The 144,179-nt window shown below is 33.9% G+C and overlaps 10 protein-coding genes across 18 annotated transcripts; 1 reads left to right on the top strand and 9 right to left on the bottom strand.

Moving 5' to 3' along the window:
- Positions 1-10,824: 10,824 nt before the first annotated feature.
- LOC114409912 (retinoblastoma-related protein 1-like) lies at positions 10,825-19,504 on the bottom strand. 2 transcript variants are annotated; one of them, XM_028373575.1, is made up of 19 exons: positions 19,224-19,495; positions 18,367-18,633; positions 17,224-17,328; positions 16,996-17,138; positions 16,811-16,907; positions 16,535-16,581; positions 15,565-15,754; positions 15,232-15,298; positions 14,471-14,650; positions 14,193-14,386; positions 13,229-14,108; positions 12,857-13,001; positions 12,670-12,742; positions 12,091-12,267; positions 11,893-12,012; positions 11,671-11,812; positions 11,449-11,570; positions 11,069-11,184; positions 10,825-10,975 (listed from the first exon to the last, which is right to left on the bottom strand). In XM_028373575.1, exons 2-19 carry the CDS (start codon positions 18,460-18,462, stop codon positions 10,825-10,827), a joined length of 3,045 nt encoding a protein of 1,014 aa, XP_028229376.1. In that variant the 5' UTR covers positions 18,463-18,633; positions 19,224-19,495. The 2 variants fall into 2 exon arrangements, 1 of the variants encoding a protein (XP_028229376.1); XR_003666242.1 differs by lacking the exons at positions 10,825-10,975; positions 11,069-11,184 and having other exon boundaries at positions 11,506-11,570; positions 11,883-12,012; positions 19,224-19,504.
- Positions 19,505-27,401: 7,897 nt separating this feature from the next.
- On the bottom strand, positions 27,402-33,125 carry LOC114409911 (zinc finger CCCH domain-containing protein 67-like). The gene is made up of 6 exons (XM_028373574.1): positions 32,099-33,125; positions 31,450-31,515; positions 29,950-30,069; positions 29,549-29,824; positions 28,779-29,048; positions 27,402-27,855 (listed from the first exon to the last, which is right to left on the bottom strand). Exons 1-6 carry the CDS (start codon positions 32,891-32,893, stop codon positions 27,670-27,672), a joined length of 1,713 nt encoding a protein of 570 aa, XP_028229375.1. The 5' UTR covers positions 32,894-33,125; the 3' UTR covers positions 27,402-27,669.
- Positions 33,126-44,022: 10,897 nt separating this feature from the next.
- Positions 44,023-53,892, top strand: LOC114409910 (lysine-specific demethylase JMJ705-like). Its single transcript, XM_028373573.1, has 7 exons — positions 44,023-45,146; positions 46,676-46,754; positions 48,042-48,109; positions 48,281-48,431; positions 48,776-49,449; positions 50,120-50,683; positions 51,234-53,892. The coding sequence occupies exons 1-7, from the start codon at positions 44,321-44,323 to the stop codon at positions 53,588-53,590; spliced, it is 4,719 nt and encodes a 1,572-aa protein (XP_028229374.1). The 5' UTR covers positions 44,023-44,320; the 3' UTR covers positions 53,591-53,892.
- Positions 53,893-58,660: 4,768 nt separating this feature from the next.
- On the bottom strand, positions 58,661-68,869 carry LOC114409909 (lysine-specific demethylase REF6-like). The gene is made up of 7 exons (XM_028373572.1): positions 67,896-68,869; positions 66,288-66,366; positions 65,181-65,248; positions 64,886-65,036; positions 63,914-64,587; positions 62,157-62,783; positions 58,661-61,333 (listed from the first exon to the last, which is right to left on the bottom strand). Exons 1-7 carry the CDS (start codon positions 68,719-68,721, stop codon positions 58,983-58,985), a joined length of 4,776 nt encoding a protein of 1,591 aa, XP_028229373.1. The 5' UTR covers positions 68,722-68,869; the 3' UTR covers positions 58,661-58,982.
- A 3,399-nt stretch (positions 68,870-72,268) lies between these two features.
- On the bottom strand, positions 72,269-79,475 carry LOC114409908 (DNA-(apurinic or apyrimidinic site) lyase-like). Its single transcript, XM_028373571.1, has 9 exons — positions 79,138-79,475; positions 78,835-78,927; positions 75,891-76,035; positions 75,212-75,413; positions 74,616-74,694; positions 74,203-74,264; positions 73,355-73,441; positions 72,952-73,055; positions 72,269-72,752 (listed from the first exon to the last, which is right to left on the bottom strand). Exons 1-9 carry the CDS (start codon positions 79,351-79,353, stop codon positions 72,673-72,675), a joined length of 1,068 nt encoding a protein of 355 aa, XP_028229372.1. The 5' UTR covers positions 79,354-79,475; the 3' UTR covers positions 72,269-72,672.
- A 1,384-nt stretch (positions 79,476-80,859) lies between these two features.
- LOC114409907 (CBBY-like protein) lies at positions 80,860-86,008 on the bottom strand. Its single transcript, XM_028373570.1, has 8 exons — positions 85,636-86,008; positions 84,977-85,047; positions 84,479-84,637; positions 83,889-83,955; positions 83,481-83,576; positions 83,090-83,136; positions 82,811-82,891; positions 80,860-81,352 (listed from the first exon to the last, which is right to left on the bottom strand). The coding sequence occupies exons 1-8, from the start codon at positions 85,975-85,977 to the stop codon at positions 81,229-81,231; spliced, it is 987 nt and encodes a 328-aa protein (XP_028229371.1). The 5' UTR covers positions 85,978-86,008; the 3' UTR covers positions 80,860-81,228.
- Positions 86,009-87,311: 1,303 nt separating this feature from the next.
- Positions 87,312-93,221, bottom strand: LOC114409906 (tetratricopeptide repeat protein 37-like). Of its 4 annotated transcripts, none has more exons than XM_028373565.1 (12): positions 92,952-93,221; positions 92,554-92,844; positions 91,330-91,540; positions 90,537-90,629; positions 90,350-90,451; positions 90,108-90,275; positions 89,893-89,981; positions 89,293-89,438; positions 88,971-89,152; positions 88,394-88,678; positions 88,021-88,168; positions 87,312-87,849 (listed from the first exon to the last, which is right to left on the bottom strand). In XM_028373565.1, the coding sequence occupies exons 2-12, from the start codon at positions 92,712-92,714 to the stop codon at positions 87,476-87,478; spliced, it is 1,959 nt and encodes a 652-aa protein (XP_028229366.1). In that variant the 5' UTR covers positions 92,715-92,844; positions 92,952-93,221; the 3' UTR covers positions 87,312-87,475. The 4 variants fall into 4 exon arrangements, with proteins under 4 accessions (XP_028229366.1, XP_028229367.1, XP_028229369.1 ...); XM_028373566.1 differs by having other exon boundaries at positions 92,554-92,752; XM_028373568.1 differs by having other exon boundaries at positions 89,293-89,414; positions 92,554-93,221.
- Positions 93,222-94,970: 1,749 nt separating this feature from the next.
- Positions 94,971-98,923, bottom strand: LOC114409904. The gene is made up of 4 exons (XM_028373564.1): positions 98,687-98,923; positions 97,969-98,209; positions 97,346-97,440; positions 94,971-97,076 (listed from the first exon to the last, which is right to left on the bottom strand). The coding sequence occupies exons 2-4, from the start codon at positions 98,195-98,197 to the stop codon at positions 95,283-95,285; spliced, it is 2,118 nt and encodes a 705-aa protein (XP_028229365.1). The 5' UTR covers positions 98,198-98,209; positions 98,687-98,923; the 3' UTR covers positions 94,971-95,282.
- A 2,761-nt stretch (positions 98,924-101,684) lies between these two features.
- Positions 101,685-120,238, bottom strand: LOC114409903 (probable Ufm1-specific protease). 3 transcript variants are annotated; one of them, XR_003666241.1, is made up of 13 exons: positions 119,517-120,238; positions 118,206-118,474; positions 117,940-118,027; positions 117,670-117,845; positions 116,819-116,909; positions 116,483-116,605; positions 116,283-116,330; positions 116,124-116,200; positions 103,969-104,057; positions 103,702-103,813; positions 103,327-103,429; positions 102,637-102,889; positions 102,173-102,303 (listed from the first exon to the last, which is right to left on the bottom strand). XR_003666241.1 is itself a non-coding variant. In XM_028373563.1 (12 exons), exons 1-12 carry the CDS (start codon positions 120,049-120,051, stop codon positions 102,074-102,076), a joined length of 1,941 nt encoding a protein of 646 aa, XP_028229364.1. In that variant the 5' UTR covers positions 120,052-120,236; the 3' UTR covers positions 101,685-102,073. The 3 variants fall into 3 exon arrangements, 1 of the variants encoding a protein (XP_028229364.1); XR_003666240.1 differs by having other exon boundaries at positions 102,637-102,878; XM_028373563.1 differs by lacking the exon at positions 102,637-102,889 and having other exon boundaries at positions 101,685-102,303; positions 119,517-120,236.
- Positions 120,239-132,156: 11,918 nt separating this feature from the next.
- Positions 132,157-137,687, bottom strand: LOC114409902 (protein STICHEL-like 2). Of its 3 annotated transcripts, none has more exons than XM_028373560.1 (6): positions 137,493-137,687; positions 134,904-136,555; positions 134,592-134,811; positions 134,247-134,432; positions 133,931-134,125; positions 132,157-133,041 (listed from the first exon to the last, which is right to left on the bottom strand). In XM_028373560.1, the coding sequence occupies exons 2-6, from the start codon at positions 136,500-136,502 to the stop codon at positions 132,407-132,409; spliced, it is 2,835 nt and encodes a 944-aa protein (XP_028229361.1). In that variant the 5' UTR covers positions 136,503-136,555; positions 137,493-137,687; the 3' UTR covers positions 132,157-132,406. The 3 variants fall into 3 exon arrangements, with proteins under 3 accessions (XP_028229361.1, XP_028229362.1, XP_028229363.1); XM_028373561.1 differs by lacking the exon at positions 137,493-137,687 and adding an exon at positions 137,190-137,473; XM_028373562.1 differs by lacking the exon at positions 137,493-137,687 and adding an exon at positions 136,823-136,946.
- Positions 137,688-144,179: the final 6,492 nt, after the last annotated feature.

Here is a 144,179-nt window from a genome sequence, read left to right as displayed (position 1 = left end):
CATATGGATCAAGTTGATCCGTATAAACCATACAGATCAAGTAGATCCGTAAGGTTTATGCGGGGATGACATTCTCTGTTGGTTTTGCATATATGGAAGGTGAATGTGTTAATAATGCGGTATGGGCTTTAGAACGGTTTCGAGGTTTATTTCTAAGACGTGATGCCCTTCCTGGAGTTATTGTGACTGACAGAGACCTAGCATTGATGAATGCCGTGAAAACTGTATTCCCTAAGTGTACAAACTTATTGTGCAAGTTTCACATCAACAAGAATGTCAACGTAAAATGTAAATCCCTAATTGGTAAAAAAAATGTTTAGGAGTATGTGATGGATGCCTGAGGAAGTTTGGTTGATTGTCCTTCGGAACATCATTTCGATGATTGCCTTAAGAAGTTTGAAATTTCTTGTTCACCTTGGCTAATGTTTTTGACTATGTTAATGAAACATGGATATTCCCCCACAAGGAAAAATTTGTTACAGCCTGGATGAATAAGGTGATGCACTTAGGAAATACAACAATAAACAGGTATGAAAATGTTCAAGTTTTTCTATTAGGATTGATGAATTGATGGATTTTATTATTGTATTTGTTTATTGTTTTTTTGTGTATTTCAAATGTAGGGTTGAATCTGCTCATTGAGCTTTAAAAAGAGTATTACATAATAGCCTTGGAGACTTATGTAGTGTTTGGGATGCCACGAACAACATGATCACACTGTAACACACTGAAATTAAAGTGGTTGGACATGTTTTTATACAAGAGGCTTCTTGGCGTGGTTTCAAGGTATACTTTAAATCAGATTGCTGTTGAGTTTGAGTGTGTATATTAAGCTGGCAAGAATCCTTCTTGTTGTGATTGTGTCATGAGAACTACGCACGGTTATCTGGAGGAGACTAAGTTTTTCAGACCAAGGGTTATCTGAGCCTCAAGTGACCATAAAGGAAGAGATGGAAATCATATCTAAGCGATTTGAGGAACTTGATGTTTATGGTAAAGTAACTCTAAAGAGTAAACTTCGGAAAATTGCACTCCTTGATCCAAATTCTATGTGTCCTCCTCCAGAAAAGGTCAACACTAAAGGTGCATAGAAGAAACTGATGAACAAAAATCAAAGATCAACAAAACGTGGTCCGTCTTATTGGGAGTATGTTGATGTTTTACATTCTATGTAAAATAGTAATTCTTTAGTGAAGCGTAGTGCATCATCTTCTAACCAGTCGATTCCAAGAAGGACCATGCCGATGTTGGATCAATTTCAGCCGTTTATACACGATTTCATTGACAACATTGTGGATGTCAAAGTTGACGGTAACTGTGGATATTGTGCAATTGCCGCTTTATTAGGTATGGGTGAAGATTCTTGGTCCTTGGTGTGCAACCATTTGCTTAAAGAACTCGGAAAATGGTCAAATGACTATATCAAGCTTTTTAGTGGCACAGACAGATTCAAGGAATTAAGGAGGTTCCTACTTGTTAATGGGTTATCCATGGAATGTGATTTATGTTTTGCTTTTTAAGAATTAACTTTAAATAAATGTGATGTGTATATTTGTTTGATTCAGGTTACTATGGATAAGTGGATGGATATAACCAAGATGGGATATGTCATTGCATCAAGGTATAATGTAATCCTTGTATCGTTGTCGCTACAACAAAACATGACATTCTTTCCTCTTAGAAGTCAACCACCAACAGATTCTCTTCTGTGCATCGCATAATATGTATCGGTCACGTCTATGACAATCATTTTGTTCAGGTAGATTCAAGATAGTCTTATTTTTAAATTTATGCAATCATTTGTGTTCTTTTGACGTAAAATTGTTTGTGCATGTACAACATGTATTTAAAAGACCGTTGTCCTTTACCGCCTCTAGCATTCTTATGGTCCAAAAATTGTCATCCTTAGGAAAAGCAGTGGCTAACTCCATATATTAGTAGAATATATCAGTACAAAAACTTGATGATGTTGAAAAGAGACTATGTTGACATAACTGAAGACTGAACATGTTGCTTCTAATGACTTTGTAATGTCCTACATTAATATATAATTGTTAGGCTGCAAATTCACATTATTGTTAGTGGCTTTGTTACGTTAAATTTAATTGGCAAAGTGTAGAACTTATGGATATACTATTATGTCATTACTAGGGTTACGTGGTACATTTAACGGTTACGTAATTTAAAATAATTTGTTAATGTTAACCCTAATATTTAGAGGCATAAACATAGACTAAAAATTATAAACCAAAATAATTTAACATTTACAAAATGTTTGGGAAAACCAAAATGTTGTCAAATACAAGAAAATTATAAACATAGTCGAAATATTAAAATATTAAATGGATGACGTCTATGGCTGATCTGTGCGCTGCCTTCGTCGCGAACTAACATAAACATTATCATCTGGTGTGACATCCCTAGTGATCCTTAGGCATTCTTCCATGACCTCATGTATTTTTGTGCTTGCAGTGACTATCCTTAGGTTGAACAAACGCTCCAACCTTTCTGCGATTGCTTGACAAGCCTCCTATGACATTGAAAACAACCCATAAAGTGTTACAATAACTGAACTAAATGACATTTGATAAAACATTAAAGCAACATTATTTATCATTGCATGTTTAGGCTGCTCCACATTAGAAGGGGCATGTGCCGGTGCTGCTGCTGGTGCCACTAGGACCTCAAGGATATGTGACTCCACAAATGTGTCATCCTGCGTCATAGGTGGATATTTGGCCGGATCAGCAGATTGTGCCGGTGTCATGAACAGATGAGAAATCATAAAGAACCACTGCATGTAATCTGATGCACACTGTCATGGCACAACACAAATCTGCCCCGCTGCTACAAGATAGTCAGAGTAATGCATCCACCTATCATCTATATCTTCAAAAGATAACATGGAACCCGTAGTCTCTGGAGGAATGGTCTGAACATATCCAAATTGTCACACCACCCTCTCTGGTCGGTGTCTGATGACAACGGGACTCCATCTTAGATGGCCTGAAAAGCATGAAATCAAATCAAATTCCTGCACTCCATGGTGCTCACCGTAAGGCATCCAACAAACATCATGAATCGTCAGTCCATCTAGACGTTTTCGGTACGTCAATGTTGGTAATGACTTCGAAGAAGCCTTCATAGCAATTCACCAACAGGCACGTGGTAAGATCTCATCATAGTCTGGATTAGTCAAAAACTCAACAATAGAGGAAAAATGCTCATATATCCAACACTACAAAGATTAGATCAAAATAAAACAAATGTCAAATTAACATATTCAAAACATATTAATTACCTATAATAGGATGATGTAACCAGCAAGTTGTCGACCGCCGCTCTTACAAGCATCATTCAAATGATCATACATATGAGCTAGGGCGGCAGCTCCCCATGCATAGCTTCCACTCTGACTCAAGTCTCGGATTGCATCTAAAAAAATAACATGAACATGTGTTGCACTCTTGTTAACAAAAAGAGTGTAACCTAACAAATGCAACATATAGGCACGAACTGCAATAGTCCAATGTCCAGCCTCACATTTACTTTGATAAATATCTCGTAGCCACGATAGGTGTACGTATGCCATATGACATTGTGTTATCTCAGCTCTAGCTTACTCTCTGGAGACTTCAAGTAACTCCACCAACATTAAGACCGCTTCATCGACATGCAGAGGCTCGAAGTTGTGGAATGCGCCCATAATTGGAAGATGAAGCAGAGACGCCACATAATCCAGGGTGATGGTCTGCTCTCCAAAAAGAAGATGGAAACTGCTAGTTTCCTTATGTCACCTCTCCAAGAAAGCAGATATAAGTCCTCGATCACCAGTGTCTACTGAACATGCGATCAAAGGACTTAATCTTGTGGCAGCGACTAGCCCTTCAATTTTTGGAGTAGGCCTCCCAAATTTTTGAACCTTCCTTTCATGGGAGGATAACTTCAATTCAGGACGTTTCAACAAAATAAATTAATGATTCGACAACTTATAAAAATAATAATTAAAATTATGACAAATTTAAATAATAACAAATACTTAACAAATAAGTTTAATTAAAAATTTTACATACCTCTCCATTCCATACGATGACTGCAACATGGTCACCATAGTCAGCCAGCACTGATGGGTCACACGGCCCACCTGAAAATCCCTCAGCATCATCAACAGCTTCTTCAGCATGTGCATGTACGTCTTCTGTCACCACAGGATCATCCTCAGCAATAGGGGCAGCTTGTCTTTGCCTACGTGCGGATATTGTAGGCCTTCGTCGCTGGGAAACATCATCTGCATCATGATGATCCTCTCTCCCCAGGGCTCTACCTATAACTCTATCTAAGGTACAACCTAACCCTCTAGTTCTAATCATAATCTGCAAATTTTGACACACATGCATTTTTTGGTCAAATTCAATATTTACTATTAAAATAAACATAAACAACTGCAAAATTTATAACTACAAATAATATATGACTATTTTTCATTGAAATAAAATAACACTATTTATAACTATTTCATAATAGCATATATGACTACATAATTGAAACACAAAATTCACAAATAAAATAACAACTACATAATTAAATAATATATGACTATTTTTCATTGAAATAAAATAAACATAAAAAACTACAAAATTCATATATTTACTATTACAATTTAAAACTATTTCATAACACCATGCAATCATACATATTATTTTTTAAAACACAAACAATACCTATTTTTAAAACAAAACTAACAAATAAAATACCTATTTAAAAACATTTTTCAAAACATAAATACCTATTTTTTATTTTATTTTTAATTGAAAATGGTTATACGGATCAAGTTGATCCGTATGCGTTATACGAATCATGCAACACTTACGGATCATGTTGATCCGTATGAACGCACCAAATGAAATACGAAAATGCAGCTATTAACGGAGACGCGAAGCTTACCTCGATGGTGGAAGAGCAAAACGGAGCTGCAGGTCCTCAATGCTGACAACAAACCACCCAATGCACGGCAAATGAACCTCCAAGGAAAGCAAACGGCTCCAGGAGGAGAAGAAGCTAGAACATCGTCGCAAAAACAAGCAAACGGCACAAGGAAGAGGAATGTACGGGATGCGTGAACAGTGGAGTGTTGAGTGTACAGGTTTTATATTTTAAGTAAATAACATTTTCACCCATTCTCTTAAAATGTTGGGTGCACCAGCAATAATGTTTGGTGCACCTAGCAACAACCCCTAAAGCCTCTTCAACCCGGAAGAAATCCTATATAGCCAAGCCTTTTCTTTATGCACCTTGTAGATTTCTTCTACACCCAACATCTTTTTTGACATTTTCAAAATTATTCCAAATAATAAACATACTAAGTTGTAATCCTTATCCGACTTAAGAGTTCATAATCCATAAGTTTACGGATTTGAAATCCGTATGAATCATATGGATTACAAATCCGTATCAACTAAATTTAAAAAAAAATTAAAAAATTATATTTTGAATATATTTTTTTATAAATTTAATTATAGTTTTTTATAATTATTACATTAAGTAGATTTCTATTTTTGGTCTTATTACAATTAATTTTGATCTAATAATATATTATTTTACATATATAAATTTTAAATAAAAATCATAGGTTTATAAAAATTTATATATGTAAAAAAATTAATTATTAGATCAAAATTTATTATTTAAACTTACATGTGCATTAAATATATATTAAAAAATTTAGTGTTATGACATTAATTATTTTATAATATAATTGGTATATTAACTCAACTGATCAGTTAGAGCGTCATGCTAATAGCACGAAAGTCACAAATTTAATTCATGCATGAGTTATTAATTTGTAAAATATATTTTTAAAAAAATCTATAATCGATATAAACATACAAATTGATTGTCAATCCGTATACAAATTAAGTAAGTATAAAAATTTATATGTTTATTAGTATGAGTAATTACACTGCAAGAAGAAAATGCCTTATAACTAAACAATATTTTTTATTGGAAATTAAATATGCTATCACCCTTTAAGAATGCTTAAAAATGACAAAACAAAAATAGATTCTCTCTCTAGTCAAGTCCACTTAAATGATTTGGACAAATTTTCCTGAACATTAAAAATTACTGAAATTGAACATAACGTCTATTATTTTTAATTTAATATTAATGTTACCTTATGTGTTAATGGTAAAGGAGTTACCCAAAAGTCAAACCAAGCATAGATGTGTAAATTGAATATAACTTCTATTTTTTTCCTCTAAAAAAAGCATATATTTTTCCTTATGCGGACTAGAATATGATTTAAGACGAAGGCTAGCACAGGTCCATCAGTTCATGCACTGTACCCAAGTTTTTTTGAGCCATTAGATGTAACAATGAAATTCAATGGCTGCCATTGTTTTTAGTATTTTTTTTATACAAAATCTGGCATAAGTTTTTAGTTTTTTAAAACATATTACACGTGCAAAAGAAAAGGAAGGTTGGACCCAGTACGTGATCCACCCCTTTTTTTATCTGGTTTCCATTTCGTCGGTGGTTGGGGGTCTAAAAAAACTGTTTGAAGACTAAATTGGATTACAACCGAAGTAAATCCAATTGATTTTTATCCAAATTAATTCAGAAAAAAAAAAATGTGATATTTTATAAAATCAAAACCAAACTTTATAGAAAGTTGTTCACTTTCATATTTTTTTATTTTATTTTTCAGTGTCATTTTTGCCCGATAAATTATTAAAATAATGACATTTTATAAAGCCCAAAAAGTAAAGTAAAAATTTTATAATGACCATCACTTACAATTTTAGAATTCACTTACAAGACTTTTCTCAAAAACAACAAATTGTGGTAGTGTGCCAAAATAAATTGTGGCATGCATCTTCTAAAAGAAAATCACTTACGGTGAAAGAAACTAAAAAAAGCAATAAAAAACCTAAAATACGATTTTTCTCAAAAATGAATTATGGCAATGAAGTGATCCATCCAAAGCATCTTCTATTGACGGGCAACCTTTCATTTAATGACAAAATCTATTTTGTCACCATCTCAAGAAGAAAAATTACATAAAACTTATATCTTTTTTCTTCAATTTTCACAAGTTGTTCATCAATTTCGCATTAAAGTATTCGAACTAACTCAAATATACTCCAATTGGTTCACCTATTAGAGTCAATTCAATTCAACCGATCCAATTAGACCTTTCTATTTTGATAACTAAGCATTTGTTTGTTTTCCAGATTAAAAGTGTATTCATAGGATTGTAATATCTCTATGTTATAAGTTTTTTAAAAATATTTTTGGATAATATTGATATATGTGAATGTCAGAATTACCTTATTTAACATGTTTTCCTCCATTTCTATTTCCACGGGGAGATGAATGGGTAAGTAATATTCCCATGAGAATATGAGAAACTTATTGTCCAATATATTTGTAACTTTTTTTATTTAAAAGATTTTAAATTTTAAATAATATTCTAAAAAATATTAAAATACAATCAAACATTTTTTTAAAATATCCAAGAAGAATATTATCATGTTATATTGTTGAGAATAACATTTCAGAAAATGAAAAAAAAAACGTGAAACAAGCACTCCTTTTTTTTAGTTCAACATTATTATAGAGTTATGGTGACAAAATGACTAGAATAGAGTCGTTTAATTCAAAATAACTAAGAAGAAAATCACATGAGGCTACAACAAAAGACCCCCATTGTGATAACTATTTGGGGGGACATGATGAGGCTTTGACCATAAAGCTTGCCTTATTCACAGTTTAAAGGTAATGTTAACAAGCGAAAGTTATTTTTTTATCCAGTAAAAATTATCACATACATATTGATTATTGATGTTCTATTTATAATATTATTGACTTAGGAGGCAAGTCATTCACAATGGAAAGGAAAAGTGTCTTGATGTTAGAATCACTAAAGACAGATTGAAAAGAGATGGATTGAAATATGGGTGGAGTCTTAGAAGTAGTGAGAGAATCAACAAAAGTTAGGCTATTTAAACATATTACAAAAAGAAAACAAAGAAATGTGTGGATTATAGAAGGCATTTTGATAATGTATTTTCATAAATTTGTAGTATTAATTTGGGTTCTGTCACATAGCATTCTATTATTTATGAGAAAAAGAATTATACAACGATAGTGTAAATTTTTTTATATTGACATCCAATTACAATTTATCATATATGATAATTTTGCTAATTTATGTGATAACTACTTAAAAAATCATATTAATGATGAATTATGATTGAACAATATGTAAAAGTATTTAACACTATCCATGCATAACCATTAAAGGCTATTTATATACTCTCTAATTAGAAGATCTTTTCAATTATTTCATGCCCATTAAGAGAAGTAGTTGGTCTAATTAATCATATTAAATTTGTCAATTATTTGTATTATCATTTTAAGATTATCCTTTTTTATCTCTCTATTAACTCAATTGTTTTTCATTAATTTTTTGAGTAAAAATAATTAAGTAAGGGCATGTAAGAAAATAATAATTAATGCATTTAAAAATTGAAAAATAGTCTTATAAAAAAGGACAAACAAATTTATAAAATATCCCATAAAAGAGACTTAAAATGTTCATTATTGTTGATTAAAACTTTAAATGCACATTTATTATTAAGCATTAATGGGTTTTAATAATATCATTAATGCACATTTATTATTAGGTGTTAGGAGAAGAATAATGAATTTTAATATTGTCATTGATGAGTATTTAAATTTGTGCATTCATTCATTAGTTATTATATGTTCGTTTATTATACTTAAGAATTTTAATTTTTGAAAATAATAATACCAAATTAGAAAATATTTCATATAAAAGTAAGGAAGGTTTTGTGCATTTTTTCTCACAAAATATGAACACTTTAGGAAATTCTTTTTTGGACAACTTGCGAATAATTCTATTCTATAGGTATTGTATATGTTGTTGTCCAATTAGAATTAAAGTTTTATTTTAATAATATCCATAATTCATTAATGCAAATCTTTTTTATATTATCAAGGTAAAACTTTAATTCTAATTGAAGAGCATTTTGTCTTTTTTATTACTTCTTATTTATTAATGAGTCGTATTAATTAGTAAGACATTTAATAAAAAATAAGTTTTAAATACACATTTATTATTAGGCTTTGGGAGAAGGATAAAGAGATTTAATGATCTCGTAGGAGTATTTGAATTTGTGCATTTATTCATTAGTTATTATACATTTATATTCCTCCAACTTGTTATAATTGTCGTATAAGAAAAAAAAATCACAATTGTCATTTTAGTTTTTCAATGCAATATTTATTATCCATTTCAATTTATACCCTTAATGTTGCATCATTTCTAACAAGAAAATATTAATACTAATAAAATTAATTTTGTAAAATCAATATTCTCATATTTATTTATTTATTAGTTTTGTTTGATTTATGTAAAAAAAATCAACAACGATAATTATAATTGGTCAGAGGGATTAATATTTATGAATTTTAAGATAATAAAAATATCTTAAAAATTAATATCTTATAACAAAATAAATTATTGAACAATTTTTTTTCTAATTTGGTCAAAAAAAATTCCTTCATTTTAGGTTCAATTTAGTCCCTTTAATAGACAAAAATAAATTATTGTTCTATACAGTTACATGCAGTGTTACAAAATATATAAATTTTTTGAACATTCAAATCCCATTAACCCAACTCAACCCGATTATTATTTGGTTGATTTGGACGGTATAAAAAAAATACACAAGCCTGACCAACCCAACTCTTAAACTTTTGATTTTATAAGATCTATTTTTTTTAATCCATAGAAATTGAATACATTACTAAAAAAATTAAAAACACTCACATCTATCGTGAAAATATCTATTTACCATGTGGCATGTAATCTCTTAGTGATGGCAAAAATTCAAAAGTTTTAATAAATTAAAAATTCAAAACATCAATTTTTTTTTTACCAAAGACCCTAAATAAAAATCAATCATACTATATGAGCTATATATACCACATGGACATGATACTTCAACTTTTTTTTATAAGTAGAATATGACTAATTTTAAAGAGTGCAAGACATGGCTAGATTATACTATATGAGCTATATACCACATGGACATGATTATTATTTTTATTTTTTATTCATAAAAATCAAACACGTACAATAATTTATAATAACTCTCCTTACTCAATATCGTTAGACATGGATATGAGAACATGGCAGTTGTGCATGTGTGGATTTTATTTTTTTTAAGTAGAATATGGCAAATTTTAAACATTACAAGAAATGACACAATTATGATATCCTTTTTGTTACAAACGAGACAAACGATTGTGTCACTTGTGTGTTTTTAGGGTTTTTAAAACATTGTGCTTGAACTTTCCCCATGGCTGCCCCATTTGCCAATTTTTTTCCATACTGCTTATAACTTGACTTGTTTTTTTTTAAGGTTTAACCTAACCTTTTTAAAAGTATGACCTAAATAATGTGTTAGCTTAATGAAAGGCCTAACTAAATAAAGATTTCAGATATGGATGGCCTATCCCTAAATAGATTAATCGGCTATCGTGGAAACATAAAATTACAAACTATGATGAAAACAAGTTGAACTAGGACATGAAACTATTAATTATTACCTAATGAGACCTACATTCTGCATTTAATAATACCTAACAACATACACAAAAGCACAAGGGGCAGTGGCGGCATTCTACAATCTCACCGCTCATAACAATACCGCCCTCCCCCTCTCATAAAGCACCTAATACAATATATATGGATTCAAGAGAGGAGTAAAGAAAGAATATACACAACATTGGATCCTAGGAGTCAGGTTGCTCTGATTTGAATGGTGCACCTGATGATGAAGCACAGCTTCCATTCTGCAGATAGAGGCTGTTTGCAACCATAGAGTCACTCACCAACCCGAAATCAACATCATCAAAGTTGAGGGGACCTCTCACCTTCCGGTTGCTAAAACATGGAATCAAACACGAATAAACAAGGTTGTCACCTTTCAATAATATAAATGAGATTCAAATGTTTAAGGCATGGAGAAAAGCATACCCATTCAAACGGTTATTGATGGCGGTCAGGTCTTTTGACGGGCTCTGATATGCATGAGTGCTCTCCCCAACACATGCATAATAGCTTTTTGAGCTGTGTGATATTAGAGCCTCCATCTGTACACACATAACTAATGACTACACTTGTGTTCCATAAAACAAAATAGAAGATTTTGTTCTCTTATCTACTAGAGATTGTATCAGTATGCAAATTACAAAATACAGCCATCTATGAAAAAGAACAAATCGAACACTACAGTCCTCACAAGCATGCTTCTTCCTTTTCCAAAATAAGGTCACATGATTGTTATGCACTAACTAGTTATGGAAACTGGGAAATCATCCAGTTCGAAGAAGAAATCTAAATGAATAAATTAGTACCTTGGACGATCGTAATGGAGAGACATATACGTTATGTGTGGCTGACACTTTTTTTGGAGACATATCAGGAAGGGTTGGGAAAGGTGATATTTTAGGAGACCCTGGACATTGAGCTAAATGGCCTGAAAAGAGAAAGACCACACAAGTCAATGGATCACAAGATTGGCATAACAATGGAAGTCGGGTAAGCAATTGAAAGTAACTTTACTAATAAGCAAGTACCATCATTTTTATTAACTTCAGGTATTCGGTCGCTTTTTGTAGTTGGTCCAGCAGGGCCAAGTTCAACAAGCAGTGGCTTTACAGAAGGAATGAATATTTCATTGTAAAAGGTAATTATGTCAATATGCTCCTGTCCTGTTCTCTGTTTTCATTAAGATCAGTTATGAGGTCACAATTGTTGGATAAGATTTACAAAAGCATCGAATTTTGACCTTCAGTTACCCCATTTCGGCGAGCCAATGACCAATCAACAAATACACTACGAAAAACTTGTGGTTTGCAATGTGGTTGCTTTCTGTAGTTGTATACGATCTCCTTAAAAGTTAGATTGAGTTGTGAAATCTGCACACAGAATAGAATGAGAAAAAGGTAATAATAGAAAAACAATTACACTCAAAAGTTTCTAAGCAAAAGTGAAACCTTTGCAACTCCATAGAAACAACACAAGATGATTTGGTCAATATGACGGTTGAAAAAGAGAGATGTCCACTGATTAAGGATCCGCTGGAAAAGAGAGTATACATTCTCCCTTATTTGCTGAGATAATTGTAGCCTTTCAACCATGCCACTTATTCTGACTGCTCCCAACTTGATGATCTAGTAAACACAGAAAGTATACACAAGCTGAAATGCTTAAAAATGATATAGTGAAGAAACAAAATCATTAAATCTTAAACAGATGAACCAGAAAAGCTGCCCCATCAGCATGAAATAGCTCAAATGGAAGTGGTGTAACAGTTAATTTCCAAAAGGCAAAGTAAAATTTCAATATCGAAGGTCAACATTTAGATCCAGTTGTTCCTGAAAACACACAACGGTCACAAACTTGGAGCTTTAAAATAGCAAGTAGAAGTTTTGCTGAATTGAATAAATAGAGAACAGCACATATACACAGTTGCACACAAAAAGTGGTTTCCTTTGAATCCACAAAAATAAAAGGTAAAGATAGTTATCAAATTAACCATAGTTTTAATATGGCATAACAGTGTTATGCAATACCTTGCCAAAAAAAATGTTGATCCCAGTTTCTGCACATGTTTCCCCTCCACCTCCTGGATTGGGCTTTGTTGGGCTGGCATTGGACAAACATTCAAAACAAAGCACCAAAACAAAACAGTAAAGTGGCTAAAAATTGAAATAATGAAAATTTACATATATAGATACTTCCAGACCATCCTTGTTATACCTGGCAAATGCTGACTGCAAAGGAGGTGGGGGTAGTTTTGACTTAAGGATGATACAGGGAAGAAGGCAATCTTTCACTGGTGAAGTGAAAGAATTTCTTTCCATTAAAACATTTCGCTTGGGTGATCTGATATCCCCATTCTGATCTGAAATTGATTAGTTAAAAGATGTTACTCAAGCTGAAAAGTATGCATTTTCATCTTGGGATCTTTGAGGGAGAGGTATGTTGGAAGGGCAGAGGAGAAACAATTTTATGTATCATATAGATAACCATGACAATAACTCTATGGAAAGAAGCACAAAGAAATATATGAAAACTTAGAAAACATGACTTTAGGTCTTCAAGTTCGAACTAAAAGGAGAGAACCATTACTTGAAGGGCTTTCAAGCTTGGGCAAGGTAGGCACTGGCGGCAGTCCTCCACAAGAGAAGTTAATATGCATTGCAATTTCATCCAATGATGGCATTGGTTCAGCTAACAGTCCAAGACTATTTATCTCTGCAGAGAGGGAAGGTCTGGCAACTGCCAAAGAGTTATGCATTGAAGAACCCTTTTCCCATACCATGCTCTCCAAAAGACGTTCTTCCAATGAATTCAGATGTCTTCTCAATTCTCTTGGGAGAGATTCTTCATGTCTAATGAAACTTTCAATCACCTTGCTAAGATCAAAGGCTGTAATTCCAGTCCTCTCTAGTACTGCAGGGAACAACATTGTTACAGTCTTGTGAGTTGCCAGGACTAACTCTGCAGAACATGCAAGCATACACCGATGGAACCTCTCATTGGTAAGTAGAGAGGTTAAATTAGTTGCATGAAGTACTTGGGCTTCTGCTCTGCACATTGCTTCCAATACCCTGTAGTATAACTTCAGTGCTTCCAGTCTTCGTTGTTCAGCCCATATATTGTCCACAACGTTTGCACTTTGCAGGCTTCCAGTTACACATCGTTCTCCGAGAGGACTACTAGGAAATATAGCCTGCAATATAATCTGTGCTCTGCGAACCACATCACTCGTAGCATCCCTATCACATGATGTCAAAAACCGTTCCAGCTCTGGCGAGGGCTTTGATGGAAGTGGAGAAATGACAGTTCGAAGCCACTTCGCTGTAGTCATTGCTGTGCTTACAGGGGTGGCCGCCATCTTTGAGTTTGCACTACCTGGGATGCCATTAGCATGTGATGCGGGGGAGCGGTGTGGTGAGAGAGGACTTGTAATGGTCTTAGCAGGTGATGCCATTGAATCAAATTTCCTCTAGCGTACAATAACAGACAATTTTAGGTGTTATCTTACACAAGATAGAACAAAATTTTTGAACAAATTTCCAATTGAACATACCTTTACACCACCAGCTGAAACAGAACCTCCAGATAAGCTTACTGAAGCTAATAGGCTGTCATCCTCATTAATGAATAACCTTTCATCCAATTCACTCTTGTTGTGAATCATGTAATCATAATCTTTTTCTAACATACTTAAACTAGAAGGTAGAGACGATTCTTCCATCAGGTCTTTAAAATAGGTCAAACCATCTACAAACAAAGGGATAATAAACATCAGTTAGAGAGATCAAGCATTCCTGATGCATAAATAATAATAACACAATGAAAATGAACCTTTATCAATATTCTCTAGGTTTCCGGTTTCACATTCAGATGCCAAGCAAGGCTGCTTCTTCAATATATCTGCTATTACATTATTGGCTTTCTCCATGGTTTTCCTCAACTCATCTTCAGAAGTGTTGTATATGTTGCAAAGTGATGCAAGGAGGTCCACACCTTTGTTACTTTTCTTAACTGAATGAAAATTTGATGATATTAGTGATATTGTCCTTTAAGCTGTTGCATTTATTATTTATTTAGACGTTAGAATTGTATAGAGGCAAATCAGTCTTTTAAGTTTTCATTACTACTTAATTAGGCATTACAATTCCCTCATTACTATTTAATTAAACATTACAATTTCTTGTAGAACTGCTGTAAATATCTGTAACATTTAAGATTTCTCTATTTCAAAGATCCTAATGGCTATTTACAAGAATGACCCCCCAGAGGGAAGATCAGTTTTTTCCAAACAGTATTCCTAATGGTTTCTTATATGATTCTTGTGATTTACTGACATGATATCAGAGCCTCATCAGAAAATCATAATCCGACATGGTAAGTTCAATTCATATAGCCTCATATTTTTCTAACAATTAGAAAAGGTTCACTTTTAAGACAATCACCAAAATAGCCTACAAGTTAACAGATGTTTGAGCACAAGAAAGAGCACAGTGCAGTATTGCAGAATGCATGTCAAAGTGCAGCCCCACATGAAAGAGAACAAGAACAATTTAAACAAAATGCAGGAAAGAGGGGATAACAAAGAAGATTACCAAAGCGTGAGGAGTCATGAATGTTGAAATTCCAAAATCGAGTAGGAACATGAATAATTAAGATGGCCTGTAACAGATACAACCAGAAATTAAGAATCTATTTCCTTCATTCCCTCCATAAAAACAAAAACTAAAATATTACAACTTAAAAGAAATGGAACAACTGAATTTGTGTATAACAAGCATATCCTGAAAATAGTCAAACAAATATTTAATTAAAAATTCAAGTTTTAAAGTTTCAATAATTCTCTTCTCTATGTTCAAAAAGAGAAAAATAACAAAACTCTCTACAGGAACGTTAACAAAATAGAGAGCTATGAGAATGTAACTGACCAAGATTGAAATTAAACCATTAGTGCAAGTCACTAAGTCTTTGAAACGGCTGAAAGCATGTACACGAAGTGCCAGGAAAAGCAACCATCCAAATCGATGATATTCAGATGCATGAACAGTAATAGGTGAGTTTATTTCAGCATTTGTGTCAGTTGCCACAAAGAACTCTCCAAATACACGTTTATAGTACCTAGCACCATCAAACATACAAGATGTCATGTCATCTCATGTAGGCATGTTGCACAGCACACGATAATCAAAGCAAACAACTGTATACAGCTAAAATAGGAATGCTAAGCATATAGCATTGCAAAGTCTGAGAGATGACTAAATGATACCAACATGCATCTAATTTCTTGACAGTTAAAAATAACAGTAGTATGAAACATTGACCATAGCATATGTGTAGTTCCAGACAAGGCATTTGATCTATGATGGGTTAACTACAAAATTTTAGCTGTTCATATTCCGTTAACTACTATTACCACTTCATAATGCATGTACCACCTTCAGTAGACTAGCTCTATTATAAACACATGTTCATTAAGTTCTTTTTTTGGTGACAAAATACATTTCATTAATGATATGTTATCATATTAATAAAATACAATAACAGCAAATAACACAACACATAAGGCAATTTGAACTTCACTACCAACAAACCACAACAGCTATCTTAAGAAAGGAATATGACATTTAAGCTATGACTACCTCTAATCTCTAGTTTCAAGAACTTAAATGAGTAAATAACTATCCATGGAAAACTATGCTTCCTAGAATTAGCACATGTCAGGTTTGCTTAATTTATTATACAAAAGGAAATAATACATAGTGAAAGAGAAATTTCAGAGTCAATGAATAATAATGAGAACCTTCAGACATAGAGAAGAGAATCTTAATGAATAATAATGAATACCATAAATTAATGAATAATAATAATAAATTATGTATGCAAAAGGTGGGTACTCACTTGCTAAGAATCTTCAAGTGAATAGCATTGGCATGCATCTCCTTCGCCTGGTATAGACATAGCAACATAAAGAATAGCTTAATAGAAAACTATTCCAATTTCCAAGCTATTTGACATCATAATTTCATACATACATATCATTTTTAATTTTCTCGAGCCATACGAGGATAAAACTTCTTATACGTTTCTTGGGATTAATCAAATAAATAAACAAAACCACCTAACAAAAAATATAAACTTTGCAAATGCAATCGTGGTTCTCTGCTCAGTCAATACCTCAAGCCTGTTTTCCCAATCTGTGCCATATAGATTACTTAAAGTTGGACCAGCCTTAACAACAAACTGTGGAAGTTCTTTGAAAAAATCTGCAATGCTGTTGAATATAAGATAAGCATAAAGTAAGTAATAGAACAACCTACAAAGCACAAAAGAATATGCTAGCCAAAAAGTCAGTAAAATACTTAAGCTTTGCTGCTCTCAATATACGACACAAGCTAAGCCCAATGTTCTCAGTGTTTTCCTTCTCACCCTCGTCATTTTTCTGGATCAATTTTTTGACAGAGTACAAAATAAAAGCAAACCAATACCTCTCTGCTTCTTCAGACTGAAAAAGAATAATATAAACTCATTTATTAAAATAAATTTTTCAGAAGTCATACGTTATACCAAAGAATAATGTTCATCTGTACCGTTCCGTTTCCCATTGACGAAAAATTTGACAGTAGAATATGCTTGGTTTCTCCAAACAGATTCGCTGCTTCTTTACAGCTTTTCTCTTCCAATGCTAGCCCATTCTGTAAGAAATCAATGAAGAATTTAATGGGTAACGGATCTCACAATTTAAACCCTACTCAATCTACCTAAATGCATACAAAAAAATATATATGGACATTTCTTCTATTCCGAGTCTCACTTATTAACACAATCTCAACCTGATATGGATTCATGTGTCGTAATGACCCACGCACACATGTTGGTATAAACTATCCCAGTTTATGGAGCATATCAGCCAACTCCAAAAATAAAAAGGCAACAGGTAGAAAAGAAGATAGAAAGACAAAACAAAAGCAGGTTGTGTGTGGACTGGTATTACAAGATAACACAAGTGAACAACAAATTTTAAAAAAATAGAAACAATAGAAGATGGTTGATGTACAAGAGTTGCACAATAAATATCTTCCCAGGTCAAATTGCCCTAATCCCACTCAACTTTGTCAAATACAGCAAAAAGACCGTTAAACACACTCCATCACATCACAACAATCATAACAAAACATATCATAACAATCATTACAAATCAAACAGCTCATTTACTGAGAAAATTCTATTAATTATTTCTCTTTCATTCCTTTAAAGCAACAAACTCAGCTGGGTTGGTGCAACTCATTTTCCATATCAATGTCACTTAACTCCAAAAAAGCTCTCCCCGCCTTGCCCCACTCATAAAAAATAAAAAATTAAGCATTGTATCCTTCATCACTCAGACGCTCACTCATCAGGATGAGTAACATGCCATAGTTAACATATAATTTTTTTTATTGATCAATTAAATATTTTCAGATGCATCGTCCTATCCTTAACTCAAAAAATGGAAACTTAACTTAGAAAAAGCACTAAAAAAAATTAACACACCAAACTTTCATACCTACTATTACTAACCTAATAAAAACTTAAAATATCTTAACTTTCTGCATGCCGACAACTCCCACTGAAACCCCACACGCAATTACAAAACAAAACACAAAAAAAAAAAAAACAAATTAATTTCACCAAACCCAAAAAAAAAATTTGACCCACCAAAAAAAACACGAAAGATAGGGAAAATCAAGAACCTTGCAGAACTCGAAGAAGCGAGACTCGACTTGGTCGCCGCCATTCTCGGACTTGCCGTCTTCCATGGCGTTGGATTCAGCTGGAGGAGGACTCATGCGGAAACCCTAATTTGGCTTCAGATCACGCGCGGAGGAGGAAGATGCTGGGTTCCGAACACGAGGGTGAAGGAATTGCGAAAGGAACGCGAGAGGAATCGGAATCGAGAAACCCTAGAAAGAACAATGGGAAGAAGAAGAAGCTGAAGTATCCCCAACCCCGTCCCGAACCTGATTAATACATAAAAAAAAAAAAAAGAACAATAGACAAAAATCACAAATATCCAGTGTGTCTTAGCTGCTGCTATGTCTATAAGAAAGCGAGGAACTCATAATCATAAAGCAAGAAACAAAATTATAATCAGAAAATAAAACTACCTTTTGACAATTTAAAGAAAAAGAGTTTATAAACATTAAACACAGTCTCAGGTGGTCGATTGAATGCAAGGAGACGGAGAATTTAAAGTTTTTTCGCTACTAAGCTAAAAATAAATTAAAAAAAAAAAAAAAGAGGGGAAAGTTTTCCTTTTGCAAAAAGGAAAAGACAGTAGCAGGTATCCAATTGAGACGGAGCTTCAAATCGAAGGTGCTGCGAGTAAGAAACTTAGGAATTAAAGCGATGCAAATTCAAAGAGGAAATTTAAACAATATTATCAGTTACAGAAGTTGGAAGTAGACTCGTACAAGAGAAAGCAGAATAAGACACGATCAGGAACAATAATAATAAATTGAATTGAGGAACAACGACAATTGAAGGAGAATCGCGCGCGAGAGAGAGAAATAGAGAAGAGAGGAATTGGAGCAGCGAGGAGAATGAATACCTGAAGAGAGTTCAATGGCAGTGTGGAAGAAGAAAAAGGAGTTGGATTTGTTGAGGAAGTGAGAAATGAAAAAAGAGCCAAAAGTTGTTGCAGCACGGTGGTTTGTTGGTGCCGTGGTGGCTTGTGTTGTGCCTGTGTGGAGGAAGAAACGGGTGAGGAACTGAGGAAGGGGCACGCAAACACGGGTCGGGGCGCATGTTACTAATCCATACCCGTACCCGTTTCTGTTTTTGATTATCGAAAAAAACTTGAATCATTTGGATATAATCCGTTAAAGTCGGATAGATTCAGTTGTATGCTTCTTCTTTTTTTTTTTTTCCTTTTTGTTAAGGAAAATAAATGGATTACTGGGATTTTTTATATTAAAAAAATGGTCACCGTGAGGAAAATGGATAGTTCGGTAATTGCGTCTACTATAGGATTAAGTGTGGGTTTTGGTTTTCACTTTCTCTCTCGGTTTTTTGAGATCTTTCATGTCTAACGTAAAATATTTCGTCCGATTTTAGAGATCTAACAAACGGTCAAAATTCAGAATTAAAAAAAAAAAGTCTGAATAAAAAAAAATGATCAACATTGATTTTATATTTACTAGGGAAATAAAACAGACATTTTGTGCAAAATATGTCCGGACATTCTTTTGCGTCCTTCTACTAAAGAATTGTCGTATTATTAGCAATTTTTTCACTAATTATTTCACGCTTGAAGAATTAGCTATTGTTTCAAATGAACAAATTGAAACAATAAAAGTAAATGAATTTTTTTAATTATTAAATGAATTTTTAATAATAAAAGTAAATATTAATTATTAAATAATTTTTTTAATGCATAATATATATATATTATCTAGTTGTTTTATATAAGAAAGAAAAAAAAGAGAGAATTTTAAAATTTGAAAATATAACTTTTATATATATATATGAGTTTCATTCTTTGGGTTATATCACTTACAATCCCAAAATCATTCCTTTCAATATTATTCATTATATTGGAAAAATATTATATTTTAATAATCAATATGTAATAACTCATTTCATACACATTTTACACTTTACAAATTCTTACATTATTATAATTTTTAATTTTTGAAATATCTTTTTACTTCAATATATTGATATGTATATGTTTAAAAAATTAAAATAAAGAATAAATTCAATTAAAATAAATAAATTTGAAACATATTGTTGTACTAAAATAAATACTTTTAAAACATATATTTATACTTAAAAAAATAATTTTAATTTCTTTAATGCAAATCTTTTTTATATTATCAAGAGCAAACTTTAATTCTAATTGAAGAATATTTTATCCTTTTGTGTTACTTCTTATTTATTTAATGAGTTATATTAATTAGTAAGACATTTAATAAAAAAAACGAGTTTGGGAGAAAGATAAAGAGATTTAATGACGTCATTAATAAGTATTTGAATTTGTGCATTCATTCATTTGTTATTATATATTTATACTCTCCAACCTTATTATAATTGTCATAGAAGAAAAATAAATCACAATATTACTTCATTTTAGTTTTTCAATGCAATGTTTATTATCCATTTCAATTTATACCCTTAATGTTGCATCATTTTTAACAAGAAAAGATTAATAATAATAAAGTTAATTTTGTAAAATCAATATTCTCATATTTATTTATTAGTTTTGTTTGATCTGTGTAAAAAAATTAATAACGATAATTATAATTGGTCAAAGGATTAATACTTATGAATATTAAGATAATAAAATATCTTAAAAAATTAACATTTTACAAGAAAGTAAAATATCATTGAACACAATGATGAATTCATAAATTTTTCTTAGTAGGAAAAAAATATTTTAATTTAATTTTCTTTTATTTTAGGTTCAATTTAATCCCTTTATTAGACAAAAATAAATTATTGTTCTATACAATTATAGTGTTACAATATATATATAACATTCAAATCCCATTAACCCAACTCAACCTGATTATTATTTGGTTGATTGATTTGGATGGATATACAAAAAAATGCACAATTTCGATCAACCCAACTCTTAAACTTTTAATCGAGTGTCTGTAAAATGTCTATTTACAAGGTGACATGTAATTTCTTAGGTGATAGCAAGAATTCAAAACAAAAATTTTAATATATTAAAAATTCAAAACATAATTTTTTTTTACCAAAGACCCTTCATAAAAATCAATCATTTAATTGAGACCTCAGACATATTTCAACTTTTTTTTTTATAAATAAAATATGACTAATTTTAAAGACTACAAAACATGGTTAGATTATACTATATGGGCTATATACCACATGCACATGATTATTATTTTTATTTTTTATTCATAAAAATCAAACAAAGTACAATAATTTATAATATCTCGCCTTACTCAATATCGTTAGACGTGGATATGAGAACATGGTGTTTGTGCATGTGTGGATTTTTTTTAGAGTAGAATATGGCAAATTTTAAACATTACGAGAAATAACACAATTATAAACGAAGCAAACAATTGTGTCACTTCTGTGTTATTAGGGTTTTTAAACATTGTGCTTGAACTTTTCCCCATGGCTGCTCCATTTGCCAATTTTTTCCAATACTACTTGTAACTTGACTTTTTTTTAAGGTTTAACCTAACCTTTTTAAAAGTATGACCTAAATAACATGTGTTAGCTTAATGAAAGGCCTAACTCAATAAAGATTTCAGATATGGATGGCCTATCCCTAAATAGATTAATCGGCTATTGTGGAAACAAACAAAATTACAAACTATGGTGAAAACGAGTTGAACTAGGACATGAAACTATTGATTATTACCTAATGAGACCTACATTCTGCATTTAATAATAACTAACAACATACACAAAAGCACAAGGGGCAGTGGCGGCATTCTACAATCTCACGGCTCATAACAATAACCCCTCTTCTCATAAAGCACCCAATACAATATACATGGATTCAACAAAGGAGTAAAGAAAGAATATACATAACATTGGATCCTAGGAGTCAAGTTGCTCTGATTTTAATGGTGCACCTAATGACGAAGCACAACTTCCATTCTATAGATAGAGGTTGTTTGCAACCATAGAGTCACTCACCAACCTGATATCAACATCATCAAATTTGAGGGGACCTCTCACCTTCCGGTTGCTAAAACATGGAATCAAACACGAATAACCAAGGTTGTCACCTTTCAATAATATAAATGAGATTCAAATGTTTAAGGCATGGAGAAAAGCATACCCATTCAAATGGTTATTGATGGAGGTCAGGTCTTTTGACGAGCTCTGATATGCATAAGTGTTCTCCCTAACACATGCATAATAGCTTTTCGAGCTGTGTGATATGCACGAGCTGCAACAATCCAATGTTCGGCCTCGCATTTACTCTGATAAATATCTCGTAGCTACGATAGATGTACGTATGTCTCATGACATTGTGTTGTCTCAGTTCTAACTTCCTCTCCGGAGACTTCAAGTAACTCCACCAACATCAAGACTGCTTCGTCGACATACAGAGGCTCAAAGCTGTGGAATGCGCCTGTAATTGGAAGATGAAGCAGAGACGCCACATCATCCAGGGTGATGATCAGCTCTCCAACAGGAAGATGGAAACTGTTAGTTTCCTTATGCCACCTCTCCACAAAAGCGGATATAAGTCCCCGATCGCCAATGTTTACTGAACATGCGATCAAAGGACTTAATCATGTGACAGGGACTAGCCCTTCAATTTCTGGAGCAGGCCTTCCAAATTTTTGAACCTTCCTTCCATGGGAGGATAACTTCAATTCAAGACGTTCTTGCAAAAAAAAAATGATTCAACAACTTATAAACATAATAATTAAAATTATAACAAATTTAAATAATAATAAATACTTAACAAATAAGTTTAATTAAAAATTTTAAATACCTCTCAATTCCATACGATGACTGCAACATGGTCACTATAATCAGTCAGTACTGATGGGTCACGCAGCCCACCTGAAAATCCCTGAGCATCATCAATAGCTTTTTCAGCATGTGCATGTACATCTTCAATCACCACAGGATCATCCTCAGCAATAGGGGCAGCTTGCTGTTGCCTACGTGCGAATGCTGTAGGCCTTCGACATTGGGAAACATAATCTGAATCATGATGATCCTCTCTCCCCAGGGCTCTATCTATAACCCTACCTAAGGCACGACCTAACCCTCTAGTTCTAATCATAATCTGCAAATTTTGACACACATGCATTTTTGGTCAAATTCAATATTTACTATTAAAATAAACATAAATTACTACAAAATTTATAACTACAAATAATATATGACTATTTTTCATTGAAATAAAATAACATCATTTATAACTATTTCATAACAGCATATATGACTACATAATTAAAACACAAAATTCATAAATAAAATAACAACTACATAATTAAATAATATATGACTATTTTCCATTGAAATAAAATAAACATAAACAACTACAAAATTCATATATTTACTATTACAAGTTAAAACTATTTCATAACACCATGCAATCATACATATTTTTTAAAACACAAACAATACCTATTTTTAAAACAAAACTAACAAATAAAATACATATTTAAAAACATTTTTCAAAACATAAATACCTATTTTTTTTAATTAAAAGGGTCATACGGATCAAGTTGATCCGTATGAGTATTACGGATCAAGTTGATCCATATGCGTTATACGGATCATGTAATACTTATGAATCATGTTGATTTGTACGAACGCACAAAACAAAATACGAAAATGCATCCATTAACGAAGATGTGAAGCTTACCTCGATGGTGGAAGAGCAAAACAGAGCTGTAGGTCCTCAATGCCGACAACGAACCACCCAATGCGCGGCAAACGAACCTCCAAGGAAAGCAAACGACGCTAGGAGGAGAAGCTTGAACGTCATCGCAAAAACTAGCAAATAGCGCAGGGAAACGGAAAGCGTGAACAGTGGAGTGTTGGGTGTACAGGTTTTATATTTTAAGTGAAGGACATTTTCGCCCATTCACTCAAAATGCTGAGTGCACCAACAATAAAGCTGGGTGCACCTAGCAACACCCCAAAAATAAATGTATAGACCTATACAAGCCTCTCTAGTATGCTAAGTGTTAAACTGGGGGCGTCAAATATTTCAAGCTAAAAAGCCTGTGGAGAATTACATGTCATTTGAAAGGTGGGGGATATATAAAGTTGGCTTATGGCGAAGAGAGGGAGGAGAGGTTGGGGATTTAAATTTTTCTATTAATAAAAACTAATAAATAAATAATTAAAATTTAAAAAAGAACGATTAAAGGTGACAACATTTTGAATAGTCTATACATTTATAGATCATAAAAAAAATACCTCTGTAACAGTTAGCGCACGACACATTATGGTTATAGGTTCAAAGAGTGATGTGTATGTTCTCATTCACTTTTAATGCAACTCTTTACATGCTTGCCAATTATCTTTTACATTTCAATTTACAAGCTTTCTGTTTAAGCATTTTTACATTTCCTGCCATTTAGTTACTTTCCTTTAAATTCATGCATTTTACTTTCCAGCCTTTACAGTCCACGCATTTTTAAATTTCTTCGTGTTTCTTTTGACCTTTTCTTTTAAATTTGAGCATTTATTTTCTTGTGTCGCCACTTTGAAATTCAATTTACATTCTTTCAAATTTTTGTATTTGCTTTCGCGTACGTTCATTATTGTTTAGTTGTTTTCGATTTTAAATTTCAAGCTATTTCTTGCTGTACAAGTATAATTTCTGTAAAAAAAAGTGAAAAATAATTTTTCTAAATGCAATTTTGAGACCATTTCCTGCCTTTTCATCCCCCAATTTCTTTTCACTAATTTTTTCTATAAATAATGAAATCCGACTCTGTTCCATTAAAAAATAATTAAATATTATTGTCCCAAAAAGTACAAATGATTTTCAGGCCAAACATGACCACTTTAGTTTTTAGGAAAAAACTAAAGATACACTCCAATTTGAGTCGTAGGATAGAAGGAAGAGAAAGATAATAAAGAGAGAGAGGACAGATGATGTATAGTGTGTTTAGATGAATGTTTTAAAATTTATTTTGAATGAAATTTGATTAAATTGATTTTGAAGTTACTTCAACTCAAAACCATGAATTAATTCTTCAACTTACAATCAAACATGTCAAAAATTACTAAAAATCATGTTAACTGACATTTCAAGCCGATTTTGAAGAATCCAACATGAAATTGAACACTCACATGTTAGAAAATAAAGAGAAAATAAGAACATTATAGTATAAGAGAGATAAAAAAAATGTATAAATACAATAAGTTTTTTATTTACCCATGCATTCGATAATATTGCAGACAAGCTACACAAGTGTAACCTCATTTTTTGTAGAAAAATAAATTTATAAATTAAATATTTAGTTTCTTTGTAGAGTGCACTCTGACAAGTAATGAGTCACTCTAACTTGGGTGAAAAAGTAAAAGTTAGGGGTGATTCAAGGAGAGGGCAAAGTTTCAATCCCTTGTAAACTAAAAACCTAGAATACCATCAAGATATGTTTGGTTCAGGTAAAGAAATAAAAGTGAAACAAAAGAATAACAAAAAAAAAGTGAAAGTGAGATGGTTTTTTCAAAATATTTGGTTATATAAATAAATAAAAAAGTAGAGGAAAATAAAAAAGATAGATATATAAAATAAGCACAAATATCTCAAATGAAAAAATATATATAATTCATAAGCCTATTTTTGTCTTTATAGACATAAACCTCTCTCTTTGCTTTCAAAATGAAAAGAAAAAATATATAAGTAGAACTCAACAAATCTCCCAGCATGAGAAAGAAATCTAGTGCCTACGATTAAGAATGTCCTGGACATAAGTGTAGGACTATTGTATGAATAATCATACTGGATTAAATTAAAAAAAAATAAAAAAATTATTGAAAATGAGTGGTTTCCTCTTCTTGGAGGACGTCCGCCATGACTGCCTCACCTTGTTGGATGACCTCATAATCTCTATCTGCTGCAAACTTAGTTCCACCGCTACTAAACCTTCCGATTTTTTCAATATTTTAATCTCATGCGTAATTTTTCAACCTCGCTCTTACATTTTTCTTTTGCAACGCATTTTGATTCTAGTTTTTCTGAAATAGGTTCAAAAGATTAAACAGATTAGCACTTCACTTGCTTGTATTATCCAAAGCCTCGTTGAAAACATCTGCTACTAGAGCAGAAGATTGGTGCGATTTCGCTTATCGATTCCTCAAAAACTGTGCCGATGCTGGAAACGTTGAGGTTAAGAAATGAGGAAATACTGCGAAGTTTGAAGAATTTGTTATTTTTGCTTTCGCACAACAAGATTTTGCATTCTCTCTCACCCTAGACGTGTCGGTTCTTTCTTTCCTTCCTACTTCGTGTTTTCCATCTTTTCCTTTCACCATTAATTCTTTACAAACAGGGAATAATTGGATTTTTTCCATCTTTTCCTTTCACCATTAATTCTTTCCAAACAAAGGCTAAGGTGGGTGACTTGGATAAAGTAATTTTATCCGATAAATTTGCTCACTTTTAAATTAATGGGTCAGAATATTTTTTTCCTTTTCTTTTCTCTCTTTTTCCGAATTACGTTGACTGCCCTTCCAACCGTTATTCTCTCTAATCATCGTCTCTCTTGTAGTGTTTAGCAGTGGGTTTACAATGGGATTCACGGTGGGTCTCACGGTGGATTGCGGTAGTTTCACGGTGGGTTTGCGGTGACTTCCCATATCTCCTCTCAAGCATTGACGAAAGAACCTACCCTTGGAAATTTCTAGAGAAAGCTTTAGAAGATTGACTGATTGAGAGCCACCCAAATGTACTAATCTTATGTGGAGGACATGCAAAGATATTGGCAGATTGAAAAATTTGCTGTACAGGAGTTGATTATGTTGAAAGTTTGATTAAACTGTTGTCATGGCCTCATGGGTCCTTCGGTGGAAGAAGAATGAGCGATGATGGAGAACTCTCAAGAAGAGAAAGGATAAAACCAGAAAAGAGAAAAAAAAATCAAAAAGGGAAAATCATGGCCATAGATTTTTTAATAAGTTAATTTAATGGATATAATTTGCTTTCCAACCGTAGCCTTCGTCATCCTTTCTCTACTTTTCTTTCACCCATAAGTTTAGTTGAGCAGTTATTTCGACATTAATCAAGTTCATAATTCAATTGGCAACCATGATAGAAAGCAAGAAAAACAACATTCAACCCATTTTACACCAGCACAAAATCATAATAATCTAATAATGATCCAAGTGAAAGAAATCACACCAGAAGCAAAAAGATAATAATCTACATGTTACTGTAATAAAACTTCTATTAGCCGTATATATTGCTATTCTGTAAGGCTTGTGCCACATTAGCATAACTAGTGAAATTAAATAAATTTATCATGTTTTTAGATAAGATTACAAATTATGGGTGATATGCATATTCAAAGCCAGAAAATGTTTTACACAGACTGCTGATTCCCATCTTCGACACCTCCATTTTCAGCCACATCAACACCAGCTGAGTTTATATATGTGGATTGTTGATCATGTCCAGCCATAGTTGAGGGCGCTGGGTGATCGAACTTACACGCCGGTCCAAATTTGCAAATTCCATAACGTCTGTAATATGTGCAAACATTCTGGTCCTGAATTTCATAATACATTTAACACAGATCAGAAACTAGCAAGTCTTTCTTGTAGTGCCATGACCAGTCATAGTAATAATAATAAAAAAAAAGATTTAACTATCCATTTAGTCCCTATAGTTTTCAAATTTATCCCTTTTAGTTCCTATAGTTTTTAAATTTATCCCTTTTAGTTCCTATAGTTAATAAATGAATTTTTTAGTCATTGAAATTTAATAAGTGAATTTTTTAATCCGTTTACATTTTAATTCCCATAAAGTCTCTATCATTAAAAAGTCTCTATCACCAGGTACTAAAAAATCCACTTATTAATTATAGAGACTAAAAGAGATAAGTTTGAAAACTATAAGGATTAAATGGATAATTAAACCAAAAAAAAACTATGATATTGTCTTTTGCAAAATCAGAAAAGCAATAATCTCTAGATTGCATAAGTTAATTCCATTTTAAAGAACTTAGATTTGAACAACCACCTCGTATCTTAGAACTTAGAAGAACCCTGAACACATGTACATTAATATGTACATGTCAACCAAAAAGGGGGTTTTAAGATCAGTTGGGTACACTCATAAACATCAGGATGGGGGTTTTCATAGATTTTTTTTATATCAAAACACTGGATCCTAGTCTCCACCAATTTTATTAGCTTAAACAACAACTATAAGAAATTGTTGATAAACAATTCAGAATCCGAATGCTCCTGTTTCACTCAGCATATTTGATTGATGAGAATTTGGCAAAATCTTTTCTTGCTCAGAACCAACAGCTTTTTTATTTCTCATGAAATAATTTCTTTCAAATGTGTAAAAAATGGGAAAAAAAAGAAAGCTAAACAGAGACAGTTTGACAAAAGTAAGAACAAGCTTTTAATTTGTACAATCACCATGTAAGCAAAAAGCAGCAGAATAAAATAAATAATTTACCGGTCTCAAAGGTAGACCCTTGTCACTGAGGTTGCATAGAGGTAATCTTGCTATCCGATTCTTTGGATGGTGAAATTTACAATTAGATTTAAACTTGCAATCCCCAGTTTTTAAGAAATAGCTGCATTCGGGTTCACCAGGCCTTTCTGGAAACTCTTCAACCAGCATTTGTTTTTGATGGTGCATATAAACATTTGATTCCATAGCTGGGTTGTTCATGACATATGTTGAAGGTGGATGCAGACTCCTCTCAGAGAGATAGACAGGTGCCTGTACAAATCACAAATTGATCAAATTGCTGGGAAAACAATCAATTACAAGGGTTAACAGGCAGAATATTCTACTCACGGAAAGGGAGGAGGATAAAAGAACATTAGGTTTCTTGCTTTAAATCCAATAGACCAAAGCCAGCCCAATAAGAATCAAGACAGGCAGCAAAATATTGAATAGTAAGGCAGCTGAGGATTTATTAGAAAACAGTATGCTAAGAAAATGAGAGAGGAAGGGGAGAGAAAATTACAGAGAACATAGAGCATAAAGAAAGAAAACTGTAAATCTCAATCATTAAATAGCATATAACTCATGTCACTATTCACTGTACAAATAAAACACTGGGAATTATAGACAAGATGCACTATATGTTTCAGGAACAGAGGACATTAACGTTGTCTGATATAAAATTGGCAGACTAATTTTCCATCATATACTGATAATATTATAATGGAACGTCCCTAGCAAGATAGTTTTTGGCATTTAATCCATTGATTTACCTGATATCCATTCCATTCAGAACTTTGGGGAGAAACCCCTGGATTAGGTGAAAGTATCACCGGCACAAAAGGAGCAGATTCATTTAATGGTCTAGTAGAAGACCATGAGGATATAGATGATTGTGATACACCTTGTAACGAAATAGAACTTCCATTACCATAACCAGAAGGAGAATCACCTCCTCCAACAGTTGTAGGATCGGGATGATTAAACCTGCAGTTTGCTCCAAACTTACAAGAGCCAGTGCGCATGTAATAGAGGCACTCTTTCTCTCCCTGTCATGAAAAACAACCTCATCAAGTTTCAGGGACAAGTATTTCAGACAGCATAGAGAGACAGAAGATAGTGTACACAAACTAACTTTCAGCATAACTTGCTAAGTAAGAAATTAAGGTTATACCACACGAATAGGCAGGCCAAGGAAGTTAAGCTCGGCAGCGGATGCTGATGAACTCTTTCCTCTTGTGTGATTAAACTTACAAGCCTTTCCGAACTTACACCCCCCAGACCTTAAATAATACTGCCATAACATCAGGAAAAGAAAAGTTTATTATGAACATGTAATAAATAGTAGAACATGTTAAGACATGGCTCAATAAAGAGATTCAACATATACAAGCAAGTTTCATCCAAAAATTGTTATAGAGATCCAATCATTTTTTACACAGCAAGGCTGGGCCAGCAAGAGCACAAATGCCAAAAAAAAAATCACAATGACCAAACATATACTAACATAGCATCACAGAAAGAACTCAGTCAAACTATAAGCCATGATCCACCATGACAATTTTCTCTTTGCATTACTAGTCCATGGCTAATGGACACCATATAGATAGAATATACCAATGCCTAATCAGAAAATGTATAACCAAAAAAGATATCACTTGACTCTCAGCCACCTGACAACTACTGAGTTCTGCATATTGATCATGAAATTCTAATAAGGAATAATATTTCTTATATGATTATTTTACTGACCCAGTCAAACTTGAGAGAAGATGATTGTTTACATTAGCTGGTAGAATCCATTCTCCCTTAATGGCAAGGGGATTAAATGAGAAATAACAAGAAAATCCCAAAAATTCAATGCATTATATGCAAGTCACATATATGGTTAAACCTCCTCAAGTTAACCTTACACAATCTTCCACGGAAAGTCTCACGGGCAACGGAACCTACATTAATAAATACATGTGATCAACTGATACACCTTTGGCCCAAGTATATAGAGAAAGACACATGGACTGGAAAGAATGGGCATAACAGAAAGGCTAGGGTCACTTGGAAAATGGAGAAATGACCATAAGAAGGATTGAGCTAAAATAGAAATCTGTTACACAAGGACAGCTGGCAAATTCAGAGAGGAGAGAACCAGAGGGAAATGATTGAGAATCAGCAGGGAAGGGAAACTAAAAAGGATTGTGGGAAGTCTGTTAGGGGTAGGCAAGTTTTGAGAGAATATTGTGAGGTATGGTAGAGGGTGTCTCCTGCAGTCTACGACCCTTTAGGCATTTCTATTTCAGTTTTATTACCTATTTTGCTTTTCTATTTGGTTGTATTTTCAGAGTACTACCTCTTACATCTTTCAAGTTAGTGTCTCGTATGAATATATTGATATCTAAATTTCCCAGATTTTTAACATTAACATATAGGTCTATGTTAAAAATTCAGAAAATACAATCTAGCATTTGCAAACCAACAGGGGTTTGGATCTAGTGGAAGGGGCTAATCCCCTACAAAGTGACAAATATGGTTCAAATCCCCATTGGTAGAGTTAATCATAGTTAGTTTCAGACTATGCATTGGGAAAGATTGCTTCCTTTGGAGGATACCTGTGGGAAACCAAAAACACAAAAACTAGAGTTTGCAACAGAATTCAACACAATAATTTTGAAAATACCTTGCATTCCATCTGGCCTGATCTTTCTGCCTGTTCTTCTCTTTCTCCCGCATTCTCTTTTTTAGCCTTCATTTAGTGTTAATACATCAAAATCTCAGAAGAGGCTTTTAAGAAGTGAGCATGTATAAGACGTTTCCATTCATAAAATGCCCAAGAAATACAAAATTGATGCTCAATAATAATAAAGGTACAACCCTCTAAAGATAATACTTTATTCCTTCTTTTCTACCCAGGCAAAAAACCTTAAAAGAAAAACTTTTAAAGTTTAGGCAAACTACAGATGGCAAAAAGAAATCCCAAATACATTTAAAAGCATATTACCACGCAAATTGTTCGAAACATACAACTAACTATTGAGCATCAGTCATGATGAACAGCTAGTACCAGCCCTTCTAATAAAAAAAGACAAAATGTTTTTCTACCAATTCAGCCATTCCACTGATAACACAAAGGCAGTACATACACAAACACACCCTAAAAGAAACTTGGAAACATAACAATCTTTACATCAGTGAATTCCAAGCTTCGGTTTCAACATCTAATACCTAAATAACGCATAGCCATTAAACACCTATTAATGTAACCATACCCGGTAATTAATTAGAAATAGTTTGCTAGAGAGAGAGAGAGGAACAAAAGAAAGTTGTACCTGGTTTTTCCTCCTAAGCGGATGATTGAATTTGCAATTGAATCCAAATTTGCAAGTCCCAGTTTTGAGATAAAATGCACAGTCTTCAGCCTCAGGCCTCAAAGGGTATTGTTGAGCTCTACCACTGCTCCTCTCATCCTTAACTCCCTCAACATCTCCACCCACCTTATCACTCTCACTCCCATTCACATTCACATTCTCAATACAATCACACCCCTCATCACCACCACCATTCCAACCATCATCATCATCAACTACAACAACTACATCATCACGAACACCATCATCATCATCATCAACAACAACTAAATCATCACGAACAACACCACCATCATCAACAACAACAACTAAATCATCACGAACAACACCACCAACTAAATCATCACGAACAACACCACCATCATCAGCAACGGAAACTAAATCATCACCAATAACACCATCATCGTCATTAGCAACACCACCAAGATCACCATCACACCCTTCTCCCTTGCCACCTTCTGGGGCAGCACCTTCATCACTCAATTTTCCACTCTCATCTTCCAAGTTCGAACCTTTATCCTCGCTCAATTTTTCACCCCCGTCTTCCAAGTTCGAACCTTTATTATCACTTTCACCCTCATCCTTCAAATCCAACTTCCCCTGAAGCTCCTCACCAAGTGCATCATCAACCGGGGTAACGTGATTGAGATCTGAGGGTTGAGGATCATGATCGAGGGGGTGAACAGAGGAAGATGGTTCACCCAATAGCGGGTCCTTGGCGGAGGAGCTAACCGATTCGGATTCAAGGGGCTCCATTGTTGGCTCTCCACATTTCAAATGAAAAACCCTAATAGTGGGGAAATTGATTGATTGCTGAAACAGAAGAGTGTAAGAGAAGAAGAAGGGAGAGATTTATTTATGTGGGAAAATCAGAAAACGAAAATGAGCAAAGTGTGAAATCAAAGGGAGTTACTTTTTTGTTGTGGCTGAATGAATGAGAATGGTGTGTGTTTTGATGCCTAGCACTCTCTCTTGTATGGGTGCATGTACCTTGTGATGGCAGTACGTATTTCAATACGGTGTGCATACGGCCGCCGTGGTGTATATTTGAACCAAATAAGTAGTAAGCCCATACACTGTTTAAATTATTGTTGTAACATTTTATTTTCTCTTAGAAGACATATATATTTGGATAGAATTATTATGAGTGATAAAATTCTTCCTCCACCCATGTACAAGTAGATCAACATGTTTGGTGATTATTTGTTATAACTTCCTGTGGACTTATATATAAATAAAAAATAAATAAATTTAAACTAATTAAAAAAGTTAATTGATATCATTTAATTTTATTAATCTCAAGTAAAAAATAGGTTTATTTCTAAAATATTTTTCATTGGAACTTAATATCACGAATAAAAAAAGTCTTTGAAAATAAATTTAGAATTAAATGAAGTGTATTTTAAAAATAAGAACATTAAATAAGATAAAATTAGTTAGATTTATTTATATTGAAGTCCAACATATAAGACCATTTTTTTTTGCTTATATGTGAATCCATAGGGAATATTATTTATTACTTTGTATTATTATAACATTATTAAATATTTCCTCTTAATTGAAATATAAGAAAAAAAAATTGATTCATGACCATAATTAGTTAACATTATTTAATTTTGATAGTCTCAATAAAAAAAATCAATTCAATTCTTAAAGTAGCCTTTATTTTGATCAAAATGACCAATTGTTGCAAAAGAATTATAAGAGGATTCCCAACTAAGTTGACACCTCTCACGAAATTCAGTAGACAAAAAGTCACGAAATATCATTCAACCAAAGAAGAAAGCAAAACACGGGGGGCATACATAAACCAAACCCATTAGAAAACAAACTATTTGAACATGTAGTTTGTGTAGCCAAAAAATCTATTTCTATTGAAGTAAATATTTAAGAAATGAGGGAGAGAATTCCACTAATAAAACCGATCCAAAGAGTGAGCTTTAGTGGCCAGAATGCTTGCACAAGTATTTTTCTCACTGAAAATATGACCAACCACAAAATTCATGTTTTTTGTTAGATTTAATTGCTTATATTTCAATTTGGAGCATAGTTATCAAACTCGACTTGAATTGGTCGGGTTAACCTGTTGGTCCAAAAACCAGACACCTAATCAGTTTGAGTCACCATTTTGATCGGGCATGCAGTTGACCCAACATGATCCGACACAACTTGACTTGACTCGGTCTTGACTTGATGACCTGAATGACCCGATAGGTCATGTAATTTTTTGATTTTTGATTTTTAGAAATTAATAATATCACTCATATGAAAAAAATTCAATTTATACCTTACAATTGTGTTATTTATATATTTTCTTACTATTTTCACCAAGCATAATCATATATTGGGATTTGAGATGATAAAGTTATAGTCACTATCAATTTGACTTCTTTCCTTTGGCTTATATTGTTATCTATGAGTAAAACTTGTATTTACACTATCTCATTCAATAGACTTATTGGTTTAAAAAATGATTATTCTTTATAAGAACAATAATGTGATAAGTGGAAAAATTGTATTGTCTAAATAAAATAGGTTTTGTAAAAATACACACACACACACATATATATAGTCTTCCCACGGGTGATTCAACTACTTTTGTGCGCTTTATAGGTGGGCAAGTAAATAATATAATATAGATTCAATTTATTAAGGTGATTGTTGTTAAATGAATCAATGATTGTATGGTAAATATATTGTTTATAAAAATCTAAATTTATATATTTTTATGGTTAGTAAGAACATAACAATAAGATTTTCTTTTGTATGAGTAAATACGATGCTAATTTGTATATTAAAAGACATGATATCATGCTAACAATATCTAAATAGACAAGAAACTTATACTTAAGATTTTTATGAAAAAAATAGATTAAATTATACTTAAGTATTTTATCTAAATAGAGAAGATACAATCACGTAATATATATATATATATATATATATATATATATATATATATATATATATATATATATGTATGTATATATATATATATATATTATTATCTTGAGAATAAATTAATATAAAAAGAATAAAATATTTTATGGAAAATATAAATTATTTAATAAAACTTAAACAACTTTGCAATTAAATTTTCTAAATACAAACAATTATCTTAATATTAAAATATAATATGCATTAAAAAATTAAGTTGCAAAAAGTTAGGGAGTTTTGATAACGATGGTAGAATTGATTCAAAACAAATAAAACTAGAAATTCTGCAATACAAGATTAACTTAGGTCGACTCAGAGATATGATTCAATTTGATTCCTACTTTAACGAATAGTTTGTAGGCACCGGAAAAAATGTGAAAACACAAAACAAAAATGCGAATTCTAATCTAAAATGGAGTTTTAGTTGCATAACACAAACAGAATTGCACAAACATGTTGTAAAACAGATTCGAAATCATCAATCCAATTTACCAAACCAATGCAAATGAATTATCATAATGCTACAAAGAATGATCATAGTATGAAAGTTTAATCAATGTCGTTAGAGTTAATTTAATCAAATTAATCTCTAAATTCATTAAGATTGCAAATTAGGTTGGAATATTATCCAAATAATTTGTGATTAAGTTCGAAATTAGGAAAAGAATCCCTAACCTAATTCATTTTCAATCCTAAGTCTATTCATAATCATGAAAATAAAAAATAAGACTGAAGAAAAAGATAAACATTCACACAAAATTGAAATACTAAATCAAAACTCAAATTCAGCTTTGTTTGGAGTGAATCCTTGGATTGATTGAGTGTTTAGCCTTCCATGATCATCACTAGCGGAAGAGTCATGAAATTTGTACAAAAAAAAGGAAGAACAAAAGTGAAAAGAGGAAGAAGAATGAAAAACAGTTGAGAGAAAAAGAGAAAAAAAAGTTTGATCTTAAAACTTGCACAACAAATAACTAAATTTGTTTTTGTACAAAATAAAGTAACTAACTAACTAATTAATTAACTTCCACTAATTAGGCTCGTCTAATCTACCTAATTAAACTAATTACACAAAGCAAAGCCCAAATTCGCAACCCAATTATTCAAGTGCAGAGGTTCTGACTTCCAAACCCAATTTGACCCTTGAAATGACAGAATTGACCCAAGCTTATTTGTGATGAAATTGAAGATCTTTTTCTTATATTTCCATGTACTACTCACAGTCTCCATTTGGAGTTTTGTAGTGTCCTACAGACCCTGCACAAGGCAGATGTGTCAAGTAAGCATAAAAATCTGAAAATAAGCCACAGTTATCAATTAAGCTCAATCATTTTCCTAAGACCAAAATTAAGTTAAGCTGGGAAAATAGGAGTCAAAGAGAGGTCAAATAAGCTAAGAAGAATAGAATAATACTAAACTACAAATTCTCAATCATTAAGGGGTTATTGTCAAAATAGTTTTGCCCTGTAGTATCCTAAAAAAATTATTAGCTAAAATTTACAAGCCTAAAAATTAACATTTTTTTATTATATAAAAGTAATAGTTGTAAGAGAAACTTTAAGACAAGTAAATTCAAATATACTATTTTTATTGATACAAAATTTCAAAATGTGCTTATAAAAGTACCGTGGCTTGAAATTAGTAGTTGTAAGAGAAACTATAAAACAAATATATTCAAATATAGTACTTTTATGGACAAGTATCGTTATGTGAATGAGCCATACCTCTAACTTGCTAGATTGTCATTTGATATATAAGATCCAATTAACTAATTCATCAAGAAAAGTATTTTCTCTTACCAAGCCTACTATGTAGGGTGGCTTGAAATTCTAAACTCTACATTATATTTTAATTTGCATATTCACTTCAATACGAGTTGTGTTATGTTTGTCTGTATTACTCTTAGAAACTTTTGGTAGGGACGATATAAGTAGTGATATCTTTCATAATGCTTTGGTTTCTAAATGCAAGTGGTGGTGTACTTGCCTATACACTATTGGGAGGGGATTACGATGAGGCAAGTGCAGATTGTGTGTTTTTAATACTTCATCCCCACTATGCAGGTTCAGATGACCTAAAGAAAATAGTCAACGGAGGATGGTGAGGGTGGAAAAAGGTTGTTGATAGCAAGGGAAAGAATTTATTCTTACATGATAAGTTTTAGAGCAAATTATACTCGTCCCCCTTGAAGTTAACATTTATTACACTTATACCTCTTTCCTAAAATCACATTTATTTTGTCTCTCTTGAATAGTCACCATTACTAATGGTGTTAATTTTTTGCGAAATGCCCCAAAAAACCCTATCACTATCGTGCAAGTCTGCTCTCAACCCAAGTTCATGTTGAGTTTCACTTACGAAAACACCGTCAACTCGCTTCGCACCTCCCTTGTCAACTCTGTTGCCTTTGCCAACCACAACAACTTCACTATCCCTGCCTCCTTCAACGTCTTCTATGATCTCTTCAAGTGTTGCGATGACCTCACCAATGACCAGTGCTTTAGCTGCGTGTCGTGTGCAATCACCTAACTCGACAACCTCTGCTTCACCTCCTGCGACAATGCATTACAGCTCGACAATTATTTTGCCAAGTATGACAATGCCACCTTCATTGGGGTCGAGGACATGACGACGACACCACTATATCTTCACTTCTTTCTCTTTTTTTCTCATTATCTTTCTTGCTCACGATGGTGCCGTGGTGGATTGTTGTGATAGCAATGCCACTATAGGCTCCCCTTCCACCCTTGCCATCTTGTCCTCTCCCTTTCACTTTCTCGATTCATCTGCAGCTAGAAGACCGATGCGGTAGCATGACTATCCCATATCTAATTGCTCTAAGAGACGACTGAGTAAGAACGTGGTGGCCTAAATCAATTATGCACAATTAGGGTTTGCAAGGAAAAAGATAAGGGTATTTTAGGAAAAATAAATTATTTAGAGGCATGTGCAAATCACATGCCTAGTTCTTGTTAACATTGACAATATTAATGGGTCAGGGGGTCACATTGTAATGGATGGTAAAAAAATAAGGGAGTCTTGTGTATGATAAAAAAAGAATGAGGTTGAGTGTAATAAATGCTAACCTCAAGGGGTGCAAGTATAATTTGCTCTAAGTTTTATAATCTCCAGCTGCGATAGAGACCCAACATAATTTGAGCCTAGCTTTTATTGAAAGAGAGTTTCCAATTGATACCAATTTCCTTCAATGGTAGAGTAATTTTTCACTTAGTTATATGTGGTTGGGAGTGTAAAGTTCAAGTAATTTGTTGCCTCACTTTTGGGTTATAAATGTTTTGTAATTGGCATCTTGTTACAAAAAGTCTATAACTAAGATTTATCTTGTAACAATTAAATGATTGAGCATAAATGATTAATATACTGAAGTTAAGGTTTAATTGTTTGGATAATATTTAAGTTTAATCCTTAGCGAAAACAATTCTTAATCAAACTTTACTTATCTCTCAGGCAAGCTACGACTTAGTCAAGGTTCATTTTCCCTAATGAACTAGAGGATTAAGACAAAAAAGGAAATACATTTAAGATAAAATTATGACATCAATTAGATAAAAAAGGAAGTAAAAACTATCATATTCTTTGAGATACATTTTTTCCGTTAAATAAAAAGTTAAATCTAAATAGAGACACTCAACTTATTTGATGTGGTAATTATGTGAATGAGCTATACCTCTAACTTGCTAGATTGTTATTTGATTACTCCATCCGTTCCTAAAAAAAGTGATGAATTTGATTGATAGTAATAAATTTGTCTTAAATTTATAACTTTTTTTAAAAATTATTCTTGTTATTAATACTCGTCCCTCTTCTAATTGTTTGTCAATATATTCTCTTTCTTCTTTTAATCAATAAAATTTCTAGTTTAAAAATAATTAATAAAAAATATTATAATTTGAATTTTATACAAATCAACAAACATCATTTAAATTTGGATTTTATAAATACGAATGGAGGAAGTATATAATAGTACTAATAATGAAAAGGAGATAAAAAGTGACAACGAATCGATTATGTAATTATTTGTGCATTCTGTTTCCATTTTTAAATAATATTTTTATTTTTCTGTCCGAAAAAAGGTACTGTACAAATTCTTTTCAAGTGAAACGGGATCACTTTAATTTTAAGTTTTAACACATTCATTCAGTAATTATGGAGATAAGCTACATGAGTGATAAATTTATAAATTCAATATTCAGTTTCTCGTGGACTGCACTCTGACCCGTCATAAGCCACTCTGGTTTGGGTGAAGAAGCAAAGATTAGGAGTTAGGACTTTGGACTACAAGTAACATGTTAAGATTAGGAGCTTCAATCCCTTGCAAACTAAAAAACTAAAACACCATTCTAAGTGTCCAAAATATGGTCTTGTCTATCATAATCTTAACCCATCAGTTAAGTTGAGCAGTTATTCTGACATTACTCAAGTTCATAATTCAATTGGCAACCATGATGCCATCTTACACCAGCACAACCATAGTCTAATAAATGATCCAAGAGAAAGAAAACAAACCAGAAGCAAAAGATAATTTACATGTTACTTGTAGTTGTAATAACACTTCTATTAGGCATATATATTGCCATTCTGCAGAGCTTGTGGCAGAAAGTATTTACACACACTGCTGATTCCCATCACTGGTACCTCCATTTTCAGCCACATCAGCACTAGCTGCTGAGTTTGTGTTCACGAGCTTTTGATCAAGTCTTGCTATAGTTGAGGGTGGTGGAACATAAAAGCTGGTCCAAATTTGCAAATTCTGTAACGGCTGTTATACCGGCAAACGTTACGGTCCTGAATTTCGTAATACATTTAGCATAGATCAGAGAACTAGCAAGCCTAGTAGCTTGTTGTGTCATGACCAATAACCCCCCCTCCCCCCCCTTAAGAAATTGTGTTTCCCAAATCAGAAATGCAATAATCTAGTAGATTTGCACAACCACATCATATATTAGAAACATGAGCCTTGAACACATGTACATTAATGCATGCATATCAACCAAAAAGGGGTTCCTAGGATCACCAGGGTGGAGTTTTCATACGAAAATCAACACTGAATTCTTCATCCTCATTTTTAAGGATTTACCTAGATAACTGACTCAAGTCTCCACCTATCTTAAGCTTAAACAACAATTAATAGAACTTGTTATATATGATACAATCATTCAGAATCCGAATGCTCTTGTTTCACTCCTCAAAGCATATTTGAATGATGAGAAAATAGCAAAATCTTTTTCTTCAGAGACAACAGTTTTTTTGTTCTAAATTTCTTTCAAATGTGTAAAGAAGTGGAAAAACAGAAAGCTAAACAATGTAACAGAAGTAAGAACAAGCTTTTAATTTTTTACAGTCTCCAAGTAAGCAAAAAAGAGCAGAATAAAATAAATAACTTACTGGTCTCAAAGGTACACCCTTGTCATTGAGGTTGCATGGAGGTAATGTTGCAATCCAATCCTTTGGATGGTGAAATTTACAATTAGATTTGAACCTGGAATGTCCGGTTTTTAAGAAATAGCTGCATTCGGAATCACCAGGTCTTTTTGGAAACTCTTGAACCTGCAATTGCGGTTATTATAGTGCATATAAATTGTTGAAGGTGGACGCGGACTCCACTTAGATTGGAAGAGAGGTGGCAGTACAAACCACAAAATGATCAAATTGCTGAGAAAAAAATGGATTATATGGGTTAACCGGCAGAATATTCAACTTGTAAGCCTATAGATTTCTTGTTTTAAATCCAATAGATCAAAGCCAACACCATAAGAATCAAGACAAGTAGCAAAATAACGAATAGTAAGGTGGCTGAGGATTTACTAGAAAACAGTAAGCTAAGAAAATTAGAGAGCAGAGTTTAGGTTGAGAAAGCTACAACTTGGCAGCACAATTGAGTTGCAAAATACTTAGGGAGACTATTAATTAAACTAGAAAAACCAGCTTACTTAGTGGTTACATGTTTAAATATGTTTTTTTTTAATTCATCTTAATAATATAATAATATTTGCTTTCAATTATTTAAAAAAAACATTTTTGTGAAAAACAAATGCCTCACATACACATTTGATGGTCTGGATCACTACTTGGTCTATAATCTGAATAAATACGTATTACATACAAATTAGTTGAGACCATTGACAAGTAGTGCCCAAGACTACCTCATAATTTTTTTCATTTTTAAAGCTCCATTCATGAATAAGATAAGATGGATTGCAATATTTGTTTTGAGAGCATTCAATGCTTACGGTTGAATCAAAATATTTTACTGGGATTATTCTTCATACTAAAGTTACACGTGACCTCTCTTTCTCTTCCCCATGCACACGTCTTCTTGCTCCCGCTTCCAATTTTCCTGTCCTCCGAAGACTATTCACAAAAGGGAATTGAGCACCAAGCAACTCAGTGAGAAATTCTAAGACCATTGAAACAATATTGGCACTGGAACCAGTAGCTAATGAAGACATTAATTAGTCTTGAACCAATACCTCTAAATTAGCCCCAGAAACCTATTGATTGTGTATATCTAATATTTCTTGAAGCAATCTTTACATGTACCCGAAAGAAACACAATAATTACTATGGCAAAAAAAAAAAAGGAACACAAGAATTGTTACTTTTGACGCCTTTAACAAGCATTTATTTAGATATATTTTTCATATTTTTAGATTCAAAGTCCACTAATCAAATGATCTATTATATATTACTTTGGATATGCGCATGCATGTATGCTGTCCTTTTTTTTTAAAGAAAAGGAACTAAGAGGGAAACGTTGTAGTATTATTTACATTAAGTAAAAAGATAGATATTTAATCGGAAAATTAAGAAAACAATTACCCATACAGGATAATATGATCCAGGTCCAGGTCGAAGAAGGTACTGCTCTACTCTTCTTGATGAACTTGAAGTTTCATTATCCGCAGCAGCAGCATTGGGACATTGGGTTCCCAACTCCAAGGACTATGAAATGAGGTATCTTTATGAAGAAAAGATTTTAGTCTTGTATAAGATATAGTTTCCCTTTCACTCATCATATGAGCACCACCAGCAGCAGCGATGCACTTGTTACGGAATTTCATCCAAGGAAAAGAATCTTGTTCTTGCATTGCAGTTTTGGGGGTTGAGCTTCTTTTGTTTCTTAACTGAATGACAATATATATATATATATATATATATATATATATATATACTTCAATGGTTAGTTATGTGGGAGTAGCCTTCAACGGATATTCATAATTCATAAAATGATCCGTCAGATGGGTTTAGATTTGAGTGTAGATTGTGGGAATGTGGGATGAAGATTTTAAATTTCTCTCCATCTCTTGTTAGCAAGTAGAGATTAATTTAATATATTTGTTTTTAGTATTTTCTTATTGAAAAATGTTAATTGTCTGTTGGAATGTTTTTTTTATATTAGTTTGTTATTTGGGGTTCAAAAGTTGATGATTTAATTTTATGGTTTATGCTTTACAAGAGAAGATATAATTTCAAAATGATGATAATGTGTGTAAGATCATTTTCTAAAATTTGACATGCATCAGATCTAGGTCATTTGCTCCACCTTGTGGGTAGTGACGTGATTATTGTATATTTTCTTATTGAGTCAATAAGTTAGTTATCAATTTAATTATAAATTATGTTAGATTATATCAGGTCATGTCAATTTGATTGGATGATCAATTTTAATAGACGATTTGATCCGATCAGATTACCTATTCACAACTAAATCTACCGGTTCAAATTTTAAAATTACAATTTTCATTGTAATTAGTTAGTTATTTCTTATGAAAAAATAAGACAGGAAGTAGCTGAATTGAACTCATTTTCCATGTCGCATGTCCCCTGACCATAAAAAAAACAAAGTGCTTGTGCGTGCAAATTAAAAATGAAAAGTACTTAAAATGTTTAACTTGTAATGTAGCTAGCTAGAACGTTGTTATCATGAATTAGACCAAAGTTTTTTGCCTTTGATTTTTACCAGAAAGGAACATGATTAATTGAGTCTAGCAATCAAATCAATACAGCTCTATAACTATATTATGCACAATCAATAGTGTATGCTTTGGTGTAATTATATATACATCGATGATGAGGCTAATTCCCATGATTTTTTCATCAAACATCAAATTCAGAATTCAGTTATCTCAGACAAGCAGGTCCCGCAACAATAGTAACACAAACACCAATCACATTAAGACACGTGTCCCACTTTAATCAGATGTGTCATGAGTCGGTGGGGTCGTCTTTGACTACCCTAGACCCGCGAGAGACCTTGTTGTTGTGGCCACGTCACCATTAATGACGTCATAAACCGAACCCAGGAACAACAAACCCTTGTTCTCCATCTCAAAGATCATCACTCATCACCAAAATTAGAAATGCCCAATCCCTATTTCTGATGACTAAAAGAAAAATCAAGGAGAAGTCACCTTCACATAACACAGGCTATTGAATATTGATGCTAGTAAGCTCCATGATTTTGTGATTCAAACTATGAAATCTAATTTAATGATGTGACAAGACGGTAATCGTTGTCAAAGCCCTATGGCGTCCAAGGTTGAGAGCGTCGTCGTCAGCGTCAACTGAGTCATCTCCGACGACGACTTTTCCTCCACACTTTGAAACCTCCTTGGCCTCGTTTTCAACAGCATCGTCAGCGGATGGAAACTATAGCGGTGAGTTAGGGATCGTAGACGGAGTCGCCTGGTACAACCACAAGGGTAAATTTGGAAAGAACTCAATATTTGACAGATGTCGACCTTTTAGAAGATCGGAGGATTTAGCATTGCTCAAACAGCGAGCGGCAGAAAAGGGCACATCTGCAAAAGTAGCCCACCGATTTATTATTTTTATAAATTTATTTATCCAAAAACAGAAAAACGTCAAAACTGGATTAATTATTACAAACGCTGCTAGTGCTTGCACTTGTAAGAGGAAGAAAGAGAAAATGGTAGGTTAAGTAAATAATACCAAAAACCAATGGCATTTCCATTAAACCAAGCCACACAATAAAATCCCCCCAAACACACATCACTACTCGCATGCTTGATGTTTCTCCCTGCTACAGTACTTACTACTCTGCCCCTAGTGCTACTTCATTACTCTGCCCCCAATTTTTTAATATTCACTCATTGTTTCTCCTTCCTCTCGAAAAAACAGGGGAAGAAGGTGGTAGGCAGAATCTGAATAATAAAAACAACTCGGTGAAGCGTGTTCAATGAGAGGCAGAGAAAATAAAGAGTAATGGTGGGAGTTTGTGAGGGAAACGGCGAGGTTTTGGCATGGCTGAAATCGATGCCGGTGGCGCCGGAGTACAGGCCGAGCGCGGCGGAGTTCCAGGATCCAATCGGGTACATATTCAAGATCGAGAAGGAAGCTTCAAAGTACGGAATCTGCAAAATCATCCCTCCCTTCCCACCTTCTTCCAGGAAAACCGCAATCGCCAACCTCAACCGCTCACTCGCGGAAGCCGGCTCCACATTCACCACGCGCCAGCAGCAGATCGGGTTCTGCCCCCGCAGGCCCAGGCCAGTCCAGCGTCCCGTCTGGCAGAGCGGCGATCGCTACACCTTCAGCGAGTTCGAGTCCAAGGCCAAGTCCTTCGAGAAGACATACCTCAAACGCCACTCCAAGAAGGGCTCGGGCTCCGGCTCGGGCCTGGGCCCGTTGGAGACGGAAACGCTGTTCTGGAAAGCCACGCTGGACAAACCCTTCTCCGTGGAATACGCTAATGACATGCCTGGCTCGGCGTTTTCTCCGAAATGCCGGCGCACAGGGGATCCCAGCTCACTGGCGGACACTCCGTGGAACATGAGAGCGGTTTCAAGGGCCAAAGGTTCGCTCTTACAGTTCATGAAAGAGGAGATTCCGGGCGTTACTTCCCCTATGGTCTACGTTGCCATGCTCTTCAGCTGGTTCGCGTGGCACGTCGAGGACCATGACTTGCACAGCTTGAATTACCTCCACATGGGCGCCGGCAAGACCTGGTACGGCGTCCCCCGCGACGCCGCCGTCGCTTTCGAGGAAGTCGTTAGGGTTCACGGCTACGGCGGAGAGATCAACCCGCTCGGTGAGATAGCGTGCTTGTTGTGTTCCTCTGTGTTTGCCTCTTTTTTTCCCCTGCATTGTTGAACTTGCTGTTGAGTTCTGCCTTGGCATGCATTTGCTTTGTGTTTCCGACATGTTGACTTTGGGATTGGAAGGTTTAGTTGACTGCTAGTGATGATGTTGTCCTGTTGTGTTGTGCGTTTAAGTTCTTTGCTGCTTCTCCTATGTGAATTTTCTGAGGTTAGGTTCTGTTAGTTTATTTGGTGATTGATATGAACTGCTGTTGGCATTACACAGGATTACAGAGCAAATTTGTATAGCATTGTATCTTGTGTGGTTTTTGACCTCTGTTTGGATGCACTTCTGGATAGGCACTTGTAGGAGAAATGAGTAAGAAGGTAAAATGAATGAAACTTTTTCCAATTTAAAATTAGCTTTTGGAGAAGTCAAATGAGAGCGCTTCTATAAATTAACTTGTGCATATATAGGAAGAGCTTAATTCATTTTACCTTCTTATTTTCTTCTCCTATAATTGTTTATTGTGAAGTTTATCCAAACGGGCCTAAACTTGTAAAATTGTGTTATTGGCCAAAACAATGGACAAATGCAGTTTGGTCAAAAGGGAACAATGGCCAAAGCATGCACTGGGAAGTTTGTTTCAGTTTTCATCATAAAATAAACACACCTCAAAGTGTTGTTTGGAATCCATTCTTGAGGGAAAAATTTGTTTGGAAAATCATTTAGTCCTGGCTCTGGTATAGAATGTCCTGCTTCGTGATGTTGCCAGCAAGATGGAGAGATATAATATATCCATGATCATGGGAACTGTTACCATATGTTCACGTAATCTCTCACTCTTTTACTAGTAAATGGGCCATATAGTTTGTTTTGTTCATTTTCTGTATGATGTGCATTTTTACCCATAAATTGAAGAATGTGTGCTTGTATTGTGTCCTGCTCTCACAATCATGACTTTCAGATCAAGGCATGATTGTTGAAAACAAGATTCACTAATGAAACCCTAGGAGTTTATTATTTAAGTTCTAGTCCTCTGTTTTAATCTCAGCCAGTTAAAAGCGGGTGAAGTTCTGATTGTAACAGTGACAGATGACATTACATAGTTGATTTTAGGATGCCAACTCATTGCTTTAGGGGGAAATGAATGCGTCTAATGATTGAACAACATTTTAACGCAATGTTCCCATTTGGAATTTAAAAATCTACCCCAATTTGAGTAGGCACAGCTGTCTCTTTCTTTCACTTACAGTCTGTCAACACATCTCCTTGACATAGCCTTCATCTTTCTAGATTTCTTGTTTTGTGTAGGGAATGTACGTTGTTTATTATTTTATCTTCTCTATTTCTTTCACCTTTGCTATATCATGTTTTATTTTTCAATTAATGAGGAATGATAGATATTGGTTGGTCCCATCTGGGACAACTGGGAAATAACAGTGATTTACATATGTTAAGAGGATGATACTTGATTTTAGTGTTTATGTATGGATCCACATGTTACAAACTTACATGGGTCTTGTTTCCTTTCAACAGTTACTTTTGCTATTCTAGGTGAGAAAACCACAGTGATGTCGCCTGAAGTATTTATTAGTGCAGGCGTTCCATGCTGCAGGTACTAATATTTATGAACATCATACTATATTTTTGTGATGTTCTTATTTGGTATATCCTCGGTTTAATCTTAAATGTTAATTACTTACACTACCAGTTTTGCTGTGGCCTGTAGGAGATGCTATACTGCTATTTACTTTGAATTACTGCTTTATTTTGTCCTACACACCCAAAACAATTTGCACTTTAAAGCTGTTGAAGTTCAGTTGAAATCTCAAATATAATCTTGCTGGAAATGTATCCCTAGTCAAAACACTTTTTTTTTGTACTGTTATTAATTGGAATTTGTCATTGCAGCATCCATATCCATTTGGAATAATTTGTTTTTATTTTTCCACTGTTGTGTGTCTATTTCTTTTTGAAATCATTTCTGTACTAAACGAATATTGAGTGCTCTTTCACTTGGAGCTTGGAAGCAGTTATTGATGGTTAGTTTTGAAGGTTTTGGTAGAAACAAGGAAACCTCAATGGTGTGGCAGTATTTAGTTTATTTAGTAGTGTGGTGTATAGGTATTAGAATATATGTAAGAATAACTGTGAAATCCTAGGTTTGGGCTTAGCTGGTCCTTAATATGAACCTTAGGAAAGTATTAGAGTCCAGCTGTGTATACCTTCAACATATGTATTTTCAGTACCCCTGGTACTCTGCATATAATATAATTATCTATTTTTGCTGAGCAAAAAAAAAAAAAAGAAAAAACTGTGAAAACAGTTTGCAAGGGCTGTTAGCTTTTGCTAACAGCACCTCACTAGTATTAGGCTGTTAGTCTATTAACAGAATTTCCCTCCTTTTTGTTAATTCTGTTTTGTACTTAGTTCGAAGGATCAGAGGCCTATAAATACTCCTTTATAACTAACTCTGTAACTGATTTTCAGATTGAATAATATCAGTTCTCTCTCTCTAAATTTTCTCTCTCGTTTTCTCTCACTCAGTCTAAAAATATGGTTGGAGTGAAATGCGCTCATCTTTAAGGGCTTTTCTTTTTTGTCATATTTGATTGGTATAGGATTGTTTTCTTGCCCTTCTCTCCGGTGCTCTGCTATGGTTGTTTCAGGGGAGTACCCATTTCTGATAGGCAGAGACACAATTGCTCCAATGGTTCCCTCGGTTTTTGTGTTTTTTTTTTGTATATTTTTTTAATTTCTTTTTCTACTTAAAAAAATATCATATCCTATCCCTAGTTGCTGTTACCTTCCTTTATCTCAAATGTGTAATTTTCTTTTTCAGCGACCCTGTATGGTGGTTTATGTGCTTCTTGAACTTTAACTTTTAATTTCTTGGAATCAGGTTAGTACAAAATGCCGGGGAATTTGTTGTGACATTTCCAAGAGCCTATCACACAGGGTTTAGTCATGGTAAGACACCTAAAAGTCTAAGAATGTTACTCATAGGCTCAAGGATTCCCTTTTTCTTTTCTTTTCTTTTTTTCTTGGGGTGGGGGTGGGGTGGGGTGGTGGTGGTGATACTTGCTATTGTTTCAGCCAATAGTTGAATATTTCTAATGCTTTTGAATGTTCGCTGTGTAGGTTTTAATTGCGGAGAGGCAGCGAACATTGCAACACCTGAGTGGCTGAGGTTTGCTAAAGATGCTGCTATTCGGAGGGCTTCACTAAATTATCCTCCCATGGTTTCACATTTCCAGTTACTTTATGACCTTGCCTTAGCTTTGTGTTCTAGGTTTGTCTTTTTCTATTTTAGTTTCTTATAATTGGCTATAAGAGTGTGTTGCTGGTATCTTTCTGGATTTATCTTTTGTTTTCTTTTTGTTAGTAGGTTGATGTGATTATTAATGCTACCTTATTGACTTAAGGGAGTTTCAAGATTCAATTGTATTCTCCAATTTTAGAAACTGTGGATGAATCATTCTGGTTTTAGATATAAATGTTTGTTTTTTAGGTTTTCCTTATTCAGAATTTCATGTAATACAATTTGATCATGGCACCAAGACGATGATTCTGATGACCATATGATCTGTTCTTAAAATATACTGCCTGTAAATATCCTTTGTTTTCTCCATACAGAATTCCTGCGGGCATCAGTGCTGAACCTCGTAGTTCTCGTCTTAAAGATAAGAAGAAGGGTGAAGGAGAAACTGTAATTAAAGAACTATTTGTCCAGGATGTCCTACAGAACAATGATCTGCTTCATTTTCTTGGGCAAGGATCAGCTGTAGTACTTCTTCCTCGTAGCTCTGTTGACATTTCTGTTTGCTCAAAATTACGTGTTGGATCCCAGCAATCTATTAATGTAAGCAATTCTGAGGGAATGCATTCTTCAAAAGGTTTTGTTTCTGATGATCTGGCATTCAACAGGAGTCATGGAATCAAGCAAGGAAAAAGTTTCTATTCTGTGAAAGACAAGTTTAGTACGTTGTGTGAAAGGGACAGGATTTCCTCTTTTGATGTAAATGATAACATAAGCATTTCAAGTTCTAATCCACTTCAAAGAGACACTGAAAGAGAAACTTGTCAAGGAGATGGGTTGTCAGATCAGAGACTGTTTTCATGTGTCACATGTGGAATATTAAGCTTTTCCTGTGTTGCTATTGTACAGCCTAGAGAACCAGCAGCTAGATATCTTGTGTCAGCTGATTGCAGTTTCTTTAATGATTCGGTTGTTGGTTCTGGAATATCTAAAAATAAATTTACTATTGCCCGTGAAGAAGCAATTATTCCTGAGCCAAATATTTATACAGGCAGGTTTTATTATAAGTTCTATTTCTAGTGTTTCATACTTTGTTTCATATTGTATCAAAAATAGTTTCTGTTAAGTGTTTCTTTAGAAAGATATCAATAACTTTTTTGAAGAGGCAGATCTTATCAATAATGAGTCCACATCCTAGGTATCTTCCATGCCTATGTCTTATGCTCATTAGGAAACATGTCTATTTATTTGGTCAGTGTCTTTCTGTATGTATGAGCTGAGCTGCATGGACGGAATCGTGACAATTTCTTACAGTAGAGCTGAACCACAAATGTTGTGCCTGTAGGTTATGTCCTGCCTCTGCTTTGGCATGTACTAGGGCCATCTTTTTTTTTCTTTTGTGAAATATTGGTGTTATATACATTAGCTAATGGCATTCTGAGCTTTAGCATATTTATTTATATTCTGTTCCAATTTTCTTATTGAACTGTTGGGGGATAAGAGAACAGGAACATGCACTAGTATACAAAGCTTTTATGATGTGCATATGAAAGCTGAAATCATAACTTTGGTAACTAAGCAGCTAAATCCTTTGATATCTGTGCTTTATCTCTCAAATGTTTTCCCTATATAATATAATATCTAATTTCATTGTTTCAGTCTTCTTGGCTAGGATTTAGGTAAAACTTAAAAGCACTGATCCTTTTTGTTCCTTCATGCAGGATGGATGAAAAAGAATGTCCAAGATGGTATACATGATGTTCCTTTTCAATCTTCTCAGGTTGCTTTAAATATGGTAAGTGAAAATGGCAATACAGCTCTTGCATTATTGGCTTCAGCATATGGAAATTCTTCTGACTCTGAGGAAGATCAGATTGCGGTTGACAGTCATGAATCAAATGTGATAAACTCTGCTTCAGAAAGTTTACTTTCTTACACTCGAGATTCCCATGCTAGTCCCATGACTGCACTTGATAGGGGAGATTATATTCCTTCAAAGAGTTCCAGCTATGAGGATTTTATACATCGTAGATTAGAGTGTTTTGAAAACACAAGGACGGTGGCTAATTCCACCTCTAATTGTTCCCAAGATGCTCATAATGCTGAAAGGTCATTGTCTAACAATGCTATGATGGTTCCCTTTGATAATAAAAAAGCTTCGATGGTGCTACAATCTGATGAAGACTCATCCAGAATGCATGTTTTTTGTCTTGAGCATGCTGCAGAAGCAGAGCAGCAACTTCGCCCAATTGGTGGAGCCAACCTATTGCTCCTATGTCATCCAGGTTTGTGAGCTGATTGAGTATATATAATTTCTTGTGATGGAAGTTATTTCAGTTTATGTTGCGAAGAAAATTCTTTTTTTCCCTCCATAATGGAAAGGTTATACACATTCTTTAGGGGGTGTCAATGTAAATTACTCTACAAAAAAACATGAATCTGACCTTTGTTTTGTTTTACTGTTTTCTTATTTCTCAAAGTCATAGATGAGCTATGTGTTTGTCATAGATGGGTTATGTTTGTCCATCTATGATGAGTTATAACAAAATTCATTCATGAGCCAGGATATCTAAAAAGATGTTTATATCTGATTTGAAGAAGTATTTTTCATAAAGTTGTCATGGATCGATAATAGTTGGTGCACATTACCTTGTTTTTACTAATTAACTTTAACTTCATTTTCTGAATCTTGTATATGATTTTGATTTCTAATGTTTATCTTCATTTTCTGCATCTTGCATGGGATTATGATTACTGATTGAAAAATATTGTATAGTTACTGTTACTAATTTTCCTCTTTGCAAATCATTTATTTTATTTTACATATTTCTATAGACTATCCCAAGATAGAGGCTGAGGCAAAAATGGTGGCAGAAGATTTGGGTATTGATTACATGTGGAAGAATATTGAATACAGTCATGCTTCCAAGGAGGATGAGGAGAAGATCCAGTCAGCTCTGGATAGTGAGGAAGCTATTCCTGGGAATGGTGACTGGGCTGTAAAGCTAGGAATCAATCTCTTTTATAGCGCAAATCTTAGCCGTTCTCCTCTTTATAGTAAGCAGATGCCTTACAATTCTGTTATATACTCTGCATTTGGTTGTAGCTCTCCAGCAAGCTCACCTGTAGAGCCAAAGGTCTACCAAAGAAGGGTCAACAGGCAGAAAAAGATTGTTGCTGGGAAATGGTGTGGTAAAGTTTGGATGTCCAATCAGGTCCATCCCCTTTTAGCGAAAAGAGATTTTGAAGATATTGAGGATGAGAAACTCTTAATAGGGTTGATATTACCTGATGATAAAATTGAAAGATCAGAAAGTACACCCAAAAGCGAAGCTACTAGCAGAAAATCAGGTAAGAAAAGGAAAAAGACAGCAGAGAATGGACGGTTCAGGAAAGGAAGTTATGCTAACAAAAATCTACTTTCAGATAATTCCACTGAAGATAAACCCAACTTGCTTCCAAGGAGCATTCTTCGAAGTAAGAAAGTCAGGCATGTTGAGAGAGACTGTGCTGCTTTGAAAGGGGGTTATTCTCCTCCATATCATCATAGAAAACCTTCAAACAACCAAACAAACTTCACTGAAAGTTATGCAGTTTCTGATGATTCGCTTGATGATGATGATCACATGCAGCAAAGGAGGAATGTTAAAATTGAAAAGGCTAAATTTATGGACAATGATGTGGTTTCAAATGATACGATGGACAATGATTCTGATTGGCAGCAGAGGGAAGACGTTAGCAGCAAGCAAGTTGAAGATACGGAGGGAGATGCAATTTCAGAGGATTCTTTGGATGTTGGTTCTCTTCAGCTGCAAAGGAAGACTTCCAAAGGCAAGCATCCAAAATACATTGGTGAAGAAGATATAATTTCTGATGACCAAATGGAGAGTCATTTTCAAAAGAGGCAAAAGAGAATTCCTGAAAGCAGGCAGGGCAAATACCTTACTGGAAAAGATATAATATCTGATGACCAACTAGAGCTGAAAATGAAGAAGCAGCAACGGAGGAATCCTAAAAGCAGGCAAGCCAAATACCTCAATGAAGAGGATATTGCATCAGATGACCAATTGGAGGGCCATTATCGTAGATATCAAAGAAAGAATCCTAAAGGCAGACAGGCCACATGTGTAGCAGGGGAAGATCAAATGTCTGATGACCAATTGGAGAATCATTGTCAGAAGCAGCAAACAAGTTTCTATAGGAAAAGGCAAAACAAAGGCATTGAAAGAGAGGTTAAAAATGAAATGTCTGATGACCACTTGGAGGACCATTTTCTGAAGCAGCAGCAAAGATTTCCTAAGAGCAGGCGAAACAAACACACTGATAAAGAAGACACGGATGACTTAGCTGAGAATAATTCTCATCTGCTGCGTAGAACTCCTAAAAGGAAGCAAGCTAAATGCATGGAAGACGATGATATGAATTCAGATGATGAAATGGAAGATGATCAGCAGCTGAGGAGGACTCTCCGAAGTAAACAAGCTAAACCAAAGACACTTCAACAGATGAAACAAGCTAATTCCCTCCAAGCGAAAAAGCAGGCATCTCGGCCCATAAAACAGTGCTCTCGGATGCTTGTGAAATCAAAGGCTCCTCAGCAAATTAAACAGCCTTCTCATTTGCCGAATAAGCAATCTAATAACACCCAGGAATTTAGTTTAGATATGGAAGAGGAGGAAGAAGGTGGACCTAGCACACGCCTTAGGAAGAGAGCCACAAAAGCTCAGGAATCTGAAAGAAAATTGAAACACAAGCAAACAAAAAGGAAGAAGGTGAAGAATGCTGCAGCTGCAAAGGTTTCAGTTGGCCATGCCAAAATGAAGGATGGGGAAGCCGAATATCAGTGTGATATTGATGGGTGCACTATGAGTTTTGGGTCAAAACAGGAGCTGATGCATCATAAGAGAAACATCTGCCCTGTAAAAGGGTGTGGGAAGAAGTTTTTTTCACACAAGTATCTGGTGCAGCATCGTCGAGTTCATGAGGATGAGCGCCCCTTGAAGTGCCCTTGGAAGGGATGCAAGATGACTTTCAAGTGGGCATGGGCTCGTACAGAGCACATTCGAGTCCACACTGGTGCACGACCTTATGTATGTGCTGAGCCAGATTGTGGACAAACATTCAGATTTGTTTCTGATTTCAGTCGTCATAAGCGAAAGACTGGTCATTCAGCAAAGAAGAATTGTCAATAGCAAGTGGAATAGATGTTTAATTGTTATTTAGCATGACATTTTATGAATTTTTGAATCCATTGCTCAATTGACCCGGCTAGGACTAGGCGCTAGGATTTCGTAACAGTTTAGGATGTCCCTGCAATTGCCATTTGTAGTTATCTGTTAATTCTGTTTGCCTTTCGGGTCTTCAACCCATTTGTTTATTACAATTAAAGCAATTGCTTGGATCCAGAAACATGATTCTCATCGAGTTCATATCGCTTGCAATTGTTGTTCCAACCTTTATGTCTCTTGAATCGTGATTATTTTATTGCAATGCAATTTCCCTAATCCCCACCTAAACTCATGCACTAAGAAATAAACATGCTTCAAGGAGGTTGGTAAAATAAGGTATTGTAAGGCTAGTTGCAGGAGGTAGCTCTTGTATCCTACTTGCAACTAACGTCATATTATTCCATCTTACCATCATCAACCTGTTGAGTTTGGGTTTTCAATTTTCATAGATGTAAACTTTATTTTAAATGTTGGCATCAATATTCACATTGTTGTGAAATCATCAAATTTAAGAGAACAAGGACGAGTTTGAATCCTTTTAGTTTTCTCTATTTTCTAATACAATTTTCGAAAGCATTTTTTAAAACAAAACATTGGATGGATGATGATTGGTAGACTTTCCAAAAAACTTGTTTGTTAAATTTATGAGATTTCAATTTGAAAGTGGTTTGAATTATTTTGTCGTTAATGAACTTTTGTAATGAATCTTAATCTTCTCGTTTACAAGTTTGGCACTGCAAAAACAAACACTATTTAATAATGATTTTTTTACCCCAAGAGGAAGCCTATAGTAAAGAATATAAGGGAAAAAGAGAGGAGAAATTTTGTGATCTATGGTGGTTCCATCGGACTCAAGAGTAAAGACTACTTGTTGATAAAAAAAATATAAGGGAATGAGAATAGAGAAAAAGGGATAAAAGGAAATCATAGTCATATACTATAAGGGGTGTTCTTTGAATTTTGAGGGCATGCAAATAGCTTAGTTATTCTCAAGAAAGAAAAAAAAATATAGTTTGAATTATGCATGCTCATATATGATTGTTAGTAGATGGACCCAAAATCCTTCGGCTTGTGTAAGGCTAGGAGGAAGCACGGATAAAACAGGAAATTTGATATGTGGAAATGAGAATATGACCATTTTTAAAAATAAAGGAAACAATATAATTATAATCCAATATAGAAAAATAATAATAAAAATTAAAATCTTAGATCGTGAGAATTATAAACATCCATAAAAAATGATAATTCGGTACCATACTAAGATGTGTATCCCTGCGCAGAATTTCATATTGAAAAGGAACCGTTTAAGTGGAAAACTTGATTTTTAAAGTTACTAAATTAGTGTTTTTGTCTTGTAGATATTAAATTCATATTTTATAATTTATAGGAGTCATTTTTTATATTGTTTTGATTTTTTAATATATTATTAATTATTTAGTTTAAATTTTAATAATGCATGTTAGTAGATATGTCAATAAATATTTAAGTATATTTTATATAGAGACATGCTCCAACCAATTGTTATTATTAAAAGTGTTGTAGGATTTCTCCTTTACTTTATTGATGTTTTATATGTAGGAGTGCTCATGGATTTGATTTTTTAAAATCCAACTCAAATCCAATCAAAGGGATTGGATTTAGGATCCATATCCACTTAATTGGATAAAAGTGGTTTGGATTTTTTTGAAACCGATTTAAAATGGTTTTAAAATCGATTTATAATTCAAAACCATTTTAGTTTTAAATCTATTATTAAATCATAAATCAATTTTTGACCTACTTCGGCTAAGACTACTTTTAGCTAACATTGATCACAATTGTTTTTGGTCGACTTCGTCTAGGGTTATTTTTTATCGATGTCGATTGAGGATAGTTTTGATCAAGGTCGAAACTATTTTTGGTTGAGGTCGATTAGGGATTTTCGGTCAAAGTTGATTAGTGATATTTTTTGAATGACATTGGTTGGGGCTACTTTCGATTGACGTTAGACATGCCTATTTTTTTGCTGACATATGCTAGGGTTTTTCAGTCAACGTCAAACGAGGCTGTCATTGATCAATAAGGAAATCCAAAAAGCAACTCGAATCTTATGTGCAATCCCCCATAATTTTCTTTATTATATTATAATATATAATCAAAGATATTTATCGTTGTTGGGATCTTCTCCTCTACTAGCTCTTTTTCTTACTAAGTTCTGCTTCCTCTTTTATGGAATTGTTGATACAATCAATGTAGAGTTCACTTCATTTGTCAGAGACACAATGATTAAGGATATCTGACAATATCTTATTATGAATAATTCCAACTTCGGGAGAAAAAAAAGCATTCACTTATTACACAGATGGTGTGATTTGTTGACTTTGCTCGTCTTTCTTTTCAAGATAAGTAAAAGACAATTACTTTTTTCTCAATATTGGCTAGGATTTTTTCAATCGACGTCGGTCGAGGATATTTTTCAGCCGATGTCATTTAGGGGTTTTTGGTCAATGTTTGCTGATGATGTTTTTTGGCCAACATCGGCCCAGACTATTTTTTTGGTTGACATCAGTTAGGGTATTATTAACGCGGGAGATATTTTTCGGCTGATGTCGGCCATGACTATTTTCCATTGGCGTCGGCTAAGATTTTTTCAGCCAATGTAGGATGCTTATATTTTATAGCCAACATCGATCAAAAACCCTAATCAATGTCGGTGAAAAAAGAACATCGATCGATGTCAACCAAAAAACCCTAGCCGACATCAATTTCAAAATAGCATTGGCCAAAAAATAACCTTGGCCAAAAAATAGCCTTGGGCGATGTCGACTGAAACAAACCTTAGATGATGTTGGTCGAAAAATAGTCTCGACCGACATCAACCGCAAAAATCTCTAGTCGACATTAATCAAAAAGTAAGTTCATCCAATGTCGGCTAAAAACATCATCAGCTGACATCGATTGAAAAATCTTGGGACAACATCAACCAAAAACATCATCAATCAATGTTGGTCGAAAAAACTTTGGATGACATCAGCAAAAAAATAACCTTAACCAATGTTGGCTGAAAAAAACCCTAGCCAGCATAGTCCAAAAAATAGCCTCAACCGATGTCGGCTGAGAAACATCATCAACCGACTTTTTGATCGATATTTGTCAGAAAGAAAACATCGATCAATGTCGGCAAAAAATAACCTCAATTGATGTCAGCTAAAATTTTTCTTTTGATCAACCTCGACCAAGATTGTTTTCAGAGGAATGATTTAAAATCTAAAAATCTAATAAAGTATCCAATCCATATCTAAATAATTGGATTGGATTTAAAATTAAAAAAACTGAATTTGGATATAAAATCCATCCATTAAAATGGATTAAAAGTGATTTGGATATAGTCAGGTATGGATTGGTTTTATATAACTAGAATTTTTTAACACCCCTACTTACATGCATTCTTTTAAAAAAATTGATTTAGTTCATTTTTTTTATTTGTACGTTTGCTTTGATTTGGGATAACAAAAATTGAGTGAAGTTATTTAAATACAACATAATTTTGTGTCTTATGATTTGCAACTCTAATTGCATAATTTTAACGTTTTAAAAATATCACAATTAATTAAATAAAATATTTTATTTATTATTTTGATCACATGATAATTAATTATTGAAATTATAAAAATTATTCTAGAAAAACTAATAAATTAATTAAGGCATTATATAAAATAAAAATTCATATAAGATTTATCGATTTAATTAAATAAAATATATATTCATGATAATTTTCTTAATTGTTTATACAATTCTGTAAAATTTTATATAAATATTTTTTTTTGAAAAGTAATTAAAACTGAAAAATAAAAAGGAATTGGAGAGAAAGAACACGAACGTTTTCTCCCAATCTTTGTTTTCCTTTTTCCAATTTGTTTCTCTAATATTTCAAATTTCCTTATTTAAATAATAAATAAACAATAAAAGTCACAAACGAGTGCCTCATAGTTGCAGGTTATTGTGTAGGTGTCCAAATATCAACTCTATCATAAATATTTCAAACTTGTCTCGTTTTTTTTCAGCAACAATCCTATAAGTATAAAAATTTATCAATGACATTTAAAAAAAAATATAATCCAAACTTACTTTCTGAAAATTCTACCGATCACCATCCATTATTTTTGTTTTATTTAAAAGTCTTTCCAAAATTTGTATGAGTAGAAAAAACAAAAACATTCAAACATGGTATTGTTTAAAGGAAGTCTAAATGAATTCGTTGAATATGGTATATAAATTACTATAAATTCCTTCATACTTGTCTTTAACTCTTATGGATAAAATAAAGATCATTATCCCTAAAATTGATTTCAACATTTGCAATTAATTTTACATATATGAAAACCTAATCTCAACAGGTTGATGATGGTAAGATGAAAGAATATAACATTAATTACAAGTATGATACAAAGACTAACTCCACTTGTAACTAACGAAACAATACCCTTATTTTGCCAATCTCCTTGAGAAACATGTTTATTTCTTAGTGGATTAAGATGTAATTTTTATCCTATTTTTTACATAAGTAATTTTAGTTCTCTTATTTTTTAATTAAAAAAATTTGTTCTCTGCTTTTAAATTTTTTTTGTGATTTTAGTTTCTCATATTTAAATTGAGATATTTTATCTCTTTTAAAAACTCAATGATTGTAGTTCATGTGACCATTTTTAAATATTAATTTATATACTATGTTAATATTGATCAAAACATGTGTCTATTTATAAAAGACATGATATTTTTTTAATTATTTAATTTCTAATAAAATTAATTTATAAATAAATAATTAAAAATACATAATCAACATCTTGAAATTGATCACTAGGAAATTACAATTGCAGATTATTTTAAAAATAAAAGATAATGTTTCAATTAAAAATTTAAAAAACTAAAATTTCTAAAATTACAAATATTTTAAAAATAAAGGATAAAGTGTCTCAATTAAAAAAAAGAAAACTAAAATTACATACTTAAAAAAAATAAATAAAAATTACATTTTAGTCTTCTATAAAAAGCAGATAGAATGGGGATTTGGGGAATTGCATTGCAATAAAATAATCACGATCCACGAGACAAACTTTGGAACAACATTTGCAATTTTGCATGTGATATGAACTGGATTAGAATCGTGTTTCTAGATCCAGGCAATTGCTTTAATTGTAATAAACAAATGGGTTGAAGACCCGAAAGGCAAACAGAATTAACAGTTAACTACAAATGCTAATTGCAGGGACATCCTAAACTGTTACTAAACCCTAGTCCTAGCCGGGTCAATTGAGCAATGGATTCATAAATACATAAAAAGTCATGTTAAATAACAATTAAACATCTATTCCACTTGCTATTGACAATTCTTCTTTGCTGAATGACCAGTCTTTCGCTTATGACGACTGAAATCAGAAACAAATCTGAATGTTTGTCCACAATCTGGCTCAGCACATACATAAGGTCGTGCACCAGTGTGGACTCGAATGTGCTCTGTACGAGCCCATGCCCACTTGAAAGTCATCTTGCATCCCTTCCAAGGGCACTTCAAGGGGCGCTCATCCTCATGAACTCGACGATGCTGCACCAGATACTTGTGTGAAAAAAACTTCTTCCCACACCCTTTTACAGGGCAGATGTTTCTCTTATGATGCATCAGCTCCTGTTTTGACCCCAAACTCATAGTGCACCCATCAATATCACACTGATATTCTGCTTCCCCATCCTGCATTCTGGCATCGCCAACCGAAACCTTTGCAGCTGCAGCATTCTTCACCTTCATCCTTTTTGTTTGCTTGTCTTTCAATTTTCCCTCAGATTCCTGAGCTTTTGTGGCTCTCTTCCTAAGGCGTGTGCTAGGTCCACCTTCTTCCTCCTCTTCCATATCTAAACTAAATTCCTGGGTGTTATTAGATTGCTTATTCCGCAAATGAGAAGGCTGTTTTATTTGCTGAGGAGCCTTTGATTTCACAAGCATCCGAGATCCCTGTTTTATGGGCCGAGATGCCTGCTTTTTCGCTTGGAAGGAATTAGCTTGTTTCATCTGTTGAAGTGTCTTTGGTTTAGCTTGTTTACTTCGAAGTGTTCTCCTCAGCGGCTGATTATCTTCCATTTCATCATCTGAATTCATATCATCTTCTTCCATGCATTTAGCTTGCTTCCTTTTGGGAGTTCTATGCAGCAGATGAGAATTATTCTCAGCTAAGTCATCCATGACTTCTTTATCAGTGTGTTTGTTTTGCCTGCTCTTAGGAAATCTTCTATGCTGCTTCAGAAAATGGTCCTCCAAGTGGTCATCAGATATTTCATTTTTAACCTCTCTATCAATGCCTTTGTTTTGCCTTTTCCTAGAGAAACTTGTTTGCTGCTTCTGACAACGATCCTCCAATTGGTCATCAGGCATGCCATCTTCCCCTGCTACACATTTGGCATGTCTTCCTCTAGAATTCTTTCTCTGATATCTACGATAATGGCCCTCCAATTGGTCATCTGATGCAATATCCTCTTCATTGAGGTATTTGGCTTGCCTGCTTTTAGGATTCTTCCGTTGCTGCTTCTTCTTTTTATGCTCTAGTTGGTCATCAGATATTATATCTTTTCCAGTAAGGTATTTGCCCTGCCTGCTTTTAGGAATTCTCCTTTGCCGCTTTTGCAAAGGACTCTCCATTTGGTCATCAGAAATTATATCTTCTTGACTTATGTTTTTGGCATGCTTGGCTCTGGAATTCTTCCTAAGCAATTGAAGAGAACCAACATCCAAAGAATCCTCTGAAATTGCAACTCTCTCTGTATCTTCAACTTTCTTGCTGCTAAGTTCTTCCCTCTGCTGCCAGTCAGAATCACAGTCCACTGTATCGTTTGAAACATCATTGTCAATAAATTTGTCTTTTTCAACAATAGCATTCCTCCTATGATGCATGTGATCATCATCATCAAGAGAATCATCAGAAACTGCATCACTTTCAGAGCAGTTTGCTTGCTTGCTTATAGATTTCCGATGATATGGGGGACAATAATCCCCTTTCAAAGCAGCATGGTCTCTTTCAACACACCTAGCTTTCTTATTTCTAAGAATCCTCCTTGGCTGTGAGTTGTGTTTACCTTCAGTGGAATTATCTGCAACTACATTTTTCTTAGCATAACTTCCTTTCTTGGGTCGTCCATTCTCAGCTGTCATTTTCCTTTTCTTACCTGATTTTCTGCTAGTAGTTTCACTTTTGAGGGTAATTTCTGATCTCTCAAATTTCTCATCAGGTAATATCCACCCAAGTAAGAGTTTCTCATCCTCAACATCTTCGGAGTCTCTTTTTGCTAAAAGGGGATGGACCTGATTGGACATCCAAACTTTGCCACACCATTTCCCAGCAACAACCTTTTTCTGCCTGTTGACCCTTCTTTGGTATACCTTTGGTTCTACAGGTGAGCTTGCTGGAGAGCTACAACCAAATGAATAGTATATAACAGAATTGTAAGGCATCTGCTTACTATAAAGAGGAGAGCGGCTAAGATTTGCACTATAAAAGAGATTGATTCCCAGCTTTACAGCCCAGTCACCATTCCCAGGAATAGCTTCCTCATTGTCCAGAGCCGACTGGATCCTCTCCTCATCCTCCGTGGAAGCGTGCCTGTATGCAATTTTCTTCCACATGTAATCAATCCCCAGATCTTCTGCCACCATTTTTGCTTCAGCCTCTATCTTGGGATAGTCTATGGAAATGTGTAAAATAAACAATGAGTGATTTGCAAAGGGGGAAATTGGTAACATACAATTTTTTCAATCAGTAACAATGAGGTTAATGAGTAATCACAATCCCATGCAAGATGCAGAAAATGAAGATAAAGTTAATTAGTAAAAATGAGGTAATATACACCCACTATTGTTGATCCATGACAACTATAGAAAAAATAGTTCAAATCAGAAATAGACATCTTTCTAGATATCCTGGCTTGCGAATGAATATTGTTATAACTAATCATAGATGGACAAACATAACCCTTCTATGACAAACATATAGCTCCTCTATGACTTCAAAAACAAGCGAACATAAAAAACAATAAAAGGAAACAAAAGTCAGATCCATGATTATTTATATTATAAGATTTAAATTTGATTCACAAATAATGTAAAAAAATACAATATCAGTGAATTGCATGCCACCTATTTAAGAAAATAGGCAAAAGCTTTTGCTAGAAGTGAAAATCAATGGCTGCTTCACTGATTTGGTATCTTATTTACAAATAGCGTAAAAGGCTTCATACTGACATTAGAATAAAATTCAAACTCTTGGGGAGGAAAAAAAATTAATTTTCTTACTTTGCAACATAAACTGACATAATTCCCATCACAAGACTCATGGTTTTATAACCATGGTTCCCTTGTTTCTTAACCAGTTTAAACTCTGAATCTATTAAGTTGTCATTCTCAAAGAACAAGAGTTGCAAATACTGAAATTGAATTGTTTTGCTAGTAATTGGGCATGAGATAAACAATTGAGCATAAAATGAATAATTACTCAATCAACCCACAAACCTGGATGACAAAGGAGCAATATGTGGGCTCCACCTATTGGGCGAAGTTGCTGTTCTGCTTCTGCAGCATGCTCTAGACAAAAAACATGCATTCTGGATGAGTCTTCATCAGCTTGTAGCACCATCGAAGTATTTTTATTATCAAAGGCAACCATAGACTTGTTAGACAATGACCTGTCAGCATTATGAGCTTGTTGGGAACAATTAGAGGTGGAATTAGGCACTGTCCTTGTATTTTCAAATGTAACCCCTGATGTGATATTATAATCCTGTTTCTTTAAAGAGTGGTCTAAAGACTGATGACTCAAATTACACTCAAATCTACGATGCACATCCTCACAACTGGCACTCGTTGAAGGAAAATCATCTCCTTTGTCAAGTGCAGTCATGGGACTAGCATAGGAATCTTGAGTATGAGAAAGTAAACATTCCGAAGCAGAGTTTATCACATTTGATTCGTGACTCTCATCTGCAATCTGATCTTCCTCAGAGTCAGATGAATTTCCATATGCTGAAGCCAATAATGCAAGAGCTGTATTGCCATTTTCACTTTCAGTATTTAAAGCCTCCCGAGAAGATTGAACAGAAACATCATGTATACCATCTTGGACATTTTTTTTCATCCATCCTGCATGACAGAACAAAAAGGCTCAGTACTTTAAAGTTTACCTAAATCCTAGCCAAGAAGACTAAAACAACAAAATTATGACAAACTTTTGAGGGATAAAGCAAAGGAGAAATAAAAGGATTTGGCTGTTTAGATACCTAAGTTGTGCTTCCATATGCACAACATAAAAGCTTCGTATAGGGCACTACTCACTAGTGCATGTTCCTGTTTTCCTATTATCCCTCAACTAAAAACTTATCATAATGAGATTTACTATTGTGCAACTAAAGACAAGTTTATGGCACCGCTGGCAGGACAACTCAAAGCTTCTTCAACTATAACACAAGACAAGACACTCTAGTCTTCGGGCATTCAGGATTTGAATATTACAAATAAAAACAATTTAACCATTTCCCTGGTATACTAAAGTAAGTACTACAGGATGTAAACCAGCATTCTGGACATGGCTCACAAATCTGGACAAAGATTTCAAACTTCACTTTAACCAATGGTCAACTCACATCAGAGAGGGATTTATGTATTAGTTTTCAATAGCTCACAGTAGGAGCTGTAGCAGTTCTTAGATATTTTGTAGCCATACTATGGTTCCTCTTCAAACTACATTAGTTTTATTTTGGAACCATGAGTATGGACCTAACTTTTGTATTTTTAGTACCTCTGGTACTTCTATCAATATATATCTATTTTTGCTGATAAAAAAAAAAAAAACAATACAAAAAGTACAATAAGAGAAAACTAAAACAGAATATGTATAAATAAGTACACTAAAGCTCAGACAGCCATTAGTTAATTTATATAAAATCAATATTTTACAAAAGGATAGATTTAGAAAGAAAAAAGATTGCCCTAGTCCATGCCAATGTAGAGACAGATCATAACCTACAGGCACAACATTTGTGATTCGTCTCTACTGTAGGAAATTGTCATGATAGGGTGACCATGCAACTCAGCTCTTACATAGAAAAAGACACTGACCAAATAAATAGACATGTTTCCTGATGAGCACAAGACAGGCCCGGAAAATACCTAGGATGTGAGGTCATTATTGATAAGATCTGAAAAAACAAAATATTTTTGATAGAATATGAAACAAAGTATGAAAGACTGGATATAGAACTTATAAAACCTGCCTGTATACATGTTTGGCTCAGCAATAGTTGCTTCTTCAAGGGCAATAGTAAATTTATTGCTAGATACTCCAGAGCCAACAACCCAATCATTAAAGAAGCTGCAATCAGCTGACATAAGATATCTAGCTGCTGGTTCTCTAGGCTGTACAATAGCAACACAGGAAAAGCATAGTATTCCACATGTTACACATGAAAACAGTCTCTGATCTGATAACGAATCTCCTTGACCAGTTTCTCTATCATTGTCTCTTTGAAGTGGATTAGAACTTGAAGCCCTTATGTTACCATTTACATCAAAAGAGGAAATCCTGTTCCTTTCAAACAATGTAGTAAAGTTGTCTTTCACAGAATAGAAACTTTTTTCTTGCTTGATTCCTTGACTCCTGCTGAATACCACATCATCTGAAACAAAACCTTTAGAGGAATGCATTCCCTCAGAATTTCTTACATTGATGGATTGTTGGAATCCAACACGTAATTTTGGGCAAACAAAAATGTCAACTGAGCTATGAGGAAGAAGTACTACATCTGATCCTTTCCCAAGTATATGAAGCAGATCATTGTTTTGTAACACATCTTGGACAAATAGTTCTTTAATTACAGTTTCTCCTTCACCCTTCTTCTTATCTTTAAGACGAGAACTACGAGGTTCAGCACTGATGCTCGCAGGAATACTGTATGAAGAAAATAGAGGATATTTTTCAGGGTGTATATTTAAGAACAGATTATATGGTCATCAGAATCATTGTATTACATGAACACACATTTATATCTAGAACCAGAATGATTCATCCACACTTTTTTAAATTGGAGAATACAAACGCAACATGAAACTCCATTAAGTCTAATAATGTATCATTAATAAGTGAATCAATCTACTAACAAAAAGGAAACAAAAAACAATTCTAGTTAGATGTCAAAAGCAAATTCTTATAGCCAATTATAAGAAGCAAAAATAGAAAAAAGACAAACCTAGAACATAAAGCTAAGGCAAGGTCATAAAGTAACTGGAAATGTGAAACCATGGGAGGATAATTTAATGAAGCCCTCCGAATAGCAGCATCTTTAGCAAACCTCAACCACTCCGGTGTTGCAATGTTTGCTGCCTCTCCGCAATTAAAACCTACACAGGATACATCCAACACATTAGAAACATTCAACTATTGGCCGGAAACAGTAACAAAGTATTGCTACCACCACCACCAATCCCCCCCCCAACAAAAAATGAACCTATGAGTTAGCATTCTTAGACTTTTAGGTATCTTACCATGACTAAACCCTGAGTGATAGGCTCTGGGAAACGTCACCACAAATTCCCCAGCATTTTGTACTAACCTGATTCCAAGAAATTGAAAGTTAAAAGATGCACATAAACCATCATACAGGGTCATTGAAAAAGAAAATAACATCTAATAATTGCAATGAATATTACTAACATCCATTCAATTGTTTTTTTTTAAAAAAAAAAAGTATTTGAGAGGGTAACAACAACTAGGGAGAGCATATGATATTATTTTAAGCAGGAAAGAAAAACAGGGGGAACCAAGCATGAAGCAAGACTTTCCTGTCTCTCAAATTATCAGAAATGAGAACTCCCCTGTAAACAATCCTATGCCCTATGCCTAGAGGAAAAGACCCCTTAAAGATGAGGGCATTTCAGTCTACACCACACAACTAAATACCACCACACCATTAAGGTTTCCTTGTTTCTACCAAAACATTCAAAATCAGCCATCAATAACTGCTTCCAAGCTCCAAGTGAAGGAGCACTCAATATTCATTTTGTACAGTAATGATTTCAAAAGGAAATAGCCACTCAACAGCGAAAAAATAGAAAAAAATTATTCGAAATGGAAATGGATGATGTAATGACAAAATCCAATTGATAACAGTACAAACAAACAAAGGAAAAGTTAGTGTTGTGCCCACGCATACATTTCCAGTAAGGTTGTATTTAAAATTGTAACTGAGCTTCAACAGCTTTAAAGTTCAAATTGATTTGTATGGGTAGGACAAAATCAAGCAGTAATTCCCAAGTAAATAGCAGTATAGCACCACTTATAGGCCACTGCAAAACTGATGGTGTAGTATTAACATTTGAGATTTAAACTACCATACCCCAATGCCCGAAGGCTCCTCACTAAGCGAAGGTATTGGGAGGGGTCATTGTATGCAGCCATACCCTTGCATATGCAAAGAGGCTGTTTCTGTATTCAAGACCTTTCTGGATTCAAACCCATGACCAACCAGTCACCAAGGCACAAATTTACTGTTGTGCCAAGGCTTGCCCTCAATTAACATTTGAGATTAATCAGAGAATATGCCAAAAAAGAACATCACAACAATATAATATTACTTTAAAAAATATTAGTACCTGCAGCATGGAACACCTGCACTAATAAATACTTCAGGTGACATCACTGTGGTTTTCTCACCAAGAGTAGCAAAAGTAACTGTTGAAAGGAAACATGACCCGTGTAAGTTTGTAACAAGTGGATCCATACATAAACACTAAAATCAAGTATCATCCTCTTAACATATGTAAATCACTGTTATTTCCCAGTTGTCCCAGATGGGACCAACCAATATCTATCATTCCTCATTAATTGAAAAATAAAACATGATATAGCAAAGGTGAAAGAAATAAAGAAGATAAAATAATAAACAACGTACATTCCCTACACAAAACAAGAAATCTAGAAAGATGAAGGCTATGTCAAGGAGATGTGTTGACAGACTGTAAGTGAAAGAAAGAGACAGCTGTGCCTACTCAAATTGGGGTAGATTTTTAAATTCCAAATGGGAACATTGCGTTAAAATGTTGTTCAATCATTAGACGCATTCATTTCCCCCTAAAGCAATGAGTTGGCATCCTAAAATCAACTATGTAATGTCATCTGTCACTGTTACAATCAGAACTTCACCCGCTTTTAACTGGCTGAGATTAAAACAGAGGACTAGAACTTAAATAATAAACTCCTAGGGTTTCATTAGTGAATCTTGTTTTCAACAATCATGCCTTGATCTGAAAGTCATGATTGTGAGAGCAGGACACAATACAAGCACACATTCTTCAATTTATGGGTAAAAATGCACATCATACAGAAAATGAACAAAACAAACTATATGGCCCATTTACTAGTAAAAGAGTGAGAGATTACGTGAACATATGGTAACAGTTCCCATGATCATGGATATATTATATCTCTCCATCTTGCTGACAACATCACGAAGCAGGACATTCTATACCAGAGCCAGGACTAAATGATTTTCCAAACAAATTTTTCCCTCAAGAATGGATTCCAAACAACACTTTGAGGTGTGTTTATTTTATGATGAAAACTGAAACAAACTTCCCAGTGCATGTTTTGGCCATTGTTCCCTTTTGACCAAACTGCATTTGTCCATTGTTTTGGCCAATAACACAATTTTACAAGTTTAGACCCGTTTGGATAAACTTCACAATAAACAATTATAGGAGAAGAAAATAAGAAGGTAAAATGAATTAAGCTATTCCTATATATGCACAAGTTAATTTATAGAAGCGCTCTCATTTGACTTCTCCAAAAGTTAATTTTAAATTGGAAAAAGTTTCATTCATTTTACCTTCTTACTCATTTCTCCTACAAGTGCCTATCCAGAAGTGCATCCAAACAGAGGTCAAAAACCACACAAGATACAATGGTATACAAATTTGCTCTGTAATCCTCCGTAATGCCAACAGCAGTTCATATCAATCACCAAATAAACTAACAGAACCTAACCTCAGAAACTTCACATAGGAGAAGCAGCAAAGAACTTAAACGCACAACACAACAGGACAACATCATCACTAGCAGTCAACTAAACCTTCCAATCCCAAAGTCAACATTTCGGAAACACAAAGCAAATGCATGCCAAGGCAGAACTCAACAGCAAGTTCAACAATGCAGGGGAAAAAAAGAGGCAAACACAGAGGAACACAACAAGCATGCTATCTCACCGAGCGGGTTGATCTCTCCGCCGTAGCCGTGAACCCTAACGACTTCCTCGAAAGCGACGGCGGCGTCGCGGGGGACGCCGTACCAGGTCTTGCCGGCGCCCATGTGGAGGTAATTCAAGCTGTGCAAGTCGTGGTCCTCGACGTGCCACGCGAACCAGCTGAAGAGCATGGCAACATAGACCATAGGGGAAGTAACGCCCGGAATCTCCTCTTTCATGAACTGTAAGAGCGAACCTTTGGCCCTCGAAACCGCTCTCATGTTCCACGGAGTATCCGCCAGTGTGCTGGGATCCCCTGCGTGCCGGCATTTCGGGGAAAACGCCGAGCCAGGCATGTCATTAGCGTATTCCACGGAGAAGGGTTTGTCCAGCGTGGCCTTCCAGAACAGGGTCTCCGTCTCCAGCGGGCCCAGGCCCGAGCCGGAGCCGGAGCCCTTCTTGGAGTGGCGTTTGAGGTATGTCTTCTCGAAGGACTTGGCTTTGGACTCGAACTCGCTGAAGGTGTAGCGATCGCCGCTCTGCCAGACGGGACGCTGGACGGGCCTGGGCCTGCGGGGGCAGAACCCGATCTGCTGCTGGCGCGTGGTGAATGTGGAGCCGGCTTCCGCGAGTGAGCGGTTGAGGTTGGCGATTGCGGTTTTCCTGGAAGAAGGTGGGAAGGGAGGGATGATTTTGCAGATTCCGTACTTTGAAGCTTCCTTCTCGATCTTGAATATGTACCCGATTGGATCCTGGAACTCGGCCGCGCTCGGCCTGTACTCCGGCGCCACCGGCATCGATTTCAGCCATGACAAAACCTCGCCGTTTCCCTCACAAACTCCCACCATTACTCTTTATTTTCTCTGCCTCTCATTGAACACCTTGTTTTCTTTAATGTCTCTTCCCCTGTTTTTTCCAGAGAAAATAGTGAGTGAGTGAGTGAATATAACAAATTTGGGGGCAGAGGTATGAAGCAGAGCAGGGGTTAGTAGAATTAACAAGTAGAGTAAGTAGTAAACATGTGAGTGTTGTGTGAGCTGGGGGGGTGGTTTAACGGAAACGCCATTGGGTTTTGGTGTTATTTACCTAAACTGCCATTTTCTCTTTCTTCGTTGATTTAATTCATCGTTTTTGGCGTTTTTCTGTTTGTGGATAAATAAATTTACGAAAAACAATGAATTGGTGGGCTACTTTTGCAGATGTGCCCTTTTCTGCCGCTTGCTGGTTTTTTGGTTATTCTACTTTTACCCCCACAAAGGTTTAATATTTTCGGATTGGGTTCGGTCGTGATGTCACGGTTGATGATGGGTCTCTTGCGTCTCAAGCGGAGTCAAAGACGATGATGACACGTCAGATGTTAAAGTGGGACACGTTTCTTAATGTGATTGGTGATTTGTGGAGCATAAGATAACTGAATTCTGAATTTGGTCTTTTGGATGAAAAAATCATGCAAATTATCCATCGTCCATGTATAATACAATATCAAACCAGGGTCAGCAACACTATTATGAGTCTGTATAATTATAGTTATTGATCTCTTTGTTTTGATTTGATTGCTAGACTCGATTAATCACTTTCCTTTATGGTAAAAATCAATGGCAAAAACTTTGAGTTAAGACATGATAACAACGTTATAGCTGAGTTACAAGTCAAACATTTAAGTCCCTTCAATCGTTCCTGTTTCACTTTTGTTTTTTAATTTGCAGGTACTAGGCTCTTCCTTTTTTAATGGTGAGTGAGAGAGAATTTGACATGGAAAGTGGGTCCAATTTAAGGTACGTAATAGTTAATTTTAACTTACTTTTTCATTTAGAATAAATAATTATTTTTGTCATGTAAAGAATTTACAAAAAATTATCAATATCTTACATATTTAAAAACGATAAAAATGATTATTTTTTTTAATTTATTTAATATTGATTGATTCTATCGTAGATGGAATGATATTTAAGGTTTTGATACAGGTATTTAGAAATATAATTAATTTATTAAATTTTAAAAAATATATTATGTAATTTTTTAATCTCTTTAATTAATGATTTATTTATTCTTTTTATATTTATTCTCATTAAGCATTCCCTCTTAAATTCATATATAAGCAAAAAAGTAATTTTATATGTTGAATTTAAATATAAATAAATATAACTATTTTTCCTATATAATATTATCATTCTTAAAATATTCTTTATTTAATTTTAATTTTATTTTTAATAACTTTTTTTTTATTTATGATATCAAGTTTCAATAAATAATATTTAAAAAATAATCTTATTTTACTTAAGACTAGTAAAATTAAATAATATTAATTAACTTTATTAATTAGTGTGATTTTAATTATTTTTACTTATACATGAGTTTAGGGGGAATACCGATTAAAAATAATCTTGAAAAAATATATTTAATGTCATATTGATTTTATAAAATCACATGTACTTTAAAATATATTTTTTTTAAAAACCATTATATAATTGAGAACGAGAGGAACAGTATATTTAAGTTTTGAATGGGAGGATGATATTTTTTACGGAACATTTATTTCATTTTTATTTTCTTCAATAAAGATTTCCTAAGTACTGCTGAGCTAGGGGTATATTTTCTCCTGTACCCTAACAAGATCTTTTTAAAAATAAAAAGTAACATTATCCGTACACATTGATGTATATGGATCCTAGACTTCGTAGCCATCTCACGTACACCATGATTTTATTTTTTTTCTTAGGATAACAAAGGTGATTTTTATTTTATTTTATTTTGCGTGGCTAAAATCTGTTTAAATAGAATCGTGTTCCTTTTTGTCGGAAGCTTGAACGTAGGACTCTTTTCATTTTATAAAGTACCTATATTATTCTCTACCATTTGCTCTCACATGCAACAGTTTTAAACGGGAATTATCTTGCTTTGTCCGTTTTCTTTTATTGGGGCTGAATCATTTTGATGGTTTGTTAACAAGGAAATCCCTCACTCAAAAAAATAATGTTGCGAAATGTATATTGTATATTGCAAGTTGCAAGAATCATGCAAGTTAGTACTTTATATTTTTTTTTCTTGTGAACGCAAACGGAAAAGAAAAACATTTATTGATGCACTTTAAAGAAAGCACATCTCTTTGCTAGTGGTCCAACATCTATTAGAGATTTTAATGGTGTAACCACTATAAATTGTTTAAGTCAGTTATTTATAGTTTTTTTTTATGAATATCACCATGAACATAATTTTTTTTATATTAATATATATACTTTACAATTTATCAACTTCCAATGATATAACTCACCATGTGAAACACGGCACCTTGAAAAAAGTGTTATAGCATGTTTTTCATAAAAATTTGCAATCCCAAAATTACACCTTATCTTAAAAGTTCTTTCTAGTTTAAATAATTTATCTTCTATTGTAAAAAAAATTAAAATCTGAACAAATGCCTATTAGAGTAAGGTTCGATTTTATTTATCTAGTCTAACAATCATTCTAAAACTATTCTGTTATACTTCTATTTTTTTTTAAAAAAATCAATTATGTTCCTCTATTTAAAAAAGAATTCATACTTTTTTGTATGTACACCAAGACCTTCCTCCAACTGAAAACAAATCTCTTTCTTTACATAAGCATTACCAAAGTAATTTGTCTCTTCCTAACAATTTATGCCTCACTAATACAAAATTAACTCGGCATAATTTTAAAAAAGCTGACTTATGAATCTTTATAATCAATTTGATTATAATTTTGCATACACAAACGTCTCATTAAACATTATTCAAAAGTTAGATTGATGAAATAACATTCTATATAGAAGCAACTCATATCAAGATCTCATACTTTATATTGAGAGAAAGAGAGCTCTCCCTACAAAATAAAAATGTTTGACAACTCATTTCAAGTCTTGTAAATAGAATTTCTCACTTTTTACCAGGATTAAATCATAATTTTTATTTTTTTAAGGATTAAATTATCACTGATTTACATATTTAGTGACCAAAATGATTATTTATTAAAAAAAAACTAGTTATTTTCACTGTTTTCTCTACAAATATTTGAAAACAGGAAAATGATTGAAAACAAAAGAGTTAATTTCATAACTTCTACAAAGTTGTATGTTTAAGAGTTAATTTTTTGTTGGTTAGTAGTGCATTTCTTTGCGGGTTTAATTTTTCTACTCTCCATCAATGCATTTTTATAAATTTGGCTTAAATATTTGCTCAATCCCTATAATATAAGTTTCATTTATTTATTTTGGTCCCTATAAAATTTGGTTTTTTTAATTTTGATTCCTTGTAATTTTGTTTATTCGATTTGACAGACAAATCTAACACCTATATTTATAAGGACTAAAAAATTGTTTAAGCAAAAATAAATATAGATGATTTATTGTAATAGGACCCATTTAAAAATCCAAAAAAGTGAAAGAAAGAAAGATTTCTGGGATGAAAATTGCCTAAACCCACATGATTTTGGTTTAAAAACATGGAGGAAATAGAAAGCGACAAGTGACATAAAAGAATTTGCTCGGCATCAAGCGAGTTATAATTTTGTAGGCTGCCCCCACACATCATTTTAATTTCGATATGACAACCGAATTGATGAGCCCAACTACTTTGTTTTCTTCTAATGCTATCTAGAGTGGCCACCATTTGCTGCAATGGTACCATAGTATTGTTAGTGTTGGATGTAACTTGTAAGTACACACCCAGTTCGTGCCAGAGAAACATGGTGAAAAATAACTTTTCATTAAGGAAACATTCAGCATCCAGAGTCCAGACAATAGAGAAAAAATTATGACCGTGGCTTTGTAACATAAACACTTCTTATATTGGATCCTCATTTTGAGAGTTAGAACTAGGAGAGAGCTCCAAGGTAACTGGACAATGATCACTTCCATAGAAACCTGTGGAGACAAGAACAAGGTCATGCTTGTTACAATATGAAGTTTACGAGTTAGCAATAGCACCAATTACCACAAGCTGCAATTTGGTTTCAGATAGGTTATAGGATGAGTTAGCAATAAGACCATATTTATGTCATGAGTTTCACATTTTCTTGAATAAGCAATTTAATAGGAGTATATCAATCGCATGAGTAGAGACCTTCTAACTCTATCCCATGTCCACGCATTTCACATGCAGCAATCCTTTCTTTTAGCTTCTCTGAAACTAAAAAGTAGTCTATTCTCATTCGTTTTCCACGATACCTTCAAAGAAAACACTTGTAAGAACTAACAGGCCAAAGATGTAAATTAGATTAGACAATTAGTATAGCTTAAATAGTAAAAAAAAAAAAAAATCCTTATATTTGTTTACATCACACATTTTAACAGCTATTACAGAGGACGCCTTTACAGTTTACAGGGGTAAAAGAAAAAAAGTGAAAAAGAAAAATGGTTCAGAGAAAAGACCAAAAATATGTGTAAATTATTCGAGTACATTGCCTCAACATAATAGTTAATCAACATTAACATTGAGAATCAATTCCTACAGTTTAATTTCTTACCTTCCCACTGGGTTTCCAGACCATGAGAAACCTCGCTCCATGTCCTTATCTTCATGCAGAAATCTGTAGGCATCCACCAGCTTCCCCCTGGAGCATGCTCCATACTATCAGCTAATTGAGACTTTAAATACATAAATAAATAATAAGTAACTAAAAAATAAATGGTAAAAGGAGGTTATAAGGAGTTACTACAACCAGAAACAAGTCAGATGTGGTGCAAGACATTTTTCTTATCAATTTAGTAGGCCTTGACTTGGGTTGCAATACTCAGGAAATACAGACATCATATACTTATTCAAAACTTCAGGAGAATATTATCTGAAGAATAAATGCAAGGTCCAACTTCCTAGTCTTCCAATACTTGATGTAGTTACCCTTCTTTTTTGTTTATTTTTCTTTGATTGATGCCATTTAATTTTAAGTTAAAACTAAAAAGATCTTACTGCAATGGATTCAATTTTTAACAATGGGTGGCTAAAACACAGATAAGAAAAAATAATACAAAGATTGAAATCTAACCTGTTCTCAATAGTCACTTTTTCTATGAAAATTGACTAAAAATAAGGTATTACTATTACTAGAGATACAAAATCACTTCCTAAACCTTAACAAATAAAGGCAGAACAGGCATTATATGGATCCTGACAATCGATCTTGCTATGAAGTCAGATAGACTGCAAGAAGCTAACTTTCCAAATTACAGTTTCGGATGGAATGAAAGAGAAAATATTGGGAAATATGAATTACTAACCAATCCAAGCATAGCAACAACTTCAGGGTAGGTTTTGCCATGCTGATGTTATATGTAACAAAAACCAATTAACAAAAAGAATAATGAGATCACTCACTCTCTTAAAATGGTACCAAACCGTTTTCTTTCAGACAAGGTAAACCCAGGCTGCCCACAGTCCTGCATAAAGCCAAATGTTAGGAGATATAAAACCATTATTGGACCTCTCCTAATAGCTTAAGTTTTTAGGAGAGTTTGGTTCAAGACAAGGTATCAAAGCTTCTAATGATTTTGATTCTTGTTGCACCCATTCTTTATAATTAAATTAAATTCCAGCACAAGGTCAAGTGAGCCTATGCGTTGACCACACTTAAAGCCTATAGAGGTCTTGCATGGCAACAAATTAATTTTAAAAATATAAAATCATTCCTGGTCTCCACCTAATAGCTTAATCTTTAAGGAGATAAATCTACTGAAATTAAAAGGAATGAATCTATTTTAAAGGGAACTTCAAGAGAAAAGTGCTTAGACCTCTTTATTTGGAGGAATATAACCATTGAGTTTTGCCACACTGAAAAAGTCTGGATGACTCACATCGATCTCTTCATGGCTGCACACAATGAATATGTATATAGAGCTCCTTCTTAGAAAGTGTAGATGTAATAGTAGACACAGTCACACAGCTATAATAACATGGAGCTTGATCAAAACTCAGAAAGATTCATGCAACATCCAAAACAATCCTCTGGTCTGAGATACTAAAATCAGAAAGAAGCCAAAGCATGACAGCTATAGAAAAATTATGCTTCTGGGTTAGGTAAAACTACATCTAAAAGTTAATCAGAAGTAAAGTGCAGCTTCAATGAATTAGTTTCATATGATGCATATAGTTACATAAAATTAAAAATAAAACATAAATCTTTGCAGTTCTCTCAAACTGTAGGAATTTTGTTTTGTTCATCACATGGCTTGTAATAAAACCAGATGAAATCATGAAACCAACAAATGAGCTTGACTCATAACCAGAACTTAATGACAAAAGAATGCAAGAGATAAAGTATGTTACCAAACAAAGGAGACAGAACTAATGATATCCCCAAACCCAAAGAAAAATGGAGATTAGCCACCTGACATTCAGATCCCCACACCATATTAAAGGCTTGTCTGAACTTTGTGTAACAAATTCCAGTATCCTTTTGTCCCATTTTCTTCTCCTTTGAAATGAGTTTGCCTCCTCTTTCCATCCATTATTTGGTACATATGTATTCAATAAACGAAGTGTTTCAAATTCAACTAGGATTACTCGACCATCTGGTTCATGCTTTGAAGCTAACAACAAAAGCAAGAATAAGAATCCATCAGCAGCAAACAAAACATGGAACAAAATCCCATGCACATATGTCAAAAACTTATTTTAGATAAATCCTCTATTTTGAATGTTAGTGGTCATATGGCCACTTAAAAAAAGTCACGCGCATTATCTTGACCATTCAAATATGATCTTATGGTCTATGTTTATTATTCTTATTTGTCACAATAACTAAGAGTTCTCACGTGATATGCTACACACACACACACACATAATAAGTTCATGTAATTCTTTTAAAGAGCACATTCAAATCATGGCAGGATTATAAATTACCAACATTTTATGTTGATATTGTTCAGCAAGATAATAATAACACCAACATTAATATCTGACATTTGAATGCTGAATATATATATATATATATATATATATATATATATGCAAAAGAAATGTTTAATGCCATAAACACAATAGGAAAAGTCTGCAAAGCTGGATACCTAATTTATCAAGATTGAAAACAACACTTTTTGGCTTGAAGCATTTTTTCACCAGTAGTGCTGTCCCTGCATACTTTGAATCTGCAAGAGACCACCAAACGTGATAGTTCCCAAAAGGTGGAGCAGAAAGTGCACGTGTCAAAATCTGCATAAGTTAAACAAATGTGTCAAAATAATAGAAAGTAATATGATGATTATATCAATTGAACATAACAGTATCGTTTTGTTCATGTTTTGGTGCATAAGTAATGTTAATACATGTTAGAGATGTCATAAAGCCATTAATGAGCCTCCGCCCAATAGCTAAAACAGCTTAAATATGTTTTTAGTTCATGTAAATATGGCTAAATTTGGTTTTAAATCCTCCAAAAAAAAAAGGAAAACTGAAACCATATTTATCCATGTTTTCAAGACTTAAAACCTGTTTTACCCTAACTTGAAGTTTTAGGGCAGTTGACCATTGACATAGTATTAAACCTTCTATGATTAAATGGCCAAGTGATTGATCTGTGCCAACCTTATCCACCCAAATAATAAAATGAATCTCAACACATAGTAAAAATGGGTCTATGCGTTGTCCACACTTCAAGCTAGGGGTGAGTGAAAAATCCACATGAACAAAATTGAACACTGTAAAATAATAGAATAGTTTAAATAGTTCAAGAACCAGAACTGATTTTTGTAAAAAGATTCAATAACTTGAAACGGTTTTCTATTTAATTCAGTCAACCTGTTTAAACTTGAACTTTAATATCACATCTTAATCCAAATTTTTGTGTTAGTTTCTTCTCAATTAAGTATGAATCCAAAAATCTCACATCGGAAAATACTCTCTACTTAATCTCTTTCTTTCTCACTTCATCATTTGAAGCTTGATGGCAATGGCCAACAATGTCAACTGTGGAATACAGGGAAGCAACAGATTTCTCATGCATTGTGTTAAGGCATTGCATTTGATTGAGTGAGATGGAAAATAATGAAGGGTTGAGAAATCTGTTGCTGAAGAGGCAGAGGGAAGAAAATACATTTTGTGGTTTTCTATCAGCAACAAGGAAAGCATGATTCAAGGATCACATTGGCTAGGGGTTTCAAAACCACCACATGGACACAGAATCCAAGCTGCTAACAGCAGAAAAGGAAGGCTTGGTATTTGGATTGTACAATCTAATCATACTGACTGGACAAGATCTGGCTCTGATCAAGAACAGCAAAACAGAACAAGACAAAGCTAGTGCATCTCAAAGCCATCCAGGTGTTCTTGAACCTTTCTTCAGTGCTGAATTTGAATGTTTTGGAGGCAATGAAGATGCCGAACATGGTTGAAATGGTGACTTTAATGGAGGGAGGGAGGTCTGAGATGAGTGTGCATTTCAACTGGTTATGAACTGGTTCAAGATCATAACCACTAAACAGTTTGGTGCAGGTTTTGCAAAATACAATAGATTCAGATTGGGTTGGTCATTTTTCATTTCAGGAATCAGGATCAGTTTGGTTCTATTCAGTTTTGAAGAAAAACCAAACCATGACCAATGTTACTTCTTGAAGGGCCGGCCCTTACACGAGGGGATGCGTTAGAGATGTAATAAATCCATTCATGAATCTTCACCTAGCACTTAAATTTTGAGGAAATTGATCAATGAAAAAACATACAATTAAAGATTTTGGAACACCACTTCTGACTAAACTAATTCAAAGAACTTCAAGTGTTACATTAAAGTTATCAAACTATATCCTTTTATTCAAGAGCTTCATGAGTTCATAATTTCATGTGAACTGTCAGGTAAACTAATCATATGTTGTAAGAGAGCTTTCTTTCTCACTCTCACTTGCAGCGTTGCTGCCACTTGGTTAGTTCAGACAGTTGGAACCGTCAGGCTAGTTCACAGCTGCAATGGCCAGCTGCCACAGTTAGTTAGGATCTCAGTACTACTTCGTTCCATGTATCACACATGCCAATTGTAACATTCATTTCTCAGTTATCAGTCAAATCAGTTCTTTCTTTCTCCATCCCCACCCCAGTCCACTTTCCAGTATCCACACATTCCATTTATAATTATTAGCAAAGAAGATGATATAATGATTGCTATTAGGAATCATCTTCCATCAATGTTTGATTTCAAACAATAAATGTTTTTCATAATTTTACTTGGTGTTCTCAATGGTAACCCTCGTGTGACTTAAAACAGCATCTGTGCTGAGAGAATCTCCAGATAATGCTAGTTTCGTGGATCATACCTGAAGATGATCAAGCTTATCCCAAAACCACTTCAAGAATACTTATGATCTGCATGACCCATCAATCTCCTGAAATTTATCCAATCTAATTGATTGGATCACCCATGCCAGGGCACAATCCTGCTCAACCTGGTATCTCATTCAAAGCATGGAGAGAAGGTACACTCCACCCCCCCCCCCCCCCCCGAAAAAAAAAAACAAAAAAAAAGGTACCATCATTGACCTCTATAAATAGGAGTGACCTCACCCATATCTCCCAACTTTTAGCCTAAACACTCTAACCACATTTATTACGCACCAACTTGAGTACGGAGTGCCTTGCAAGTACCCATCTCCACCCCCAGCCAAGCTAGGTGCACTCCAGCAATGAGTCCAGTCCTAGTAGACAACCACTCAGGTTCAGTGCAGGAGCACTTCCTATATGGCTAGTTTCTCTTGATGTTCTCAAATGCTACTCTATCTCCACAGTCATATAAAATAACAGCCAGAGATATATACACCGGCGAAGAAAGGATATAGAATGCAGAGCAAATGCAACTTCCCTAGTGATGAAAGCCCGTTAGGATTCCCGAGAATTAAAAGAGTAAAAGTTGAGAAGCATCATTAGCACCCAACCCAATTCACATTTTTCTTTTATCAATCCATCTCATTTAATCAAGTCACATAATACATACATAGATTCACAATCAGTAACAGGACATAAAGGTACCTTCTTTTCTTCCCTGGCCGCGCTTGTATCGTCTTTTATTTCTCCCTGAATTTTAGACGCGCCCTTGGCACCAGCAGCAGGCATCCGCACTTCCTAATGAAGATTTCATGCCACAACAAATTTATTATCAGCATAAACATGTAATGTAATGTATCCAACAGGAAATGGAAGCTTAACAAAAAGTATCAAGGCTACTTTGCTTCAATTAAAATTAAAACTAATTCTATTTGTAAGATTCCATGATCTTCTAAATAAGTCCCACAAGTATGAAGAGATAGAAAATAAACAAAAAGGGGAAAGGACCTGTATGGCAATGAGATCAGGATCAAAAGTGGTGATGAGGTTGGTGAAGTCGGGCCAGTTGTTTTTGACTCGAAGGAGAAAGCTGTTGGCATTCCAAGTCATAAACTTCAACGGCTCCTTCTTCTCATTACTTTCTTCAGCCTCCGAATCATTCTCTCTTGGCTTCTTCACAGACCCATCTGAATCTTTCTCCACCACTTTGAAAAACCGTTTCATTTTTTCTTTTCTCTTTCCCCTTCGCTCTTCGCTCTTCACTCTTCACTCACTCTATTTGCCTCCACTGGTTTGATCCTTCCCCAAAACACTCATACTGTTGCCTTCTTCTCGCACTCACATCATACATTATTATAATTCAAAAATGCAAAAACTATTAAATTAATATACTGAATACCTTTTTTTTTCAATGATACGGTTATATTTGAATTTCCTTTTTTTGATAAGACTTATAATTGAAATTTCAGTCAGATTAAAAAAAATTAAAATTATAAAAAGATATTTTCCAGATTCAATAGTTTAATAAAAATAATGTGATATTTTTATCACAATAATTTTTCTTTTTAGCTTTGGAAAGTTATAATACACTGACCATACATTTAGCAGGTATGTAACTTAACCTTTCTTTATGTTTATGATTGGAGTGTGAAGTTTCAGGGATTTAGATTTTGCTAGGGTTGGTAACGAATCCAATTAACTCAAAAATAATTCAAGATTTGATTTGATAATTAATTTATTTAATTTGGTTAATAAACTAAGTAAATTGAATTAGTTAGAAATTGAATTTATTAAATTTTACAAGAGTTAGAATTTTCGTTAATAAACTAAATGTGGATAAAATTTTTTTTTTGCTGAACTTGAATTTTGTATAAGTTGGTTCGTCTAATTATATACGTATATTTGCATGGAGAGTTGTAAAGATACTCTTATCTCTTTTTTAGTTGGAGTATGTTAACAATCTAGGCATGTGTGGGTCTTTTTATCCTAAATTTTTGTGTGGATTACTAATATACAAAACAAGTATCTGTATGCAAGCAAATGTTGGTGGGTTTGTTAATATGCAAATACTTATTTTTTATATGAATGCATTAGTAAATTATAATTAGATATTATCTTAAAATATATGAATGGTGTAATTTATTATTCTCATACTAAAAAAACAAGTGTGTATACTAACAAATTCATATATAAAATAATCATAATTTTAAATTGAATCCTACTAACAAGTAAAATCGATTTATTCACAAATTTGAAACGATTGTTTGATGTGAGACCATATTAAAATTCGTGTATAATTAAAAAAAATAGAGATAGACACAAAATTATCATATAAAGTGGTTATGTAAAAATAACATGAGAGAATTTGTTCCTTGTTGTTGGTATAAAATTGGCATTTAGTGTGTAGGTATTGTAACTCACTATTAGAAAAGAATCTCATGTTAAATTTCTAGTTGTTGTTCGATTGATTTACTTTTCATGTGATTTTTATAAGTTTTATGATATTTTTTGTTCAAACATCCATTAGGTTTTATAGTTTTTTATGTATGTGAATATAATTTGACAATTACATAAAAAAAGGATTTCAAATCGTATCTTAAATTAAAAATAATCATAATTACATAAGAATTATTTTGGCTCACTTTAAAAACCTAAATAATTAAATCAAACTTTTAAAAAATAAAGGGCTACCTATATAGTAAAAAATTAAAAAAAAAACACACAAAGGACTAAAATTAAAAGTGTATTTTAACCATAACAAATCTTAGTCCCATTTCGTAGAGTGAAACCAAACTGATAATGAAACTCAGAATCTAACAACTTCTCCTAGTTTACAAGAGATTGAAGCTTTGATATTTCCAGAATTAATTTAAAATTTTAAGCCTCATTCATTCTATTTATACGAATAATAAAAAAAAAAGTACTTGAAATGAAATTAAGCTTAACAAGAAATGAAGATTCTTTATTGAACCCATGGTGATATTTTCATCATTGACTTGAAAGGGTGGGCTTGAACACATAAGTCGAATTGGGCACTCATAGGAAATATTGAAGGAGACTTGAATCAAACAAAATCTTTGAGTATCACTTAACAATGTGCTAGCTCACGTATTGCTTCTCAAGAAGGCTTCCACAGAATGCCAAGTCAAATCTCTCCTCAGGAGGATCACCAATGCAGTCAAAGACTGCATCTGCATTTAAGAAATCTTCATCTGCTGTATAGCTGCATTTGGATGAAAATGTCAGTGGAAAGCAACCTCATGTTCACAAAACCAATTTGCATTTAAGAATGTTACTGAGAAAGTAAAGATGGCTTTCATTCTCATTGCTTGCAAGCTTTCAAGTTTGCACACACACCTAAAAGGTAAAACAGTAGCAAAAAATATTTAGGAAAATATTAAGAACAAATTACACTCGAATTCCCTGAATTTTTTCTGTAATTTGAAAAAACCAAAGTCCTAAGGTGTTAATGTAATTTGCTCAAATATTAAGCATACACAAACTTTTCTTTTATCCCATTTTCTTTTTATTTCTCTCTTTTTTTCTCATCACATATTTGCATTACTTATCACATTTATTACTTTCTCTCTCTTCCTTGTTTTTCTCTTCCTCTCTCTCTTTTCCTTCCACCCATACACCTTAAAATTATGCGCTTTACATTTATCAGGGTTCAAAAGTTTATTATAATTGATAATGGTAAGCACCTATGTACTATGGAAAGCAGCCTCACATGAAAAAGGTGTTGCATTATATTATACTGCAGATGTCCAAGAATAGATAAGTTAACCATAAAATTGAAAAGAAACCTGGAGAAGCTACTGCAGGAAATTTCTACTAAAACAAAACCCCAAACCTTATCAGTAAAAAATATGTCATCCAGTTATGTTAGGCCTAGATATTAATCACTGGAGCAGAAAAGAAAGATGAGACAACCTGTCACTTGAATCCTGATGTATTTAAACCCAATCCAAATTCAGTGAACTGCCTTATTGTTAATCTTTATGCTATAGTATCTATCAAAGTATTTAACAATGCTGCTACTTGTTGCATCTAAAACTGTGTCAATCAGTTGGATTCATTTACTTTGCCAGTAACTGTATCATCAATTCATCACACTTTAATAATGAAAATTGCGTCCACTTCAAACTTCGTGGTAGTTAACTACTTCCCAAGAAGGCATAAAAGACAATGATAGTTCCACAAAGATGCTGGATACAATTGTCAATAACTTCGCAATTATGTTTGGAAGTATTCACATCATTTTCAAATATGAGTATATGTCGTAAGGTAGGATAAACAATTTCATCGTATCCCTACAAAAAAAATGTCATTTACTAATGGACAAAAAATATTAGTATTAGGATTGCTTCAGTTCTTATAGCATTTGTCTAATGGAAATCAAATTGTTAGTATAGACACCATGGGTTTGCACTAAGAATAGGATATATTATACTAACATTTGGTGTTCTGGTAGTATATAGTATTAATTTTGTATACCAACAAAATTGTCCTAACGTATAGTGTTAATATAGAGTCGCAATGTCTATATCCGCAATTTAATGTCCATTGGAGAAAGGCTATATCAATGGAGGTCAATCCAACAAGTAGCATATTCATATAGCCTATCAATCAAGTAGAAATTTAGAAAACACAAAGCTGAATATAGTAAGTAGAAACATACCCGCTCTTTGTTACTATACACGTCATTCCAGCTGCTTTAGCAGCTGCTAAGCCTATGGCACTGTCCTCCACCACAACACATCTGTAGAAAACAAATATTGACATTTCACATTCAAATGTGACATGTCAATGAATGAAAAGTGAATGTAAAGCACTCAAGTTAAGCCAAATACACCATGCCAAACTTAACCAGAAACTGCAGAGAATTCTATGACATCGTATTTTGAATAATAATTTTAGCACAAGTTATTATCACCTAGGCACTACTATAGTGAGATACCTTGAAGGTTCAACATTCAGAGTGCTGGCTGCTAATAGGTAGATGGCCTGTCAGGAAGAGCATAATTCAGTTAGCTGCTTAGATCATGCCATATTGTGAATTCAATCATTTAGAAAGAAAGATTGCATAATTCAATTTGAGCATAGTATCAAGTAGCTATACCACAGCAAAATTTTGTAAAATTAGAGCCACTGGCGATTCCAGAACACTAAAACGGATATACCTAACTTCATACTTGGGCATGAAAGGACTTCTAATCATTGAGTTTCATTTTCAAATTGATTTTTATTGAATGGAATGTTAATATGCAGGGCCATGAAATAGGACTACACATATTTTGATTGTGTTCTGAAAAACTACCAAATTAACAGTAGAAGGATGAAATTCTTACAGGATCAGGCTTTTTACGGGGAACCACGTCTCCTGCAAATATCTTGATTTTTTCTGCTCTCTCAGGTCCCAGCAAGAATGATACTATTGCAGAGACCTAAAATCAACTCACAACTTAGGTCTGAAGATGAAATAACAAATAAATGTGGATCCAATCACCAGTGCAATATGATTCATTCAGTGATAATTAATCTAATAATTAATAATAATTTGAAGTTTGACCCATTAACAGCTCAAATTACCCGGATTGCATTCTTGAAAAACCACACAGTAATGTCAATACATAACCATGAGGCTAAAACTATTAGGAATTGAAACTCCAACTACTATGAAACAAGGATCAGTGAGCCAATTTTCCCTTATGTCAGAAAAGATTCATTTAAGGAATTGGATTGCTGATAATGCATACCGCCTTCTCGTTGGAAGTGCTGCAAACTGCAACTTGGACTCCTTGAGCAAAAGCCTGATCGATAATCCTATATGTTTGATAAAAACAAAACATGCAATAAGATATGGCACAGAATTTATCTTTCCTGATAATAACCCATACAGTTTTTAATCTTGAAATACATAACATGAAAACTATGAAAGTTAGATCGAAATCAAATGATGGCATAAACAAAATTAGGTTAGAGTTTAGGGAAGAAACAAGATCATGAATTCATGATATAGGATGTTTTACATTTTCTAAATCCACTATTTCACAGGTAGTTAACTCCTCACGTTTCAACTTTGAACAATATTGTGGAGAATCTACTACCCCAATTCCCAAGTTGTTCTAAACTTAATTTAACCCTGAAGAATGGAAACTGAAAAGATGGAACTCCAGCCAAATCACTTGGTCAACAAGTTTCAATATCAAGTCAAGAAACAAATCAATCCAACGCACAAGCCATCATCATTAGGTGGAGGCTAAGGAATGGTTTTATTCATACTTTAACAAAAAATCATTATAGATAAACAATTTGGATAAAAGATAAATAACAGATAGTAACCAACTTTGCAACACCTGGACGAAGAGGCAACAGTTTTTTCTCTATAAGGGCCATAAATAGTTCTGTCTTTTGTTTGTGGAGTGAAGCTATGAATTCTTTTCTTTCTTGTTCACCTGTTGGGGCATTCGCAGGCCAACCCACCTTGTTAAAGTATGCTGTCATCCTAGTCATAAAAAGAAGAAAGGCACATCAAGTTTAACTTCAAGTTCATTCAAATGATGAATTCAACAACAGCACCAAGGTATATTTAGAAGAGAGCAATCCAAGTCCCATTTTTTTCTTCTTTATGGATTAGTTTTGAATAAGGTGTTAAATTGCAGCCATGATTGCAGTTGTCATTTTTTCACAATCCTTGATATTGCAACAAACTATGTTATGAGATTGATTCAGTCACAATTGCGGTTGTCACGAGACTCAAAAACCTTGATGTTGTGATGGCAACTGTGGTCCTGGACTGTTGTTCAAAACTTTGGTTATGGAATGAGAGACACAAGAGACAAACCTTTCTTTTCCGCCTCCAATTTTCAGCAATTCCCCGTACAAGTCCACATCCCAGGTAACACCTAGTTCTCTCTACATGGTAAAAACCAAGACAAAGCAACAACACAATTGTTAAAGTAAAAAGTGAACCAAGAAAAAGAGGCTTCAGAACCAAATGAGAGTTGTTTATGGGATTCTTAAGCTTAAGAACCAGTTCTTACATAGTTCTATTATTAGAGTAATTGACGTGACAGTTCTTAAAGAATAGTTATAAGTATCCATTCTTTAGCCTTTTTAAAAATTGTGAGACAATTGAACAATCATTTAAAGTTTTTAAGAAGAGTAATGATATATGGACACTCATATATCACAGACACATATTTGACACTCTTGTTTTCTCTCTATCTTTCTCTTCTTATCAAATCATATCATCTGTTATACCTACAATTTTCTCTCTTTCTCGTTCTCTCGCTCTCTCAAGGTGTCAAATAGCAAATGGATGTCTATGTATCTTTATCCTTTTAAGAATTCTACCACAGGGGAGAAAACTAGTTGAAGTTCTTAAATCCCATATAGTAGCATTGTAGAGTCCACGAAAAGAGAGTTAAGCAACTCCAACATGGTTATACGAGATGCTCAATGGAAAAGAGTGTATACTATACTATATATATATAAGTGTACCTCTTGGAAGGTTTGGTTGAAAGATATGCGATGGCCATCTTTCTCAGTATCCACAAGGACTCCATCACAGTCAAATAGAAGAGCCGAGGGAAGAGTGGAAGAGGAAGAAGCTGATGCTGAACAACTCAACCTACGAGGAGGAACATTAAGCCTTGTGGTTGTTGTGGTGATTCCAAACGTTGTTGTTGGTCTTGATATCTTGAGAGAAGCATGTGTTGTGAAGGATGATGATGATGGAATTGGAACATGATCATGGTCCTTGTTGTGTTTGGGGAGGCATTGGATTTTTGGAGTGAAGAGTGAAGCAGAGGAGATGGAGATGATGCTACTTGAAGCTGCCATTAATTACTTAACACTTCACAAACCTCTCTTTCTTTCTTTCTTTCAATTTATATTATCTGCTCCTGTGGGACCGTTGAGTCCAATGGTGTGGTTCTAACTTCCAACGTCCAACACAGGTTTCGATTAGGTTCAGCCTTCTCTATACTCTCCACGTGTAAAAGTGATATTTCTATTACTCCTTTTTTCCTTATTATTTATTAAAACATTGTTGATTAATTTATTGTGTTTATTACAAAAATTAAATAAATTTAGTTATTAATAATAAACTTATATATAATTATAATATTTTTAAAAAAATTATCCTTAATTCAATGAGTACAATCTCATATGAGAAAGAAAGAAATAATCCGGTGGCATTTAATTATGGATTAAATAAATAGAAATATTTTATTCAAAAAATAATTAATCTATTGAATTCAATTCTTGTAAAAATTTATTAAAAAAATTCAAAATTATATCTTATAAATAAGGAAGGGATGGAATATTATTTCTTTGGTAAAGAAAAGTATACTATTTTTTTGTCCATAGAAAAAAGTGACTCTTCAAAACATGTAATTCTTTTTTTATAAAATTGTGTGCCTCAAAGTTAAAAATGAATAAATAATAGTAACTTGAAGCTGTAGATTGAATTGCACTGGCACCCCTGCCACAACATAAACTCTGGTTGTGAGAGCTCGTAAGATATGAGTTTCGTGAGCATGGTTTGATGATTTGATCTAAAACGTCTCACAACCCCTGCATCTGCTGCATTCAAAATTTGGACTATTCATTACATTCTCTCTCTTCCTTAATTACTATACACTAATCAATCAATTGGTTGAGGTTTGGCTGCATACATTATCTGCTGGAGAAAATCTAATGTCTCCCCCTCCCATTCTAACGCCCTATGAAAAAAAAGAAAGAAAAAAACTCTTAATAAAATTAAAAGAAAAATAATTACAAAATATTCTCAATATTTTTTAGTATGATATATAGATATTTCTATATATCGTTAACACCGATTATTTTCTTCTATCTCCTTACCACATCATATTATCTGTAGTATTTTTTTCTTCGCATAGCGAAGAGCCTCTGGGCAATGGGGTACGAAGTTTTTTTTTTTTCTCTTTTTATCTCTAGATGTTAATTAGTTTTTAGTATTATTATTTTATTTTTCTAATGTCAAGTCAAAATCATGAAAAAAAGAAGGACCGAAATCATAGATTCAGAATAAACCAAAAATTAGAATTTAGCCTAAAAATAATTATTATTTAATAAAAAAACTGTCCCCACTAATTCAAGGTCCTGGATATGCTGTTGTCTAAATGGCTCATATATATGGCTTGAAGAAAATGAACTTGAAATGAAAAAGAAAAATCTATATACTCAATTGTTCATTTTCAAAGCACGTAATGATACAAGTACATTCCTCTTTTATCCATTTTTATAAATGGAATTGGATGCACAACAAAAGATAAAGGTAAAAGAAAAAACTACCTATCCTTGAGGGACTACGATATCATTCTTTAAGACCGCATGAGGAGAGGCCTTTGCATAACTTTGACATGGCAACCACCTTAATCAAATTAGACTTAGCTGCATCCAACAATGAATCTGATTGGAGGGCTTTGTCAAAACAATACTTGGCCTCTTCCAAAAGACCCTCAGCAACAAACACAAGACCCAGATTGTTGAATGCAAGAGCATACCCAGGCTGTAGTTCAAGTGACTTTGTAAACATAGCCTTCGCACGCTGATATTGTTTCTGATGCCGATAGAGAATTCCCAAGTTGGATAATATAGCATGCGCTTGTTGAGTTGTTGCCAAAGACAATGCTTGCTTGTATACTTCTTCAGCTTGTGATGGTTCTTCTGATAGTTGAAGTGAGACACCTATACATGCATTGCCAACCCATATGAACATCTATATTATCAAAAAAGTTCTTCTAGGGGAAAGGGATCCAGTGAGTGAGCTAAAGTGCCAGACCACAGTAGGGAATACCAAAGGCAATATAGAATTTGAAGATGATAACATGCATATTACAGTAGAGAGAGAGAGCATACCTAGGTTAGACCATGCATAGCTGCAATCCTTGTCACAGGCAACAGCAGCTTTAAGGTACTTTTGTGATGTTTTGAATTGCCGAGCACAGAGACTATGAACGCCAAGTTGGTGCCACTGCACAGCATCATTTGGATCTTCTGCTATAGCCTAGTAGAAAAAGAATGCATGCCAAACATGTCACAAACTATATCCATTGTAGAAACACCAAAAGACATTTTGAGTTGTGACATTTAAGCTGACATAATTAAGCAGATAAAGACCTTAGCAGCATAAACAACACAATGTACAAGATAAAAACTAATTTAGCAAGTGGATAATTAAGATAAAGCTAGGTCATCCTAGGATGATAACTAAAAGAAAGCAATAAATGACCTGCTTTAAACTGCAAACAGCACGCTCTTCAACTTCTCTTAGCCCATTCTGTTCACTTTCATATGCTGCCGCTATCTCATGCTGAGCCTTGTGAACCATGGCAAGCCCGGACCATACTATTGGAATCTCAACCAGGGATGAATCACTGTCTCTTATTATAGAAGACATCTCATTTCCAGCACAAGAAAGCAGTTCAGTAGGATCTTGAGATCTTTCTGCCTCCTTTATTCGATGGATAGCAACAGCATATCGAGTAGACATGCAATTGGGTTCCAGTTTGGCTGCCTACAAAGAAATGGCAACAGAAGGAAGGGAAAATTTAGCAAATGTCAATGCAGACCACAAAATTTCCACATGCTGATTTTTGTTTGGTGGGGTGGAAACTTTAAAAGTGCCACTAACAATATGCAATACATACACACATTATTGATGAGAGTAATTCCTGTCATTTTAATTATGAAAAAAATACATGTAAAAGGATCCACAAAAATATTTCCACCAATAACAAGAACCAGGAAACCAATGAACAACCTCAATAAATACGTTATAAATGACTGTAGCAAGGAGCCAGGAGCACCTTCTCCAAGCATTTGCTGGAACTTCGATGATCACCACTAATAGAAAATGCATAGGCAAGATTTGCCCAGACATGGGCCGATTTGCTATCTGCTTTAACTGCAGCCAACAAACATTCCTTAGCAACATTAGCAGCCATGATCTGATCAGTCATGGCACCTTCAGCAGCAATTGCACCAGGACCTGGAATTAATGAAGAATCATACAACAAAAAGAGTAAGAACCACACTACAAAAAATTCTTCATCCATTTATGCATAAATGACAAATAAAGGTAATATCCCACAAAAATTGAGTGCATAGAGTAAAAGAGCAATAAAGTACCTGCTACAACCGAAGCATATTTACACAAAAGAAGAGCAGCATAATTGACCAAAGCTGCAGGATGGTTTTGATCTTTTAAAATCAATTCTTGAAAACATTTTGCAGATAATTCCAAATTCCCACTGCAAGGCAAGATGGTAACAATACTAAGTATTGACCATTGAGGAAAAATATGAATGGAATAAAGGTCATATCCCTTTTTAATTAAAGCCACTAAAGTATTAGTATTTCCCAAATAATTCAAGGCAATATTCCAGAAAGAAGTTAGAGTACTACCCAAAAAAGGATAGCAGCGGTTTTATGTTATAATAGCAACATCCACTATTGCATAGATGAGCAAGCTAAGAAGCAGACACTTCTAAATAATGGTTGTCATGTTGTAACCATGTCAAATATGTATCCATGATGGATACTGCAGGGACACTTCAAATACTTTTAATTGCATTTTTATATACTTTTAAAAAACTTTTATACTAATACAGATTAGAATACAACAATAATTAGATAATCTAGCATTTGTTAAAAGGCATAACTTCATACAGAAAAATATAAAATAATAATACCCCAAACTATAAAGAGACAATTACCATTCATACTTACATTTGAAGATAAGCTATCCCAAGATTTCCTAGGCAATCATAGTTCTCTGGTGCAATGGACAACAATGATGACAAAACTGAGATAGCACTCTACAACAGCGTTGGAAGTCACATTGGTTCAAGCAAAGGGAAAAAGGTAGTCACATCAAATACTGACACTGAAACATATGCCTTAAGAACATTAAAGCATAAGAAGAACAAACACGGTAATTGTACCTGCATACGACCAGTTTTAAGAAGGATAAAACCCAGTGTGTTCCATACAGCTGTCTGTCTGATATCTGACCTCACTGACTCTTTCAGCTTAGAAAGAATCTCTTCAAGTTCATGAGGTTCAAGTTCTTTATCTGAACTATTTTCTGATGAACTTTCTAGTATCAGGCACTAAAAGGATGATAAAATATGTTAATGAACAGAGAGATTAGAATCATTGATATATCAAATTAAGATCATTGCACCTGTGCATGGTGAATCTGAACTAAAGAAAGCAACTCTGGCCTGTCAATCTCAGCCTCAGGCCTCAGCAAGATCTCTTCTGCCTTCTCGTAAGCTAACACAGCCTGAAAACATTTCAATGAACAATGAGCAAACTATATGTATCAAAACATAACAGGCAAATCTTAAAGCACTGCTTATTAATAGTACCTTTTGAGGTTGGCTTAATCTTTGGTACATCAAGCCGAGTATAAAATGAGCGTGAGCATTTTTTGGCATCTTCCTTGCAACATGAACCAAGCCCTATAACATATTAACATGGACTTATTTTGTTGGTAATAAAACAAAAACTACAACAATAGCAATAAAGCCAATAATAGTAACAGCAACACCAACAATGATCATGACCATAACAAATTACTAGTGTCAAGATTACAGTTTTGGCTTTTCAACGTTCCACTTTGCTATAAAAACAAGTGAGGATGGAAAGACAGTGATCAGAAGAAAGCAATCTAAAATCAATCATGGTAAGTTAACTGTTGAGTGAACAGCTTGCATTGACAGTAAAAAAAAAAAAATCCATATAAAATAAACCTCATTATCTGAATTGAGTAGATATTTAAATCCTGCAGCTATTCTGCAAATAGAAAGGAAGCATGGGAAAATAATGTTAGAATACTGGTGTATCACCAGGTCACCTTGTCCCAAGAAATAGAGCATTTTAAACTCAGTTCCAATTCATAACAGCTACAGAATTTTCACAACTTGAAAGAAACATATAAAGAAGTTTTTTCCTTAATGATAACATAGGAACAAGAAAAATGTTTCCATCTTCAACAAGTATACCGTATCAATCACATCTCAAATTGGATGGCTAGAAACCTATAAATATTTAATGAATCAAGAAAAACATGAGATTAAAAAAACATCTCCATCTGCATGCCTAGACATGGGATGATTTCAATAAAAGAAAAAATGTTTAATGGCTTTAAAGTAAACTCACAGTCTTCACACTGCTAACTTTTTCCTCCCGAGATGAAGGAGGCCCTTGAACATGTTGATCGCCATCCACATCAGCTACACAATCAAGAGAAGAATCTGTCTTTCTGGAGCGGGATTTGCTCAGTTTGTTCAACTTTTTACTTTCACCTTCAATGCTATCAGTGTCTTTAGACAACGAACTTTTATCTTGACTGTTTTCATCATTTGCCAAACTATACATTAATTAAAAAATAAATAAATTAAATGACAAGAAGAAACTAAAAGATAATAAGTAAAACTCTAAAATATTCATTTTGTAGTTGTAGGTCCCACCATCCAAACAATTCTATCAGTCACAATTGGATGAATAATAATCAAGAAAATGGATTTTCTTCTATAAAACTAAGTGGAAAACTGCTGAGAAAACCTCTTCACAATGCAGAAAATTTTTCAAAATGAATAAAATGTCGTATTATAACACAATTGCAAAGAAGTAATTCTGATTTTTATATTTTATTTTTTGAGTAAACGCCCAACCTGAAGTTTGTTCTCTAAAGTTACACATTTCACTACATTAGTCCTCTAAAACTTTAGGTAACTAAACTAATCCCTCAAAGATATAAATCGCCACCATATTTTAGTCCTCCAAAGAACCTGTCACCAAATTAGTCTCTCAAAAGTCTAAATTATCAGCATATATACAGTATTCCCAGCAATTATACAATATCTCTTGTACTTCATCACAGGATGTTATAAAAGCCATTACCTTCAATAAAGTTACAATTTACAAATCAAAAAGGCCCTTTCTACATCCTCCTAGACTTTCTAGATACACATCCAAACCAGAAACAAAAAGGCATTGTGATAGTCTCAAAACACACTTGAATTATACAGCCAAAAAACAGATAACTGTTTGAGTAAAGCATAAATTTAGTTCCTCAAGTATTACCCTTTCTACTAAATAGTCTTTAAAGTAATAAAATTTTATAAGTAGCCTTACAGTAACGAATATCCATCAATTTAGTCCCTCGGTTTATTTATTTTACTAATTTGAAGGATTTTTCAATACTCGGGGGACTATACAGTATTATTTCTAATACTTTTAAGTTAACGAAACGTCAAACATAGGGTTCAGTAAGTTCGAGATTTCAATTGGTTTTCTAAGAGTGAAAAATAAGAAAACAAAAGAGGCAAAAGAAGAAAAACGAAAATTGAAATGATGAGAGAATGTGGAAGAAAGTCTCACATGGTAATTGGTGGAGGAGGGACAAGAGAAGAATCCACTTCTTCGGCTTCGGCTTCGGGAGGATCGACGTTGAGGTCTGCCAAAACGACGAGCTTCGTCGCCGTATGGTGAAAAGCCTTTGAATTAGAGCTCTCTTCTGCTGCTCCCAACTTCTCCGCCATTTCTTCTGTTAGTTAGGTTTCGCATTCCGCATTTTCCTCTATGTAGTTTTTGGTCAAGGTTTAGGGTTTTCTTTTTCTTTCTTTTTTCTTTTCTAGATTTTTTAGATTAGGACATAAGATATTTATTTTCCTGAAAAAAATATTACTTTTGACGAATTCTACAATGGAAATACAAATTGGTGGATCAAAGGTGAACAACTGATCTTTACTTTTTCTATTGTCAAAAGAGAATTTTACCTTTGTCATTCATTGAAGCCATGGTTAAATCACAATTAGTATTTTTGTAATGGTGTTCATCCTCCGTGATAGCATTACGCAAGAGCAAGACATTGACGAGATCTGTAGTCACCACCTTGTTGCTTCTGCTCGTCGTGTTCTCAAAGAATCAAAACCAAAATCCAACATCCTCGTCCACAGACCACCGTCAAGACAAAAAGCGTGACAAACCCCCCACCCTCAAATTCTCTAATTGGGACCATCAATGCCAGGCTCTAGTGTTGTGGAATCCAGAATTTTAAAAATAAACATAAATTTTAAAAAAAATTGAAAACTATAGGATTTTATCGAATTTAATATTATAAATAAAAATATTTAACATTTTTATCCTATTTCTCTCATTCCCATTTCCTCCCAGTCAAATATGAATTTCAAAGGATAGGTGTGGACTTTAGTCTTCCCTCCCTTAGCAATATATTCTTTTTAATAAATTTTAATTTATATATAAGTTAATTTTAACTTATAAAAAAACTTTGTTTTATTTTTTTCTTAATTTTGCTATAAATAAATAAACTTAGCTAAATAAATAAGGCCTAAATGTTAGTCATAAGTGTTTAAGGTTACATTCGACTAGTTAATTAATTTTTCGGTTAGTATTGTCAAATATAATTTAAGGTCATGTTGTTGACAAAATTAACTAAAAAGTTAACTTTGAAAAATTAGTTTATAATTCTAAGTGTTTAATAAAATCAACATAAGCAACGAAAAAAATATAAAATATAAAAAGATAATAAAATTATAATTTATTTAAAAATGATAACTAAAAAATTAAATAAATATATTGAAAAAAAAAATAAAGAAAATATAAAAAGTTAACATTTCAAAAAACACTAATAATTACTAAAAAAAAAAATTGTTTATCAAACCGTCAAACAATTTTTCCACTAATAAACAAAATAAAAGTTAATTGAAATGTTTTTGATAAACATAACCTAAATGGTTAGGAGTTAGTTGCACCTATTCTTCCGTTACCTTTTTGCTTCTAAAAATAATGGTCAGGAGTTAGTTGAATATTTATTAGATAGCTTACTGCAATCAGCGGAAGGCTAAGACCAGCTTGAATGCTAGCAAATAAATCCAACGCCTAACCAAAAAGGGGAAAATAATCCTTATGCACTCCAGAGTATTTACTCATCGATTTGATAAGAAATCAGAAGCATCAGTTTATATATATATATAATATTTACTGATTTCCATTTTTTAACAATTTGGTATTATACTTTTATTGTCCCATCATGAGATAATATTCGAAGAACACATGAACAAAATGTAACAGCAAGTGTTTTTTTTTTTTTACTGCATGAAACAATAAAAGTTAAGAGTAGACAATGTATGTACTGATAGTGTAATTTTTTTCACTTCGATCATAATTCGATATATATATATAATAAATTTGTAAATTTTACAATAGTTAATTTAAATGGCATACTAACCATAGTTTTTTAATTAACTGAGAATATAATATTTTTTTACTCAATGCATTAAAATTAAACTCAAAGGTTAAATCAATAAATTGCATATTGCATATAAATTTTAACAACCTGTATCTTGCCAATTTTGTCCTGATATTTTTCAAATTATTGATTGTAAGTCCATATCATCCTTCAAAGTATATTTCAGTAATCAAAATCCATCCAAAACTGCATACTTATTTCTCAGAGTAATATTGCCTATTCATCACTCGTACTCAAATCAGATGAGGGACATCATCGAGGCTCCAAAACTTTTGCTCATAGCAAGTCTAATTTATTTTATTTATCCTCACAAACCTTGCAACAGAATGAAATGAATCCAACCAAACAGGGAGCCACTTATCAGCCACAGTGCTCATTACTCATCACTCATCACAGCTACCGTTTCTAAAATGATTTTCGCAGTCACTATAGAATCTTAATTCAAATATGGCCAGTGGCCACCATTTCTAAGCCTCTTATTTATCTAGCTCGACGTAGATAAAGAATAGACAAACAAAGTATAAAATACAAGATAATGAAAAACGAGTATTAAGGCTGAAAAATACACTATATTCCTCTCATACCTCTTGACGCAACACCATTCTAAAAAGCTGTCAACGAAATATAAGACCAAATTTACACAACGACTGAGATTCATAGGAATATCTGTCGGTGACATAATTTTGAAAGAAAAGAAAAAACAGATTCAAAGGATCATGAGAAGTCCAACCATCCCACAGATTTATCCACATTCAGCGGAAGCTAAAGTGCAACAACATATATAAGAGAAACAATGAAAATATAGTCCTCCTCAAGAAGCTGCTGCAGCCTGGGCCAGTTAGACATCTGTGGCAGTGGAATCAAATGATGGTAGGAGCCAGCCCTTCTTCAGGGCATGCTCCAAATAGAAGCTGAATTTCTCGTTAGCGTTTGGAATGTCCAGAGCGAGATCATCAAGACCGTCCTTGATTCTGGTGAACCCTTTGGTCATCTGATTGATGGTTATTAGACCTTCACTGAAACATTCCTGCAGCAGATCCAGCATCCTATCATTCTTCTTCTCCATGGCCATAACCAAAGCTTTCTTGACAACCTCGTGGTTGAAGAAAGGCATTCCCAGGTCACGGATACACTGGCATGCTTCACTCACAACACCTCCACTCTCGTACTCCTCCAAGAGCTTCATGATTTTGTCCTTGGCATCTTCAACAGCCCATCCAGTCCCACCACCCCAACATCTCAATAGTCTCTCACCAGCATGACGAGCAGCAACAAGTGATCTAGCCATCCGTACAGTTTCACTACCACTGCATTTTGGAGGCAACTTGCTGCTAATTTCCTCTAAATTCAGAGGAGCCAATACATCATCAATCACAGCTCGTGCTAAGAAAAGAGCAAGCTCATTTGATGCATCCAATATATCTAGTGCTGTATCTTCTGCACTTTCCAGAAGCATGACAAAACCATTAACTATATCCTCTGTTGAGAAGATCTCTATATGAAGAGCAGATAGCAGTACTGATGCCATTTCCTTTTCCTTGTTCTTTCTGTCCATGGCAAGAGTTATTAGCTTCTTCAAAAATATTGGGTTATACTCAGGTGCCCCAAGATCTTCAAGACTTCGAATGAGTTCAGGAATGTCATCAGAAAGAAAATATTCATGAATTATAGTTACAACCTCTTTTTTATACTTCCTCACCTTTTCATCTTCAACTACTATATCCCCATCTTCACTAGATGGTTTCAAAAATGAGGCATCAAGCCACCCTTCTGATATTGCCTTAGGCACCAATGACTGAAACTGAGTTTTAGCTGATGGAATATCAAGAGCAAGATCATCTAGGACTTCTTCCAAACGAGAAAATCCTTTCACCATTTGGCTGGAACTAATAAGTCCCTCTTCAGCTGCTTCTTTTAATAGCTTCAACAGTTGAGGTTCTGCCGAATGGATCTCCATGGCAAGTACCAAGGCCCTCTTCACGACCTCATGATGAAAGAATGAAACCCCCAATTCCCGTATGCACCTACAGGCTTCTAATGTGTCACCACTATCCACATATTCTCTTAGTAAATCAGCAATCCTCTTCTTCACATCTTCAACAGTGATGTGAGTGCTACCACCCCATCGCCTCTCCACAAGTTCTGCATGGTGTGGAGCTGAGAGATAACTTTTTTCAGCAGTCTGGATTACTTGAACTCCCTTAGAAGATTCTGGAAGAGCCTTCTTGGCCCTGGCAAGAAAGGCTGGAGGAATGATGTCATCCACAACAGCACGTGCCAGAAATAAAGCAAGGATGTCAACTGCATCCAGTATGTCCACTGCAAGATCATCAGCAGATTCAATAAGCATAAAAAACCCATCTCTAATCTGTGCAGGACTGATGACATCAGCATACAATGCTGAAAGCAGAACTGAAGCCATCTCTTTCTCTTTATCATGCCTATCCATGGCCATGGATACAAGACGCTTAATGAAGTATGGATAATATTTATTTGATCCAAGTTCTCTGAGATCAGATGCGGCCAAGTCGACATCCCCATTACTGAAATATTCCTCTATGATGGATACTACGGCTTTCTTGAAGTCATCTAAAGGATCAGTAACAGTAGATCCCACCAGTTGATAAGGTTCCTATAAATAGTAAGAGCATCCAAACAGAAATAGATTACACTCGTATTTATGTCCCATTTGCAATAGCCACTAAAAAAGCAAAGATAATAATCAGGCAACAAGTAGTTAGAATTAACAAGAAATCATGCAAAAAGAAAAGAAACAACAGAAAGTCGGAAACACAAAAGGAAAAGGCTGCTATTGCAAGCATCATGTAAACTTTTCAAGCAGCTTAACTTTACATAACCGTGTGTAAGAAACTACCCACTAAACCAGAAAAGAGAAATTACCTCGCCGCTATCATAGTTTGGATCGTTCTTGTCTATACGGGATTCACCATCTGTATCAAGCAATTTCCCCCAAGTGCCCTTACCACCAGCACCGTCTGCATTCAAGAGATACAGCACATCAAATTATCACACAAAGACCACAAAGAAACAAAGCAAATCGTAACATCAAGTATTGACACTGCAAGTAAAAAAACTAGACGCAAGGAAAACTCCTCAACCAATTAATATCACGATTCTTAATCCAAGATGATAAACAAAACTCGGAACCCTGAACAACTCAAAGATCTAAAAGCTTACTTGTCACAGATAAGTCCTTTAACCAAGTTAATAAAAAACAAGATAAGACACTGCATGATATGCATCCCAGGTTCCCAATATAAGACGATAAACTATACTCGAAACGCTTAACAACTCAAAGATCTATTTGCTTGCCTGTCACAGATAAGTCCCCTTTTAACCAACTTAACTAAAAACAAGATAAGATACACTCCATGGTATGCATCCCAAATTCCCAATCAAAATTCAACGACCTAGAATAAGCTGATTTAACTAGCTGAGTGCTCCACAGGCTAGTGCTGATCAAATTATAATAACGAAAATAAAAACCAAGGACATGAACTCACCCTTCTTCGCCCTCCCATACTTTCCGGAGTGCGACCGGCGCACATTCCTGGCAGCATGCCCAGCAGTCTGTGCCTTACCACCCCCTGAAGGAGCCCTCACGTGATGATGATGTTCAGCAAGCAAGGAGGATGGAGATTTCGGCGAGGAAGACAAATTCTCCACATTCTGACTCGCTATTTTCAGAATCTCTCTCTGTCCATCGGTCAGAAACCCCTCGCTTGATGCCATTTAAGCGCAAAACTTGAATTTAAAAAAAAAAACAAAACAAAAAAAAAAACACAAACACCTTCAACAATTGATCTCATTACAGCATCAACTAGACGAATACAAACAGAGCACAAAACGTCACACCCGCTTCAGAATCAGTTCGATTTCACGACAAATTAAACACACACAAAAAGCTCTCATTCGACATGTAGTAGATGCACAGGCCAGTAATTTATTTGTCACTTAAAAACCGTGTTTGCTTCTGCTAGAAACAAATAGTAATAACATACAACAACATCACGATTTTTCCAAACGCGTTCTTCTTCAACAGTACCACGCGCATGCACTGCACTACACTTGTACTGGACTTCGCAGCCATCACGAATACATTGTTTTCCATTCCAAAAAGTAAAACACACGCAAGAAAAAAGAGAACCGAACAATAAGAAAAGAAAATAATAACAATAACAATAAGAAGAAGAAGAAGAAGAAGAAGAAGAAAATACGAACCTGGTGAAGAGAGAGCGATGGAAACGGAAATCCGAATCCCGTGCTTAGCTCGGATCTCGAGCGAAGACAGGAGGAGGGAGTGGATTTGGGAATCGGAGGAGGCGGTGGAGAGGATCCGAGAGAACCTAATCGGATCCGAATCGGGTTGGGGTTTTGTCGCTAACTGCAGAGTGAGTTTATAAAATGAAGTGAGAAGAAGAAGAGAAACGAAATGGATGAGAATATGAAAGGAAAAGGGGCCCCAACAAGTCAGGCTTTTATATATAAGGATGGTACCAACACGTCACTCTATCCACGTGTCAGCGCCATGTGCCCTGTCTTTAACCGCCACCTGCCTCGCTAATCCAAATCCAAAACCCGTACCACTCACTGCCAAGGACCACTTTTTTTAAATCTTATTTTGTAAATTCACTACTAATAAGAGCATAAATTCTATTCATTGTAAAAAAAAGAAAAAATCTATTCCGATATATGAGATGCTTTTTCTAAGGATAAATAAATAGTCAGTCAAATTCTTCCTCTGAAAGTATATCGGAACAAAAAAATTGATGTTTCAAAGATAAAACATACGGATTGAATTTTTTAATATGCAACAAATTTAACAAATTAATATTATTATTAATTTATGAGACTATTTTGTTATTAAGTTACGATATTTAATGATTATTTTAATATATTTTTCTAAAACTAATTTAAAAAGTTTAGAAATGTATTTATTATTAATTTATTTACGGAACTAATTTATGATAATTTTTACATATTTGGAAAATTAACTTTGAAATTTTTATTTTGTAAGGACTAATTTATGAGCGATTCATGCTTTCATAGACAAGTTTAATTTTTTTTTTTAAATATTATATCCTGCTAGGAATTCTCCTTTTTACCTTTTATAGTAAGTATTGAATGAAAAGTAAATATAACATTAATTGTTGTATAAAAAAATAAATAATTATTATTTTAATTTTTCAATGTAACATTAATTATTATTTTTTATTTATATCTTTTATAAGATTAATGATATATGTTACAAAAATTAAAAATAAATCAATGACAATAAAGATAATTTATTTACTCCCTCCATTTCTTTTTATAAAATTCAAGTTTAAAATAATATTTTTTTTAAGAATCTATAATATTTTTTGTATTAATTATTTTTATATTAAAAATGTCTTTTATTAAAAGAAGAAAGAAAATTATTGACAATTCATTACAAGAAAAAGAAATATTAATTACAATGATAATTTTAAAATATATATATAAATTTAAGACAAATTTATTATCATCAACTAAATTAATGATTTTTCTTAATCTTTATGAAATAATAAATTGGATATTATATATAGTAACGGGGAAGTGTGAGGATTTGTACCAGGATAAAGTAGTAGGATTTAGAGTTATTCAATACTTCTTAATAATATTAATATAATTTTTAATTTTGCTCACTGAGTGTTTTATTTTTTAAATAAAATTATAATCTAGATTTAAAAATATAACAATTCATGTACACAGGTCTTCTGCTCTTTCAAAAGAAACTGTAAGAATGTGCAGTAGTTCTCCATCTGAGTCACAGATGGTAAAAATTTGTTGAATTTGATTTTGAAAAATGAATTTATTTTATAAGGAAATGAAGTAAATGAACCAGATTCGTGCAATTACAATAGGATTTGGATCTGATTCGATAGACCTTTATTTCCTGAATATATTAAATATAAGCCGTTACTAAAAGAAAAAATTAGTTTACATGACGATAAATTTGTTAAAAATTAATTCCCTCTTCTCGTGTCAGGTGATGGTTTTCCATATATACTCACTACTATCAATAAAGGGGGTGCATTACATGGGTCCCTTTACTTTAGAATGCATTTTTGATAGTTTCAGTTAATACAATTTCATCTTCAAACATATATCCAAATATTATATAAATGTCTCTCATTTTTCATGTATCTGCCACCTCGTTCACATCTTGCAAGCTAGGATGCTGCTATATTACCTCAACACTCATGATACATCTACATAATAACTACAAAATTAAAAAAGTTAACTGGCATAGGGCCGTCATTAATAATAATAATAATAAGCTTTGATTAACTTGTATGAAAAGTTTCAAGTGCCAAACTGCCACCAAAATATGCAATTGCCATTATGACATGACTAATGAGAAACGCGGAATAATCATCCATCCTAATTTGTAGTCTCCCTCAAATATTGGTTTTCATAGTTATTTTTAGCGCGTGATTTGTGAATAAAGAATTAGAGAGGCTGCAATTAAGTTGTGAAAAGTTCCATTCATTGCCAATAATAAACAAAGAAAAAAAACAAAAGCTTCATATTCACCTTTCACCGACATTTTATTATATTACAATTGGCACGACGTTGGATGTTTAAATACTTCATGACTATTTTGAAGAGCAAAAAAGTCGACATTTCCACAAAATTGATAGTGAAATGCAACTATACCGTCTATACGTATTTTAACCAAAAAAAAAAGGCTTAAAAAGCTAGTTTTAAAGCAATACCTTTTGCCTGTAAGAATACTTGCTTAGTCAGATGCAATTAGAATCTCACGGTAAGAACATGTGCTCGAGGCATCTAAACACTTCAATTTAAAATTCACTTTTAAAAAGTTACTTTAAAATATTATTTTAGAACATCAAATAACAATTTTCCCTTTAATATACCTTTCGCCTTAGATATTTTACTTTGCCGTATTTTAGGGGTTATGTATATAACCTTTTTCCCTATTTCATAATTGTTTTCCTCTTGAGAGAATGCTGCTATTTCCTAATTGTTAATATTCAGTATTCACTGGCAAAACAACGCTCCTATTCCTACATATCAAAATACCCAAGATTTTCTATATTGTATGAATTTTCAAAACCATGATATTAAACATCACAACATTTGGCGTAGGGCTTGTTCTGCAATTTTCACATCACTATAGCCTAAAAGAAAAGATTATACCAATAAATCTAGATTTCAAATTAGCTTAAGTTTCAAATTTAATAGTAATGCCTCTAAGATTGATTGGACCCAGCTCACAGTCACAGATATGGACAGCTTCAGATCTCTCTTTACCATGTGTATCGAAAACTTCAAAAGGTATTTCACGAAAATTGATTTAATCCTACCTTCCCCAAGTCTGAAACATATTTTGCCTAAGATTTAGCCACAAGTAGCTCCCCGTAAGATTCAGGTCACAGGATAAATCTTGGTTATAGACTTTTAGTCACAGGATTCCAATTACAAAACATTAATAACCCAAAAGTGAGGCAACGAATTACCTGTTAACTTTACACTCCCAACCACATATAACTAAAGTGAAAAATTACTCTACCACTGCAAGAAATTGGTGTCAATTGGGAACTCTCTTTCAATAGAAGCTAGGCCTCAAACCATGTTGGGTCTCTGTGGCAGCAGGAGATTATAAAACTTATCATGCAAGAAGAAATTCTTTCCCTTGCTATCAACAGCCTTTTTCCACCCACACCATCCTCCATTGACTATTTTCTTTAGGTCATCCGAACCTGTATAGTGGGGATCAAGTATTAAAAATGCACAATCTCCACTTGCTTCATTGTAATCCACTCCCAAGAGTGTATATGCAAGTAAACCACCACCTGCGTTTAGAAACCAAAGCATTATGATTGATATCACTACTCCTATCATTCCTACCAAAAGTTTCTAAGAGCAATACAGACACAACTCGTATTGAAGTGAATATGCAAATGAAAATATACTGTAGAGTCTAGAATTTCAAGCCACCCTACATGGTAGGCCTGGTAACATTCGGTTCAGCATAGAAAACCAAACCTTGAACCAAATCAAACTAATGGTATTTCATAAGAACTGAAGTGAACTAGTTTTTGGTTCAGTGAACTGGTGCATGAAAGTGCTAACCAGAGATTCCCTGTACTAAGAGGTAATTGCTTCAAACCTAGATACATGCTCACCATTCCTCTTGATCCACCCTGCTCCTTTCTCTGCCCCTCAATTGATATTGTGAGCTACTGAGCTCATCAAAGACCACTTGCCTGACAACACCAGTCCCTCTGCCACCACTGAAGAGGTCCTCATCAAGTTCCCTGGGGCCATTCTCCACCTCACCAACAATAAGTACAGGGATGAGCCTGCCTGCAGGCTGCAGCACCTTGTCATTTGTCTCTTGAGGGCCAAAACATTGTCATGTATATGCCTGCATGTTCACTGGCATGATTCAATGAGTACATGGCTTCAGTCAAAGTCAACTCCTCACATGCGCTACTACTACTACTACTTTTGTGTCCCAAAGGAAGATTCTAACTTGACCAACAAGGAACTGGGAGAGTAGTGCCATGACCAGAAAGGGAGACAAGGATGATTTTGCAGAACACAGCAACTTCTCAGTGCAGGAAGTGTTAGGGTTCTGATTACTTTTGAGGATATTCAGTGATTTGTTTATAATGTTAGCCAAATTGGATTACTGATTAACTGCTTTAAAAAACTAATCCAGGTTCTTGAACTGTTTCGAAAGGTGTAGTTCAGTTTGGTTCACAGTCTGGTTTGATTCTTTGCACAAACCTACACTATACAGGGAGATGCCATAGATAAATGGCAGATAAAAGCAAAAATAAAAAATAAAAAAAAATACATAATTTACTAACCAATCATAACAGGTGTACTTTGGTTTTCAAAGTGCATCGCTAGCTCTCGACATTTTTCTGGAAGCTCAGCTCCAGATCTAACATTGATGACTTTGCACGTAACCTGTTAAAGAAAGTAAACCACCCAATCAAATCATTAAGAACTCAATTAGGCTAACAAACAATATATACTTCATGCACTATGTGCAGTAATGGATCAAGAATTTATACTCTAGCCTTTTTTGGGGTCAGAGGCTCAACATGTCTTGTCATGATTCTAGCCAGAGAACACAAGTGCAATGTCTAGTTGGGCCCAAAAGCCCAACTGCATCTATGCAGTTTAATAATAAATCTACAGTTGAACATTAAGAAGTATTAAGAGGAGTGAATACTTACACCCAGAAGTTTGTCCAAAACAAAGCTCAATTCAATGGCACCGATCCAATCTCGTGATCCAACAAAAGAAGGGTCTTTATCACCAATTTCAACAAGTGTCTGCTGTATTTCCCTGAGAAAGTTGTAGGTTTGTCAGGCCAAATCATGATCATATGCATGAATATGACAAAACAAGATTTTGACACGAGTGAACTTCAGCCAGACAAACTGATAGTCTGAACCTATGAAAAGAAAATTCACAATCAGACAAGAGTGAAATGTAAATACCTATGAGAAGGAACTTCTATGGATGTATAGTTTTGAAGTCGGAACCATGAAATGATAGTCTGGAGAGAGCGGTAAGCACAACCCCATCCCTAGAAAAATCAAAATAATTTATTTTTTTTTGCTCAGCAAAATTAAATATATTATAGATGAGTACCAGAGGTACTAAAATATACAGATTTAGAGCCATATTACAAGTAGTTTTGGACAGACAATGATACAGTAGCTGAAATATCCCAAAAACTACTCAAATAAGACTTGGAGCTATACTCTAAACCTATGATGCTGTCCTAAGAAAAGCATCTTTGAGATTTGAAGACCATTGATTGAAATGTAGAGAGAAATCTTTTTCAAAACATCTGAGCCATGTCCATAAAATAAACACTGCATCATCCATCAATTTATGAGCGTCAAAATTAGCATTGGAGAAAATGATGCTGTTCCTATGCTTCCAAATCGAGTAAGTGAGAGCGAACCACCACCACTGCCATCTTTTTCCCTGCAACCCTACGGAAGCTCCAAAGATATGCTGACTAAAATGCTGATCCGGCTGATAAGGGAAAACACCCATCATATTTACCCAAGACTGTGACTCCCACCACAGAGGACTAACTTTACTGCAGTGGAAAAATAAGTGACTTGCAGTCTCTTCCACAGATCTGCATAAGGGGCACAAGTACTCTTGTAACTCAACCCGCTTCTTTCTCAAATTGGCTTTAGTTGGCAGTTTGTCTTGAATCAACCTCCACACGAAGATAGCCACTTTCAATGGGACCCTAAGCTTCCATAATTCCTTGAACTTTCCATCCTGCTCTTCTCCCACTGTGACATGATGTAATGCCTTATATGCACTCTTAGTCGAATAACAGCCACTAGGCTCTGCTGCCCATTTCCATTGGTCACTTAATTCCTGCCTGATTGTGAACCCTTCCAGCTGTTGGAGAAAAGCTACCGCCATATCTATCTCGCTATCAAACAAAGGTCTCTTCCACTTAAGACTCCATTCCCACCCACCTTCTTTCGCAGCACCTATTTGATGGATGAAATGATGTTTTTGAGCTGATATGGTATACAATCTAGGATATTTATCAGCCAAGCAGTTGTCTCCGCCTATCCACCTATCCTCCCAAAACTTAAACTTGTCCCCACATCCGACCCTCCACAATATCAACCTATTCAGCTGTTGACCTTGATTCATGCTTTGATTTACTATCTTTAGATCCCTCCACCATGATGATTCAGTACTAGCCCTCGAAGCTCCATCAAGACTCCTCCATCCTCCATACTTCGATTCAAGGACTCTAGCCCAAGTCTCCTCCTGATTCTGAAACATCTCCCATTTCCATTTTCCTAATAATGATGTGTTGAACGAGATGATATCCTTGACTCCCAACCCACCTTGTTCCTTTGGCAAACACACCTTTTCCCACTTGATCCAAGGGATCTTATTTTGATCAGCTGCACCACCCCATAAGAAGTTCCTTTGTAATCTGGTTATCTTGCTAATCACCTGCCTAGGGACCCTGAAAAAAGATAGAAAATAAATTGGAATAGATGTTAGCACTGAATTTATGAGAATCACTCTCCCCCCAAAAGACAAGTGTCTCTGTTTCCATCCTGCCAGTTTTCTCTCACACTTATTGATTAAAGGTTCCCACATCTGACATCTTCTAGGATTAGCACCAATAGGTATGCCAAGATATGTGAAAGGAAAAGACATCAATCCACAGTTGAGATAACTGGATGCACCATAAGTCCACTGCTCAGGCACCCCAAAGGCCCCACAACTACTCTTGGCGAAATTTATCTTTAACCCCGATGACATCTCAAAAGCACGAAGTATTGCTTTGATTGTTCTTACGTTCACTAATGTTGCCTCTCCCAAAAATATAGTGTCATCTGCATACTGAAGCAGGCTAATCTCCACCTTCTTTGAGCCCACTAAAAATCCCTTATAGAATCCTCCCTCAATTGCTTTGGTCATTAGACCGCTCAAACCTTCTGCAACAATATTAAACAAAAGGGGTGATAATGGATCCCCCTGTCTAAGACCTTTCTGTGGATAGAACTCCTTCGTAGGGCTTCCATTTACCAAGACTGAGATGGAAGCTGAATTTAAACATCAAAATCAAAATAATTTAGTTTCTGATACTACAAGAATATTGAGATTTTGTTCTAGTGATAATCTGTACTCTGCAGGTATGTAAATATAACTATATTTTGTTTTAAGATGTTCGTTGACTAGACAAGAAGTCACACACAGTAACTAGTGCACCGCATACATAGCCTGATTAGTTTTATGCCGCGAATAAAACCTGGCTTAGATAGGGAACTCAAAAATTCTTCAACATCACAACTGAAGTAACTGCCAACATCTTTACATTTAAATGGTATATTAGGTCCATCAAATGGATAGACTGGATAATTTTTTATTCAGATTAATAGATGGACTAAAAACAATCCATTAGTCAATTTACAATCCATTAAAAATTCATTAAAAAAATCCAATCCATCCATTAACATTTTATTATGGATATTTAATCCATCACTAAAATTATTTTGAAAATTAAATATTTTTTGTAGTAATTCAATAGGAGACATATGTACTCATTAGTGTGGCTGTTGCCTGTCAGAGAGTTTAAAAAAAGGATTAAAATGATTGCTGAGGGAAAACCTCAAGAACCTAACAGATGAAAAGGAGCTTAAAAGCACAATAAAATGGAAACAAGAAGCGAGACTTGTTGACTGACAGAAGGTCAAAAGGCAAAAATCTTGCTCCCAAATAATATCCATAAGATTAACAACTTGTCCCAGAAGTAATGGTGACGACAACAAATAAAGAAAGCTTCATGTGAAAGCTAATAAAAATTGATTCGCTGGAATTTAATGCCCTCAAACTAGTTTTTAATGGAAATAAAGTCATTGGTCAATGTTAAATAAAAACTGATAATGCATTTGCAAAAACTCAAATGGAAACTTCATAAAGTGGCAATGTGTGCAGCTCCTGCAAAATACCAACTTAAGTGCCCTTCTATTTTAATAGAGAGATCAGGTGCTACATATCTAAAAGAGTTCTATCAGATCATAATAGAAGATATTTTGAGAGGGAAAAACTTTAGAAAGAATAAGTGAAAATGATTATTGGCCACTGAACTTTGAGCTACAACTCAGTATACATAGACTTAGATAGTTAGTTATGACTAACTAACTCAGAACATAAAACTAACTCCTACCTAACTGACTTAACTGACAGTGCAGTTGAATACTGCGACTCTCAGTACAATAATACCCCACCTCAAACTCAAGGTGGGTGAGACTTTGAAGGAGTCTCAAGCACATAGAGTTTGGCCCTTAGAAACGTGAATCTGGTTGGAGAGAGGGGCTTGGTGAGAGCATCTGCCCACTGATCAAGGGCAGGAATATGATGAACAACCAGCTGCTTGGTTAAGACTTTTTCTCTAACAAAGAAGACATCAATCTCCATGTGCTTGGTCCGAGCATGAAGAACAGGATTATGAGCTATAACAACTGCACTTTGATTATCACAGAAGACAATGGGAGTGCTGAAAGGAACTTTTAACTCGGTTAAAAGGGTCTGAATCCAAGATATTTCAGCAGCAGTCTGAGCCAAACTTCGATATTCTGCCTCTGTACTAGATCTTGCAACAACCTGCTGCTTTCGGGACCAGCATGAGATGAGATTAGGACCAAAGTAGATAGCAGAACCAGAAGTGGATCTTCTGTCTTCAATATCAGAAGCCCAATCTGCATCACAGAAGACACGAAGAGTTTCCCCAAACAGCAGGTCTAAGATGAAGACCTTGCGACACTGTACCTTTCAAGTATCTTAGGATTCTTTTCGCAGCAATCCAATGAGAATCTAAAGGATTGGCCATAAATTGACAAACTTTGTTCATTGAGTAGTTGATCTCTGGCCTAGTGATAGTCAAGTATTGTAAAGCACCCACTACAGACCGATACAAAGTAGGATCAGAAAAGAGATCTGAGCCTGTTTTAGAAAGTTTGCAGCTAGAAGCCATAGGAGAGGAAATAGGTTGAGCCTCTGCCATATTTGTTTTCTGCAACAAATCTCTGATATATTTACTGAGTGAGGAGTGATGACTAGTCAGGAAGAGTCTTAACTTCAATTCCCAGAAAGTAATCTAGCAGACCAATTTGTTTAAGAGAAAATTTTGAATTAAGTTGAGATGTCAGGTGCTGAATCAACTGAGTGGAACTGCCAAAGAAGGATGATATCATTCCACATAAACTAAAAGATACACAGTGTGAGATAAGTCTGGTAAACAAAGAGAAAGGGATCACACTTACTAGCCACAAAACCAAACTGAGTTAGAGCAGATTCCAGCCTCTCAAACCACTGTCTTGAGGCTTGTTTGAGCTCATACAAGGCAATATTTAGTTTACATACCAGAGAGGGATTTGATAGTTGGAAACCAGGAGGTTGAGACATATAGACAGTCTCATTAAGCAAGCCATTAAGAAAGGCATTATTTACATCTAGCTGAACAAGCATCCATTGATTTGTGATTGCTAGAGTTAAAATAAGCCTAATACTAACAGGCTTCACAAATGGAGAAAAGGTTTCTAAAAAATCAAAGCCTTGAACTTGATTAAAACCTTTGGCAACTAGTCTAGCCTTAAATTTATTGATAGACCCATCTGCATTTTCCTTGTCCCTAAAAACCCATTTACGACCAATAGCTTTTCTGTCTGATGGAAGAGGCACTAAATCCCAAGTGTGATTCTTCATCAAAGCTTCATATTCTAGTTGCATGGCTGAAAGCCAATTTGGATCAGTCAAGGCCTGTTTCACACTCTTTGGTTCACAGTGAGTTAAAAGAAGAGAAGGAATTATTCTGGGTAAGTGAATACCAGATTTAAATCTAGTCTGCATAGGGTGAGTATTGGCTGGTCTAGGTGAAGAAGGAGTTCTTGCAGATGAAGATTTTGTTGTATTAGTGTTTGATGATGAAGAAATGGAAGGAGGGTATGACAGCATTATCAGCCATTGGTGAAGCTGTTTTCTCAGTATTAGAAGACTGAAGAGGAACAGTAGCAGTTTCTGATTGAACAGATATACAGTTAGGTACTGACTGAAGAGGAACATTAGCAAGTTCTGAATGATCAGACTGAGTAGGCTGAGTGGAAGAAGAAGTAGGCTGAGATGATGATATAGGGAAATTCAGATTAGGAGCAATGATAGGTATGGAAGGAAACTGAAGAATAGGACTTACTAGAAGAAGCTGTGGACTCAAATAAGGCAGCATAAGGATATTTTGATTCATTAAACAAGACATCTTTAGAAATGAAGATTCTGCCAGAATGAGAAAGGCATTTGTATCCTTAATGGGAAAGTAGAATAACCCAAGAAAAGACACTCATGTGACCTATAGTCTGTCATGCCAAAGACTACTAGATCTATTGAATGGATTGACAGTGAAATCTGCATTCTTATTAGAAGAATTTACAGGAATTGACAGAACTGGACAAACAATAGGAAGCAACGACAGTTGAAGGTTGAAACTGAATGTGAGGAAAACTGCGAAGACCATAAGAACCAACATTGCCTTGAAGTAAGACTTCATTGGTAACCTGAGATTTCACAGCACAATAATTAGAGTGAAATTCAAAGTAAACATCATTGTCCTTGGCAAATTTGCTGACTGAAAGAAGGTTTTTAGTGATTTTAGGCACATGTAATAGATGATTAAGATATAAAGAGACAGAGGAATTATATGGAGAAGTGAAATAGGAAGAACCAGAGGAGTGAATTTGCAGACCTTGACCATTTCCTATGAAGATCTGATCAGGACAATGTTGTTAATGGCGGATGACGGTTCATGGTGAAAAGCCAAAAATCCGCCATAAAAATATGGCGGATGGCGTAGCGGCAAATGACGGATAAATAAATAAATAAATATATATATATATATATATATATATATATATATATATTAACAAAACAATAGATAAAAAATAAATATAAATAAAAATTAAATAATACAATGGATTGCATTCAAATAAACTAAAAAAGTTTCATGAGTTCACACAATAACCAACACCAAATAAACTCATTCAAGAGTTCAAACAATAATGTTTGTATCCCCTTCCACAAGTGGATGACAATATTTCCAACCAGGGTCTGTCTTATTTTTCCTTGTTGCAACATTAGATGATGGTTCAGCCATTGTAATTAGTAGAAGAGGGCTGAACAGAAAAAAAAAAAGTAGAACCAAAAATTAAAAGAGTGTCATACAGAAAAAAAAAAAAACAGAGCCAAAAAGTAAAAAAGGGTGTCAAACAGAAGAAAAAAAACAGAACAAAAAAAAAAACAGAATGCTCGCGTGCCTGTAGCCGTCGCAGTCTGTAGCCATTGCTGCTGCCGTCGCCATCACCATTTGTTGCTCGCATGCGTGGTGCGTGGTGCCGTCACCGACTTCGGGTGAGACCACCGCCGTCCGTTGCTTGCGTGCGTGGTGCCGTCGTTGCTGGTGCGTGCTGTGTGCTGCCTGCTGCTCGTGCCCGTGCTCGCACTGGAGTTCGGGAGTTCGCGTGCTGCGTGCTGCTCATCCCATTTTGATTAGAAAACCGGATTTAAGGTTGGGTCAGGTCAGCCCAAGACAACCCAATCTGTAATTTTGGGGAAATTATTTTTAAAAAAAAGTTTCTTCCATCATAACCGCCATTCTGCCACCACCGTTAAGCCTATGGCGGCCACCATGGCGCCGCCATTTGAAACCCGCAACACCACCACTATTTGGAGGCGTTTTTTCAAAAAAACCGCCACACAATACCGCCATGGCGCCACCATAACCACCATTTGACAACACTGGATCAGGACCTTTAGAAAGGCTATAGTTGTTGGACATTTTGTGATTCTCAAGTAACATGAAATGAAGCACCAGAATCTGGAATCCAATTAGTGGAATTGGATTGAGGTTGAGCATTTGTGAGCAAAGCACTAGGATTGGACTGATGATTGTTACTGGCAGATTTGTAATTGTTATTAGTTCAAACATTAGCAGGTCTAGTATCACCAGAATTTTGGCCATAATTGTTACTATTCTGTGAATAATTGTTGTAATTTTCTGAGATTGAGTGGAGGTGGCCTGAGAATAATTTGGACTCAAAGGATTATGAAGTACCAAGGTTGAGTTTGGTTGATAGTACTGATCAAAGCGATAGTGACAAATAGAAGCAGTGTGACCAAATTTTAGACACACCTGGCACTGGAAGTTAGCAAAACGGCCACCACCACGGCCGTGACCACCACCACCACCACTGTGGTGAGAACTACCACCACCACAGCCAGATCCACCACGGAAAGCCAAGAAACTCTCTGGATTTGTCTTGTTTGGCATGGAATAGTCATCAGAGCTAACCGCTGGAGACTTGCGATGTGCTTGTGAATAGTTGATGGAAGGTGAATCGGACAGAGTCTATTTGGTGAATTTATTTAGACGTGCTTCATGAGCAAGAAGAAGAGCTTTGACTTAACCGATCGGGAGAGGTTCAAACTTTCAATAATCGCAATGATGGAGTGATAGTCTGATGGTAGGCCTTCAAGAATGGAGTCAACGTGTTCCTGAAGCATAATCAAACTTCCGAAGGAAGCAAGAGCATCTGAAAGAGCTTTAATCTGCGACAAGAACTCGTGCATTGATTTTCCACCAAGATTTGTAGCCTGTAACTGAGTTCGCAGTTGACGTGCTGTAGCACGTGTTTGTTTATGGAAATAGTCATGAATGTGCTCTCAAACCTCATAGGAGTGAGCGCATCCTAGCACATGCGATCGACGTTGAAAGCGTCGATTGCAGCCAAGTAAGCAGCACTTCATCCTGCTGATGCCATACTTCATACACAGGGCTCTCTATGCCAGCTTCATGATCTTCTTCAGAAAGAAAACGGAGAGGAATCTGAGGATTGACAACGAAACATTGAAGACAATGAGATTTGATGACTGGCTCAACTTGTTGACACCATAAAAGGAAAGTCAAATCATCAAGCTTATGTGCAATCGAATGAGGAAAAGAAGGAGCAAGAAACGCGTTGCTTTGTGCCACCATTGACGACCTTACCAAGCTCTTGATACCATAAAAGAGTTCTATCAAATCATAATAGAAGATATTTTGAGAGGGAAAAGCTTTAGAAAGAAGAAGTGGAAATGATTATTGGTCAATGAACTGATGAGAATCCTAAAACTGGTCAAATACAGGCTAAAGGCCCAAGTGGAGAAGGACGAAGGCCCAAGTGGAGAAGACAAAGACCCTGAGTGGAGAAGGATGAAGGCCCAAGTGGAGAAGGATGAAGGTCCAGAGACAGAGACACTATCAAGACTATTAATTGTTGTTGAAGGCCCAGATTAATTTGAAGGCCCATAATAAATATGTTCTATTTTTAATTTATAATTATTTTCGTTGTAATTTTGGCCCAAACTATTTTGAAGGCCCATGTCTATTTATTTTGTCAGATACACTATAAGTATTGGTTTTTCTTTTTTCAATAAAAAAACTTTTGGCATTTTCATAAAATTTGGTGAGAGCTTCTCTCTGGGTTCCTTGTTGAACCAATCTCAGACTTATCAAGGTAATCCTTGTGGCGTCTATCCTGACTTATCTTCCTTCATTGGAAGTGGCGTCATCCAAATCTCCGTAGCCTGTATCAAGCGATCCGCTCCTAGTCAGGATCACATCATCTGGTATCAGAGCTTCGACTCTTGATACAGGTTCTATCCTATCCTATTCTTTTTCTTTGTAATTTGTTCAGGTTCGTGTTTTGTCCTTGTTCTGTTATTTGTTTTCTTGTTGCGTTCTTGTTTATGTCTTTGTTTCGTTCTTGTTCTTGTCACGTTTTTGTTCTTGTTCTTGTTTCTTGTGTCTTTCAGACTTTGAGTAAAAAAAAATCTGTTTGAGTTCTGTTTCACGTTAAAAAAAAAAGTTGTAGAAATTTTGAAAAAAAAAAGAGAAGAAAAGAAGAAAAAAAAAGAAAGTGGGTGTTTGATCTTTGAACACGAAATTGAGACAGTTAGAGGCACTTTTTTTGTTTGGCAAGTTTGTTATTCAAATCTTTTTTATTCTATCTGTTATCTTATCTATTATCTTATTTGTTATCTTCCTTATTTATTCTATTTGTTATCCAAATCTGATCTGTTATCCAAATCAAATCAAATCTGTTATCCAAATCAAATCAAATCTGCTATCTAAATCAAATCTAATCCATTATCCAAATCAAATTCACTCTGCTATCAAAATCAAGTCTAATCTGTTATCCAAATCAAATCCAATCTGCTATCCAAATCAAGTCTAATTTGTTATCCAAATCAAATCTAAATCCAAATCAAGTCTAATCTGTTAACCAAAATCAAATCTGTTACACAGTCTGTGATAATTAAACTGTCTTTCCTATTATATACATTGTGTGTCTAATTTGATTCATCCAGGAACTTAAGAGGGAGTGAGTGGTAAAAGGCAAGAGTGAAAACATCACACAAAAGCCTATATTGAGAACCTCAAGCACGAGTGAACTACCATCAAAGAGAGAAACACGTGAGTAGAGTGTGGTGAGGTCCTGAAATTATTTTTTTTAATTACTACAGAAGATTTTTTTCTCTTTTTATTATGGCAAGAGCTAGTGATGGTGGTGGTGATTATCATCAATTGGACGGATCTCAATGCTTATTACTGGACGCGATAACTACACAAATGCAACAATTGTTGAACCGTAACAATGAAGAGCTCTACAGACGAATAGAAGGACTAGAGCACCAAATGAACCCAAATGGTGGGAGACCTTATGGTAGGAACAGAAAGGTCAATAATGGACCGAACCGAATAGAAGGACAGGATAGAATTGAGGGAGTAAAACTCGATGTTCCCCCTTTTAAAGGCAAGAGTGACCCAGATGCCTACCTTGACTGGAAGATGAAGATTCAGCATGCATTCTCCTATAATGATTATTCTGAAGAGCAGAAGGTGAAGTTAGCAGCAGCTACATTCTGAGACTATGCTCTTGTTTGGTGGAAGAAAAATCAAAGAGAGATGAAGAGAGAAGAAGGACGGGAGATAGATACATGAACTGAGATGAGAAAGGTTATGCGAAAGATGTATGTTCTAACTAGCTACAGTAGAACCATGCGACAGAAATTCCAGAGGTTATCCCAGGGAATTTTGATTGTTAAGGAGTACTACAAGGAGATGGAGATGGCACTAGTGAGGGCCAACATTGAAGAGGACACCAAAGCAGTGCATGATGGCTTCACCAACAAGATTTCTTTCCAGCACCATGACCAGAAAATTATTCTTAAACCTCTATCCCTCAGAGAAGTGTGTGATGACCAAATCAAAAGGAGAGAAAAGAGAGAACAAGAGAAGGCAATAGTGAGACAGCACAGAGAAATAGAAAAAGGAAGAGTGATACACCTGATAGATAGAGTGATATACAAGAGAGAGAGAGTGATAATTCTAATCAGTTAACTATTTATGTTTCTCCTAGTGTTCAACCCTTATTGCAGGAATTTAAAGATGTCTTTCCCAAGAAAATCCCTCATGGACTGCCACCTTCAAGAAGCATAGACCATCAAGTTGATCTCCTTCCAGAAGCTTCATTGCCTAACAGGCCAACTTACAACAGCAAGCCCCAAGAGACTCAGCATAAGGATGCATAGACCAAAGTTGAGTGTGAAAAGATTGTATGACCAAGTGAAGGTGCAAATTGCAAAGAAGAATGAAAGTTATGTCAAGCAAGCCAACAAGAAAAGGAAGGAAGTGGTACTTGAACCCGGTGATGATCCTGGACATTTGAGGGCAAATGTTTTCCAAGAAGGAGGGAATGATGAGAATCCTAAAACTGATCAAATACAGGCTAAAGGCCCAAGTGGAGAAGGACGAAGACCCAAGTGGAGAAGGACAAAGCCCTCGAGTGGAGAAGGATGAAGGCCCAGAGACAGAAACACTATCAAGACTATTAATTGTTGCTTAAGGTCCAAATTAATTTAAAGGCTCATAATAAATATGTTCTATTTTTAATTTATAATTATTTTCGTTGTAATTTTGACCCAAGCTGTTTTGAAGGCCCATGTCTATTTATTTTGTCAGATACACTATAAGTATTGATTTTTCTTTTTTCAATAAAAAAACTTTTGGCATTTTCATAAAATTTGGTGAGAGTTTCTCTCTGGGTTCCTTGTTGAACTAATCTCAGACCTATCAAGGTAATCATTGTGGCGTCTATCCTGACTTATCTTCCTTCATTGGAAGTGGCGTCATCCAAATCTCCGTAGCCTGTATCAAGCGATCCGCTCCTAGTCAGGATCACATCATCTTTGAGTTACAACTCAGTATATATAGGCCTAGATAGTTAGTTATAACTAACTAACTCAAAACATAAAATTAACTCCTAACTAACTGACTTAATTGAGAGTGCAGTTGAATACTGCAACTCTCTGTACAATACTCTAATAATATCAAAAGTCAGGATGGTAGCTAGACTTTACCGGGCATTGAAACACTTCACTCTAGCAGGCATACAAAAAGTGATCCTATTCCAGAACTCATCCAGGCAATAGAAGCCAATCTATGCCTATATAACCTTTTATTTTATTTTGAAATAGTGAAAAGAATTTGGCAACTCAAGGAAAGACCAAAAATGCCAAGTCCATTTTTCCACAAGCTGCATTCCTTGGGCAGCTACACATCAGATGACCTTCTCTTTCATTTATTCTCATTGCCTTCCATGGGTGATCGTAAGTTCTAATTTCATATATAATACTTTTGTCATTCATAGTTTCATACAGCATTATACACAAAAACCACACTAGTAATAGACTATTCTGATTTTATCTTTTTATTATCATTTTTACATACAAACAATTTGGAATATATTTAAAAGAATACTTAACAAAGAACAACTTTAAGTATCATAATTTTCATCATTTTAAACTTCAAATGACTTTTCCCATATCCAAACCATAATTTGCAACTGCCTAAACAAGATTATGTTAATCAGTTAATCTTAAACCACTCAGCAACAACAACCGAGGTTTGTCTGTTATGTGTAATTTCAATTGAGCACAAGATAAAGATGGGATGTAATATAATGAGCAAGTTACAACCATTAGCGAGCAGAAGAATTGAAATTACCGAATCATTATAACCATTGTGAAGATAATGGAAGTATTCATATGAACCTTGAACAAGGGAAACAGTTCCCCCAGTAACTGCATAAACCACAACCATTTCAAATGAGACAAAAAAAAATTACATTTAGAATGAGAGACACAGACCACAATAGCAACTTACCCCCGCTACTTGGAATCCCAATGTGTACATCTCTGAGCAAAGTTGAACCTAATATTACAAACAAATATTAAGAAACTTAGAGCACATGATATATGTTAAGGAGTTAGTATTAGAAAATACAACCTGGAAAGAGGAAAATGCAATCATAATCCTGACACCTATAGAACATAAAGAACTACCCCTTCAAATGTATATATTACCTTTCTGTAGAGAGACCATATCATTGTTCTTCAATTTTGAAAAATCCAAGGCATTAGAAATTCTTAGAAGGGGACGATCATACGGTAATCCCAACCTTGAGTGCAAGGATCTCCTAACTTCAACTGCAGAAAGCATGAATAATTCATAAATCACTAAATACTAACACATGCTGAGATCATAAATGATGAAGTAGATTGGAAAAGCCCAAAGACTCAATAGATACATTCTTCTCTGCAATTTACCAACAGCATATAATATAGCTTTATTCTATATTTTCTAATGACAATTACATCATAAATGAATTATCCTATCCATGTCAAAATTCAACAGCATACCTTGCTTCATTTCTGTCTCCCCAAAACTCAGTTCATAGAAAACTGTTATTGGATGTAGAATCCCAGGAGGACTAAAGTGATAAGATTTTAGCTGACAAATAAATAAATTGCTAGTCAATCAAAAGAACAATAAGTATTAAACAAATAAGTAAAAATAAAACTTTACTATGAAACAATAATATAACTAAATTAAATAATAGATTAAAAAATATCTTAAACACAAATTATGATCATATATTATTCATGGAAACAAAATCAATTTCTTTCATGAATCTGACCCGACAGATCACTAAAATCATCAGGGTGTTTTGTAAAAGAAGAATTTCTTTTTTCAATACCATAATTTCATTAACAAGAGAATATGAAGCAGGATAGGTACAGTCCAAATTCATACATTAGTACCTCACATCATTATATACTAATTACTAATTCGTCATCCACACACTCATAATCCTTAGTACCTATCAAAGTTGATACAGGTCTGGTTTTTCTAACCATTTAAACTTGAAATATTCCATAATTATAAAACCGATCTTCATATATTTGAAAGTTCAGATGAAAATCATTATTTAGTCATCCTGGTGCATTACAGCTCTTGTTAAATTGAAATTGTCATTTTCATCGGCAAGTTGTATTATAGAAAGAAATAATGTACATATTTGAGAGTATCTTACTATATTTGCGAGACAAAAGCCACAAATTCATTTGAAATTGTAATGATAGGATAGAGGAATGACAATGAATCATTGCACATCCATTAACAATAGAAGGATGATTTTCTTGTGAATCAGAGTCATGGTGAAATAGTAGAACCATAGTATGTAACTGGAAAGATGAATCTATTGCCTCACCCGAGGGTGTTGTGCCAAAAGGTTAGGCAACATCAACTTCTGCACTACATTTAATTGGTCAACTAAGCCAGGTATGATTAAATTTGAAACTGCATATTTCAGTGGAAGCTCCCTGGAAGAATAGCAGAGTACATCTAGCTTGATATCCACAACAAGGAGTCTAGTTTCTTCCTGGACTGAAATCAATAATTCAATTTCAATTACGAGAAGCTAAAAATAAAAAGAAAATCATATTTTTCAATGAGCAAATATTGGACATCAAATCTTGACCTGGAAAGTATTCTGCAACAGGCACAGTAGAAGCTGATGATGACCCTAAGCTATTAAAGAGAACACTAACTTGGATAGTATCTGCATTCTAAGAAGAAGAAAATTTCACAAAATGGACAATCACGAAGTACATGCAGAAAGGAGAAAATAAAGACAAGATAAAATAACAAAATCACAAATACAATCAGAAAATATAATAAAAAACCAAACAGTTGAAAAGAAAAGGGGAGAAAGATCACAAGGAATATCGTAATCTTTTATGTTACCTCTGCAGAAAAAACTGGTGAGCCTGCTTTACTGCTGATGGAAAAGTATGAACATGATAGTGAGCTTGCATTGAAGCCATCATCATCCTCAGCCAAAGGCTTGATCTTGGAGAGGTCTGTGCTAAAGTCTAATTGTACACCTCGAATTATGACAGGAGGAGATATATCCCGGGAGGCTTTGTTTGACATTTCTAACATGTACACAGCCTGAGGGTCTCTTAACTTGGCAATAACAGATTCAGTAACCTGTGCATATGATTTCTCAACATCTGCAAAACAAAATTGTCTAGAATTTATTCCCATTTAGAACAGAGTGATAGTGATAGAAGCATTTTAGATAATTCACAGCAATCCAGATATTATCCTGCAAATCTGTACATTAAACGTTCACAACTTCTATTACGATAAAATAGAATTGACGGATTTCACCTATTGACTCCCAGCAGTTATGTCGAATTCAAAATCTGTACTGTGGGTCTCTTAGTTCACTGTCCACTATCCTCTGTAACCCACATTTTTTTGTCTCTCTCATACATCAAATATTCTTATAGCATCTAGAACTCAAAATGAAGTACTTTCAGCCGGAAATTTCAGTGTAACTCACGATTTGAGTCCTCTGCTCAACAACTTCCATCAACAAAGGTACCACTCAATCAACATAAGACAGAGAGCAGAATTTGAACTTAGTATTCTGCCAAATCGTTACTTTGCACAGTTGCACCTCTATGTAAGTATGTCTTGCCTTTTATGTTACAAAGCCTAAACCCTACTTTTCTTTTAGAATAGGGTGGACCCAGGGTATCCCTACAGCTGGCAACATGGGATTAATCCCCAAGGATGTAGAGTACCAGTCAAGGAACAACTCCTTTACCTACATATGTTTCTCTATTCACATAGTCAAGGATCAAACCCATCACATCATATGCTTAAAGGGCCCAAGCTATTAACTACTCATGCTACACCTTTTGGATAAATCCTACTTTATTTAGTAATAGGGCAACAATAAATTGCATGTAAACATGAGAACATCTAAGGAGACTTATCCAACTAGATCAATCACTCAAGCAAGTGTTTGGTTAATTAAACTTTTATAAAAGTGGCATATGCTCTTCATCTTCCTATTAGCTTTTAAGTATTAACCCCAAATGCAAACCTAAATTGAAATGTGCAACCTACAAAGTACTATATTGTCAATCTAATTAATAATCACATAAATGAATTGCCCTATTGCAGCACTTGTTATGTTTCTGAAACCAATCATCAACAACTTCACTCAACCACATAGAAAGAGCGAGAATAAGGAAAACATACCAGTTGGATTCTTGAGACTATAATAGAGTGGCAACTTAATTGGAAGCTCGCAGTGAAGCAAGCAACCATTCTCCCACACAAACTTCTCCGAATCCCTTTCCTCTATTACCGACGAAACAGATTCGAGTCCCGTCGCATTTTCACTCTCTGACACAACAAACCGCAGCTCGCCGGAATCCGAGCCGCAAACCGCTCCGATAACCGGTCGATCTGTTCCGTCGCCGTAGAGAAGGTTCATCAATGCACGCGCGGCGTCAACGGCCGTGCGAGCGTGGGTATCGTCCCCAGAAGCTAGGGCTCCAACGACTTCGAAGCCTTTGGGGATGAGTGTTCGAAGGTCCTCAGATTCTTTGGGCAAATCGGGGGAAGCGGAGGAGGGGAGCGTGTGGATGCGGCGGAGGAAGGAGGCGACGGTGAGTGGCGGGAAGAATGGGGATCCGATAAGCCAGAAATGGATTCCCGGGTCGGATCCTTTTGTGTTGAGCTGCTTCGGGCGGCATAGCAGTCTCACGCTGCGGTTGCTATCATCCGCCATTGAAATCCTCTGTGTTTGTGTTTTCAAATGAAATCAGGGGAAACGGTTTCTTTTTTCACTTGAAAAAATAGTGTTGCGAAAACCAAACGGTGACCGATCGGTGGATTCAGAGGTTGAACTGGTGGACACTTTTAGAACTGGTTGATTCTGTATATCTATTCGGCTAAAATTCGAGGGAGTCACATGTACGAAGAGACTGACACTTGGTATGAAAATTAAGGGGTTGTTTGGTTTGAGTGTTTTCTGTTTTGATTTTTTAAGGTGATGGAAATGAGTTTGATTGAATTTTTTAAAATATTGTCTTAAAAGAATCAGGAACCTCATTAAAATGAAAAACGTGATGACAAGAAATGTAATTTTAAACAAATTTAAAATTATATTTCTTTTTGAAAACGCGTTTTCAGTGTTTTTAAAACAGAAAATAAGAAGTCAACCCAAACATATTTTTAAAATTTTAATCTTCAAAAAATAGTTTTCAAAAACTAAAAACAAAAAATAAAAATACAAACCAAACACACTCTAATATAGTCTAGTTTTGGATAAAAAATAATCGATGTTGATTTTATGATGTCGAAAAAATTATTAAAAATTTTGTAAAGATAAATTTTTAATTTTTTATATTTTTTAGATGAAAAATATATTTTTATTTATTTATTTTATACTAATAATAAAAAAATATCTCCCTTTGGGTACATAATTTTCTGATTATTTTACTCTTTAATCATATTTAAAAATCATCCTACCGTCACAAGGAGTTACCATACAAAGTTTTTTTCAAAGATGATAGTTTTTTTTTTTACAACAAAGATGGTAGTTATTTACAACTACATTTAACTCTAAAAATTAAATAAAAAAAAAGAAAATAGTTAGGACATAGAGTGGCTATGTTTTACCCCGTATATATTAAAAACAATCAAACAAAATATGATTAATTTATAGTCCAAACTCCAAATTAAAATTATTGTCATGATTAAACTATAAAATTACATAATCATTTATTATTATAAATAGTCAAATTTGTCTCTCAAAGTTTGAGGTGTTGATAAATTGATTCTTAAAAGATGAAAATTTTAAATTTAATCTTTGAATGTGAAAAAAGTGTAAAAAATTAGTCATGTAAATAATTTAATGACAAATTGGTCTTTAAACTTTACAACTTAATGCCAAATTGATTTTTAAAAATACAATTTATTGTTAAATTGGTCCTTGAATATTAAAACTTAATGACATAATGGTCTCACAAATTTAACGAAAAGACTAATTTGTTGCACTTTTTGCATATTCAAATACTAAATTTATAGTTTACACATCTTTCAGGTACCAATTTATCATTGTGTCACACTTTGGAGGACAAAATTGGTTATTTAGCATTTAACAAACTTACAAAAATTATTCTTACACTCTTGCAAGCAAGCACCATTAATCATCAAAATTACTCCTGTAAAGGAGTATTTGTCCACTACCAAAAACCTACACGACAAAAAAGCTTCCTCAACCTATCACATGTTTAGCTCTTTCACCCAGAAGAGAGAAGTTGTTTTGTGGGACCCATACATGTTCAACTTATTTCCACCGTTAATCACCTCAAACAAACCACTCGCCATACTTTTTGCCCATCCCCTCCAAATCAACATTATCAAACAACACAACCATAAATAGGTGTGTAAAACACATTTTTGTCTTCCCTAGCTCTAAGTTTCTCTATCTCTCTTTGTTTCTTTTTCCCTTTCTCCCTTTATATCTATGCTTTGAAGACAAGTGAATCTTCCCTAGATCTAAGTTTTCTCTTTCTTCCTTGATCTCCCACTCCTTCTCCCCCAAGATCTACGCATTGAAGGTGAGTGAATCTATCTTTTTTCTAGATCTATTATTCCTCTCTCGCTTTTCGATGGAAAACAATTTGATATGCTTTTTGTTTTTCTTTCTTTGAAGGTGAGTGAGATTTGCGAGTTGATTTCCTAGTAATTTGAGTATTCCTCTTTAACATCATACCTAAATCATTGAAATGGACACAAAATCCCAAAAGTTATTCTTTTTTTCTTATTATTTACAAATCGTATCAATTTGAGAAAAAAATCATGTTATTTTCAATTGTGTGCATGATTAAATAATATAAACTTTTTCTCTTGTTCCTGCTTTTGAACTTGTTATCTCTTTTCCCTAGATCTACTTCAAAAGCGAGTTATTCCTTTTCCTTCCCTTGATTTAAGCTTTTATCTCTCTCTCTTCATCCTTTTTTCCTAGATCTACGCTTTGAAGGTGAACAAAACTTTCTCTTTTTTCTAGATCTGTTGTTCTTCTTTCACTTTTCAATGGAAAGTAACCCGATCCGGTCTTTCTTTCTCACTTTTTGAAGGTAAGTGAGTTTTACAAATTGATTTTCTCACAATCCGACTTTTTTGGTTTGTAACAACGTATCTAAATTGTTGAACTAGTATTGAATCTGCAAAATTTATTTTTCTTTCTATATTTTATGAATTAAATTGTTTTGATAAAAATAGCGTTATCTTCGATTGTGTACATGCTTAAATTATTTAAACTTTTCCTCTCACTCTTGCTTTGGAACCTTTTTTTCTCTCTTTTCTTAGATCTATTATTTGAAGGTAAGTGATTCCTTTTATTTCTCTTGATCTATGTTTTTTTATCTCTTCCTTTTCCTTTTCTCCCCAGGTCGACACTTTGAAGGTGGACAAATCTCTCTTTTTTCATATCTATTATTCATTTTTTACTCTTTGATGGAAAATGACTTGATCTACTTTTTTCTTTCTCACTCTTTGAAAAGTGAGCAAATCTTTCTACTTTTTTGGATCTACTATTTCTCTTCCACTCTTTGATGGAAAACCAACTTGAACTACTATTTTCTTTCTTGCCCTTTGAAGGCAAGCAACTCTATTAATCTAAGCTCTTTATCTCCATCTCCTTTCCTCCCTCCTTTAGATCTAAACTTTGAAAGTGAGCAAATCTTTCTCTTTTCTAGATTTGTCATTCCTCTTTCACTCTTTGATGGGAAGCAACCTGATGTTCTTTCTTTCTCTCTCTTTGAAGGTGAGTAAGCTTTTATGAATATATTTCCTTGTAATTTGAACTTTCCTTTTAAAGTTGGATCTAAATCATTTAAATGGACATGGGTCTCCAAAAGTTATTCTTCTTTTCTTATTGTTTTATTATTGAATTATTTTGAGAAAAAACATGTTATCTTTGATTATGTATATGATTAAATAATTTGGATTGTATGAAGATTAGGTAACTATACTTAATTGCATGATTGATAATGGTAGGTGTTTTCACCATTAATTTAATCACTTCCTTATTTGTGTTGACAGCTGGTGGATTTTGGCTTTAGATTGCACAACTTATTTGAAGGGACATAGGACTTGCAAATCACCAGTTGTGCTCACTTTCTCCTTAAAGATCTTTGAGAATCTTAAAGAGTGGAGCATTTATCAAGTAGAAGTCTTATTGATAGCATCATGAAGTGTTATTTTTCATACATTTCTCTAGTTCAATATGCATTTAGGTTAGTTGGTTTATCTTTTTTGTTGGTTAATTATTGTTGTTAAATTTCTCTTCGGGCACAACTTGATTTGTGGGTGTGTTTTGCTATTGGTTTTTTCTACATTAAATATTGGTTACAATTTTGCTAAAATTAGAGTTTACTAATTTCCTACTTTTCCTTTGGCCTATTCTTTTAATGCAAATCATGGAGCAACTTATATGTTCAAATTGGTTTCTTAATATTTAATTTTTACATTCTAACAAATTATTAAGATATTATTAGGAGAAAAAATCATGTTTGGTTAGATGGGTAGACTTTTTTTTGTTTTCTATGATAGATAACACATCAAAAGGAGTAATCTAACAACTACAATTTTGACCGTCCTTTACACTTAAAATGTTATTGCAATGGGATAGATTGAGTGAATAATAAGTGACACCTTAGTTAGCAATAAATAAATGTTTATTTGAGTATTATTATTGTTAGGATAAATTAGTGTGAGACACTAATATAAGAAGAAACCCAAATCTTCACTTTTTGATATTTATGGGGATATTTAATTTTAGATATAAAATTTGGTTGACTAAAGCGATAATGGATTTTTCTAAATGCAATTCACATTGTTCACATAGTATGGTATCGACCAAGTTGAAGTTGACCCAAGTGTTAGAACACCAACTTGAAAGTATCCTATGAAAATATATATTTCATAACTATTTTGTACAATTTGGTCATCATACTCGCCATTGTCATTGTCTCACACATTAGTTTTTTGTAATGAATCATAGACATTTGGAAAAATTATTTATTTGTAAATTTTGTATTGTGATTTCTAATTCACTTTTTTCTTTCTAACTCAGATTGTAATGGTATTGCCTCTATCTATTATCGGTGACACTTATACTCCATATGCACTCCACTTTCTTAAAGATTCTCAAAGATCCTCAACAACAAAGTAAGCACTACTAATAGATTTTACAAGTTCTGCATCCCTTTGTACTAGGCTGATTAGTGACGTACTACTTTTTTAAGACAAGAAGTATAATTACTGTTATGGACAAGCCTTCAATTGGGTATACTTGTTAGACTTGACAATTCTTCAAAGTACACCAATCATTGTTAAGGAGAATATCGACCATAATGAATGACAACCATCATTGTGTGGCTCCTTCAACCAATGCTCCAATCATACCAAGTCATACCTTAATGGGAATGTGCTACTCCCTCATTTTGTACCTATATATGCACACACCAAAAGGGTACCTGAGGTTTGTTCATCTCCCTACTCATATTTCATTATGTCTAAATTGACTTAAGCATTAGAGTCCTTGTCGACACACTTACCCAGTATTTACTTAAAGATCTTAAAGTGACAAAAATAACAAAAGAAGTGAGGTTGAATTATATTTTCACAAACTTAGAATCATTTTTGTAAAATATGATTGTTCTAAAGTTAGTTCAATATTTATAAGTTCAAAATGAAGAACTGTTTCCTGCTTAGAACAAAAACTGAACAATTTCTGGAAAAAAAATATTTTATCAGCTTAGAACCAAGTTCCATTACTCATGTTTAATGACACCAGTTTAGGTAGAAAACTCTTAGTTGCAAGTTCATTTGAAAATAGTGTTATAAAGCTTTGTTGTTCAAAAATCAATTATGAGATGTAGATGCAAAACAAAGGCAATAAAGAGGAAAAAGGGAGAAGAATGTGCACAAAAGATTTTTATACTAGTTTACCTCAACCTTAGACTACGTCCAATCGTCACCTTTTAAGATGATATTTTCTACTAATACAACCAGTCACCTGCTGGACCAATCAACCACTGGAATTTCATAATGATGATGAGCTTCCTAACTTTTATGATGTTGAGGAAATTATAAGTATAATGCATAGCATTGAATGATAATAATTTCCCATATTTAATTATGTTAAGTTATCTTTCATATCCTTGATGTTGCCTGCTGAGATTCTTGAAATGGAGTTATCTCCAACAAATCAAGATACAAATGCAAGTAGAAAAGGTAAATCATTTGACTAGATAAAACAAAAATATCACACTTTTATTTAATGTTTTTAATTTGAAAAAGGCAGCCTTTTGCACAAGGTTCCCTATCTTTGCAGGTAAGGAATCTTGTACAATCCCCACCTTTACAGGTAGGGAACCTTGTGCAAGAGGCATCCCTTTTCAAATTGAAAACATTAAACAAAAGTGTGATATTGTTGTTTTATCTAATCAAGTGATTTACCTTCTCTACTTGCATTTGTATCTTGATCTGTTGGAGATAAATCCATTTCAAGAATCTGAGCAGACAACATTAAGAATATGAGAGACAACTTAACACAACTAAATATGGTGAATCATTACCATTCAATGCAACACATTATACTTACCATTTCTTCAACATTAGAAAAGTTAGGAAATTCATCATCAATATAAAAATCCAGTGGTTAACTAGTCTAACATGTGACTGGTTGTATTAGTGAAAAATATCATTTTGAAGGATGAGGACTAGATGTAGCCTAAGATTGGGATGAACCAACATAAAAATCATTTGTGCACCTTCTCCCTTTTTCCTCTTTATTGCTTTTTTCATCTAAATCTCAAAATTGGTTTTTGAACAACAAAACTTTATAACACTATTTTTTGCAACAATGTAATTTCTATATTGCTTAATTAAGTGTTTTAGTTAGATTGCAAGAGCAATTTAATTTAAATCAAGTGTTTGTAATTAATTAATTATGAGATGATGGATAGTTATATTTATGTATATCTTATGTATATGTCATGTTATATGTATATTTTGATGAGTTTTAAAGTGTTTGAACCTAAATGGATGGACCTTGACTCATGAGAAAATGGTGAGTTAGTTTCATGAAGTGTGGGGTGTAAAGAGAAGGAAGTGAGATAGTTATAAACTCATCACAAACCCTTTGTAAATCTGAACCAAAACACAAACCCTCTCATTTCACATTTTTTTCCTCTCCAAGACAACCCACCATTAGAGAGTGTGAGACATTGAATTTCCTTGACTCAAGGGACCTTGTAAGTTGTAATTGTTCTCTTTTTGAGTTTTGAGGCTAGTTCAGTGGTAACAAATTCTCCTTCCTCCCCTCTCATCTTCTATTTTTGTTTTTCCTCTATGAGCACTTTTTGAAGTTCATAAAGGTGTTCATTTTCATGGTTTTGATGTGATTTATGCTGGTTTTTGGAGTTTGGGTGGTATGGATGGTGTGGATAGGGGTGGGTATATGGGCCAATCTAGTTTGCTTAAGGCCCGGCCCGTGAAACCCGCATTTTAAGCAGACGAGATAAATTCGTTCTATGAAAAAATTGATTTTTTTTAGGTTCATATCCGATCTGTCAAGCCCATGAATAAACGGACCGGTCCGCAGGTTCAATTCATAATTTTAAAAAAATGTTTTTGGTTGTTTGGCACATCCACAAGCAAGAGAGAGGCACGACAGTGAAGGGAGGTGTGACGTGTAAGAGAGAGGTGTAATGCATAGAGAGAGGTGGTGCGTGAGAGTCGTGGAGGAGGAAGTGACCTTCTCGTGCAGTGTTTAGTCGAGGTAAGGGAAGCATGGTGCAATGTTGGCCGGGGTAAGGAGGTTGCGCGTGAGCCATGGAAGATAAAGTGATGTTGTAGGCCTCGCAGCAAAGTAAAGGCTAAGGAAGGGGAGGTGTGTGACGGAGTAAGGGTTTGAAAGAGGAGGCTCTGAAGTCTGAAGTCTCAACTCATACTTAATCTGTATAATTTTCATTTTAAAATTAATTTTCATTTATAATTTTGTCTGAAGTCTCAACTCATACTCAGTCTGAAGTTCGCGGACTTAATGGACTGAACTCAATTATTGCTTATAATTATACGTTTGTAAAAAAATAGGTCCGTAATCAGCCTGATCAGTGGGATTAACAGACCAGCTCGTGGACCTGAACCTATGTACCCTACCCTAGGTATGGAACTACTGTGTGAATGGGAGAAAGCTTCTATATTAGACCCAAATTTCCTTTCTTTGCTTCATCATATTCACAAAGTCATCTTTTGAGTTTGAATAGGTAAAAGAAGTTTTATCTTTTTTTTTCTATGTTTAGATTGTTGTGGATTGATTTCAATGTTGCTTGAAAATGAATCATATTGTTTAAAAATGGTTTGAGCATTTGGGGTTTTGAGTTTTAGAAATTGGGGTTTTTGATTATTTGATGAATATTGATGAAGAGTTCCTCTTTGTAAAGAGTTTTGATATTGTTTACATATTGGAATTGATAGAAAATGGTTTGGGTTTGTTTTGGGATGGTTTGAAAGGTGTAGAATGTAATTCTACAAAATTTTGAAATTCTACAAAATTTGTGTCAAATGATTATCAATTTGCATCCAATGACTAGTTTTGAGTCTAGTAATCAGTTTTAAGTCCAATGACCAATTTTGATGCAGATATAATTAATGTTTATTTTTCTTGCACAAATTAATTAATTTGATATCTTAGTGAATATATGATGATATGAGATGATGTTATTTTTATACATGTATACTTGAAAAAAATTAAAATTAGAACATGTATAAAAAGTGTAACCTACAAAATTAACCTAATTGATATAACATATGAATGGATTGTAGAACCATCAACCATATTGTGTTCGGATATGAAGACTTAGTAATTTCTGCAAAAAGTCTATTGGACTACGGATGTTTGGAATCAATCTTGATTCCTCCATCTGATAGATTCGAAGGATTTAATCCCTCAATCAATGAGGCCATAAACTTAATCCAGGCATAAATGATGGACTACATTGCCATCAAGATAAGTACTTGCCCGAGCAACTTCACTGCTCAGAATTATCCTTGCCATGTTATGAAACTCTTACCAGAGGATCATAGAGATTATCCCTGCCTATTCAATGATGAATATGAGAGCTGGGATGTACAAGGCAATACACAATACCAGTACAACCTTATGAGGGCACAAATTCAGGGCTATCAATGGTTCTTCTCAGAAGAAGACAAACGTGAGTTTGATCTGATAAAAGAAACTCATGATACAAAACTCTTCCTGCCCTTATACAATGGAAAATTTTTCATTCCCTTTCCGGTGGATCTCAACAACAAATTAGTTCAGTTTTTCCAGAAAGAGAAAAAAGACAAGGAGATTTATGAAGCCAGTGGGTGCCATGGACAACAAACTCCTCCTTTCCCTTCTACTGATCTTTCAATGGAAGATTCATCTGACATTTTCTGTTATGGAAATATCCAAGATGAAGAAGATGTTACGATTACAAAAGCAAGCAAGAGTTGATGACAAATGTATCCTGCCCAAAGAAAAGTTTAAAAAAAAAAAAAGGGGCAGGAATCTTTACTATTGCATAAGATTAGACATCGAGCTTATCTGTAATAAAAGTATCTGTAAAGGACAACCCTGTGACAGAGTAAAGGAATGGTAATGTTACTGTTCTTGACTGAAAGGATTTTGTCTTGTTATGTAAACTTTCTCTATATAAAGGGTGTTAAGGTTCAGTTGAACACACGCTGAACAAGACCATACCCAATAGTGAGAGAGAAAGAAATTTAGAAAGAGAAGTTTGTAATAGTTGTCTGTGCAATAATATCAAGTTCTTTTCTGCATCTCTTCCCCTACCCCAAAGTTTTCTCCGATAAACTGTAAGTACGATTCTCACTATGTCTGGCTAATTCTTGTGAAGGCACCCTCAAGGGGCCTTAGTTATCTTCATTTGGAAAATGCGAATATGATTTAGAACCCAAATGCTTGTAAATAGTAATTTTTTTTTCTTTCTTTCCTTTGCTTGTTTTTCGAAAACCTGGGATTGGTAAGCCTGCAAAGGTGTGCCCTTGATAACTGTTTTTAAAAAAACTATGAAAGTCCTTTTTGGTTAGGCTGGTGCTTGGAGGAAAATAAGATCTACATAAGACCCAAAAGTAAGTGTGGGCAGTTTGCGATCTTCAGTACTCAGCTTAATATCCAGAAAACTGATAAGGACGTTGTTGTTCTTTTTTTTTTTTTAAAAAAAAAGAGAGTTACGGGTTTATCATATTTTATATTTTTCCAAATAAGATAACTTATAATGTCCACTTGAGGATTGTCCTCTATCCATCTCACGATATCTATCCAGAGCTAATGTAAGGCTCTGATACCATATAGGTACCAAAAACCCGTATAAGGAAAGAAGGTAAAAAAAAAAAAGTGCACAGAACAATAAAAGAAAGCACAGAGTAAAAATATAGCACAAAATAAAAATATAATATAAATCAACAAAGGTGGCAAAGCCTCCTAGTTAGATTTATATTATATTTGAAAGTTTTAAAACTAATAACAGTAGAGAGTAAGTAATATGCGGAAGGAAAATATCAAATTAAATGGATAGAGGGCAATCCTCAAGTGGACACTATAAATTATCTTATAATTCAATTTGGCAAGTACAAGCAATAAAAAAAATTCTCTCGTAAATATTGACAAAGGTAAAGCTTTATAATCATTTTCTATTATAATTCTTGCATATTTACTATTCTAAGAATATCAAAAAATTAGAAAGCCAAAGGCCAAAAATGTACTATAGAGAAAAAAAAAGGAATTATAACAATTAACACACTTAACTTAAGAAACCATACTATCGATAAAATCATCCTAATGCTGTAAATATTTAGTATCAAGCTTAATTGTAATTAGAATCAAACTTATAAAAAAACTCAATCTATTCAAAAGCATAAATACCAATACAACTATTAAATTCCTGATTTGCAACATGAACCAAGATCACGGCTTAATCTTTGTCACTCATAACTTTCATTGAGAACTAGTAACAATACTCAAAGCTCATACAAATACAGATTGCTTAATCAATCACATAATCGAATCTAAAAAAAATTATTCAATTGGTAAAGAATAAGATAGAAAAGAACTTTTAATGATTCAAGTTCATTTTAATGTTTCAGATCCAATATTTAAGAGAAAAATTATAATTAAAAAGGAAATTAATTAACAAAACTCGCTCGCCTTCCAAGAGCAAGAGAGAGAAACAACATACATAACAGTTTACACACATAATTGAATATAACAATTTTTATGAAAAATAATTCAGAATAAAAAAAAGTTTTTATGATTTAAGTTCATTTCAACATTTCAGATTCATTGTTAAGAGAGAAAGCATATTAAAACACTTATCTCCAAAGAGTGAAAGATAACAAGTATATAATTAGAGATAGAAAGAGTGAAAGAGCAAGAGACAAAGTTTGCATACCCAAAGAAAGACATTATGTTGGCACGAATATTTTTCAAATAATTTTAACAAATTTGTTTAATGTATTCTACTGAAGAAAATATGCCTCAATATATTGGAGACACTAAGACAGGAGACAAAGTTTTCAATATGGAGAAAATAAGATTTTAAAATATTGTTATTAATTGATAGCTAATTAATTTAGACTTAATTACTATATTGTCATTGGTAACAAATTTTGAAAATTCAAGTTGTGCTTGGATTTGTCCTTTCATAGCAAAAAGCATGGGTAAACTACTTTAGTTTATTTTAAATTAGTTTTTAAAAATATAATAGTATTTTTAACTTTTTAAATTTCTAAAATGAAAGAAAATATCTTTAAATATGTCTTTGTCCGATTTTAGTCATTGCAAAAAAAAAAATATTATTTTTAGATCTAGACATTTACGCAGTGTTCTTTTTTTAACCCTTACCATGACTTTAGTAAGTTTAGTGCTAACATGCCTAACAAAATAGAAAATCTTAAGTAATATAATTAAATTAATCAAGAATAATTTAGAATAAGATAATTAGATTTGTTTTAGGTGCATAGTTCAATGAAATAATGTATTTATTACTTTATATAAATAAGATAATTACATTTTTTATTTTTCATATATTTATGAATAATGATTTTCATTGCTTTTAATATTGTTCTTATTTTTCAATTCAATATATTTACTTTCAACATTATATATATATATATTTTTTTAAAGACTTCATCAATCACGTGATCCCTTAACTTTTTTCAGGTTACAATTTGGTCCATTTTTTTTACCAACCCAAAAATTATGAAACCAACTAATATTTAGACAAAAAATGAACTTAAACAAAGTGAAGATTACATGAAAAGTTTATCTTCTAAGCCAAAAATATGAAAAAAAAATAAAAAAATTGTTTGTAAGACTCATTTTCAATGCAATTTTCACTATATTTATATCCTTTCAAGGTAAAATATTTTTCTATTACCTTAATTAGCATTCTTTATTTTATTAGTAGTGTCAGCACTAGACTACTATTGGTAAAAACTATTTAAAAAAATACCAAAAAAATGTCACAATCTAAAAGTAACATTTTTTTTTAAAGACTAAAACCAAACAGCTTAAAATAAAATATATTTAAGCCATTTCCAATTAACTTGCATGAATGATTAACCACAATTTATGTAAGCTCAATATGATCCTTGTCGGCAAACCATTCTTGTTTTCCATAAAAGGCTAGCAGGAAGCACCTTCATCCGCATACATCAGATAGACATCTGCATGCAAATCCAACCTATTTTTGACCACAAGTCCATGGCACATATTTAATGGAAAACACATGGTTAACATTTCAATATATATACCAGTAGCTTGATGAATCTTCAACATTTGTAATCAATTTCAGAGTTACTAAAATCAAAGTACATGAATGTAAATTTTAGTTCATTCTATCAAACTATTGTAGGTTCTATGTAACTGCAGTCCTCAACAATTATAACAATGCCAAAAGAGTAGCACAAAAATGCATAACTACTCAACCTACTTTTTCTGAGGCTTTGGTGCAGTTCTTACAACTAATGGAAAAAATGCCGGGTTCATTAGCATATGTCTATGTCCCAGAACATGTACACTTCTTCGGGACAGATACAACAAAATCTTTCTGTGGTAGAATACCCTGAAAAGTCAACTTGGATGAATATGAAGAACGGAACTTCTTTTGAAGCCAAAGAGTTTTAGGAAAACAGTTAGAGTGATTATTATCTGAATCAAGCATTGATGGATCAAGATGTGCACAATTGTATCCCTCTTCCTTAGAGAAATCCACTTTGGCAAATGATGTCCTCTTAGTCTCTTGAAATGACCTATTCAAAAATCTTTCTCCTGAGCTGAGCAAATTCCCTTCACTACTTCTCAAAGCTGTTGCAGCATCCATTCCGCAATCAGAGGTAGATGTTCTATCCTTCTTGGGATTTTCTGAGTTGTTGTCAGCGTAATCTGATTCACTCCCTCGTTCATTAGATGATAAGGACTTCTGTTGACGAATTCTGCGCGAGCAACCGAAGATACTGAAAGATGATCTAAGTTTGGCATACTTAGGATCAGAAGCACACGGTGCATAAGTGATCCTCAACTCAATGTTGCAACCCAGTATGAACTGCATGGAACTTGCAATCGCTTTCCATGACTTCTCAGCCTTAGATACATGGTGGCGATGGTGGAACTCCAACTCAGCAATAGCAAGACCTAAAATTAGAGTATTGCTCATTCATTACTCAGTACTTGGTACCAAGTATATTTGGGTAAGTAGAACTAAAGGAGTGCAGTATATTCACATAAAACACTAGGTCAAAGATATAAATAGGTGACCAAGATTACGGAAAAGAAACCGAATTTTATAGCAGTATAGCAAATACTTGCCCAATCATAATCATAAATATAAATATTATCAATGTAAAACTTTTTTTCTTTTTTGGGTAGTAAAGGAAAATGAGAAAAATGCATACTGCAAATTACAGGGAAAATACTGGAAGATCCTTAAAGTGTATTTGGATGGAGAAATTTAAAATTTTGAGAAATTTTAAATTCTAAGAATTTCAAATACTTCAATAATTGAAATTCTTTTATTTTCAAAATTTTGTGTTTGGATAAAAAAAAATTAAAATTATGAAGATGAAAAAAATGAATGAAAAAAAAGAAAAAATATGATTGATGTGTTAGTTATACGTGTTCCTCTGTGCTCACATTCGATCGATGTTTCTTGAAAAAGACTGTAAGAAGAGAATTTCAAATTTTCACCTTTTAGAAGGAAATTGAAATTCCAAATTTTTAGTTGTTTAAAATTCTGTTTTAAAATTCTAAAATTTTAAATTCTTCATAAAAAGTATCCAAACAATGAATTCTAAATTACAGAAATTCAAATTCTCTTGATAACTTTATCTAATAAAAGAAATCAATCAATTAGAGACACCTTTTAACAAGCAAAATTCTCTGCAATAAAAAAACAAGCAAAATCCTTATAGAGAAAGTATGACAAAAACACCAAACATAACAGCAGAAAGCAGTTAAGCTATGATGCAAGAAATTTTTAAATGAATGAAAAATGAGTAGGAAGACAAGACATAAAGAAAATTACAAGCTGTACTGCGATCAACATGAAGTGAAGACAACTTCCCCTTCTTCCTGAGAAAATTTTTGAGCTGACCAGAATGACACATCTCCGTAGCTTTATACCAAATGGAATCCAATGTTCCTTTGTGATCCTCTGGCACTTCTAATCTGTATGACTTGTTATCACACAGACCTGTGTCAAAATGTTCCAAGCTTTGCCCTGTAAATAATGAAAAGAAAAAAAATGTTCTAGTTGACAAAACCACTCCATTCTGCCAAACAACAATGGAGAAAAGGAATTGAAAATAATGTAATAACCAAAGGAAAAAAATCAAGCTCACCTCCATTGCATGCACCTCTAAGGCTCAGCTTGGTATCATTTGCATCCACAGATTGACAATCTACAGAGCTTAACTGTAGGAGGGCTACGGTGAACCACGTTGTTTGATTCTTCGAAAATCTTAAGTGCTTCTCAGTATCAGAAAGTACTTTCAATGCATTGTTCAGTTTCTGCAGATCAGCTTCCGCTACCATAGAGAAAAACAACTATTCAGATAACAGAAATAAGATATGAGCAAAATAGAGTTGTGCCAGAGAAACACAAACATGTACTGCAAGAATGTTAAACATCAATGTATTTGCTTAAAGTTAACCAGAATATGATAAATTATGCTTTAAGCACTTACAGCTGTATCTCCTAGAAAATCTACTTCTCACTTCAGAACCACCATTTTCACATTTCCCTGCAAGGATGTCCATAATGAGATTTGCCAACTGAGATACAAGTTGCAAAGGATCTATCCTTGATCTCATGAGCTCCCGAGCTCTTATAACTGTATTCGAAGTGTCAGATGACAAAGCCAGATCCAGCAAATCAAGCAACTCATCATCCGATACGATCCCAGTCTGCAGAACAACAAAGGGGTAAGCCAGAATTACCAAGGAGAAAACTGTAGTTTGGAGTAAATACATGTATGGAACAAAAGCACTAGACTTACCAGCTCATAAGCTAAAGAAATATTGATCTTTTTACCAAGCAAGCTCATCTGATCAAGCATCATTTCTGCATCCCTAACAGAACCACAGGATTTTGCAGCAATGAAGTCCAAAGCATCCTGTTCAAATTCAAGACCTTCTTCGGCGCAAATTTTTTCTAGTCTGCATACAATGTCGGCATCTTTAACCTTCGGAAAGTGATACCTCTGAGCCCGGGAAACTGCACTTGGAGGAAGCTTATCCAAATCAGGAGTGATCATCACAAAAACCACATGTTGAGAAAGGTTCTCTAGGCTATTTGAAATGCTTGCCCATGTCTCCCCATTCAATAACTGGCACTCATCAATAAAGAAAACCTTAAAACGTGAGGAAACCGGAGGGATGCTTGCATTCTTAATAAGGGATTTAACCTGGTCTGCACGATTGATTCTCACAGAATCCACTTCCTTAACATCTTTACTTCTTCCAGAAAATAACAAAACACATTCTCTGCATAGACCACATGGCCTTTGCTCCACAACAGAGAGGCAATTCAGTGCAGCAGCAAACATCCTAGACGCAGATGTCTTGCCAGTGCCACGTGGACCATAGAAGAGATAAAATGATGTTATCCTTCCTCTGGAGATGGCACCCAAAAGAGACCTTACTACCACATTTTGTCCCACCAAATCACTAAATGATTTAGGCCTGAATTTCATCGATAAACTTCTAGGAGTTTCCAAAGTTGGACTAATCCCACCACCACCATTGTGTCTCATGCTTCTGTGTGCATGAAGATCTGTCTCATCAACACGGTGAGTTATCAAGGGACGGTCTTCGATCTCGCCATATAGATTTGATTCTCTAAACCTTGGTGATTTTGACCAACAGCAGCTTATTCCACATCCATTATCATTATTATCTAAAACATCAACATCTTGATTTATACCTACTGAAGCACAATATGGCGAAAAAGCATCATAACCAGAAGGACATGGACTACCTTCATTGCTAGCAATACTTCCCGCTAACTCCGATGGGTTCACTTGATTCTTGCGTAGAGACTTTTTGGCTGACTTGGAGCAATCTATTCTCCCTAATTGAGATGATCTAGCAGTTCCTACATAGCATGAATCCCCATCCTTGAAATTATTACTTGGAAGCACAATACAAGCCAAGTCCAATCCTTTACCCCCATGGTTGCTACCACAGCTTTCACTTGGTGATTTATCTCCAGAAGTACACTGCAGATTAGGCTTTGAGTAAACTAGTTCATCATCTCGTTGATCATCCTTACAAGACATCCCACTAGGCTTCAACCTTGAGTTCAACAAGCCATGATTCAATACAAAATCAGCATCATCCGGTTCCCTATGTCCCTTGAAACCTAAATTCCTTGATCTGAAAGCAGCATTGTCATCGGAATCACACAGCCGAGTGGCATCCGAAAACCGGAGGGAAATTTCATTGGCAGAACCGTTTTCCCAGTGCACATTATCAACCAAAGAAGAGAGTTTGCTCATGGAATTAGTAGTTGGATCCCTCAATGACCTGACCCTCCTCAGTGCCACAAGAGTTTTGGAAATTGGAATATCAACTGAATGCCGCCGCCCATCCATCATTATCTCACACTTAGAAAATCAGAGTTCACTAGAGACAGTGCAACCCCCCTCACCTACAAGACAAAGATAACATCAACACAGACAAAGAGTACTAGAAATCACACACACACACACACAGAGTTTGCACTACAAAAGGGTTTGGGAACATAAAACAACCCAGCAAAGCAAAGCACAAAAAAAAAAAAAAAACAGTTCTTTACACCTCCTATACACCATTTCAAGAAAAGTATAAAAAGGCGATGGGGTCAAAATAAACAATAATAATAAGTAATAACACATGAACACTTTATCACTCTAAATAACTCGTCATTTCACTCTACCTAGTATTTCTCTCTCTTCTATCGCTTTGTCTCTTCTGTATCACCTATTATACTTTCTTTTGTGAACTCTCTCAGTGTGTACCCATCATTTTCCCAATTTTTTTTTAAAAAAAAAACGTAAAGAAAAATCGAATTTTATTTTATAAAAGTTCACCCCGTATGGGGAGGATTTGGATGGAAGAAAAGAGATTTAAAAAAAAGAAAAAAGAAAGAAGTGATGAATGATGTAATTAGAAAATGAGGTAGAAATGGGATAGAAGAGAAGGTGAATATATGAATATAATGTAATCGACCTGCAAATAGGTAAAACCAAAAGAATCATTTAATGGCTATAAAAGACAACACTTTTCTAATAGTAGAAAAGAACCTTCAACAAGAAAGAGCAATGAGAAATCCCATTGAATGAAGCATTAACAACATTTCTTCTCCGCTGCAGTGCAAGCCATACCATAGTTGTTTTCATTCCCACAGCATTATTATAAGAAAAGATAAAATATTAACAGTCAAAGAGAAAAGAAACGTAGGGCAGGGGAGGTAGGGGAGAGAATCTGGAGTTCAAATTTCCATGACATAAAATATTGTAACATTGTAATGAGGAAAAAAAAACAAAGCGAAACGACAAAGTTCGAAGGAGTAAAGAAAAAAACGGTTCTACAAGACAGACACAAACCTGCTAATAGAAAAAACAGGCATCGTTTGGTTCAAGGAAAAAAGAAAAGAAAAATGGTAGTTGCAGTAGCGTGGGAAGCGGGTTGTTGAAAAACTTGAATGGCGGTGTTGAATGCGGGTGAGCAAGAAATGTTAAATAGAGAAGGAGGAGTGGCAAAACAGTAAAATCTCATAAATGCGAGGGGCCATGGCTCGTGAGAGCGTGAGAGGGGCCATGGCTCGTGAGAGGAGCCACGCCAGCGAGTGTTGAGTTAAGAGTTAAGTCTACATTGGTGTGTTTGGTTTAGTATATACATGAGTTTCACGAGAAATAAAAATTTAGGGGTCCCTTTGATTAGTTAATAAAGCACGATAGACAAAATAATTTTAGACAAATAATTGAGTTACATGATAATTTTTTATATTGTATGTTATTTGATGGTTGATGTATAATATAAATAATTTTGTATTGTATCTTACTTGTTTATGTATTAAATAAAATAATATAAATTTTATTATAATATCGTTTGTAGTGTTCAATGTTTGGTTTGCATTAGAAAAGAATATAAAACAAGATTTTGAAAAATTTTAAATTATTTTATTATTTAATATAAAATTTATTATCACGTAATGTTTCGACTAATGTTACTTTTAAGTAAATAAATTTTTCTATTTCTTTGAAGTCCATTGCCTCCTTTGTTCAGTGTCATCGATCATCATTGCGAGTGGAAGTAAGCATCATTGTTAGCTCCACGAGGATCTTCTCTTTCACGGTGGGGTGATTCATGACAAGCCAAAAGAACCAGCTTAGTGTTACTGACAATGTGTCTCTGTCGACGAGGAGGAAGATCAACGCGATTTGTCGTAGGACAACAATTCTGTGTGATTGTCTGACAATGTCGCACTTCTTTATGAAGAAGAGAATGGTGACGTTGGATGGGGAATATAGTGCAGGGGAGCGGATCGAGAAGACGTCAAATTTAAAGGAGCATGATGATAAACTTGAAGGTAAGATCAAGAAGGAACTAGAGGAGGACCTGGTAACAAAAGATATCAACAAGGGCGGTGAGGGAGAGATGGTGGCGAGAAAGATAGTTGTCGGCGATAAGGTAAGCGTTGGATAGAAGGAGAATGAAGAGGAAGAAATGATTTGAGAGATTGCAATGAGAGGCGTAATAAAGATAAGGAGAGAGATAAATATGAATAATATTATATTTTTTATTTTTTTAGATACTAAACAAAAAGTTATATCAAGATTTAATGAGTTATAAATTTTTAAATATTTATTTAGTCTATCATTTTTTATTTTATATTATCATTCAATCATTTTTAAATCAAACATTACACAAATATTTTTTATATCACCTGATTACTTATTTTTTTAGCTAATTAAATATATCAAACTTTTGATTAAATGGTGGTTCAAGGGTATGTTGAAAACAAACATGCAAGAGTGAGAGAGAGGTTTTGTTTGGTTGGCATTTGGCAGTGGGCAGTTCCCGTTGTGGCATGAGTCAGAGTGTGTGTGTGACAGGTTGGTGAGGAGTCTCGACCAACGAGCCCTTTTTCAGAAACTAAGGAGTGGCAGGGCTAGGGGCTCTTTGGTAATTTAAAGGGAATGGATTCAGTTAATTTAGTTGAAGCCACATAAAAGCTGAGGTTACGGTCGGACTGTGCTGAATGGTCCACTCTGCTTTGTTTTGCTGTTTGCTGTGTTTACTCGCTTCACTTTCCGAGGCCTAGGAAGGGTTGCTCACTCCTTACGCTACTACAATTTAATTATTATTAGGGTACTAATATTTTAGGATATTAATTAAAAAATTAAAATAAAAAACTAGAATATAAAAAATCATGAACAAGATATCTTTTTTATCTTTTAATAAAAATATTTATATTTTAAATATCTTAACCGATATTTTTAAAATATTAATTAATATTCATCTTATTGTTATTAGAGTTTGACCGGTGAGTGTTATTAGAACATAATTTAAAAAATTAAAAAAGATAAAATATTTATTATGAAATTCAAAGTAGAGTGTAAATAATTTTTTTTGCTTTTAGTTATTTAACCAATATCTTAAAAACACATATTAATATTTATCTTGTTATTAAAAATATGTTTGATATGATATTTTAATTAAATTTTAATTTTTTACTAATATTCAATTTTTTTTAAGTATTTGGTAAAGGAACTTAAAGCCTCGATTATATTGGTACAACATTTGTCCTTTTAATATCTTCGTGATTAAGCAAAATTAAATATATAGTTTTAATTAAATTTAATGATCATACGTTAACCTATAAAATAATTTATGTTGTTATTCAATTATAAACTATTACATAGTAATTTATAATTAAAATTCAAACAAATACTTATTTATAGTAAAAATAATATATGCAGGTTAAACTCTTTTTAATCATTTAAAATATGTTAATTATTCATATTTTGGATGCAATAAATACCTTTTAATAGTTTTTTTTTTATTTTCTTATCTAGCATTCCTAAGATTTTAATTAGTATTTGTCCTTTTTAGAAACATTGCTAAGGAATATTTTTTAAAATTAAAATATAATTTTTAAAGTTTCAAGTATTCATATTTTTAATTTTTAATTTAACTTCCTTGGTACAAAAACTCGTAATTAAATTATTTTCAAATTATAAAACAAGGTTATGCATTGAAATATAAATTTTTTGACATTATTATTTAATAAAAAATAATTATATATAATAAATTTATTTACTTTTAAATAATTATCTTAAAAATCATAATATTAATAATATAAAACTTTTTAGTTTAACAGCCAACAAGTAATATAACTCATTTAGATGTGCTCATTATTATAATTTAGTCATCTACTTTTTATCTAAAAGTACTCTGAAACACTTTATGGCGTTAATAAAAAAGAGTCATAGTAAAAAAACATTTTAAGTGCGTTTTTTAAGAAGAAAACAATTAATATTTCTATCAGTAATAAATTACTTTGGTATTATTTCGTACTTATCACATTTAGAAAATAAAATTATTTCAAAATACTAGTGAGTGTTATCAGCTTTTAAATGTAATGTTAATTTTCACTTGATATTCTTAATAAGTATCATTTTAATTTTTCAATGTAATAATAATAGTAAGGTTAATTTAATTCTGTAAAATTATTATTCCCTTTATTTCTATTTATAAGATATAATTTTGAAAATTAATTATCTCTTTTGATAAGACTTCATTTCAATTTTATTGTGTATTAATTATTTTTTTTATTAAAATATCTTAAATTTTCTTTTTTCTCTTTCTTATGAAGATTGATGAAGATGAATAAGTTCCCAATAGTATTAATGAAAAATTTGGAAAAATATTATAGTTTCAAATAAATTTAATGTTAATACTTAAATTTAACCAATTTCTTAATAAAAGTAAATTAGCCAACAATATCTTATAAATACGAATAGAAACAGTATTCTCTTTCATTTATTGCATACCTATGATATTATATATAAAAAATATAGAAAAAAATCATTAAGACCAAAGAAAGTAGTGTTTACATTTAATAATATCGTAAAATCAAATTTTATTTAAAAAATATACTTAAATTTAAATGTTGCAACTGATGTCACATTTAATGTGAGTACTCAATTACTTGTAATCCAATTAGTGAGTCTCTAATAAATAGAGTTAATAATAAATTAAGAGTATAAAAAAAATTTAACCATAAATAAGTTTGTAAAATAGTCATTATTTCTTATCATTAATGAGGACAAAAAAATTCAACTTATTTCTTATACATGGGATTGAAGATAATATTTATTAATTTTTCTTGTTACGTGTAAAACAACTTAGGGTAATAATTATTGTGGGATGGAGGAAGTATAAATTGTTTAAGAGCATCTACAATGCATGATTGCTTAAATGAGTTATTTATATTAAATTTTTAATCCTACAATATCACATAAATTTTAAAAACTTTATACAAAAATTCAATCCAACGCTAAAGCTGTTAGAATGAGCATTTAATTTAAACCACATTAAATTTTGTAATAGAAAAATGATTCTTTAATAGGTAGAAAATGAATTAAGTAATGATTACTTATATAAGTAAGTCACTTAAATAACACTCTGTCAAATTACTTGTTCCAATGATCAAAACTTGTTAAACAACTTATGAAGCATCCGTAGTGGAAATGCTTTAAGATATCGGTATTTTTTATGAATTGTAATAATTTATTTCAAGCTAATTAGAGAATAAATGATTAATCACATTTTAGTATTGTCATCAACACTCATCAGCAGGTTTCAATAAATAACTCGCATCGCACCAAATAGGTAATAAAAAGAAAAACATTAAATATTTTTAGATTCCTCAAATATCTATTTTTTTTTATTTTCTACTAAATATATATTATGTATTTCTAGGTGAGTAATACGATTATAAGAAAGTGGTAGATGTTATTCATAGTTTTTCTACTGAATGTGTTACTACTGATACGGAGCAAACCGTATTTGGGAGATTGATTCTCATATCCCAAAAAGATGTGTTGATGATTATCTATTCAGAAGAAGCTGAGAGGCTAAAACAAAGTTAGAGAAACAAAAGTTGATGGTCTAAGCGTTTTTTAATTATTAGTAAACTATAAGCTTAACTTTGCTCTTTTAGAAAAGCATTGATAACTATATATAAGCTCAACGTTGCTCCTTTAAAAAAGTATTAGTAAGAAGTAGCAACCCCCCCCCCCCCCCCCCCCCCACTTTTGTTTATGTCCATAGATTTATCATTTATCCCTTGAAAGTTTCATACGGAATTAGACTGTTATTACTGGTTATAACTCTATTGAATAGTTACATAATCCAACATAGATAGAATAAGTATGTGTGTATTTTTTCTTTTCAAAAACGAAAATTTCTCTGATATTAAGTTACCGATCTCAGCAATATATATATAAAGTCATAATTAAGTAGCATTTTAACATAAGATTGTTGGATTTGAATGCAAGTTCATCGTCCTTATGACTATAAGAAATAAAAAGGTAACAAAACAACTGGGAGCTTGAAAAGAGAGAGTGAGTAGTGTAAGTGGCGATTACTTAGAATTTTCAATAAGGATAAGGCTTCATCTAAAAAAGAAGACCTGTTCAGCAAGAGTGCTAAGCATATTATTGCTCTTAAAGCTACTATGGGTGCTCAAGATTCAATGGTGGAGTCATACTCTATAAAGAAGAGATGGTCATGGATTATGAAGCAAAGATAGGGGTCCAAGGAGGTGTCAAAATGTCTTTGTATGTTTTTGACACCAACACGACACATGATGAATACATGACATATATATATTAAACACAATTTTTATCGTATTTAATTTCTTTAATGATTTTGACACAACGACAATACGATTTGGATATACACACATCTTTTTTTTTTATCAAAAATTACTGTAAAGATTAAATTAATATTAGCAAATTATTTTTTTTGGATTTTTCTTTTCAATGATAATTTTTTAGTATTTTTTTCTGATACTCTTTAAATTTATTAAAGACTTAGCAAGTTCTTTTCTTAAATTCTTTTTGTAAAAAGATAAAGGTTTTGCGTTATGGAATATGATCTCTTAGTACGTATTCTTTTTGTGAGACTTATTATTATATGATAATTATAAAACTTAATAATAGTATTCTCCTTCTCTAGAAGATAGAGTGTTAGTATTCTTCTTTGTAGAAGAGAATGTGTTTGTCGTAATATTCTGCAAAAGCGAGAGAATATTCTGCAGACGAGAGAGAAGATAGAGAAAGTGTTGTAATTTTTTTCACCTAGTAATATTCTTTTCTTGTTCATTTTTATCTTTTGTTGTTATTTTCTCATCTCTTATTTTAGCTGTGTGTTATTACTCTATTACTCTGGTACTCAAACTGTTTTAATATTAATACATCAATTTTAATTACCAATTTTTTTTCATATTATATATGACATGACCCCGTATCCAATGTTTTAGACTTTAGTTATGTCTGTGTCTGTGCGGAGTATGCCAGTGCTTCATAGGTCGTGAAAGATATTGAAGACAAAGATTTGCTTGATAATTAATATATGGCATAAGGAGGAAAACACTTCTAAATAGCCCAAGCAAAGGGTTTTTTCAATCTGAAAAGAAGAGTTTTAAGAGTGGTGTAATCCTTGGAAAGACACCTTGATAATCCAACTGCTGGGAAAGAAAGTGGATTTTTCAAAATATCGAAAGTAAGCTTTAGAGAAGTTAAGCTAGAGTAGGCTCCATTAAACCATTGATATCTCAAGATGACTTTCTTATTCACTTTCCCTCTGAGGAAGATTATAAGCATATGCCTTGGGAAGATTCATGAAGAGTGGTTGATCATTAACTCGGTGTTCAATGGTGGGGGGTTATTTATTTATTTAATATAGATGTAAATAGATAGTACTTTGATTTTGTATCCAAACCTCCCTCACTGAGTTGTATAACGACAAATTCGAATGAAGGATGGGTTCAACCTTAATAACAACATATTTCTTAGAGGTGTCAAAGTGACTATGAATACGGTGAATCAATTTGACTTATCACGAGTTTGGATTAGATTGGACTCAAAAAATTTAAATTTTTATAATAATGACAAAAAAATTTACCTAACTTGTTTTACTCACGAGTTAGACAGATTTGATTTGAATCGAGTTGATAAGTTTAATTCACTTAGATTAAAAAAATAATAATATTTACTAAA

Source organism: Glycine soja, chromosome 4 (assembly GCF_004193775.1).
Source record: "Glycine soja cultivar W05 chromosome 4, ASM419377v2, whole genome shotgun sequence".
NCBI lineage: Eukaryota > Viridiplantae > Streptophyta > Magnoliopsida > Fabales > Fabaceae > Glycine > Glycine soja.
The sequence above is the reverse complement of the archived record's forward strand: the minus strand, read 5'-3'. Positions and strand labels throughout refer to the sequence as shown.

Excerpts from the sequence above, each read along its gene's own strand:
- LOC114409904 (XM_028373564.1), bottom strand. The coding sequence starts at position 98,197 with ATGGCATCAAGCGAGGGGTTTCTGACCGATGGACAGAGAGAGATTCTG. Across the intron at positions 97,441-97,968 it reads GTATGGGAGGGCGAAGAAGG|ACGGTGCTGGTGGTAAGGGC; the intron begins GTGAGTTCATGT and ends TCTTGAATGCAG. Across the intron at positions 97,077-97,345 it reads CAAACTATGATAGCGGCGAG|GAACCTTATCAACTGGTGGG; the intron begins GTAATTTCTCTT and ends TACTATTTATAG.
- LOC114409910 (XM_028373573.1), top strand. The coding sequence starts at position 44,321 with ATGGTGGGAGTTTGTGAGGGAAACGGCGAGGTTTTGGCATGGCTGAAA. Across the intron at positions 45,147-46,675 it reads CGGAGAGATCAACCCGCTCG|TTACTTTTGCTATTCTAGGT; the intron begins GTGAGATAGCGT and ends TCCTTTCAACAG. Across the intron at positions 49,450-50,119 it reads TGAGCCAAATATTTATACAG|GATGGATGAAAAAGAATGTC; the intron begins GCAGGTTTTATT and ends TCCTTCATGCAG.
- LOC114409903 (XM_028373563.1), bottom strand. The coding sequence starts at position 120,051 with ATGGCGGATGATAGCAACCGCAGCGTGAGACTGCTATGCCGCCCGAAG. Across the intron at positions 118,475-119,516 it reads TAGTCTCAAGAATCCAACTG|ATGTTGAGAAATCATATGCA; the intron begins GTATGTTTTCCT and ends TTTGTTTTGCAG. Across the intron at positions 116,606-116,818 it reads GGAGACAGAAATGAAGCAAG|TTGAAGTTAGGAGATCCTTG; the intron begins GTATGCTGTTGA and ends TGCTTTCTGCAG.
- LOC114409908 (XM_028373571.1), bottom strand. The coding sequence starts at position 79,353 with ATGAAACGGTTTTTCAAAGTGGTGGAGAAAGATTCAGATGGGTCTGTG. Across the intron at positions 78,928-79,137 it reads CTGATCTCATTGCCATACAG|GAAGTGCGGATGCCTGCTGC; the intron begins GTCCTTTCCCCT and ends AATCTTCATTAG. Across the intron at positions 72,753-72,951 it reads ACATGGGATAGAGTTAGAAG|GTTTCTATGGAAGTGATCAT; the intron begins GTCTCTACTCAT and ends TTGTCTCCACAG.
- LOC114409906 (XM_028373565.1), bottom strand. The coding sequence starts at position 92,714 with ATGGCGGAGAAGTTGGGAGCAGCAGAAGAGAGCTCTAATTCAAAGGCT. Across the intron at positions 91,541-92,553 it reads CCTCCTCCACCAATTACCAT|TTTGGCAAATGATGAAAACA; the intron begins GTGAGACTTTCT and ends ATTAATGTATAG. Across the intron at positions 90,276-90,349 it reads TTCAGATTCACCATGCACAG|TGCCTGATACTAGAAAGTTC; the intron begins GTGCAATGATCT and ends TCATCCTTTTAG.
- LOC114409902 (XM_028373560.1), bottom strand. The coding sequence starts at position 136,502 with ATGATGGATGGGCGGCGGCATTCAGTTGATATTCCAATTTCCAAAACT. Across the intron at positions 134,812-134,903 it reads TTTCTTTAGCTTATGAGCTG|ACTGGGATCGTATCGGATGA; the intron begins GTAAGTCTAGTG and ends GTTGTTCTGCAG. Across the intron at positions 134,433-134,591 it reads ATTTTCTAGGAGATACAGCT|CGGAAGCTGATCTGCAGAAA; the intron begins GTAAGTGCTTAA and ends TCTCTATGGTAG.
- LOC114409912 (XM_028373575.1), bottom strand. The coding sequence starts at position 18,462 with ATGAGTCCTCCTCCAGCTGAATCCAACGCCATGGAAGACGGCAAGTCC. Across the intron at positions 15,299-15,564 it reads ATGGTTTAATTTCAATCTTG|GCCATCTTAATTATTCATGT; the intron begins GTCAGTTACATT and ends TATCTGTTACAG. Across the intron at positions 12,013-12,090 it reads GTTTCTATGGAGTTGCAAAG|ATTTCACAACTCAATCTAAC; the intron begins GTTTCACTTTTG and ends TTCTGTGTGCAG.
- LOC114409911 (XM_028373574.1), bottom strand. The coding sequence starts at position 32,893 with ATGGAGCCCCTTGAATCCGAATCGGTTAGCTCCTCCGCCAAGGACCCG. Across the intron at positions 31,516-32,098 it reads CGCTTAGGAGGAAAAACCAG|GCTAAAAAAGAGAATGCGGG; the intron begins GTACAACTTTCT and ends CACTAAATGAAG. Across the intron at positions 29,049-29,548 it reads CTGAATGGAATGGATATCAG|GCACCTGTCTATCTCTCTGA; the intron begins GTAAATCAATGG and ends TGATTTGTACAG.
- LOC114409909 (XM_028373572.1), bottom strand. The coding sequence starts at position 68,721 with ATGGTGGGAGTTTGTGAGGGAAACGGCGAGGTTTTGTCATGGCTGAAA. Across the intron at positions 66,367-67,895 it reads CGGAGAGATCAACCCGCTCG|TTACTTTTGCTACTCTTGGT; the intron begins GTGAGATAGCAT and ends TCCTTTCAACAG. Across the intron at positions 65,249-66,287 it reads GCAGGTGTTCCATGCTGCAG|GTTAGTACAAAATGCTGGGG; the intron begins GTACTAATATTT and ends TCTTGGAATCAG.
- LOC114409907 (XM_028373570.1), bottom strand. The coding sequence starts at position 85,977 with ATGGCAGCTTCAAGTAGCATCATCTCCATCTCCTCTGCTTCACTCTTC. Across the intron at positions 82,892-83,089 it reads CTGAATGTTGAACCTTCAAG|ATGTGTTGTGGTGGAGGACA; the intron begins GTATCTCACTAT and ends TGTTTTCTACAG. Across the intron at positions 81,353-82,810 it reads TGTATAGTAACAAAGAGCGG|CTATACAGCAGATGAAGATT; the intron begins GTATGTTTCTAC and ends ATCCAAATGCAG.